The sequence below is a fragment of the Papio anubis genome, chromosome 17, assembly GCF_008728515.1.
Source record: "Papio anubis isolate 15944 chromosome 17, Panubis1.0, whole genome shotgun sequence".
Lineage (NCBI taxonomy): Eukaryota > Metazoa > Chordata > Mammalia > Primates > Cercopithecidae > Papio > Papio anubis.
Genome location: NC_044992.1, coordinates 4,142,301 through 4,280,728, shown reverse-complemented (window position 1 = coordinate 4,280,728; position 138,428 = coordinate 4,142,301). Strand labels below are relative to the sequence as shown.

At 55.1% G+C, this 138,428-nt stretch overlaps 4 protein-coding genes, 1 long non-coding RNA gene and 1 pseudogene across 10 annotated transcripts in view; 2 read left to right on the top strand and 4 right to left on the bottom strand.

The window, feature by feature from the left end:
• LOC116271007 overlaps positions 1–1,506 on the bottom strand; it is a 3,124-nt gene extending 1,618 nt beyond the window's left edge. Inside the window, exon 1 of the long non-coding RNA XR_004179315.1 lies at positions 1,107–1,506. This is a non-coding gene — a long non-coding RNA (uncharacterized LOC116271007). The remainder of the gene's footprint in view (positions 1–1,106) is intronic.
• A 13,593-nt stretch (positions 1,507–15,099) lies between these two features.
• Positions 15,100–39,925, bottom strand: SMTNL2 (smoothelin like 2). Of its 2 annotated transcripts, none has more exons than XM_031657290.1 (8): positions 39,770–39,925; positions 31,500–31,587; positions 30,586–30,828; positions 29,840–29,915; positions 28,458–28,640; positions 27,038–27,155; positions 26,652–26,803; positions 15,100–16,058 (listed from the first exon to the last, which is right to left on the bottom strand). In XM_031657290.1, exons 2-8 carry the CDS (start codon positions 31,552–31,554, stop codon positions 15,932–15,934), a joined length of 954 nt encoding a protein of 317 aa, XP_031513150.1. In that variant the 5' UTR covers positions 31,555–31,587; positions 39,770–39,925; the 3' UTR covers positions 15,100–15,931. The 2 variants fall into 2 exon arrangements, with proteins under 2 accessions (XP_031513150.1, XP_031513149.1); XM_031657289.1 differs by lacking the exon at positions 39,770–39,925 and adding an exon at positions 38,875–39,335.
• Positions 39,926–52,386: 12,461 nt separating this feature from the next.
• LOC110741571 lies at positions 52,387–54,940 on the bottom strand (annotated as a pseudogene).
• Positions 54,941–64,899: 9,959 nt separating this feature from the next.
• GGT6 (gamma-glutamyltransferase 6) lies at positions 64,900–69,357 on the top strand. Of its 2 annotated transcripts, none has more exons than XM_003912127.5 (4): positions 64,900–66,058; positions 66,668–66,870; positions 66,986–67,081; positions 67,368–69,357. In XM_003912127.5, exons 1-4 carry the CDS (start codon positions 65,919–65,921, stop codon positions 68,408–68,410), a joined length of 1,482 nt encoding a protein of 493 aa, XP_003912176.2. In that variant the 5' UTR covers positions 64,900–65,918; the 3' UTR covers positions 68,411–69,357. The 2 variants fall into 2 exon arrangements, with proteins under 2 accessions (XP_003912176.2, XP_003912177.2); XM_003912128.5 differs by having other exon boundaries at positions 66,968–67,081; positions 67,368–69,010.
• A 1,601-nt stretch (positions 69,358–70,958) lies between these two features.
• Positions 70,959–87,820, top strand: MYBBP1A (MYB binding protein 1a). The gene is made up of 26 exons (XM_003912125.5): positions 70,959–71,245; positions 71,414–71,509; positions 72,459–72,542; positions 72,641–72,715; positions 72,817–72,924; positions 74,420–74,595; positions 74,754–74,921; positions 75,051–75,168; positions 76,617–76,912; positions 77,500–77,610; positions 78,307–78,432; positions 78,646–78,813; positions 78,899–78,998; positions 81,049–81,145; positions 81,230–81,381; positions 81,640–81,723; positions 81,807–81,956; positions 82,042–82,212; positions 82,306–82,463; positions 83,739–83,991; positions 84,172–84,297; positions 84,381–84,449; positions 85,021–85,128; positions 85,353–85,454; positions 86,418–86,554; positions 86,748–87,820. Exons 1-26 carry the CDS (start codon positions 71,048–71,050, stop codon positions 87,301–87,303), a joined length of 3,987 nt encoding a protein of 1,328 aa, XP_003912174.3. The 5' UTR covers positions 70,959–71,047; the 3' UTR covers positions 87,304–87,820.
• Positions 87,690–128,217, bottom strand: SPNS2 (sphingolipid transporter 2). Of its 4 annotated transcripts, none has more exons than XR_001896175.3 (13): positions 127,644–128,217; positions 113,775–113,840; positions 100,939–101,075; positions 95,656–95,807; positions 95,320–95,386; positions 93,870–94,012; positions 93,423–93,575; positions 93,131–93,320; positions 92,720–92,785; positions 90,547–90,645; positions 90,295–90,458; positions 89,765–89,925; positions 87,690–89,259 (listed from the first exon to the last, which is right to left on the bottom strand). XR_001896175.3 is itself a non-coding variant. In XM_003912126.4 (13 exons), exons 1-12 carry the CDS (start codon positions 128,011–128,013, stop codon positions 89,769–89,771), a joined length of 1,650 nt encoding a protein of 549 aa, XP_003912175.1. In that variant the 5' UTR covers positions 128,014–128,217; the 3' UTR covers positions 87,690–89,259; positions 89,765–89,768. The 4 variants fall into 4 exon arrangements, 1 of the variants encoding a protein (XP_003912175.1); XR_001896176.3 differs by having other exon boundaries at positions 89,765–89,811; positions 90,285–90,458; positions 127,644–128,170; XM_003912126.4 differs by having other exon boundaries at positions 89,765–89,811.
• Between the last annotated feature and the right edge of the window lie 10,211 nt (positions 128,218–138,428).

Sequence of the window (138,428 nt, the reverse complement as noted above, 5' to 3'; positions counted from 1 at the left end):
AGAACTGCTTTGAGCAGAAACAAAATCAAATAGCATTTTTACCATAAAGTGTTCGTCTCTATGACATGAAAACTACTAAGGAGATTGGTTTTTTCAGGTCGGAATGACATACTTTTGAAAAAGTAAGTTGCTTGACTTGGAACTAAATGGAATTGCTTTCGTTCGTTGCTATGTTGCCCGGTTGCTATGTGGTCTAGGAGAAGCTACAGACGAAATCCAGATCACATTTCCTCTGCCTCAGCCCCTGGAAAAGCTTCATATGCCTGAGTCCTCACCTCCAGTTGTGCCTGGAGCTATGAAGTTTGCGGGAGAGTTTAAATTGGGAAAGATAGTAATCCTTACAGCTAGCTTTATCTGAACTCTGAGTACCAGGCTGGGCGCGTTACATGGATTATTTTTTTCAGCCCCATGATAGCTCTATGAGTTAGGAACTATTATTATCTTCATTTGATAGACGAGGAAACCAGGCCCATAGAGGACTGAGGGCTTGCCCGTGGGACACGGCTCATCGATGGCAAAGTCGGGATTCAAACTGGGCAGATCAAATCTAGATCCCGAGTTTGAGCTATTTCTAGGCAATTGGTGGCAAAGACAGAACTAGAACCCATATCTCTTTGTTACAAATTAAAGAGTGACTTTAACGTTGAAAACGGTGTGTTTGGCGGGACTGGGTAGAAGAAGCCTTTGGAAGAGGGCTGATGGGACAGACACAAAGTGACTGTGTTTGCAAAAAGACAGGTTCATGCCAAGAAACAAGAACATTCCAGGCTGAGCTGGGATGCCCCAGTTATGCCGATTATGCAGTGTCAGAGTGGCCGAGACCAGAGGGATTTCCCCACTGCCTTCGCAAACTCCAGAGAGCTCTGAGATCCACAGGCCGGTGGGGTTCCCAGGAGAAGCCTGCAGAAGGTTCTTCCTCCTTCAGGGCACAGAAGAGGATGGACAGCAGTTCTCCTAAATCCCCAGAGCCCTTAGTCAAGTTCATCCCAAAACTATCAGAATCATCATCACTGCTATCCCTTGAGATCTCCTTGAGAACTCAAATGCCAGGCCCTGTGCTAAGCATTTTACTTGTATTAGCTCATTTAATCCTCATAGCAACTCACTGAGGTGGGTCCTGTGTTCACCATCTGGGAATTTCACGGGCTGGCCCCTCTCGCAGGAGTTTCATCACGTAAGGCACGCACACGTGTATCTGCGAAAAAGTACGTCTTGCACACAAATTGGTTTTCCTAAACCCTCCTCTTTGAGCAATGCAGCCGACTTTGTTTTTAAAATGCAGCCCACTTCTGAGTCAGCGAGGAAGATTGCTCACTTCTCCCTTCCAAAACTCCACTGATATGGCAATCAAGGAATCAAGAATATATCAACTCATAATGGGATAAAGTGAGGGAAGAGACGAACATGGATGAGAGAGTCCCGCAAATATCTGGAAGAGGGAGAGGAGCAGGAGCTGACTTGGCAGAGCTGGAGATCACTACCTGGCTCCCTGCAGACCAGGAAACTAACAAGAAGAAAGGGGGTGGTCTTCTAGAACTCTAGGTGCTGAGGACGGGGAGATCCAAATCTACAGAAGGTGGGCATGAGGCATGGGACTAAAAACAGGGGGGTTATGTGGCCTGTGTAGGGGGAGGATGGACCCCCTTCCTCCTCTTATAGCAGGCACACCCCAGCTCTCTCCAGCCACCCGTTGCACACCTCCCCACCCTCACTGCCAGTAAAAGATTTGACACGTTCTCTCTGGACAACCGAATGGCTCCAGAGGAAAGACCTCCACATTCTGACATCTTGGAGTCCCGCCCCAATTTGAAAGCCAGTTTGGGCTGGGCCCAGTGGCTCACGCCTGTAATCCCAACACTTTGGGAGGCCAAGGCAGGTGGATCACCTGAGGTCATGACTTCGAGACCAGCCTGACCAACATGGTGAAGCCTCATCTCTACTAAAAAAAAAAAAAAAAATTAGCCCGGAGTGGTGGGACATGTCTGTAATCCCAGCTACTCGGGAGGCTGGGGCAGGAGAATCACTTGAACCAGGGAGGCAGAGGTTGCAGTGAGAGATGGCGTCATTGCACTCCAGCCTGGGCAACAAGAGCGAAACTCCATCAAAAGAAAAGAAAAGAAAAGAAAGAGAGGAAGGAAGGAAGGAAGGAAGGAAGGAAGGAAGGAAGGAAGGAAGGAAGGAAGGAAGCAGTTTGCCATCCAACGACCTTGTCGTATGTCCTTCTATGGACAAGCCTCACCCACTCCCTCAGAGTTCCCATTCATGTCTTTAGTGAGTCACACTTAGACAAGAACTGGCAGCCCAGGATCACCAAATGTTTACAGACAGCCTCCAACCTGGAAGAGAGGGATCCAGACAAATAGGAAAAAGAAATTTGGGGAAAGCAGAGATGATGGAAGGAGAAAAAAGTGAAAAAAACTTGATAAGTAATTTCTTCAGAAAAGCAAAATAAGATGTTATATCCATTAAACAAGAGTTAGATGCTTTATTCTCTATTTTGAATGTCACTTTTAAAGGAATTAATGAAAAAACAAAAATGAAATTTTGGAAATTATTCCAAAGAAGGGTAAGATTAACATATTCAAAAGCAAGTTTGGTGGAAGATAAAGTAGAACAAAAATAAACAGAAATTTAAAAAGAATGATAATTGAAAAAATCTAAGAATGAGGACCACTCTAGGAAGTCCAATTTCCAGCTAATAAGAATTATCTAAGGAGAACATAGAGGAGAGAGAGTGACAGTAAAAATAATACCACTTCACAGAATTGAAAGATGTGAGTCTCCAGATTGACAGGCCAGACTAAATGCCCACCCCAAGGTCATCACAGATTTCAGAATACCCAGAATAAAGATTTCTAAAGCTCCCTGAGAGAAAAAAAACATACAGAAGATCAGGTGTCAGTCTTGGACTTCTAAATAGCCATGCTGAAAGAAAACAATGCCTTCAAGCTTCTGTGTGAAAATGATTTTCAGCCGAGAATACTTGTAACCAGATGATCAATGAAATAGGAAGGTGGAATAAAAGCATCTCAGGCATGCAAGGACTGAAATTTTACCTCACATGTATGTCCTCTCTTAAGTAGCTACTGCAGGATGTGCACCAACAAAACGAGGAACTAAACTAGGAAAAATAATGTGGAACTAGAAGTCATGGGATTCAATGCTGAATAGCAGTGAAGAGAAATGCCAGGATGATAGTGGATAGAGAGCTATATAGAGAGCTACCAGTCCAGGGCGGAGCAGGATGGCAGGCACCAGGAGTGAGGCACCCAAGGAATCAAAGAAAATGGCATGTTTGAGGATATGGAAAATAGTATCCAGAAACATGAAAGCACTTGGGGAAAAAAAAATGAGCAATTGCCACATAGAATAGTAGGCAAATGACAAAGAAAAAGTAATGATAAATTCCAGGAAATAAATGAAGAGCATAGCTCATGCAAAGGGCCTGAAGTAGAAGTGAGCCGATGCATTCAGGGACTAGCAAGGAGAGTGGAGCTACAGCAGAACTGGAGGGGGGAGACGACTAGACAACGAGGTCAGAGAGACAAGAACGGTCAGGACATCGTAAGGACTGAGGCATTGACTCTGAGCAAGGTGGGAGCTGCTGCCGTGTTTTGTGCCAAAGAGTGACATGATCTGACTTACATGTTAGCAAGATAATTCTGCCTATGTGTTGAGAATAAATGGTAGGAGGGACTAGGTAGAAGTAGGATGCTACTGCAGTCTGAAGGCCACCACAGTGATCCAGGGGAAAGACCATACGGATGGCCCTTGGATGATGGTGGCTTGGACCAGGGTGGAAGCACTGGAGGTGGTGAGAAGCAATTGGATTCTGGATATTTAGAAGGCAGAGCCAAATTTTCCTTGACATATAGAATGTGAGGTATGAAAGAAAGAGATAAATCAAAGATGGCCTGAGCAACCGGAGGGATGAAACTGCAGTCAAATGAGATGAGGAGACCACAGTTGGAACAATGTTCCCATCACCTGTTGCTGAACCAACCTCAACTTACAGACATAAAACAACAATCGTTGATTATTATCAGCTCTGGTGAGCCTGGCAGTTGACTGGGCTCAGATAGGCAGGTCCCACTCGGTGGTTGGGGCTAGAGTCATCTCAAAGGCTGGATCATCTGAGGTCAGGAGTTGGAGACCAGCCTGGCCAACATGGTGAAACCCCATCTCCACTAAAAATACAAAAAAATTAGCCAGGTTTGGTCGTGGGTGCCTGTAATCCCAGCTACTCGGGAGACTGAGGCAGGAGACGTACTTGAACCCAGGAGGCAGAGGTTGCAGTGAGCCTAGGTTGTGCCATTGCACTCCAGCCTGGGTGACAAGAGCAGAACTCCATCTCAAAAAAAAAAAAAAAAAAAAACCCACAAAAATTAAAAAAGTTAAAAAATAAAAAATAGCCCCATCCCTATAGCAAGTGCAATTTTTTTGTGTGTGCGTGACGGAGTTTTGCTTTTGTCACCCAGGCTAGAGTGCAATGGTGCGATCTCACCTCAGTGCAACCTCTGCCTCCCGGGTTCAAGCCTTTTTTCTGCCTCAGCCTCCTGAGTAGCTGGGATTACAGGCGTGCGCCACCACGCCTGGCTAATTTTTTTGTATTTTTAGTTGAGTCGGGGTTTCACCACGTTGGCCAGGCTGGTCTCGAACTCCTGACCTCGTGATCTGCCCGCCTCAGTCTCCCAAAGTGCTTGGATTACAGGCGTGAGCCACCGCACCCAGCCTGGCAAGTGCGATTTTAGGAAATCCCCCAACCCAGTCCTCTTTCCCCTCTGTGCCTTCTCCTTGGTGTCTCTGGCCCCAGAGCGTGCTCGGACTCACACGATCAATTCACCTTGTGATCTCCCACCAAGGACGACTGCAGCTCCCCAAGTCTCAGACGCCCACTAACCCCCTCCCCCATCCTCCCGGGTTCATGCCCACTGCAAAGGAGAAAGCTGGCTCTGTGAGGTCTCACGTTCGTTACAAGGTGGAGTGCAGACTAGAAGCCAGACCTCCTGGCTTAGCTTTCATGGTCTCTCCAGGATAAAAATGGTGGTTGCTGTCACTGTAGATGATCTGGCAGGTGGCACGGGGGACAGATGAGGGGGGGAACGTTCCTGGTAAGAAAGTCCATCCCTCTAAATTAAGTGCGTTAATTTTCCCGAATAAAGACACGCCGGTCATGAAATCCACTGCCTGGAAAAGATACTTGATACAGCAACTGTGATGGCCGCTGGCTGAAAACACTCTGTTTCCCCTTAGTCACCCTCCTCGGGTCAGGGTAAGCCTGCTGGCTAAAGCAACAGGAAGAAGCCAACAGATCTGTGGAACGAAATTCCTTGGCTAACAGGAAAACTGCAGTCAGGGGAGTAGGGGGCAGGGGACAAGGTTCTGAGAAGAACTTTGGGTTTTTCTCTTGCCCTTGGTGTGGCGGGGGTGGGGGACAGGAATCTGGGATGTGGAGAATCAGTCCCGAGTAGGGGGTGCGCCTGATAAAGCAGATGAGAAACCCAACCCAGGGGGCAACATTATTGTCATCATTGTTAACCCTCTGCAGACCAGAAACCACCAGGACAGTCAACTAACCCTGATTATTATTATATTCACAATAATGCTTGTGTTTTGTCAAAGCCCTTATTAGAGTGCTTTAAGGGGCCTGGAAGGTGATGTTCCCCAAATTTGACAACGTGCAATGCAATGGTAACCACGATGGTTGGAGTGGTTTTCACGGGCGGGCAGAACAACCCTGCCATGGTCAGGTGAACAGAAGCCTCTGAGGCCTGGGATGGCAGAGTGGACGGACGTGAACAGAATCCGTCTCTGCCCCGAGGCTGCTCACGTCGGACGCACAGCCCCGAGCGGCCAAGGAGCCTGCATTTTCCTCGGCAGCAGGAGCCGTGGTTTGCACTGTGGCTCTGCCACGTGCCGCGTGGTTAATCCAGTTCGCTTAACTGCACCAGGCTGGAATCTGAGTGTCTTATTAATTGAAAGGTGCTGCCCTGTTGAGCATTCTGTGGCTTCCAAAGCGAGTGGAGTGGGAGGCGTGGTTGGCTTCTTCCTCGCTGGCCTCGTTTTTTGACAAACAACGGCAGGTTCCCCGCAGGGTCTCTGGCCCAGCTTCTCAGCACGTCTCTGTTCTAACTGAATTTGATTTCTTTTTTTTTCAGCCTCGTGCTAGTGATGGAAGGGAATGTGATCTCCCTCATGACACTAATTAATATCCTTCATCGAAGGTGGTGACACTGTACTTTGGGGCTGAAATCTGAAACTTAACCAATGGCAGTTCTGGTCCAGCCTGGAGAGGCTAAGTGACAGCTTGTTACCTTCAGCTTCATTTATTAACATCAGCTGAATAAACAAATCCCGATGGGACCAGAGCCCTGCTGCCCAGGAACCCCTCCCACTGGTTCTCAAAACTCTCTGGTGACTGGAATTGAAGCCATCTTGGGTAAGAAGGTCCCACTGGAAAGAAATTCAATGGCACCTGATTAATTCTGAAAGTAAAAGCACTTAACCCTCAGGAGCTTGGGCCGAACCACTCACTCTTTCATTCCACTCCTCCTGTATTTCCCTGGCACCAAACAACCTGTCGACTCAGCAGTACAAGCCATCCATTGAGAAATACTGATGGAGGCCGGGTGCGGTGGCTCACGCCTGTAATCCCAGCACTCTGGGAGGCCAAGGCGGGCAGATCACGAGGTCAGGAGATAGAGACCATCCTGGCTAACACGGTGAAACCCTGTCTCTACTAAAAATACAAAAAAATTAGCCGGGCGTGGTGGTGGGCGCCTGTAGTCCCAGCTACTTGGGAGGCTGAGGCAGGAGAATGGCGTGAACCCGGGAGGTGGAACTTGCAGTGAGCCAAGATCGCGTTACTGCACTCCAGCCTGGGCAACAGAGCGAGACTCTGTCTCAAAAAAGAAATACTGATGGAGTGCCTGCTAGATCCAGTAGGGAAGCAGGTGCATGCTCTGCCCTCGGGGAGCTTACAGTCTAGTGATCAAACAGGAGCTGTGAGTGACAGGATGAAGTTCACGGTGCCCCGGGAACAGAGATGATGGAGGGGTGTTGATGAAGGCCTCACCAAGGAAATGGTGTTTTAGACCATGAGACAATGTAGCCAACCTAAGCAGCCAGGTCTGCTCATTTCTGCTGCCAGCATAATTTCACAAAGCCCCTCGTTCTGTGACCACATACAGCTCTTGGAAAAGATGCTTTGAAGACAAAAGAGGACAGAGCACACGGCCAGGGGAGGTGGTACTGCTTATCCCAAGGACGAAAGGAATCCAGTCACTGGAGGTGGTGACATGATCAGATGTGCATTTTAAGATCATTCTAGTTCCAAGATGGAAATGGATTAGAGAAGGATGAGACTGAAGCCTGGAAACCAGTTTTAGGAGCTAGTTGCTCTAATCCAAGTATAGACAGTACGGTTGACTTCCAATCAACTAGTTTCGACAACATTTGAAAAAGAGTAATTAACCTAATATTAGCCTTAACAATCAACACCCTGTTAGCCCTACTACTAATAACCATTACATTTTGATTACCACAACTCAACACTTACATGGAAAAATCCAAGCCTTAGACATGAGCTAGATCAGGTTACAGGCAGAGTGGGTGGAGAGAGCTGGGATGGATACAGAAATCTTTTATGAATTTTTTTTTTTGGAGACAGGGTCTCACTTTGTTGTCCAGACTGGAGTACAATGGCATGATTACAGCTCACCGCAGCCTTGCCCTCCTGGTCTCAAGTAATCCTTCTGCCTCAGCCTCCCGAGTAGCTGGGACTACAAGTGCGCACCACCATGCCTGGCTAAGTTTTAAACCTTTTGTAGAGATGGGGTCTCACTATGTTGCCCAGGCTGGTCTTGAACTCCTGGACTCAAGCAATCCTCCGAGCTTGGCCTCTCAAATTGCTGAGATTGCAGATGTGAGTCACTGTGCTCAGCTCAGAAATCTTTCTGATATATAAAAAGTTCTTGGCCAGGCACAGTGGCTCACACTTACAATCCTAACACTTTGGGAGGCTGAGGCAGGCAGATCCCTTGAGGTCAGGAATTTGAGATCAGCCTGGCCAACATGGTGAAACCCTGTCTCTACAGAAAATATAAACATTAGCCGGGCGTGGTGGTACACACCTGTAGTCCCAGCTATTCCGGAGGCTGACGCAGGAGAACCACTTGAACCCAGGAGGAAGAGGCTGTTGAGAGCCAAGATCATGCCATTGCACTCCAGCCTGGGCAATGGGAGTGAGACTCTGACAAACACACACACACACACACACACACACACACTCTTGAAAATCAAGTGAAAACGCTGGACGTGGTGGCTCATGCCTGTAATCCCAGAACTTTGGGAGGTTGAGGCAGGTAGATCACCTGAGGTTGGGAGTTCGAGACCAGCCTGGCCAACATGGAGAAACCCCATCTCTACCAAAAAAGTACAAAATTAGCCGGGTGTGGTGGCATATGCCTGCAATCCCAGCTACGCAGGAGGCTGAGGCAGGAGAATCCCTTGAACCCGGGAGGCGGAGGTTGCCGTGAGCTAAGATTGTGCCATTGCACTTCAGCCTGGGTGATGAGAGTGAAACTTTGTCTCAAAAAAAAAAATAAATTTAAAAATAATAATAATAAATAAATAAAATCAAGTGAAAAAATAGAAAAATGAATAAAGACGGAAGAGTTCATAGAACAAGATATACAAGTCTCCCGTCAACATGAATATATGCTCATCTTCACTCATAAGAGAAACACAAATTGACACCACACTGAAACCATCTGTCACCTAAAAATTCAAAAACCTGACGGCACTCGCCGTTGAGGGTAAAGCAAGCATTCTCATGTTTCTGATGAGAGTGCAAAACAGAGAAGATTTTGGCAATGTCTGACAAAATATGTATTTACCCTTGAACCCAGCAGTCTCAATCCTGGGAACTAACCCTGAAGACCCACCCCCACAAATGCGAAACAGCATACACCCAAGGCTGCTGGCCGCAGTCCTGCTTGTAATAGCAAAATACTGGGAAAACAAAACAAAACAAAACAAAACAAGATATCTCTGCATAGGAGACAGGTTGAACAAATGATCAGCTAGCACAGTGGACGACTATACAGGCATTTTTTTTTTTTTTTTGAGATGGAGTCTTGCTCTGTTGCCCAGGCTGGAGTGCAGTGGTGCTATCTCAGCTCACTACAACCTCCGCCTCCCACGTTCAAACGATTCTCCTGTCTCAGCCTCCTGAGTAGCTGGGTTTACAGGCGCATACCGCCATGCCTGGTTAATTTCTTGTATTTTAGTAGAGATGGGGTTTCACTATGTTGCCCAGGCTGGTCTCCAACTCCCGAGCTCACGGAATCCACCTGCCTCGGCCTCCCAAAGTGCTAGGACTACAGGCATGAGCCACCGCGCCCGGCCTATGCAGGCATTTTTTAAAGATGAGGAGGATCAGGCAGGCACACTGGCTCACGCCTGTAAACCCAGCACTTTGGAAAGGGGCTGAAGAGAAATCTCAAACCTTACCTGGTGGGTTTGTTGTTGGCAGTGACATCAGTTTAAAAACCCAGAAACTATTGTTTCAGAATTTGGGTATTGCAGTACAGAAGAAATCTATAAGCATATTGAAATTGTTGGGAATCAGGATGGTTTGAGAAAAGGAAACATATGGACTGAAGCACAGACGAGGCCTGTGGAGCTGAATTTAAGCTGGAGGTTTCAGTACACTGGGAGGCTCCTCTAAAACATCTTAGCTGTGTTCACTGAAAGGGTCTCGAAGCATGACACCCAGCAAAATGAGCACAACGAGTTCCTGGACTTTCACTGGGAAATAAAAATTCTCCACCACACACACACACACACACACACAAAGAAATTAAACATTAGCAATCAAATTGAAGCTGTCTGCGTGTCCCCTTCCCTAGCTGCAGCCTCCTTCCAATCTGCTAGATGAGGGAATCTAGCATTTTATCATTTCTAGGCACTTTTGTATATTTTACTATATATGTATTGTGTCTTTAAACAATATATCGTATTAATATCCATTTTAAAACACTTTATAGAAATGTTATTATCCGTGTGTATGCTTATGCAAATCGCTTTTTTTTCCTGTCAACATTTTGTGTCTTACAGCGATCCACACTGATATATGGAGCTCTCACTCACTAATTTTCACCCTCTATGTTATTGTATTGCATGGTTATGCCACCATCTACTTACGAATTTCCTGTGAAAGGACATTTAGCCTACCTATTATTTTTGACCGTCATGAACATTGCTAGTGTGAACATTCTTGTGCATATCTTTTTGTGCCCATGTGCAAGAACTTCTCTAGAGCATATCCTCAAAGTGGAGCTGGTGAGTCGTGGTATAAATGCATATTCGCGTCTTCTCTTTATTGTCAATTTATTTTCCAATATCATTGAGTCAAATGACATTCCCACCAGCAGGTTCTGTTTCCTTCAGTGTTCTTGCCAACACTTAGCATTAAAAGACTTTTTAATTTTTGTTAATCTGATGGATGTGAAATATCTCACTTCTCTGCCTACTTAGTGAGGTTTAATATCTATTTATTTACCACCCATGCATGTTTCAGCTTCTGTGAAATAAAATTTTCTATCTTGCAAAAAAAAAAAATTATCTACCACAAGAGACCAGGATTTGAATAAATGACTGATTCCACAGTTGGGGCAAGGAAAGTAAAAGGTCAGTCTGGAGTGCCTTGTGCCAGAAAGCAAGAACGTGCTCAAAGGCCAGGCATGGTGGCTCACGCCTGTAATCCCAGCACTTTGGGAGGCCGAGGCAGGCAGATCACCTGAGGTCATGAGTTCAAGACCAGCCTGGCTAACATGGTGAAACACATCTCTACTAAAAATATAAAAATTCGCCAGTCATGGTGGCTTATGCCTGTAGTCCCAGCTACTCAGGAGGCCAAGGCACGAGAATCGCTTAGACCTGGGAGGTGGAGGTTGCAGTGAGCTGAGATCACGCCACTGCACTCCAGCCTGGGCAACAGAGTGAGACTCGGTCTCAAAAATATAAAATAAAATAAAATTAAAAACTGCTCAAAGAACCATGGGGATATGGCAAAAAGACACAAGTCTTCTCCCTCTGAACAGTTTGAGCATCAAAAAAATTACAACAGTAAGGGATTACAACACATTGAATTAAATTAAAAAACAAAAAACAAAAGAATCCATGGGCCTCCAGGAATACTCAAAAACTGAGTTAGAGGGAGGGAAAGACCTTCTTTACAGAAGAATGCCAGCCAGTAAACATCAAAGAAATCATGCAGTTTTTGAGACAGAATTTCACTCTTGTTGCCCAGGCTGGAGTGCGATGGCTCAATCTCGGCTTACTGCAACCTCAACCAAATTGAGGTAAACCACTCAATCTGGACATCCACAGACTCCCTAAAGCCCTGGGCTACGAACCCTAATGTAGAGGAAGAAGCACAGAGCTTAGGACGCAGCACACAGGAGCAACAAGCCGAGGAGAGGAGGCTGTAATGAACAGAGGAGGGAAAGCAACAGCCAGAGGGGCAGGCAAGCCACGAAGAGCCCCGGCAGCGCAAACGCCACTCAGTCTGCAAACCAGGTAAGGACGCTTGCTACTGGGAGTGACTGAAACTCAGATCCCCGGCTGGGCACAGTGGTTCTCACCTGTAATCCCAGCACTTTGGGAGGCTGAAGCTGGCGGATCACTTGAGGTCAGGAGTTCGAGACCAGCCTGACCAACATGGTGAAACCCCATCTGTACTAAAAATACAAAAATTAGCCAGGCATGGTGGCACACACCTGCAATCCCAGCTACTCAGGAGGCTGAGGCACGAGAATCACTTGAACCCCGGAGGCGGAGGTTGCAGTGAGGCAAAATCGCGCCACCGTACCCCAGCCTGGGCGACAGAGTGAGACTCCGTCTCAAAAAACCAAAAACAAACAAAAAATCAGATCCTTAAAGATCGATTTTACACCCACCTATGTGACAGTAAGAAAGCTGGATCAACTTCGGGGATGAAGGTGGACAGTCGAGACCTACGGTAACACCGTCTGGTGTCTCTCTGGCTGCCTCTGGTTCAGGGCCCCTTCCCAGTTTGTCATCCCACCTGTCTGGACCTTGTCCCTCCAGTGAAGGCTGCCTGGATGCCTCAGAGAGCACAGCCTTCTTACCTGCATTCTTCCCGGGCGCTTTTCCTTATTTGGTGCTTTCTAGGGAGTAGGCAGGTCTTAGGGATTTTTCTTTCTTTCTGTCTTTCTTTTGAGACAAGGTCTCGCTCTATCACCCAGGCAGTGGCACAGCCATTGCTCACTGATGCCTTGACCTCCCAGGCTCAAGTCATCCTCCCACCTTGGCCTTCCAAGTAACTGGGACTACAAGCCTGTGCCACCACACCTGGCTAATTTTAAAACTTTCTGTAGAGACAGAGTCTCACTATGTTGCTCAGGCTGGTCTCAAACTCCACAAACTCAAATAGTTGTCCTGCCTCAGCCTCCCAAAGGGCGGGGACTACAGGCATGAGCCACCGCGCCCAGCCTAGGAATTTTTAAGGTGCTCTTTCGAAAGACTATGAGGGCTGTTTGGTGTCAAAGCAAGTCCAAGCACCAAGAGATAAGAGATCAAAAGCTCTAAAAGCAAACCCAGTCCAATCTTTAAAAGTGAGAGAGATAAGATGGCTCAGAAATAATCATACTGGGTCCATTTATCATGTGGTTGGGAGAGCACAGCTAACAGAGGCAGAAAAAGTAAATCAAGTGGGCCATGTCCACAGGCGTAATCAACTCATCAGAATGAGTTGGTCACCCATCACCAGCTGGAGAAACCCAAGCCTGAGTTGGTTCTGCCAGACTGGTAAGATGTCCCATCCCAAACTGACCAACTGAATCAGCATTTCTAGTCTTCTGTGCAATTGCCTGCAGTCATATAGGCCCGGTCATGATGGCAGAGAATAAAATCTTCTCTCACACCAGTCTCCAGTTACAGAGTCCTGATCACTGCAACTGGGAAAGCTGAGAACTTTTCATCATCTAGCACATTTGCGAAATTCATTGGCTTTAACAAACTGTTCCGCAAACACCTGGCCTGTTCGGTCTCCCCTCACCAGCATGTGCTTTGTCATATTCAGAAAGTGCTTATAGGCTCTCGCTCGCCTTGAAAAATATCCATCAGCTCTCAGCAAGGCTCAAACCCATCGTGGCTCTGGTGGAACGTTCACTTCAGGGAAACACACAAGCTAATTTGATCCGACTTCATAAATTTTAACAAAATCCAGGTGAAGGAATCTATCTGGAAAAACAGAAGACTTTTATGAGCAGCTCCAAGAAAAAAATTCTCTCGGGAAAGGGGGAAAAAGATGTGAAATCCTCCCTGCCAGGGTGGAAAGCAAGATGAAATTGGGTCTCACAAACGGGGAGCTTTGGCGGAACCCAGATCTAAAATGGCGGCTTCCAAACAGCTCAGGATTGTGAGAGCCAGACGGATTTTCTTCTCATGCTTTGTCTTAGAGGTAAAATCAAGTTTAAAACTCATCAACTCTCTTATGATCCCTCACCCCCCACCCCCAACAAAGACCACAGACAAGAACATCATGGAACCAACTTCAAAATCTCGAGTCTGGGCCGGGCGCGGTGGCTCACGCCTGTAATCCCAGCACTCTGGGAGGCCGAGGCGGGCGGATCACGAGGTCAGGGGATCGAGACCACCCTGGCTAACACGGTGAAACCCCGGTTCTACTAAAAATACAAAAAAAAAAAAAAAAAAAATGAGCCGGGCGCGATGGCGGCCCCTGTAGTCCCAGCTACTCGGGAGGCTGAGGCAGGACAATGGCGCGAACCCGGGAGGCGGAGCTTGCAGTGAGCCAAGATGGCGCCACTCACTCCAGCCTGGGTCACAGAACCAGACTCCGCCTCAAAAAAAATAAATAAATAAAAATTAGCCGGGCGCGATGGCGGGCGCCTGTAGTCCCAGTTACTCGGGAGGCTGAGGCGGGAGAATGGCGGGAACCCGGGAGGCGGAGCTTGCAGTGAGCCAAGATGGCGCCACTCACTCCAGCCTGGGCCACAGAGCCAGACTCCGCCTCAAAAAACAACAACAACAACAAATCTCGAGTCTGTCCCATTCTGAATGTGAGGCATGAGGGACACCGTTCCTAAAGTTTAAAAGAAATTGTTCTGTATTCTGGCAGGATCTGCTCTGTTTCAGGCGCAGAGCGTATGGCTATGTCGGCAGGTGGGCAGAGCTCTATGTAACGTGTGTGAGGACTCAGTAACATATAGGCATGCTTTTCACAGAGCGCTTGTGCTCCCAGATTGGCTTCAGGTTTGAAACCCTAAGCTTCAGGTATGTGTCTCTGCTAATAATAGGGCTCTCCTCCCCAAGCCTACAAGAGACGAGAGAGCTAGCAAGGGAATGGTTTCCAGCGTGGGAGAATCCCAGAGAGAGGGCAAGACCGCAGCCTGGACCAACCAATCCACAGAGAATACTGCTCACCCACCTGCAGGCTCTGCCATGTTCCTCCTGACACCCCCAGGGATCTCCTGCCCACCCCCGATATACCACCCAAGGGACACATGGGACCCCACAAAGACACACAGGCACTGGTGTGGAGAGCCCGCTGCATGGGATGAAGACACAGATTCGCTCCTTATAGGGAAGGTTTAGAAGTGCCTGGCTAAAATCCAACCCAATTATACAACGATTCTTGGCTGAGAATAAGAATAAGCTAATGGCTGGAGCTCTATAGAATCTCAAGATTTTTCGATGCAAATCCTACCACCAAACAGCTGTGAAAATAAACCAACGTTCCTTGATGGGCTTCCTCCAAGTGCGGGACCACCCCAAACCCTGCTGTCTTGGGCCACTGTTTATCGCAAACACTGCAGTCTACATCCAGAGGACGGATCTCAAGGGGAACTTTCTGTTGACGCTCCTTCCACAGCATGGAGACGGGAGACAGGCACGCTCAGAGGTGACAGCAAATGCCATCTTCAACTTTCTAGGCCAGTGATTTAAGTGCAGGAACAGGGGTGGGAATTTAGTGGATATTCACTTGGAAGGTGTGCGAAGTCTCTTATTCACAGAACTCCCATCTCCCAAACAGAAATAACAAACCCCAAGCAAAGGTCAACACATCTTTTTTATGTACAAATGGGTCACTGGTACAGAGGGAGTTGCTTTTTATAAATATCTGCAGCAAATCCCCTAAAAAAGATGTAATAAAAACTCTGTCTCAGCACAAAGGGCCTATCCTTCCCCAAAAGTGTTAAAGTCCCGAGAGCCTGTGCTTAGCCAAACACTTGTGGGGCCTCCTGGGAAGAACAGCAGCGCTTTGGGACCAAGGCGAGAGCCTTCCCATCTCCCCGGAGAGCAGAGGTGACTTGAAGGTCATCTGTTGCCCAGGACTTGGGAGTGACTAAACTGTTTCTTCCCAAGACTTGCGGTCTTCTTTGTCAAGCTGCTGATTAAGCGGTCTGTTTCCTGGCAGTGACCCAGAGGGAGGGAGGAGAGGAACCTACAATCGCGTGAGGAAGTAAAAAACTCTGGGTATTTTGATAAAAAAACACTTGGCAATCACTGTAACCCTGTAAAGCCGATGTATCAAATTCACCAGAGGGAAAATCGTACGTTAGCATTCTGGAATCTATAAACGCAAGCATTTCTTTAGGAAGATCATTACTTAGCACCAATGTCTCTCTCTCTCTCTCTCTCTCATAATTTTTCCTTTTCCTCCGAACCCTTGGCTGTGATCAGCGCTGTCGGACCACAGCTCAGCAGTACTTTTAATCAGTAACACAGCTGGGCTCGAAGGGGAGTGCGGTCACACGCCACAGAACAAACAGCGCGCTCACACCAAACGGCAAGGCTCCTGGGGGCATCCTGGCTGGGGATTCGCAAGCGGACCCCCGGCCTCTTCCTGGGGCTGCTCTTTGGCACTCCAGGCTCAGGGGCTTTACTCAAAGCGACGTAGGTGGTTGTACAGCGACTGGACGTAGGTGAAGACGCACATGGGGTCCGGCTTGCGGCCCATCACCATCATGTCCTCCACTTCGATGAGGCGTTCACAGTTGGCCAGATTCCTGAAACACACAAGCCCCGTCAGAACGGCGGTCCCAGCCATCAGCCAGCCCCACAGCCGTGACAGGGCCAGGATCTCCATCCTGGGAACAGAGCTCAGCCTCTCAGCCTGCAGCCAGAGATTCCCAAGGACCCACCAGCGGGGAATTCAGATAACCCTGGCAGAACCCTTGGAATCACTGACTCCAATGCAGTGTTTCCCAAACTCCCAGATTTGTGAGCCACCTGTACAATTCATAGTTTCCTTTAAATACACTTACTTTATTTAATTTGGGTTTTTTTTTTTAGAGACCGGGGCTTGCTCTATTGCCCAGGCATAAGTACAGTGGCACGATCTTAACTCACTGCAGCCTTGATCTCCTGGGCCCAAGTGATCCTCACGCCTTGTCTTCCCAAGTAGCTGTGATTCCAGGCACACACTACCATGCCCAGCTAGTTTTTTGTTTTTTGTTTTTTGTTTTTGAGACATAGGTTCGCTCTTGTTGCCCAGGCTGTAGTGCAGTGGCACAATCTTGGCTCACTGCAACCTCTGCCTCCCGGGTTCGAGTGATTCTCCTGCCTCAGCCTCCCAAGTAGCTGGGATTACAGGTGTCCGCCACCACGCCTGGCTAATTTTGTTTTGTATTTTTAGTAGAGACAAGGTTTTACCATGTTGGCCAGGCTGGTCTTGAACTCGTGATCTCAGGTGATCCACCTGCCTCGGCCTCCCAAAGTGCTGGGATTACAGGCGTGAGCTACCACGCCCGGCCCAGCTAGTTTTTTAAAAATAGTTTTGTAGAGATGGGGTGTCACTATGTTACCCAGACTGGTCTTGAATGCCTGCCTCAAGCGATCTTCCCACCTCAGCCTCCTCAGTAGCTGGGATTACAGGCACAGGCGACCCACAGTACCTGGCATATTGTATTTAAATTTGAAGTGAAACTATATTTAAGTTTTTTTTTAAAAAAAGTAGGCTGGATATGGTGGCTCACACCTGTAATCCCAGCACTTTAAGAGGTCAAGGCGGGCGGGTCACCTGAGGTCAGGAGTTCGAGACTAGCCTAATCAATATGGTGAAACTCCATCTCTACTAAAAATACAAAAATTAACTGGGCGTGGTGGCGAGCGCCTGTAGTCCCAGGACGCTGAGACAGGAAAATTGCGTGGACCCAAGAGGTGAAGGTATCGCACCATTGCACTGCAGCCTGGGCGATGGAGTGAAACTCTGTCTCAAAAAAAAAAAAAAAGTAAATATCAATAGTATATGTAACGCTGAGTTATTAAAATAAATGTAAAACTAATAAAGCAAAAAATAAATTTACCAAACATTTACCTCCTAAAAGTGCTTTTAGACTTTTTTTTTTTTTACTGTGACCCATAGTAAGGAAGATATTTTCATCATGATTCAGCACATGCTTACATGTATGTGGAAATAAAGTTTCACAGAAATACTTCTTTACCACTACCTGTATTTTCTCAGTGATATTTCATGTTTATTCTCTCCCCTGCCCCTCCCCAACCCTACCTCTTTAAAATGCTGGTCACGGCCAGACGTGGTGGCTCATGCCTGTAATCCCAGCACGCTGGGAGGCCGAGGCGGGCAGATCACCTGAGGTCAGGAGTTCGAGACCAGCCTGGCCAATATGGTGAAACCCCGTCTCTATTAAAAATACAAAAATTAGCCGGGCATGGTGGCAGGCACCTGTAATCCCAGCTACTCGGGAGGCTGAGGCAGGAGAATCGCTTGAACCCAGGAGGCGGAGGTTGCAGTGAGCCAAGATTGCCTCATTGCACTCCAGCCTGGGGGACAAGAGCGAGTGAGACTTCATCTCAAAAAAAAAAAAAAAAAAAAAAAAAATGCTGGTCATGAATCACTAAATTGATTTTACAGTCTACTAATGAGTCATATCTGGCAGTTTAAAAGATTGCTTATCACGCCGGTAATCCCAGCACTTTGGGAGACCAAGGAGGGCGGATCACAAGGTCAAGATATTGAGGCCATCTGGCCAACATATTGAAACCCTGTCTCTACTAAAAATACAAAAAATTAGCCAGGTGTGGTGGCGGGCGCCTATGGTCCCAGCTACTCAGGAGGCTGAGGTAGGAGAATCGCTTGAACCCGGGAGGCGGAGGTTGCAGTGAGCCAAGATCACACCATTGCACTCCAGCCTGGGAGACAGAACGACGCTCCGTCTCAAAAAAAAAAAAAAAAAAAAGATTGCTTCAAATAATTGCCGCCCCACCCCCAGTCCCCCAGGGCCCTCTGCCTCCTGCCCTGGGAAATACTGGTTTAACTTCTGGCTCACTGGTTTAGACTCGTGTGTACACATGGCCTTTCACTGGGGCTCAGAGGGAGGCTGAAGGCCTCGTGGACATGGGAGGAGGAACATCAACAGTCAAGACACATCGCCCTGCGCATCTCAGCACCGAGTCCTGAAATAACAACAGCCAGCCTCTGGAATGCCCAGCCCTGCGCCCCCTGCCTCCTCTGACTCTGCTCACAGCAGGCCTGGGGCGCCTGGGCACCAGATGGAGCCGGCCTGACATTATTAGGCAGAACCAAAAAGGCAAAAACGATTGCACTTGGCCCGATGGTCAGTGCCCTTCTTTCAGCAGCTGTGTGTACTTTTGTAGTTCAGGGTGTCCCCAGTCTTTTGTGTGTTTTTTTTCCACCAATAAGCACATGGCTGTCAGGGTTCAAATCCCAGCTCCATCTCTTCCGAGCTATTTATCTGTGGGCAATACACTTCATTTATCCAGGCCTCAGTTTCTCCATCTGTGAATTATATCCACCTTGAAAGAGTGGTATGAAAATTATAAACCCATGCCAATCAGGTGGAACAGCAAAGGACATGTCGAAAGAGCTAATAAACGTTACAGATTAGGCAGGGCAAAGTGGCTCATGCCTGTCATCCCAGCACTTTGGAAGACCGAGGCAGGAGGATCACTTGAGCCCAGGAGTTTGAGACCAGCCTGGACAACACAGCAAAACCCTGTCTCTATAAAAAATTTTAAAAATTAGCCAGGCATGGTGGTGTGCACCTGTAGTCCCAGCTACTCGAGACTGAGGTGAGAGGATCGCTTGAGGCCAAGAGGTGGAGGCTGCAGTGAGCCCAGATTGCACCACTGCACTCCAGCCTGGGTGACAGAGCCAGACCCTGTCTCAAGAAAACCCAAACCAAAACAAACAAAAAAGTCAGAGATTATTCTTATTGCCATTTTGAGGATCATGCCTCGCTTTAAGAAGCAGGGTGGATCACAGAGAAGAGGCCTGAATGTGAAATTGAAATAGTTGAGTTCAAACCCTGACTCCTCCAATTGCTTCACCGTTCTGTGCCCACTTCCTTAGCAGAAAATCGGAATACTGACCGGGCACGGTGGCTCACGCCTGTAATCCCAGCACTTTGGGAGGCCGAGGTGGGTGGATCACCTGAGGCCAGGAGTTCCAAACCAGCCTAACCAACACGACGAAACCCTGTCTCTACTAAAAATACAAAATTAGCCAGGTGTGGTGATGTACGTCTGAAATCCCAGCTACTTGGAAGACTGAGGCTGGAGAATCACTTGAACTCAGGAGGTGGAGGTTTCAGTGAGCCGAGATCGTGCTACTGCACTCCAGCCTGGTGACAGAGACAGACTCCGTCTCAAGAAAAAAAAAAGAAAAGAAAAAGAAAATCAGAATACTACCTCTGCTGTCCCTCCCAGTGGGCCTGTTGTGAGGCTGTGATTCCACAATGTATCTTTATGCATCTTGTTCCCCAGAGAGCCCAGCCAGAGGGGAGACCCCAGTGAGTGAGACTCCTCTGACCCATCCCAGTTTGGCACGACGCACTCAGCACTTTCTACCAGGACTCACGCGGCTGTGTGCTCCAGAGACAAAGACTGTAACATTACCCGCAGACCCTGCTCTGCTGTGCTGGCTGGACGCCAGGCCTCCCATCAGAAACCAAATGTCAAGGCGAAATGGAGACGTCTGTCCTGGATCCCCTCCCCACCTCCTGCTTGGGGTTGTAGCGGGTGGCCTGTAAGTGAATCCAACAGGCTTTGTGGGGTGATGAGTGGGTTTGGCCCAACGAGCGGGCACCCTTTCTCCCTGGGACAGGCCAGGGCAGGGCTCGATGTCAGGGAAGTCGGCCCTCTGATACGAGCAGGCATGTAAAGGTGCTTTGTCGACGATTAAGGATTGAAAATCTGAGTTCAGGCCGGGCGCGGTGGCTCACGCCTGTAATCCCACCATTTTAAGAGGCTGAGGTGGGCAGATCATTTGAGGTCAGGAGTTGGAGACCAGCCTGGCCAACATGGTGAAACCTCGTCTCTACTAAAAATACAAAAATTAGCTGGGCGTGGTGGCACATGCCTGTAATCCCAGCTACTTGGGAGGCTGAGGCAGGAGAATCACTTGAACCCGGGAAGCAGAGATTGCACTGAGCCAAGATCATGCCACTGCACTCCAGCCTGGGTGACAGAGCAAGACTCCATCTCAAGAAAAGAAAAGAAAAGAAAAGAAAAGAGAGAAGAGAGAAAAGAAAAAGAGAAGAGAGAAAAGAAAAAGAGAAGAGAAGAGAAAAGAAAAAAGAAAAGAAAAGAAAAAAGAAAAGATCTGAGTTCAGAGAGGCTGGGAACCTGAGTTCACCTTCCTGAGCCATCATTTCACATCTGGTGCCCTCCTTTCCACCTCCCACACAGCTGGGGCACCTCCACTCCCACACCTGCTACTTGGAGGATCCCAGGTGTGTGGGAACAGGCTCTGCACATGCCCAGGTTATCAGCACTGACAGGGGTGGCCTCAGTGGTGCCACATGTGAAGCAGGGACAGCATGAGGACTCTAGGACCTCCGCCCATCTAAACACCCCTGTCAGAAGCACCAATCACCTCTATAAAGGCCCTGCCTCAGCTTGTTCATCTCAGGGTCCAGGGAAAGGGGACCCAATTTCCTCCAAGGACAGCTCAGAACCCTCTGCAGATGCTCTGACCACGAGAAAGTTCTTTTGACATTTCTTATGCTATTTGTGCCTGTCTGTACTTTCTACCTACTGACCCCACAAGGCTATTTATTCTCAGTCTAATTTTTTCCTCCATGAAAGAACTCTTCATATGCCAGAAGAAAACCATCCTTCCATGTCTCTTTCTCTGAACTAAATAGCTCTGGTTCCTTAACTGTCCCCACAGAGGATACCTAGGACCCACCCCTCTGAACCAGGTCTTGCCGCTCTCTAACCCACTTCACAGGAGGCCTCAGAATTGCTGAGGTGTGGTCCACCCCCGGCAGAAGACAGCAAGCTGACCCCCTCTTCATTCTAGAGGCTGCATTTACCCTCTGATAATGACCCCTGGCCCCTGTCCTGGTGGCAAGTCTTCAAGTCCAGGGTGACAGTCAAGATGGGAGCGGATGCCATGCCCTGTGTCATCCTCCACTGTCCAGATCACTGGCTTCCCCAGCAGGCAACCAGGGCACTGGGCCATGATCCATCTGTTCCCCACTGTTGTTATTTCTAAGTTGAGAACATAAGAGTGTAGGAGTTCCTAGGGGAGCAGGGAGGGGTCACAATATGCAGCACGCAACCACCATCTCCTGGCTCCCTCTTTTCTTCTCCACCTGCTACCTTTGCTCTTCACCCACTTCTTTTCCTGGGGAGCTCCAAATTCCCCCTCCCATAGGCAGAGAGCATTCTCTGTCTTTGAGGCACAGTTCATACCAGACCCTCAAGAGCACCTGCCTTCCACGGATCACCTGAGGTCACGAGTTCGTGACCAGCCTGGGCAGAATGGCAAAACCCAGTCTCCACTAAAAATACAAAAATTAGCTGGGCGCAGTGGCTCATGCCTATAATCCCAGCACTTTGGGAGGCTAAGGTGGGTGGATCACCTGAGGTCAGGAGTTTGAGACCAGCCTGACCAACATGGTGAAACTCCGTCTCTACTAGAAATAAAAAAAAATTAGCCGGGCCTGTAATCCCAGCTACTTGGGAGGCTGAGGCAGGAGGATCACTTGAGTTTGGGAGTCTGAGGCCACAGTGAGCTGTGATTGCACCACTGTATTCCAGCCTGGGAGACAAAGGGTGACCCTGTGTCAATCAATCAATCAAACAAAGTTCAAAGGAGAAAGTACAAATCACTTTAAATGCCATTCCATAGCAAGAACCAGAGTTAACATGGGCTGACTACATTTTTTTTTTTTTTTTGAAATGAGGTCTCACTCTGTTGCCCAGGCTGGAGTGCAGTGGCACCATCTGGGCTCACTGCAATCTCTGCCTTCTGGGCTCAAGCGATCCTCCCACTTCAGCCTCCCAAGTAGCTGGGACCACAGGTGCGCACCACCACACCCAGCTATTTTTTTTTTTTTGTATTTTCTATAAAGGTGAGGTCTTGCCACGTTGCCCAAGCTGGTCTCAAACTCCTAAGCTCGAGGAATCCACCTACCTTGGCCTCCCAAAGTGCTGGGATTGGAACACAGGCATGCGCCGCTGTGCCCGGCCAATCCCGACTACCATTTTCAAAGGGGCTTTGCTTGCGCCTCACATCAGTGGAGTGAGGAAAAGGCTGAAAGGGTTTTCTCCTACTCCTGTCTATTGTGAGCTTCAACTACCACAAGGGCTGGCCTGTAAGGGAGATGGAGGAGGGGTTTGCGGGTTATTTTTATTTTTTTAAGCCTGCTCTAAATGCAGACTGGGATGCCAGGACTGGGACTACTACCTCCTATCTGGTTTTAGACAGAAACACATGGGCACTACAAATAGCCTGGAAGCCCCTTCTGCTCCAGCGTAACCCGTAACCCGAGAGCAGGACACATTCCCCGCAGGGCAAGCGGGAAGCCTGGGGCTGCACGTCCTGCACTCGGCCTCTGCAGAGGTGGAGAGGACGGGTACAGAAGGGTCAGGCGCCCGCCCGACTCAGCCCCTTCCATAAAAGGGGCTGGTCCTCCCTCGTTCCAGACCCTGAACACCTGTCAGGCAAGGGAAGCTCACTGTGCTGTCAACACCGCATCACTCACACAGATTAGGCCACCGGGAATCTCTGGGACCATAAATTATCAGGTGGGGGTTGGGGGAGGGCAGCACACACCACTTTTACTCCAAAGGTCCCTGGTGCATCCTTGTGCCTTTAAGGCACTTGCTCATGGAAATGTTTCATTCCTCATGCAAGGTGAACCCGTGGTTTGGGGACCTGTGTCCTCCTTTCCCTTCCAGAAGTTGTCTTTGTCAGACCCCAGGCTCCTCTCATCCCACCCTACCTGCCCCCAGGCTGCCCTGTGGTCCTGCTGCCTGCACGACCCTGGGTGGCTTTCAGTAGCACGCGTGTCTGCTCAGCCTTTGCCGCCAACCTCAGGAATATCGCAAAACTGACAGCCTTTGCCGCAATCATCAGGGATATCGGTGAGGACACTGACAGCCAGTATCCTCAGACAGGTGTCCCTGCGCTTTCTCGCCAGCTCTTCTAACCAGCCTATTGTCCAAGAAAGGAGGTGATCCAAGCTGTTGTCCTCCCCAGAGGCCCCAGGCAGGTGAGCCAGTCTTCCCAGCCCTCTCCCCCTAGTACCTGGGAGATAATCTTATGGATGAGTCATGAGGGGAGGCCTCTTCCCAGGCTCTGAGCAAACTGCCCCCCGGCCCCCGCACGGCAGGCCTGTGGTGGACGCCCCTCCCCACCCCCTCGAGTCAGCAGAAAAGCAATAACTCATCTCAGCGGCTTCATCAGACCCATCCTCCCTGCCCCCTCCACAGTCGGAGCAGGCTCAGGCCGCCGGGAGGCGGGGCCCATGGTTTTACCCTGCTGTGTGCTCCAGGAAGGCAGGAGGCAAAACCTGGACCAGCCTCTGCCGCTGCCTCCCCCTCACCCCACCGAGCTGGAATAGAAGAAACATCTGGTTGAAGTCTAGAGGCTCCCTGAACTCAAACCTCGTGCTGGGGAAGCACAGCCTGGAATCCCTCTGGCTCTGGCTGCCAAGGGGAGCTGTGTTCCCTGCAGGCCGGGGCACGGGGCCACCACCCCATGGCCTGGGGCGTCCCTCTCTCTGCTACAGCCTAGTCTGGTCCAGGGCGGAGGGTGACCAAGGTGACCAGGGCATAAGCAGACACCACTGGACTTAGACAACGAAGAACCCTGCAAGACAGTGTGACCTCGCCAATGGGGTGGGTGCTGGGTGACCTCGCCGCTGGGGTGGGTGCTGGGGTGACCTCGCCGCTGGCGTGGGTGCTGGGGTATCCACCCCGATACCGCGACCCTGTGTCCTCTGACAGTTTGATTGACAGTTGCCACGTCTGGGCTTCGGCAGCTGGACCCCATCCTCAGGAGCTGCCCGCTGCCTGCACCACCCATTCCCCTTGGCTCCACCTCACCATCGTCTGGATCCAGTTGCACAACACGCGCGTCCAGGGCTGTTTCTGCAATTAGGATGACAGCTAACCCCAAGCAGCCAAGACAGAAAGGCTTTTAAAGTATACAAGGAGCTCTCGTGACCCCAGGGGGCTGAGTCCAAGTGCGTCACCCAAGGCAACATAACAGGGCTGATCCCGATATTCCAAAAACTCAGGCTGAGGAGCTCAGAGCCAGTGTCGATCCAGCCGTCACAGTGAGAGCTGCTGCCCCAGAGAGGGGCGGCTGTCTCAGCTCAAAGCAAGACTTACAATACACAAGACCCGCGGGCTCTGGTTCCTTCCCTGGCCAGGCCCAGGGGCCGGGGTGGTGGGCCGGGGCTGGGGCTGGGGCTGGGGCCGGGGCCAGTTGGTTGGTGGTTGGTCCGGGAAAGGAGTGAGGAAGGCAGGTGAGGCCTGGGGTGAGGCTCCTTCAACCCAACAAGCCCGTGAAGACTACTTTTTTTTTTTTGAGACGGAGTCTCGCTCTGTCGCCCAGGCTGGAGTGCAGTGGCCGGATCTCAGCTCACTGCAAGCTCTGCCTCCCAGGTTTACACCATTCTCCTGCCTCAGCCTCCGGAGTAGCTGGGACTACAGGCGCCCGCCGCCTCGCCCGGCTAGTTTTTTGTATTTTTTTTTGTAGAGATGGGGTTTCACCATGTTAGCCAGGATGGTCTTGATCTTGTGACCTCGTGATCCTCCGGTCTCGGCCTCCCAAAGTGCTGGGATTACAGGCTTGAGCCACCGCGCCCGGCCTTTTTTTTTCTTTTCTTTTTTTTTTTTTTTAGAGAAGGAGTCTCACTCTGCCACCCGGGCTGGAGTGCAGCGGCGTGATCTCGGCTCACTGCAACCTCCACCTCTTGGGTTCTAGCAATTCTCCTGCCTCAGCCTCCTGAGTAGCTGGGACGCCACGTGCCCGCCACCATGCCTGGCTGATTTTTTGTATTTTAGTACAGACAGGGTTTCACCATGTTGGCCAGGCTGGTCTCGAACTCCTGAGCTCAGGCGATCCACCCACCGCGGCCTCCCAAAGTGCTAGGATTACAGGCGTGAGCCACTGCGCCTGGTCAAGGACTACTCTTAAATGTGGGCGCTGAGGACTCAGACCAGAAACAAATATAGTCAGTTGCAGACCAGCATCAGAGGCTGACTACACAAGGCACAAAGGCAGGGAAAGAGTAACAAGCTTGCCCTCCAGAAGACTCGGCTTTGGGGACAGCCTTACTTCTCTGCGTTTCAGAGAGCTTAGCATCCGGCAGCCCCGGACACCACTCATCTGTGCCCAGCTCCCTGCCCTGGGGGCCAGGAAGAACCACAGAGATGGCTCCTGGCCCTCTGCCTTCAGATGGGGTTCAGTCACCAAGAGGCCCTGGCGTGAGGCAGGAGGGGAGTGAGGTTGGGACATTTATCCACAGCTGCCTCCCTGCCAGGTCGCAGGGAGCTGACTGCAACCATTTGCCCAAAGCGCAGCTCTTAGCAGACAATCCTCCGGACCCAGGCCACGGGCTGGTATCCGCTGCACTGCTGTTATCCCGAGGCTGCTGCATGGAGCCTGGCCCACGACCTCATTCCTGCCCACGCCTTTGTAAAGAGTCCCTTTGTTAAACTCTCCTCGCCTAGTTTTTGACTGTGCCCCTGTCCCTCGCTGGAGCCCTGGCAGACAGACCTGACTTTGCCAACTCTCCTGAGGCCCTCGGCCGAAAACCAAATCCCAGACTGGCTTTCCAGGTGCCTCCTGACCCCAGAGCCAACCCCAAGTCTTCACCCTAGGGGTGGGACCTAAGGAGCTAGGCATGTTCACGGTAAATGCTAGAACACCATTTAGGGAAGGAAAATCTTATTGGGAGCAAACATCTCCTTGTAAGTGGCCCAGATCGTATCCAGTTTCTTGCTAACTGGCAGCTGTGGCTCATGCAAGCAACGGCATCTCTCCATCAGTCCAGAGAGGACAGATTCAGAGCTCTGGGGGACCCTGTCCCGCTGCCCCTCATGCCTGCTCTGTGGCTGGTCCCCCAGAGTGCGCCTCAGAAGCTGGGCACCCAGCAAAGAGGGCAGGTCCCCAGGAACAGAGTCCCCCTCCACCGAGTGCTGCGTGACTCTGGGAAAATCCCTCTCCAGGTCTCAGTCTTCCCATCTGCACAAGAGGTACACAGACCACATGGCCCCAGGGTCCTTCAGCTTTGCAGACAGCGGCCCCACATCCCACTCGCCCCCATGCCCCACCTGGGGAAGAAGCTGGGCTCAGGGACTGGGCTGGGACTCACTCAGCCATGGTGAAGGCCAGCTCAAAGTTCTTCTGCCGCTGCGTGGGGCTCAGGGAGTTGTAGTCGAAGGCGTCGGGGAAGAAGGAGTGTACCAGGGCGCAGAAGGCCATGCCGTCGCTCCAGCTGGAGGAGAAGTTCTGCAGGTCCACGTGCTGCAACAGGGTGAGTGGGGTCAGTGCAGGGGCCTAGACACTGGATTCCTGGAGTTTCTCAGCACACGCCACGGGCAGCTAGGCACCCACTCGGAAGGCATAATTACTGTGGTTCCTACCCCTTAACCCCAACCTCAGCAGGTTCCTGCCCAGGCGGGAGAACAAGGACAGTGGCAATGCTTGGTCAGGTCTTTGGCTGGGGCTCCCAGCAGCCGGAGGGGAGCCAGGGCTCACCTGGTAGCCCAGCGTCTTGCTGCGGCACCACTCGAGCAGGATCTGCTTGATGCTGCTGGCGCTGGCCACACCAAAGCTCTGCGACCGCTTCAGCCTGGCCCGGGTCTCGCCTTTCCCCCTGCGGAGAGATGGCAGGCCTGCTGCGGGTGCCCTCCAGCTGCCATCTCCCCGTGCGGGTCTGGGGCAGGGAAGGCCATCCCTGCACCACCAGAGAGGATGCCCCCACCTGCTCTGCTCACCCAGGGGAGATGCTGGCAGCACACAGGCTCAGCTGTGCCCATGTCCACGGCACGGCCCCATATACCAGCGACACAGCCTCCTTTGATGTATGTGGCAGGACCATCCACACCCCTACAGCCCTCCAGGTCCCGTTTATTCCCCACCCAGGAAGCAGGGGTCACTTGGGAATCCTGAGACAGAAGACCTTGGCCCACATGGCCCTAGGCCCCTGCCTTCTGCCTGGAACACCGTTCCCGGTTCCTTCCTCCCACCCCTCCTTCTGAGCCCCCCTCTTAATGGGGGGGCCTCCTTCCCTGATGGCTCTTTCCTCGCCAGGAGGGATGATTTCCTCTTCTGGGCCTCAAGGACAGTCCCTAATGGCCTAGACCAGGTTGTTTGGGGCAAGTGGGGACACGTCCTGGGTCGGTCTCCCTCACTAGAGTCGAGCAGGGACTGGCTGTTATCTTCATTGTCCCACAAGGCCTGGGCCACACCCTGCACACAGCAGGCATCAATACCATGCTTGGGCCACACCCTGCACACAGCAGGCATCAATACCATGCTTGGGCCACACCCTGCACACAGCAGGCATCAATACCATGCTTGGATCACACTCTGCACACAGCAGGCATCAATACCATGCACTGACCCGAGGACTGGCTGAACATGCAAAGGTGGGCTGGAGCCCGAGAATCTCTCAAGACCCGAGGTCTCTCAAGACCTAGTAGCGGGCTGGAGGCCGCTTGGCCCCATGGCATCACCTTCAGTCCTCAGGCAAGACCAACCCCACGCTAGGCCTCCCCGCTCTGGCCAGGAATCCCAGTCGCCACCCAGTCCCCGGTCATGCCCAGAAACTAAAGAACCCACAACCCGTGGGGAATGTGGGTGTGAGGGCAGCCTGGGGGCACCAGTGACAGGACAGGGGGCCTCAGGAATGGAGGAGGAGAGAGGCGCTCTCACCAGGGCTTCCTGGCTCCCTGCCTCATAGCCGTCTTCCCCCAACAACTGGGGCCCCCTGTCCCCCCAACCTGCCCTGTGGTCCAGCCCTAACTTTGTGCCTTGCCCAAGAGATCTTGTCTTGGGCAGCAGCGCCCTGGGGAACAGGACAGGGCTGAAACTTGCTCTGCTGCACCCACTCCACCCCTGTCTGGGTCTGGGCACAGTGCGGGGGCCTGGCCTATCTGTGAGTGAGCATCCGTACTTGCCAGCCGCTGTTTCCTGCTCCCACTTCTCAAATAATGCCTTCCGGGCCTGCGCCCCCGAGGTGCGGGGCAGCGTCTGTGACCTCACCAGCTCCCTGCGACGCTCCCCCTGCCGATGGACCTGAGTTGTGGCTGGCGGCTGCGGGGACACTGGTGACTGGGGTGGTGTCACCAGTGGTGGGCTGAGGAGAGAATCGCCGAGTTGGGACCTGGGCCCAGCAGGCATCACTAGCTCACCAGGCCCCTGGGTCTCCATCGCACTGTGTGGACAAGGCAGCCTGGACCGTGATGGGTGCTCAGAGAGGAGGCCCCCTTGCTCTGGTCCCCACCTGGTTTAGCAGGTTTTCCGAATTGCGCTGCCTGGAGGGCCTGGCCAATAGGCTCCACTCAGAAGCGACACTGGGCCCCCGATCTGGACATAAACACCCCTTTGCAGGTGTCAGTGCCTGGGGAGGACAAGGAGACCCCCCTCCACAGGCAGGAGGTGTGCTCAGAACCAGCCCCGGAGGGACCAGGCCTCCGGCCTCCACCACCATGAGAAAAGACCACCTTTGTTTTCTCCAGAACAGTTTGCCAGAAAGTCACAATTCTCCTTTTATTATTAAAGAAAAAAAAAAAAAAGCCAAGCCTGCTACCCTACCCCCACCCCCAATCACAGTCCCGCTGGCTGGGGCGGGAGGTCTGCCCTACAGGGAAGGTCCCGCTCACCTGCCCCTGCCCGCAGCCAGTGGGCAGGAAGTTCCGGGCTCCGAGGGACCCCAGCTGGCTGGGATAGAAGACAAAGCTCCTGTCCTCCCCCTCCTGCCTCCTCCAATCTTTTTTTCTTTTTTTTTTTTTGAGACAGAGTCTTACTCCGTTGCCTAGGCTGGAGTGCAGAGGCACTACCTCGGCTCACTGCAACCTCCACTTCCCGGGTTCAAGTGATTCTCCTGCCTCAACCTCCCAAGTAGCTGGATTACAGGCCACCACGCCTGGGCTAATTTTTGTATTTTAGTGGAGACGGGGTTTCGCCGTGTTGGCCAGGCTGGTCTTGAACTCTTGACTTCAGGTGATCTGCCTGCCTCGGCCTCCCGAAGTGCTGGAATTATAGGCGTGAGCCACCGCGCCCGACCCCTCCTCCAGTCTTTTGACTGACTTGAAGGGTCCACAAAGAAACCAGCCTGTGGCCATATTTTTCCAAATGAAGCTCTCCACCGAGGCCCACTGCCTCACTCCCCCTGCTCAGACCTTACCCCCAACCCTGCCGCCCAGTGCTCCAGAGATCCAGCCCTGAGCCTTCCGTGGAGACGCCAACCCCAGGGCCGACCCTGGGCAGCCTGTGTCCAAAGCAGAGAAGACACCTGGGCGCAGCGACCCCACGGGAACACGGGCCCTGACGCACCTGTTGCTGTGTTTGCTTGCTGTCACTGCCCCGTAGCCAGAGCTCGACACAGACCGTGTGAAGGAGGAATTATTCTCTGAGGAACAGAGAGAGGGAGAGAAGTAACAAAGCCTGGCCCCAGGGAGGGCGCGCCACAGCCTCCCTTCCTCTGATCCGGCTCTGCCTCGTCTACCCGGCATCACTGCAAGGATGAGCTAACCCTCTGGGCTAAGCCGGCCCTGCCCCAGCGGACAGTGGAGGAGAAAGGAGGATGGGCACACGCAGCAACGACATCAAAGAGGTCTTTTCAACTGTCCTGCTCTTGAGAGCACAGAGCCCAGGGCCCGTGCCGTGTATCCAGCGAACACTGCTCCCAAATCCTCCCCATAGAGGCCCACCCGGCTTCCCCCAGCACATACCGTGGAGGCCTGGCCACTGGCCCAAGTCAGGCCTGGGGCCTTGAGGGAGGGAGGGAGGGAGGGGACGGTGCCCAACGTGCAGGGCAAGAGGCCACCTTCCAGCTGTGGCCTCCACCTGTAATAAACGCCATGGTTGCCCCACCAGGGGATAATGCTATTTCACAGCCTCTCTGGGCAGGAGCCCAGGAGGATGGGCTAAAGGAAGGGGCAGACATGGCAGGCAGAGGCAGGGCTGGGCTTGGCTCCTCGCTTTCCAAGTCGCCCACCGACTCCCCTTCCCTAGCCCCGGTCTTCCCTCTCCCATCCCAAGGGGAGGTCTGCCCCAAGACCGCGTTCTCCTGCTCATACCGCCAGGACTGGGAGTCCAGGGCGTGGTGGCCTCGCTGGGGCTTGGGTTGAGGCCCCCCAGGGTGGCAGCAGACGTAGGTGACAGAGCCGCTGCTGAAGTCTCCCCAGAGAACCTGTCAGAGACTCGGGTGACGGCCGTGACTGGCTGGTGGGGCAGCCGCAAGGAGAGGCTCACAGGGCGAGGCCTGGGGGGATCTGGTGCCAAGAAGGTTTGGGCAACCTCGGGGGATCCGTCGCCTGGACCTGTAACATGTGACCAGTATGGGTGGGTGGTCAGCCGTGGCAGCCACAGAGTTCTGAGACCTCCCAGAAAGGCTCTAGCCTCCCTGGACCCTCCTCCCACCTCCTACAGGAAGGCCTCCCTGACTGCTCCAGACTCCCTGGACCCTCCTCCCACCTCCTACAGGAAGGCCTCCCTGACTGCTCCAGCCTCCCTGGACCCTCCTCCCACCTCCTACGAGGCCTCCTGACTCTCCAGCCTCCCCTGGACCTCCTCCCACCTCCCGGCCTCCCTTCCACTCCCTCCACCCCTTCTCCAGCCTCCGGCCCTCCGTTCCATTCCTTAAATTCGTTTCCATGGCCGGCTTAATAAATACTAGTTGGCTCATCAGCCCACTCTCTACCCTATTCTACCCTACTCAGTGCTTAGAAAAGTTCCTCAGCCCCTACTTGCTTTCCTGGAGAAACGGGAGCGCTCGCTACCTCCTGAGATCTCCCAACTTCCCTCTGTGTGTCACGAGTTCTACTGAATGACACTGCTCTCCTGGCAGCCTCTCTCCCTGCTGGGGTTCAGGATAGAGTCCGCCCCAACTCAGGCCAAGGGCTGGCCTGGCACAGAAGATACCTGACCAGGGCCTTACTTAACCCCCAGACCTACCCAGCCGCCCCTCCGCTGCCCACAGCCCTACCCCTACCTGCCCCCGGCTGGTGCCCATTCTCCATGATGCACGAGCTTGAGGTCTTTCTCATCTCCGACTCACTGGCCTCGTCATGATCCAAACTCTACAGAGACACAAACATCACCGAGACCCCATCAGCTGGGGCCAGCTGCCCACCCCCAGACCGCCCCTGTTCCGGCCAAACACCAATCATGTGGAGAGAAAACAGCCCCCAGGAAGCCAATGATGGGCCAAGCCACACAGCAAAAGCTGGGATGGTCCCACTCTGACTGCTGAGCCCCTGAGACCCTGGGAGGGAAACGTCTGCACTGGGCTCCTCCCAGAGTCCCAGAAAGCCGAGGACAGAAGTCAAGATTCAGGGTTCCAATGACGTTAGGCCGCCTCACCCTTTCCCCCAGGCTGGCCCAAACAGTGGGGTCAGGAGTGCCTGGCCCCCCGCCCCTCTCAGCTGGGCCAGGCCAGCCTGGCTGCCCATGCTGGGGCAGCAGGAACCAGTGGCACCAGGTCCTTCTGGCCAACAATGCACCACAGAGCCCCGATCACGCTGAGGCCTTTGCCTGGGAGGCAGGGACACAAGATTCACCCGGCTGTGCAGCGTGCAAAGCCCTGACCAGCTCCGTGCGACTCATCCATCCCAGCTGGGCGGTAGTAGTGGGTGGGGCAGGTAGAGACAGACAAGACAGCCAAGGCCAAGAGCCACTGGGGAGCCTGGGATCCAGGCTGTGCTGCCACCCACCCATGTGACCTGGGCCACATCAGTTCCCCTCAGGGTCTCAGTTTCCCTGTTTGAGAAATGGGAGCAGGCTAGGCAAGTGCCATGTGGCATCTACCAAACATCCAGCCCTTTTTCTGGGCACACCGCTTAGAGCAACTGTCCTCCTAGGTAGGTGCTGCCAGAGCCATTTGACAGATGGGACCTGAGGACTCCGAGAGGGCATGTGCCCTGCCCAAACTGATACAGCAAAAAACAGCTGGGATGTGTGGCCAGGGGAGAAGTCCTCAAACTTGGTCCTGCCCTCCTCCCAGTGAGGGCGTGTGAAGGGCTGAGAGTGTCTGTGGGGCTGGTGGGGGCTCCACCATGAGCCCAGGATGAGCGGCTTGAGAGGTCGTCTGTGCCTTTCCCAGATGCCTCCTGGTCTACAGGTTCCCAGGCAACAATGATGCATCCCTGGACCCAGATGGCTCAGCTCCCTTTGCAACCAATGCGGGAGGTGCCACCCTGCGAGGGGGAATCAGTCTGGTAGGGGAGCCAGGCTGGTGAACACAGGGGGCCGTGCCAGGATAAGGATGCCTCACACAGGCTTCATCCAACCCAGTGGGGCAAGAAGGGCTTCTCAGAGGCAGGGGTGCCTGAGCCACATCCAGAGTGAGCCCAGTGGATAAGCAAGGGAGGGCATGGCCAGCAGAGCGATTAGTGTCTGCTTTTGCAGAGAGACATCAAAAGCACAGGTATCCTGATTACACCGGTCCAGGACTCAGGCAGATGGAGAAGTGCCACGCCGCCCAAGCTGCCTGCCCTGGGTACTTGGCGCCTTAGACAAGAAGGAGCCCAAGGTCCCCAGCTCTGTGTTTCAGGAACACCCTTCAGGAGATGCCAGAGAGTGGAGACCAGATGGCAAGACACTTCACTAGTCCTGGGCAGGAACCCGGGGAAGGGAGATGGGGCACTGGGAGGGCCACAGGCAAGAAGGACTCGGAGCTTTGGGGGAAAAGGGATCCGGCCGGGAGACTGGGTGGACGTGGGAGAGGAAGGGTGCCAAGCCTTTCCCAGGTCCAGGCTTGGTGGGTCAGGGCAGGTTTAGGGGGTAAATGAGGGTTTCAGTTGGGACATGTTTAGTGCCTGGGGCACCTGGAGCATCAGGGAGCTGAGGAGGTAGCTGGATTTCTGAGTCTGGAGTTTAAGAGAAAAGAAGGATGAGCATGGAAAAACAGGAGTCAGGGCATCCATTGGGCTCCTGGAAGCCCAGCAGAGGACGAGCAGCTTGGGGCCCCTGGGATGAGGCCCCCACATTTCAGGAAGCAAAAGAGCAATCTGCGGAGGATGAGGAGCAGCCAGACAGGTAGGAGGAGCCCCTGAAGAATGGTGAGAAAACCAAGGCCAGGAAGGAAGGGAATCAAGAAGCCAGCCACGGGGCCGGGCGCGGCGGCTCACGCCTACAATCCCAGCACTTTGGGAGGCCGAGGCGGGTGGATCACCTGAGGACACGAGTTCAAGACCAGCCTGACCAACGTGGTGAAACCCCATCTCTATTAAAAATACAAAAATTAGCTGAGCATGGTGGTGGGTGCCTGTAGTCCCAGCTACTAGGGAGGCTGAAGCACGAGAATCACTTAAACCCAGGAGATGGAGGTTGCAGTGAGCCAAGATTGCACCACTGCACTCCAGCCTGGGCAACAGAGGGAGACTCTGGCTCAAAAAAAAAAAAAAAAAAAAAAAAAAAAGAAGCCAGGTGCGTCCAAAGCCAGCCTGGGGTGTCGAGGAAAAGGTGAAGAGAAAATCCAACCAGGCATCCATTGGGTTCAGCAAAAGAAGAGGTCATGGATGATCAGAAGCACGGGGCGGGGGGCGGGGGGCAGGGGACAGGAGATGGCCTAGGGGAGAGGTCCCAGAGAAATGAAGACAGCACAGTAACTTTAGCCCTGAGCAGAGCCAGGGGAAGGGGCCTGAGGGATTTTTCCAGAAGGAAGAGGCAAGACCACATTTATAGGCTGAGAAAGGTGAGGGGACCATCCGGAGGGTGGGGTCACTGGAGAGCTCAGAGCAGACAGGACCCAGAGCTTGGAGAGGAAGTGACCCCTCAGCTCTTGATTCAAGAGTGGGAGGAGGAGAGCCCAGGCCCGTTCTTAGGAACGCAAGAAAAGCACGGGGCGTCGCCCAGCACGCAGAGCAGAATGGGTGCTCCTAGAGCCACTCTGTGGCTGTGGGGACCATGTCGGCAGGGGGAGGAGAACCAGCCAGTCCAACTGGAACCCCGGCCCCCAAGGTCACCAGGCTCTGGGGTCTCCATGCCCCCCCCCCCCCAACCCTGCTCTCGTCTGACAGGTTCCACAGGTCCAGGCAGGGCCCTGGCGGGGAAAGACTGAGGGTGAAACTATTTTCCCAGGAAATATGTATCTCTATGGGGGTGGGGGGGTCCTCCACAGATGCCTGTCCCTGCACGTTGCAGCCCCCTCAACAACCCCCATGATGCCCCAGGGGACCAGGCGCTATACCAGACCGGGAAGCAATTTCTCTGCTGGTTAGATCCCCTGCTAAAAGTTCTCCCGCAAAGGGAGGAGGGAAAGGGGCTGGGCTAGTGCAGGCTGGGGTGTGGGGCTGAGCCCAGACTCCCAAGCTCCCCTGCCCTTCCCCTGTCCCTCACCTGGGGAAAGGGCTCTGCCCGTGCCTTAGGTCAAGGGACAACGGGCTATTCTGAGACCACCCTCCAGCCCGTCATCACAGACGGGGAAAGCAAGCCAAGGGGAGGCGGGTGTGGGGGGAGCCCCTAAACCCACACCATGGCTAAAGGTAGTGGCAGAGCCAAAGTATGGGACTCAGGTCTCCTAACCCAATCCAGGGCTCTGTCCACAAAGTGCTCTGGCCTTCTACGGGCCAGAGAGGACAACTCAGGGCAAACTTGTCTTCTAGGACCTGGGTCAGTATGAGCCCCAGCCCCGCGGGATCTGTCTTAGCCAATGAGGGTGAGGAAAAGTCAGGGGACTGGGGTCACCCCCCGGGGGAACTTCACAGAACTCAGAGCTCTTCAGCCAAAGGGCTGGGCTGGAACGAGCTGTTCCCGCAGAGCCCCCAGTGGGCTACTGCTGTCCTTTGGTGGGGACAGCCTGCCGGGGCCCTGCGGAAGGAAACCAGGGAGGGGCCTCCCTACGCTGGGACTGGGGCAGAAATCTGGGACAGGGCAGAAATCGCCGGAGAGCCCTGAGGCTGGGGACAAGTCCTGTTGAGCTGGCCTGGTACCTCCCCCAAGAGTCCCCACCTGGGCTTTGTTTTGAGAAGGGGGAGGTCCCCCATGAGGGAGCCCAGGCCTGGGAGACTTACGGGAAAGGCGGAAGGGTGATGAGTTAAGTCTGATTTCAGGGACCTTCTTATTGGAAAAGCTTTTAGATATTTTTGTGGGGGAAGGAAGACTATTTCAGAACTTCTGGGGGCTGCCTGACCTGCATGGGCTCATCCATGGGGACGAGGCCCACGCAGGACCAGAGCCCCATCCTGAGACAATTCACACTGCTGACCCGGCCCTCCTCCACTCACGCCACTGTTTGAAAAGACTTGATTCAAACTTCTCCCTAAAGCATTTAACTCTCTTATCGCACAGTGTGTCTGGGAAAGGAAGGCAGATAAGGCGAGTCTGGTTTCTTTCATGGTCGGGCCTCTGACACGGGGCTCCTGGCAGCTGTTCCTGGGGCCTCCGCTGCCTCTGGCACGGGGACCCAGTGGCTCCAGCTCAGCTGAGGATGACATTTCCAGGCCACAACTCTGGCCCAACCTGCTGGGGCCTGGGCCTGGCCTCAGGCTGCCACCATCCACCCCAGGCCCCAAGCTGACTCCCGGCTCCCTGCTCCCAGCCAGACAGGATTACTTGATCAAGCCTTCCCACACTGAGTTCAGGGCACATTTATGTGCTGGAGACAATCTACCTCCAATCCTTCAGTCCCCAGTTTGAAAGCAACTGAGTCTCTAAATGTCATCATTTGTTACAGAGGAACGGCATGACTCCAACCTCTACAATGCCAGGTAGTACAACCATCCCTGGCTCATGTGGATGGGATGAGACTGCCCCACCCAGACCCCCACTACACAGACACAAAGTCTGAGGGGTCAGACACCCAGCAGCCTGGCGTGCGGCTGTGACTCTCTGTCCGTGGTCCACACTCCAGTCTCACCCTGAGCCCTGGCTCCGTATGTGTGACCAACCTCTTGATCACGTAGTGTTGGTCACAGCACACGAGGTAGAGCATGTGGATGGCTCCACACAGTCCCTCCTCTCAATGCCGGACACTGGCCTGGAGGCTGTGACAATGCTTCCGAGATGGAAGACAGCAAGCGAGATGGGGATTGGTGCTTCTGGGGTCAGCCCGGCGGCACCTGCCTCAGACCCTGGGAGCCAGGGCTCAAGGGGTGCAGAGCCTCTGACCCAACTGGCGACTGTAGCCATGCTCCACCCACAGTGCTCAGCTACCCTTGCTGCTCATGCCCCTGGGTGCCTGGGTCTCCATCCTCACTCCCCAACAGGCTGATGTGTCCTCGCTGACCTCAGCCTCTTCTTGCAGGAGGGCTCCCACTCCGGTTTGCTAAGAGTGGGCTCTCGGGTCCTCCTCACTCCCTGGCAGTTCCCTGGTCTGGTTTTTATTTCCTTCAGACTCTTTGCCTCTGCCCAGAGAGCTCCCTAATCTCCAGGCTTGCTCGCTCTCTGGGGCACCAGATCCATGAATCCACCTGCTCTAGGACAGCTTCACCTGGAGTTCCCATAGTCCCCTCACGTTCAGCATGACCTGGGTGGAACCCAGCATGTCCGCCCAGATCAGTGAGCCAGCAGTCCCCCAAGTCAGGGCTCCCCTCTGAGACTACCCCATCTGCTCATTCCCCCTCCGAAACCCTGTCCAAGGCAGCCCCGCTACACACCACGGCCATGGCCCAGCTCAGACCCTTCCTTTCTCCTTGGACCATCACAATTAAGTTACCCATCTCCAGCCACCCTCCACCTTCCATCCACCCCTAAGAAGGCTTGCCAGACACAAAGAAGACTCTCGTCCCGACCTTCACCCTCCAACCCCTGACCAAGAGGACTAGCTTGGTGCTAGTGAACAATGGCTAATCTCCATTGACAAAAATCACGACTAGAGAGAATCCCCTCTCTGTGTGTGCATGTGTGTGTGTATGCACATACACACACACATCTACATGTATATGTGACTCTGACATTATTATTTTTTAAAATTTGGACAGCTGCTCCTATGAGCAGACAAACAGCAAATGCATGTTCAAATAAAACCCCCAAAACAACCGATGACACAGTTGATGAGGCACGTGTGAGCTCACACTGGTGATTTTAGACCGTGGTCATGTAGAGTGTCATGTTCATAAGACAGACTTAAGTGTATCCACATTTCCAGACACTTCACATGGAGCACTGGGACACTCCCGGGTTCTGTCACCAGGGCATGTTTAAGAACTTCTTCCAGGCTGGACAAAGCCCAGCTCCTCTGCCCAGCACACTGGCATTTGCCACTGTCCACTCCACTCGCATACCTCGAGGCTGCACGCTCACCAGTGAGTACTTTCAGCCTTTCTGAGGCTTTGTGCATAGCCCCCACCCCATCCCCATCTGCACCAGTAGCAGCAAGCCCCAGGCCCCCAGCACAAAGCCTTGCTGGGATATCCACTGAGAAGGGACTAACTGCTGTGTTTGGAGCAAAACATCTCTGGCTGCCCAAACTTGGTATAGGACCATCTCCCAGCCTAGACGGGACCTCCAGGGGGAAGACCCAAACTGATGCCCTCCTCCAGGCCCCCTGAGGTCCAGCCCAGCCCACAGCAGGAAATCTGAGTATCCCACGGATTGCACCAAGGAGAGAGCAGGTGCAGGCTACACAGCCCCAGATCCTGGGAACCCAATCCCAGAGCGCATATCTGATCAGGATGGAAAATCTCACCCAAGGGCCACTGCACACACCATGGAAACATTCTAACCGCTCTGGGTGGCCCATGCGCAAGGTAGTGACTGGTCCACGTCGGCCTCCGCCCCATCCCCACGTGGTGTGGGCCTCTGGCTAGTCACTGACCCCAGAAATCTAGCACCGCTCAAGGCCGGTTTCCACTTCTCTGCCTTAGGGTAAGGGATTTGCCCCCTGCGATGCAGAGTTCCCAAACACCGCTGCTGATCGCGCCCCCTCGGCTCCCCTCCCCACCCATCCAGGGGCCTGAGTTCTCAATCTGGGTTAATCAATAACCGGAGCCGTCAGGCCTCAGTGAAGCGGCAACGCAGGGGAGCGGGAGCGTGAATGGACGGTGGGGGGGCAGGCAGGCGTGTTGTCCATTCCAACACGCCCCGCGTGGCCCCAGGCAGTGCCGAACAGTCAGGGGCCGGACTTCGGAGCCCAAGCCCTTGGTGTCATGGGACAGAGGAGAGAGGGAGACAGGACTCTGAGCAAACAAAGTCTGGCTCTAAAAAAGGGAGGGGGACCAAGACAGGTGCAGCTGACAGGCTAAGCCGTCCTCCCCCCGCCCTCTCCAACTCCGGAGGGCCGGCAGGACCCCATCACCTAGTCCGAGTGGCCGGTAAAGGACCCAACCCCGCAGACGCGGACGGACGCAGGCAGTCGGGGCGAAGGGACGGCACCCGGCTCGGAGCCCCACTCCCTGGCGCCAGGGCACGCGCTCCCCCGGGCTCACCTGGCCGCGGCCGGACAGCGAGAAGGTGGCGTGGCTGGCGAAGCGTGCGCTGCCCAGGCGGGGCGCGCGGTCGGGAACCCCGGGCGCGGGCGGGGGGCTGGGCGTGCAGGGAGTGCCGGGCGCCGGGGACATCCCGCTGGCCAAGCCCAGCGCATCCACCTGGCGCGTCAGGCGCTCGAGCTGCGCCTGCAGCCGCTGGTTGTCCCGCTGCAGGTCGGCCACCGTGCGCGCCAGGGGGCCGGCCAGGCGCACCGCCTCTGCCACCCGCCGCTCCACGCCGCGCTGCAGCCCCTGCATGTCCTCGTGCAGCGCGCGCACCGCTCCCTCCAGCGCCGCCTCGTAGCGGCCCAGCGCCTCGCGCACAGTGCGCGCCTCCTGGGCGTCGGGGGCCGGCTCCATGGCCCAGAGGAGCGCGCGGGTCGAGAGCGGGCCGGGCGGGGAGAGGATCAGCCTGATGGCCGCGACTGGCCGTCCGCTGCTGGCTTCGCCCGAGGGGCGGCCGGGGAGGCGGGCGCGGGGCGGGGCCTCGGGGGCGGGGCCGGGGCTGACTCGGGGACACCCCCAGCCCTGGAGACCCGCAGGACGGTGCGGAGGGAGAGCTCGCCCAGCGTCTCCTCTCCCCGGCTCCTGACTGAGCCCTGTGACCCCGGAGGAGCGGCGTGCGGCCTGCGGGAGGGGCGGCGGGCCCACCCGAAGAAGGCCCTGGTCCCCCGTGGACCGGCGAGAGCACACCCGGGCTGACGCGTTCGCTCGTAGCTGTCACCCGCAAGGCCCAGGTTCTGCCGGGGGGCCGAGATTCCCGCTGCTGGGGACACCTACAGCTTCCAGAGCTGCCGCCCTCCCCGGCGGGGCCCTCCCTACGCAGCGGGGAAGGCTCTCGCAGGCACACGCTCACCTGTGGGACCTTCGCCTGGAATTTCTTGCACCTGTTCTAAGACCTCAGGGAGGAGACAGGTGGTGAGGTCCCCCCCACCCGCCGACTCTGCAACTATGCGCTCTCCCCTCCCAGTCCTACTCTGTATAGCAAGATCTTCGCGTCCTTCCCACTAGTGGTCGGTAGAGGCTCCCACCCCACCAAAGGACCTCCGTTAGGAGATCCTGGAGAGGCTAAGGGCAGACAGGGAAAGAAGGGTGTGCTACAGCTCAATCTCCAAATCCTGGAATGGGCGGCTTTGCGACTAATCGCCCCCTCCCCCAGTGAGAGTCTCAGTCACTGGCCTCTACCCACAGGCCAGAGGTCCTACCCCTATTCCTTCTCAATACTCTTCATGGTTGAACCCAGATAGTTCCCCCTTCCAAATGCACAGCCCCAACCATCACCGGAAAATGGAAGAAGGGAAACAGGTGTTGCTTTAGGACGATGGGATGATGGGCAAAGCTAACTCTAAGTTTTCACTGTACCATAAAGCTGATTTAAAATAAAAATGGGAACATATCCTCCTTTGTGCAAAAAACCCTTCCTAATTGGCCTCCTTTTTCCCAAGCCTGGCCTGCCCGAAAGAGGCCCAGAGGCAGGGCAGGCACAGCCAGCTGACCTGCAGGAAGGAGAGGTCTGAAAGGCTTGTTCACATCGTGTTCAGCTCCCAAGGATGTTTGGAGCCCACAAACCCTCCTGGACTGGCCATCATTGCCCCAAAGGAACTGGAGCAGCCTGACAGATGCTAAATGCTGGTTCCCTCCCCCGCCTCCAGCCCCAAGGGGCCAGGAAGGAACACTGGGTTACCTAATCCAAGGAGCCTTCCAGCAATTATTTCATGAGAAAGTCAAATGCCAAAAGGCGTCCATGCTGCATGTATGTGTGAGCATGTGTGTGCGTTCCAAGTAGCCATCTGGACGGGGTAAGCCAAACTGCTGCCTGAATGCTTTCTCCAGGTGCAATCTTTAGTAGCAGCCTCCAGAGACCCTGCGGCTGCTCTCGCAGCAGACAGCACTCATAGCCCCTCCAGGTCTCAGCACAAGAACCTGGAGTTCAAAAACCCTGGTCTCAGCCACAGAAGCCCAGTCCCTTCCCTTGTAAGATCCAAGGAAGGACCGTGTGGAGAAGCCTTGAGAGGGACGGGACAGGTTGGTCTCCAGCCTTCTCTCTATCCTCCAGGAGAAGGCAGGCTGGCTGGGCCATGGGTGGGAAGCCTGGCAGGGAGGAGGAGGTGACAGATTGTAGAGCCCGGCTGCCTGGGATCCGTCTACACTCTCCAACCTCAGGTTAGTTATCTGGTCCCTCCTGAGCCACATGGGAATATCTAGGAGGAACTTCTTGGGGACGGGGCATGGCTGTTTCTGGGCCTGAAGGAGGGACTCTGTCAAGGGCAGAGATGGGGGTTCACTGTGGGTTCTGGGAAGGCAGATGGAACAAGACCATCCCCCTTGGCTCCTTTTTCTCAGCAGTCAAACCCCCCCAAGTCAGTAGCTGGACATGCACCTAGGAGAGGAGAGAAGAGCCAGGAGCGCGAGGAAGAGAGTGATTCTGGGGCGGGAAGGGGACGGGACGGAGGGTCAGCACCACCCTCCGACCTGGCTCCATGACAGATGGACCGAGGCTGCAGCTCTGCTCCCAGGCCCAGGGGCTCCTGTGAGCCTTCCCTGCAGGCCCCTCCCCCACTCTCCTCCAACTCTGCTCCTGCCCAGTACCAGGCTGCGAGGGAGGTGAGGGCCCGTGAACCTGGCTGAACTCCCTGCACATTCACCAGCCCTGATGTCAGCAAGCAAGTGGAGGCCAAACTCCCACCAAGGCCTGGGGGCCCTGGCGCCTGCCCTTCCCGCTCCAGTCTCCTGGCTCTGCCCCCACTGCTGCCCGCTGGCCTCCTGCTCTGCTCTGGGTCTAGGCTGGATGCAGGATGCAGGACGAGCTTTCCCTAGCCCTCTTGCCAATGTCTCACAAAATCAAATCCTTGCCAGGCCAAAACCACAAAGTTAGGGAAGTTAGTATCTTTGGGCCTGAGGCGGGGAAACCAAGGCCCTAAGAGGGGCAGGGCCTGGTCCAAGGCCACACAGCAAGGCATGCGGAGACAGGACTGGAACCCAGGCCCTGCCCCCAGACCTGTGGTGCAATACCCTCTTTCCTGCACGCCAGTCCCAGCTCACCTCCCAGGACAGTAGTCACGTTCCACAAGGTCAGGGCAGCTCCTCCCTGCTCCCCGGATTGGCCGCAGGCCCCACTCCCCTGAAATTGCTCCTCAGAGGTCTCCAGTGCCCCCCATGGCCCTCGGGACCCCCAGGACCACTCTGTCCTCCTCCTCACTCACCTGATTCTCCTCTTTCCCTCCCCAGCGACCTTCCTGACTGTGCTTCTGCTCATCCCTTCACCGAGGTGGTCCCCAGGGCTCTGAGCTGGGCCTCCTCCCTCTCACCTGCACACCTGCCTGAGTGACCTCACTCACCCCCACGCCTGCGGGGTGCTTGCCACCTCAGTGCTGAGGACTGCCACTTCTCCGCCTGCCCCAGCCTCTCCCCTGAAGGTCTCACACACTCTCCAGACCCCTCACATCCTGAGGGAACACAAGTAGGGCTTATAGCATGGGGAGAGGACAGAAGGAGTGGGACAGCTGAATCCCCCACCTGAGGTGGGAGTGGGCTCTGTCCACCGACCTGGTGCCACCCCTCCAGCCCTCTGCACCCCAGGTCCACATGCATGGTGCACACACACACACACACACGTGGTCACACATTGGATTCCATCCCTGGATCACAGGAGCTGTCTCAGCCGTTAGGCTGTCCCCACACCTGGGGTGGCAGCTGGCCTTAGTAACGGCTCAATAAACGTGGTGGTTGGGTCCTCTGGGAAAAGGGGACTCATTGGAGAATCAGTGGAACCAACGGGATGCTGGATAGATGGACAATGGAGAATGAGGGAAGGGGGAGAGAGGCAAGGATGGCTCCCAAATTCTGACTTGGAGTTATGGGGGTACCATTCATCAGAATGAGTCACAGAGGCCGGATGCAGTGGCTCACACCTGTAATCCCAGGCGTGGATCCGTCTTTTGGGAGGCCGAGGCAGGCGGATCACCTGAGGTCAGGAGTTTGAGACCAGCCTGGCCAACATGGCAAAACCCCACTTCTACTAAAAATATAAAAATTAGCTGGGCATGCTGGCAGGTGCCTGTAGTCACAGCTACTCAGGAGGCTGAGGCAGGAGAACTGCTTGAACCCGGGAGGCAGAGGTTGCAGTGAGCTGAGATCATACCACTGCACTCCAGCCTGGGTGACAGCGAGACTCCGTCTCAAAATAAAATAAAATAGGTCACACAGAGGGTGTGTTAGTGGGATAGCGAGCTGTGGGTCTCCCCGGCCTGTCTACAAGCTCGCATCAGCCTCCTCACTGGGTCAAAGGCAGCTGCACACCTCACTGGGGATCCCTCCAAGCCCCTCCACCAGGAAGGACTCAGGTTGGAGGGTCAGGCCCTTCTTGGCCCTGCCACACCCCCACGGAGGTCTCGCTGGCTGGGGCAGCTAGCCGGCCTGGCCATCAGGGTCACAGTCAGGAAGGTGTGTGCATCCTGCTGTACCCTCTGACTTGTCATGGTCTGCAGCTGCAGGCACCCACAGGGAGCAAGCTAATGAGGCCTCAGAGGAGACGTGCACTCCAGGACTGGACCGCACCACCCCTGGCAAACACGCCATTCCCCCTCCTCCTCCCAAATCCTGAAATCCAGCCTCTGCCCTGGAAACTGTTGCCTTGTTATGAGATCCATAGGGGTGGGAACACAGGGCTTAGATTTATCTTTTCCTGCCAGGTTGCTGGATTCAGGAGCCAAGAAGAGCGATAAAGAGGGAGGTAGAAAACTTGGTGAAGGCTGTGCAGGAGTGGGGGCCCCATGCTGGGCAGGTCTTGGAGCCTCCAAATCTTATCTTTAGCTGGGTCCCAGGGCAGTGCCCAGGAGAGAGACGCATGGGTCTCTGCCCTAGTCCCACAGCTCTGCCTGCCTGAAGCGGAGCCACAGGGGCTAATCCTGGGACCCTCCTGCCCTCTGGATAACTTCAACTCCACTCCACCAAACCCTCCTTTAAACTCCATCCCTCCGTCCCAGCAGACATTCTGCCAGACACACGTGTACCTTTCAATGTTCATCTCTTTCCCATGTATCTGAGGATGCGTCTGGGTATGCGTGGTGCTTGCATGTGCATGTGTGAGTATGTCTGGGTAGAGGAAAGCGCTGGGAGTTCAGGCATCTATACTCCTTACTGGTGCGGATAGGTGGTGCGTGGGGTATGTGCACATTTGTAAGCACCCATGTTTACAGGAGGGTTTTCAATGCTGTTGCTTGTAGGTGGGGAATGTGTTTATATGCACACATACAAATGTATGCCTCCAGTACATGTGTCAATGTAGACATCAGGATATGTCCTATGCAGCCTTTACTGTCTACGTGCTTGTACATGTGTCACGTGTGTACACATGCTTCCATATATTAAATGTTTGCATGCATAATGTTGTGTGAGCATGAGTTTGAACATGTATATCACATGCCCCAGTTCTGGCTCACTCTAATCAGAAGTAGGTCTCTAGAAGATGCAGATCCTGGCTGTTGTGGGGTCTGCTAAAATTCTAAGCATATGGCCGGACATGGTGGCTCATGCCTGTAATCCTAGCACTTTGGGAGGCCGAGGCAGGTGGATCACCTGAGGTCAGGAGCTTGAGACCAGCTTGGCCAACATGCTGAAACTCTGTCTCCACTAAAAAAATTCAAAAATTAGCCAAGCATGGTGGCGTGTGCCTGTAATCCCAGCTACTCAGGAGGCTGAGACAGGAAAATAGCTTGAACCCAGGAAGCGGAGGTTGCAGTGAGCAGAGATCACACCACTGCACTCCAGCCTGGGCGACAGAGCAAGACTCCATCTCAAAAAAAAAAAAAAAAAAAAAATCAGGATGGCTGTGATGTGCGGAAAGAAGAGAGCGAGCAGAGTTTCTTGCCCTCCTGCGCCAACCTTGGGCCCTCTGGACACCAATAAGGAAGAATTTCCCACAGGCCTCTGCGGAGGCCCAGGCTACCCGGAGAACAAACACCACCTATTCCTGCAGAGAGGGGCCGCTGTCCTCCCCTAAGAGGCGGGGGCTGCGCAGGGTGTGGGGTGGAGACAGCTGCTTCCAGCCCAGATAAGGCTGTCCGGCTCAGATTTTCCATTTCCAGGATCCTCCCCCTTGGGTCGCAGCCCCTAAGCCCTGGCCCCATGGCCTGGAGAGGGCTCTGCACTGACTCACTCGGCTCCCTACCCCTACCCCGAAAACTGCAGAGCCAGGAGGGGAGACTGAGTCCAGGAAGAACAGGCACATGTTTAAGGTCTCAGGCAAGCAGGGACAAGTTTGTCCTGGGCCATTGGGAATTAAAGAAGGGGTCTCTGGGGCAGGCCAGGCCCAGCCTGGGTGGCCCTCGGAGCTCATATCCGGACTCTTGGACCTCCGGAAACCCACCCAGAGATGGGAGGAAGGAGGACTGGCCGCTCCTCTTACAACAACAGTCCCTGCACGCACTCTTTCCCTGTGGAGCCTGGCTGCTCCAGGCCAGAGGACCCCGAGACTCCAGGGGCAAGCAGTCATTGTCCCGGGAAAGAACTGGGCCTCCAACCATGGGCCCTGTCCCCTTCGTTCCTCACCCCCTCCACAGCTTCCCACCAAAAGACCTGGTGCCTTCAGTCTGGCCTGGGCCTGCCTCCCCTCCCCCTTCCCAGAGACAGGGCCGGGGAAGGGGTTATTTATAGGCCCTGGCTCAGCCGCCTTCAGGACAAGAGGAGCCCGAGCTCCAGGGCTTTGCTCCCTGGGCCTTCCCCAGGGGCCTCACAGGCCAGGCAGTGTCCGCTTTCAGCCCAGCAAAAGGCTGCGTCAGTCACAGTGGGCAGTGGGGGTGGGGAGGCCAGGCCAAGGCGAGGGGGCTGGGCTGAGCCCTGGGCCTGGAGCCCACTGGAGCCGCTGCAGCCCATAGACCAGCTGGGCTTCCTCAAAAGCATTGTGGAGACTAACTGGGGCTGGGGCTGGCAGGGGAGGTCTCGGAGGCACCAACCCCTCCTCGGCAAGGCCTGGAGGTGCCATCAAGCTGCCGCTTCCCCTATAGCCCCCAGCTGTATCTTGATTCGACAATCTGTTCCAGCTAGGACCCCTAACCCTGACTCATGGGTCCCCTCACCAACAGGGTAATGCCTGAGGGGGCCATTCAAGGCCCTTCCTAACCAGCCCCCCACCCACCTCTCCAACCCCCCTTTCTCAGCCACTGCCGCCCACAAACGCACAAACACAAAACTCTTTCGCGCTTCTGTGATTGTGCCTGGCCTTCTACTTCTCAAATGGACACATTCCTGCTCATTCTCCAGATCAGGGTCCAGCTTAACCACCCCCTCCTCTGGGAAGCCCTCCCTGATAAAGCCTGTCCTTACCTCCTTACCTCCACTAACCCCACATGGTGTCCACGAGGACACATCCCTCCTCACACTCCCTGTCTTCCTCCTCCAAAACAGAGCTTGTGTTTCTCAAGCAGTGGTCTCTGTTTAGGGTGTGTCTGTGTGGGCCACCTGCCCCCCATCAGGCGAGGGGCTCCCTAAAGGGCAGGACCCATCTCCTTGTCCCTCTGTCCCCATCACTCGCCCGCACTCCATCAGCCAATGCTTGATGAATGAGTGAATGAGTGAACTACTGAATAAACCATGGATGACAAAGAGGAGAACGGAGGGAAGGGAAGCAGGAAAGACCCCCTCTGTGTCTCCTGAGCCCACGGTAACCGCGTGGTGTCCCAGTGGGCGGGAAGGCGGCAGGGGCAGCTCAGGCCAGGTCTCGGTGACATGGCTCGGCCCTGGGCAGCAGCCAGATCGGTCACCCTCATTCTTTCCAGATCAAAGTTCCCCCAGGGAACAGCCTGGAACCTGACACTGGCACCGGGAGGGTGGAGCCAACTGGCCCATGCAGGAGGAGGGCACCGTAAGGCCGGGTGCCTGTCCCCAGATCCAGGGACACCAGGCCAGCAGCCAGGAGGGACTGGATACAATATGCACGCTTACTCCAGCCCCAGCTCAGCCCCACCCGATACAGGGCCGCACGGGTAGTGGGAGGAACCCCTGGCTCCAGGTCTTTTTGACTTGGACTCCCCAGAGCTCTAATCCCCCATGGCCAGGGACTCGTTCCCTGCACGGCCACCTCCTGCCACCTCCTGTACCCACGTTGACTCACCCCAGCCCCATCTCCCGAAGCCTCACTTTCAGATGCCCTCCAGGTACTTCCCTCCACCTCCCACTCTCTGTTTCTCTGTCTTTGCGCCTCTCTGTCTTGGCTCTCTGTATTTCTTTCTTTACTTTCTTTATTTTTATTTTTTTTTTGGAGATAGAGTCTCGCTCTGTCACCCAGGCTGGAGTGTAGTGGCACAATCTCTGCTCGCTGCAACCTCCACTTCCCGGGTTCTAGCAGTTCTCCTGAATCAGCCTCCTGAGTAGCTTGGGACTACAAGTGCCCACCATCACGCCTGGCTAAGTACTTTCTTTCTCTTCTTCCTTTTCTTTTCTTTTTTTTTTTTTTTTTTTTTTGAGGCGGGTCGCTGTATCCCCATTAACAGATTGCAATGAAGCGATCTTGGCTCACTGCAAGCTCCGCCTCCCGGGTTCACGCCATTCTCCTGCCTCAGCCTCCTGAGTAGCTGGGACTACAGGCTCCATGTCCCGGCGCCCGGCCCCTAATTTGCAGACAGAGTCTGCGGCTCTGGCCAGGCTGGAGTGCAGTGGCCAGATCTCCAGCTCACTGCAAGCTCCGCCTCCCAGGTTCAAAATACCATTCTCCTGCCTCAGCCTCCCGAGTAGCTGGGGACTACAGGCATCCGCCACCTAAGCCCGGCTAGTTTTTTTGTATTTTTTAGTAGAGGCGAAGGGGTTTCACACGTGTCAGCCAGGATAGTCTCCCTGATCTCTGACCTCGTGAATCCAGCCTGTCTCGGCCTCCCAAAGTGCTGGGATGCAGGCTTGAGCCACAGCGCCCGGCCCGGCGCCCGGCTAATTTTTGTATTTTAGTAGAGGCGAGGTTTCACCGTGTTAGCCAGGATGGTCTCGATCTCCTGACCTTGTGATCCGCCCGCCTCGGCCTCCCAAAGTGCTGGGATTACAGACGTGAGCCACCGCACCCGGCTCTTTTCTTTTCTTTTCTTTTCTCTTCTCTTTTCTTTTCTTTTCTTTCCACATGTGTGTTTTTAGTAGAGATGAGTTTTGCCATGTTGGCCAGGCTGGTCTCGAACTTCTGACCTCAAGTGATCCACCCACCTCAGCCTCCCAAACTGCTGGGATTACAGGCCTGAGCCACCACGCTCAGCCTGTATTTCTGTATTCCTCTGAATTATTTGTTCTCTCCTGGGTCCTGTATCCCTTGTTCTCTCTCTATCTTGCTGTGTCTCTAGACATAAAGAACCTCAGTGCGGTGGCATGGTAGCCCTCTCCTCTAAGGAGGTAGCTGTCTTCACGTATCTCCCTCCTCTCCAGGCCCTGGTCCCTCCAGCCTGCAGGGAACAGATCGCTCCTGACGGTGGGCTGGGGATGGGAGAGAGTGGGAGAGAGACCCCATTGCCCCTGCTGCAGCCAGGCCTCCTTGGCAGTCTCAGACTCTTGCGTCTGAGTCTAGTGAGTAGGCAGGGGGGAAGTGGGCAGAGCGTGTCTGGGTCAGAGGGCTGGTGTCCCCAAGCAAGGCCCTGAGTCTGCCACTCTCTGATCCTTTCCCCTTCCACTCTGGCTGTGGAAAAGCATGCCACTGTCAGAGGGAGCATGGACTTCATGCCCCCCACCCTTGTGTGCAAGCTAAGGCAAGAGGGCACGCGTGAGTACACACAGCAGAGAGATCCGCAGGACTCTGGACCCCAGTCACGGCTCACCACTCTTTGGGCCTCAGTTTCCTTATCTGTAAAATGGGGATCATAAATCAGTTCATGTTTGTAAGTCCCTTACAAAGGCACTTATGTCTGATACATAGCGATCACACACACACACACACACTCACACACGAAAATTAATGAATATGCATATATGTTAAAATAAAAACTAGAGGTTGCTTTCACCTTTGTCCTGTTGCCCCAGGCTGAGCTGGACCTAGGTCACCAACAGGTCCAAACAGGCTTGATGTGAGTCGTTGTTATGCAAGTTGAAGAATAACACACAGCTCTAGGGTATGTGCATTTCTGCAGATCTGCTTGTGGAACAAAATGTAGCTAACAGCAGCTGTATCACACACGTAGATAAGTTACAATACTTCTGATTGAGATCGTGGAAACCATTCCTTCTGCTTCAAACATATAGACACGAGATCTCTTAAAAAGTAATAATGACACAAACATGATCAATAACAAAAGATAGACAGTTTTGTAGACCAAAAATGGAGACTTCTCCTTTAGAGAAAGGAGACAGGAGCTGGCAGGGGACACAGGAGCTGGTATGGGCAGTCTCTGGGGGCGGGGACGACAGCAGGGCTGAAGTTGGAGGAGATGGGCCACGGTGTAGATGCCCAGCAGGACTGGGGCCTGAGTCTGGCTGGCACTGGGACCCATGCTGCCAGTTAGTGAGCATCAGCCAGAGTGGCTACACCTCCTCTCCAATGTCATGGCGAAGACCAAGCCACGTGCCTGTGGCTCAGTAGAGCCACCAAGCTCCCAGGGACTGTCCCAGAAATGCATCACTCACATGAAGTGGAGACCCACAGCAGACATTTCTGAGGAAACCTCTGGCTGGAGCCCAGCCCAGTATCAACCAAGCTGAGGCCACTAACAGATGGCCTTGGTTTTTACAGACTCTCCAGATAACCTCACAACCTGAGAGCGCTGAGGAAGACCAACCTCATGAGAGCAAACAAACTCAGCAAACAGGGGAACTGATCATTGAGAAAATGGGTTTAGAGCTCCCTGAAAACCGCTTTAAAGAAAGTATCTTTTTTTACATTTTATTTTATTTTGAGACGAGGTTTCATTCTTATTGCTGCGGGAGTGCAATGGCAAGATCTCAGCTCACTGCAACCTCTGCCTGCCAGGTTTAAGCGATTCTCCTGTCTCAGCCTCCCAAGCAGCTGGGACTACAGGTGTGCGCCACCACACCTGACTAATTTTTGTATTTTTAGTAGAGGTGGGGTTTCACCATGTTGGTCAGGCTGGTTTCAAACTCCTGACCTCAAGTGATCCACCCGCCATGGCCTCTGAAAGTGCTGGGTTTACAGGCATGAGTCACCACGGCTGGCCTTAAGAAAGTATCTTTAAAGTCCTCAGAGAAATAAAAAGGGTGCAGCAACCATGAAACAAGAAAAGGAAGTCAGGCTCACTCATAGGTGGGAATTGAACAATGAGAACATTTGGACACAGGGTGGGGAACATCACGCACTGGGGCCTATTGTGGGGAGGGTGCGGGGGGGAGGGATAACATTAGGAGATATACCTAATGTAAATGACAAGTTAACGGGTGCAGCACACCAACATGGCACATGTATACATATGTAACAAACCTGCACGCTGTGCACATGTACCCTAGAACTTAACATATAATAATAAATAAATAAATAAATAAATAAATAAATAAACTGCTTAAAAAAAGGAAGTCATGAAATAAGAATAGGACAAATGACAAAGATTCCATTAGAAATCTAGAGAATTAAAATTACAGTAAAATCAAACCTTAAAAGGCAGGTTGAATATCTGATCAAACACAGATGGGGGAAACATAATCCAGCACTAAAAGATAGAAAATATGGGCCCGGTGCAGTGGCTCACACCTGTAATCCCAGCACTTTGGGATGCCGAGGCAGGTGGATCACTGGAGGTCAGGAGTTCAAGACCAACCTGGCCAACATGGTGAAACCCCATCTGTACTAAAAATACAAAAATTAGCTGGGCACAGTGGCACACACTTGCAATCCCAGCTACTTGGGAGGCTGAGGCAGGAGAATCACTTGAACCCAGGAGGCGAGGTGGAGGTTGCAGTGAGCCGAGATCATGCCACAGCACTCCAGCCTATGCAACAGAGCAAGACTCCATTTAAAAAAAAAAAAAAAAAAAAATTATGGGTGGTCCTGATATGAGGAAAAGAGAAAGGGAGCAGGAAGACTGCAAAATACTGCTGAGATAAATTAAAGAAGACCTAAAGAAATGGGGAGATAGACCATATCCATGGACCTTAAGACTCAACATTGCCAATTCTCTGCAAATTTATCTATAGAGTGTCACTATCCCAATCAAAATTTCTGGAGGCACTCATTCTTAAAAACAGACTAGTTAATGCTAAAATTTACCTAAAATTTTTTAAATAAGAAATATGGGCCAGGCGTGGTGGTTTATACCCGTAATCCCAGCACTTTGGGAGGCCGAGGAGGGTGGATCATGGGGATGGGAGATTGGGGTTTCAGCCTGGCCAATGTGGTGAAACCCCATCTATACTAAAAATACAAAAAGTTAGCCAGTCATGGTGGCAGGTGCCTGTAATCCCTGCTCCTTGGGAGGCTGAGACAGGAGAATTGCTTGAACCCAGGAGGTGGAGGTTGCAGTGAGCTGAGATTATGGCACTACACTCCAGACTGGGTGACAGAGCAAGACTCTGTCTAAAAAAAAAAAAAAAAGCAGAAAGAAAAAAAGAAACACATTGGAGGCCAAAACTATTCAATTTTGAGATGTATTATAAAGCAATAATAATCAAGATAGTGTTCTCTCACTGTAAGGATAAACAGGGATATCAATGGAACAAAATAGAGTCCAGAAATAAGCTGACAAACAGTCAGCTGATTTTATCCAATGGTAACTCAGTGGGAAAAAGGATAGTATTTCATATAAATAGTGCCAGAATAATTAGATTACCTGTATGCCAAAATTAAATTTAAAAAACCTTGACCTTTACCTCACATCATACCCTAAAATGAATTTGAAATAAATCATAGACCTAAATATAAGAGCTAAAACCATAATACTTCTAGAAGAAAACATAGGACAAAATCTTTGTGACCTTGAGTTAGGCAAAGATTCCTTAAATGGGAAACAAAAGCAAAATGATAAATAGAACGTTACCAAAATTTTAAAGTTCTGACCTTTAAAGATGCTTTTAAGAAGATGAAAAGGCAAACCACAGATTGAGAGAAAACATATACGGAAAATTTGTTTAACTGTTCAGTTAACAGGGTTGCTAAAAATAAATACATTTAAAAAATAAATTTAAAAAATAATCATGTATCTGATAAAGGACTTGTATCCAGCATGCACAAGGAACTCTTAAAATTCAGTAGTAGGCCGGGCACAGTGGGTTATGCCTGCAATCACAGCAGTTTGGGAGGCTGAGGCGGGTGGATCACCTGAGGTCAGGAGTTCAAGACCAACCTGGCCAACATGGTGAAAACCCATCTCTACTAAAAATATAAAAATTAGCTGGGCATGGTGGCAGGCACCTGTAATCCCAGCTACTCGGGAAGCTGAAGCAGGAGAATCGCTTGAACCTGGGAGGCAGAGGTTGCAGTGAGCCGAGATCGCACCAATGCACTCCAGCCTGGGTGACAAGAGTGAGACTCTGTCAAAAAACAACACCACCACCTCAGTAATAAAATAAAATCACCTGATTTTTTAATGGGAAAAAGATTTCAATAGATATTTCAGCAAAGAAGATATATGAGTAGCAATAAATGAATAAAATGATGTCCAATATCATTAGACATGAGGGAAATGGAAATTAAAACTATAATTAGATACCACTACACACACACACACACACACACCCCTTAAAAACCGACAATACTTAAGTGTTGCCAAGAATACAGAGCAACCGGAATGTTCATCCCATGCTGGTGGAAAAGCAAAATGGTAGAGTTATTTTGGGAAATAAATTGGTGGATTTCTTGCTGAGTTAACCATATACTTAAAATATGACCCAGCAATCTCACTCAGATATTTATCCAAGAAGAATGAAAACATACGTCCCCACAAAAGCTTGTACACAAATGCTTATAATGCCTATATTCACTATAGTAAACAATTGGAAACAATCCAGTCTATGTCAATGGGTGAATCGATACATTGTGGTACATAGATACAATAAACACTACTCAGCAATAAAAAGAAAAAACAGATGCACTGAATGACATGGATGCTTCTCAAAGGCTTCATGCTAAGTGAAAGAAGATATGAACAAGTACATCTTGTATGATTCCATTTACAATATGTAAGTCCTCAAAACATGATTTCTTAGGTAAAGACCAACATATACGGATCAAAATCAGATGAGTGGTTGTCAAGGAGCAGAGGTAAGGGGTGGAGCAAAGGGGACTAGGAAAATGCTCAGTTGTTGGAAATGTTCTTTGTCTTTTTTTTTTTTTTCAGGTGTTAGAACGAATGTTTTATTGTCATCCAGATGGCATTTGGGTTTATAGTCTTCATACTTTGTATTTTTTTTTTAAATTAAAAAATTACAAGTTTTAAATAGCCAATGGCTGGTGATGTTTTCAGAAAACACGATTAGACTAATTCATTCATGGTGGCTTCAAGCTTTTCCTTATGAGCTCCAGAAAGTTCACCCACTTTTTGTCCCTTCTTAAAAAAACTGGAATGTTGGCATGCATTTGACTTCACACTCTGAAGCAACATCCTGACAGTCATCCACATCTGCTTCAAGGAATACCACGTTGGAATACTTTCCAGAGAGGGGATAAAGAAAGGCTTGATCATTTTGCAAGGCCCATATCACGTGGCTGAGAAGCCATCTACTACAAGTTTATCGCCTGTGGCATCCAAGGCTTCCTAAAAAGCAACCTCGCTCTCGACCTGCTTCACCATCTTGGCTGCTGAGATCTGACGAGCGGCTGTCTTTTTTTTTTTTCTTTTTAAATAGGAACTGACTATTTTCATTTGTAGCCTGTTACCCCATAATTCTTTAGGATGTTCAAAGTTGGAGTGACCATATGCCTGTCCCTGTTCCTCTTGACACTCAGTGAGCAGCCATCTGAGTAAGTGGAAGTGTCATATTTGCTCCAGGTATTATGTCAGGAGCCTTAAATCCAGAATTTGCTGGATTGAGTCTTTTAGCCCAATAGTTTGCCACCATTGCCAGATTTGGGAGCATCCGAGAAGAGACTTCAAATCATAATGGGTTGGTGCGGCGCTCCCCCATACTCAAAAAACTGTCCGTGTGTTTTCCGGGCAAGCGTCTCTTTCTCCTTGAATACAACAATCTGGGTTACAACTGACGGCAGTGCAATAGATCGGTCCATACGCTGATCTAAGAACATCTTGATAATACAATATGTTGTCATTCACACTCTAGCAGCCACTAGTCTATAACCTGGTCGAGTAGCTCTTTTTCCGGGGACTCGAATTCTGTTGTCAAAGCAAAGACCAGTGATCCCACCCACGGTCTCGAATTAAACCAGTTAGTCGCCAGCCCTGAGTTGTAACTGAGTGACAGGTTGGCACCATCCCCGTGTGTTGGTCTTTGGAGAGACACCATCAGGGTCTTGAATCATTTTTGAGCCTGGAGACTATTAGCACGCATTTTATCCCTCAACTCCGCCACTACATCGCCCACCCGGTCACAACCATGCCAAGGTACAGATGATATCTTGAAGGATGTGAGTTCCGGGTCCTTCCCTTTGAGGATTTCACCATACAGTGCTTTGATTTTGTTCTTTCCACTACTGGAATCGCAACATACAACTCCCTGGAGAGTCCTACAGATAAGAGATTCTCACGTAACGCCTCAAACAAAAAGCAGAGAAACACCTAACTTGCTGTGATGGGGTGAGGTGTGATCAATGGGTTGGATCGAGCATCGATTTGATGCTCTAAATCTCCTACTTGCCCAGTGCCAGGACATGGTTCCTCCACATAGGTTGGGTACTGCCCAAATTTCCCACCTAGCTCAAAGGACTTTCGCCCAGGAAATGGTCATGCAGAGGGAGGTTTGGAGCTGTCCACGGGGTCCTCCACGGTGAACTATAGTGTTGGCTGCGGGAGCGATCGGTTCCTTCATTGTCTATTTAATTGTGGCGTCAGTTGCTGGCAATATACACAAAAATTGGTGACTTTTACTTTATGTAAATTATACCTCAGCTGGGCACGGCGGCTCATGCCTGAAATCCCAGCACTTTGGGAGGCTGAGGTGGGTGGATCACGAGGTCAGGAGTTCGAGACCAGCCTGACCAATATGGTGAAACCCCGTCTCTACCAAAACTACAAAAGTTACCTGAGCTTGGCAGCGGGCATCTGTAGTCCCAGCTACCTGGGAGCGGGCTTGGCAGTGGGCGCCTGTATTCCCAGCTACCTGGGAGGCTGAGGCAGGAGAATCGCTTGAACCTGGGAGGCAGAAGTTTAGCAGTTGAGCCCGAGATCATGCCACTGCTCCAGCTTGAATTTGACAGAGCAGAAGATCAGTCTCAAAAAAAAATATATATATATATATATATATATATATACACCTATCAATCAAACTGATTTTAAAAATCCAGAGTCCTGGGCGGGGCAGTAGCTCAGCCACTGTCAGCACTTTGGGAGGCAGAGATGGGGATCACAGTCAGCAGATCCGAGCCATCCTGGCTAACACAGTGAAACCCGTTTCTACTAAAAATACAAAAAACTAGCGGTGGTGGCGGCATGCATGATCCCAACTACTCAGGAGGCTGAGGCAGGAGAATGGCCGAGAACCGGGAGGCGGAGCTTGCAGGTGAGCTGAGATCCGACCACTGCACTCAGTCTGGGCAACAGAGCAGGGCGCTCCCGTCTCAAAAAAAAAAAATCCAGAATCCTGGAACAGTGGCTATGCCTGTAATCCCAGCATTTCGGGCGAAGTGGGAAGATTGCTCAAGCCTAGGAGTTCAAAAACAAGCCTAGTGAACATAGCCAAAGATTTATCTCTACAAAAAAAAAAAAAAAATTTAGTATATGTGCTGCCGAAGCGATCACACAAAAAAATGTTTAATTTGGTGCATGAGAGATGTGCTGGCTGATAGTGGTTTTGATCATACCTTGAAGAGAGTTGGCTGCATTGGAAACTGGTACCCCTGAAATCTATATCGCAGGAAAAGGATATGTGATTGTTTCCTATGGGCCAGATGTGAGCTATGCGGGAGGGAGAACCAGCATCAGGCCACATTAAAACCTGCCCAACCTTGAGCAAGAGCTATTAAAAAACAAAACAAAACAAAACACAAAGACTAAAACCTGCCCAGGAGCGCCACCTGGAGAGAAAGATGCGGCCCCAGCAGCAAGAAACTGAGGCCTGAGCTCCATGTGAGCCAAGAGGAGTTCAGTTATACCCAGGGAACTGGAGGTGAGACCCCAATAATGGGGTCGGCTGGAGGTCTTGGAAGGACTTAAAGAAGTCCCCCAATAGATAAAGAGTCAGCTATATACAAAGTCCAAGAAGCTTCCGAACCAGCTCGTACAATACAAAATCAGATCTTTCCTGCCCCTTTCTTCCTCTTCCCCGGCTATGTCAACCCTGGGGGTACAAAGGCAGCCACGTGAGTGAGGAGGAGAATCCCAGGGCATAGGAGCAGGTGCGGGTTGGGGGTACATTGAGAAGTTAATTTGAGTCTCTCTGTCCTCACCGTTCCCTTTCTTACACACACACACACACACACACACACACTTTTCCTATTGCATGCTGCTTGCCCAAAACAGACCGAGAAGGTGCAAGGGAGAAGTTTTTAACTTTAAATGGACTTTTACATTTGGGGGAGGGGCTGTGGAGTGTTTTGGAGTTTTTTGGCTTACACCTTTTTTTTTTTTGCATTTTTTCATTGTGATACAAAATACACAACACAAAATTTACCATTTTAACCAATTTATGTGTATATGAATCATTTCAGTGGCCCCAAATATGCTCACACTGTTGCGCAGCCACCTGCAGAAGCTGTTCGTCATCCCAGACAGAACCCCACACACTAAACAAGAAGTCCCCGCCCACCTCCCCCAGCCCCTGGCAACCACTGCTCTGCCCTCCAGCTCCATGAAAGGGACCACACTTATTTTTTAAATTGCAATTATTGAAATGAAACTTTTTTTTTTTTTTTTGAGACAGGGTCTCACTCTGTCACCCAGGCCAGAGTACAGTGGTGCGATCTCGGCTCATTGCAACCTCTGCCTCCCAGGTTCAAGCGATTCTCCTGCCTCAGCCTCCTGAGTAGCTGGGATTACAGGTACCCACCACCATGCCTGGCTAACTTTGTATTTTTAGTAGAGATGGGGTTTCAACATGTTGGCCAGGCTGGTCTCAAACTCCTGACCTCAGGCGGTCCACCCACCTTGGCCTCCCAAAGTGCTGGGATTACAGGCGTGAGCCACTGCGCCCGGCTGAAATGAATCTTTTATAACTTGAAGTGACCCAAAAACTTTTTACCAAAGGAGAGTGTCCCAAAAAGACATGGGCCTGCCCTATGTTCCATTCAAAAGAACGGTGATGGGCCATCCCCACAAAACAGATTTGAATGGAGATTAGGAGGTTAAAATAAAGGCAGACTGCGAGTCCTATTTGTTCAACCTCACAGCTACACAAAGGAGAGATTTATTTCGCCCATGTGACAAGAAATGTAAAGATCTAGAGTCCAGGGCACAAACCACTGGTTGAGAGGTGAGGAAGGCCCAGCCTCCGATTAGCTGCCTGCCGCACTGTCCTCAGCGCAGCCGTGCCGTCCCCAGGGCCCAGGCCTAGAGTTGGAATTCCAGCAAGAAGAAAGGGAAAGGGCAAAGGCTCTTTGGAGAATTGGGAAAGTCATTCCTGTGTTCTGTGGTTCAGAGGAGGGACCTGGTTGACAAAGCCTGCTCGAAAGGATCAAGAAGCGAGAAGTGGTGGGCTCAGTAGCTCACGCCTGTAATCCCAGCACTTTGGGAGGCCAAGGCGGGCGGGTCACCTGAGGTCAGGATTTGAGACCAGCCTGGCCAACTTGGTGAAACCCCGTCTGTACTAAAAAATGCAAAAATTAGCTGCTTGTGGTGGCGCGCTCCTGTAATCCCAGCTACTCAGGAGGCTGAGGCAGGAGAATCGCTTGAACCCAGGAGGTGGGGGTTGCAGTGAGCTGAGATCGTGCCACTGCATTCCAGCCTGGATGACAGAGTTAGACTCTGTCTTAAAGTAAATAAATAAATAAATAAATAAATAAATAGAATCGAGAAGCGGCACAGCAGAGTCTCTCGATAGGGCCAGACTGGCTAATGATTCTCATCTCCAAATCTCCGAATACTGAAGTCATACACACATATGAAAAGGCCTGGGGAGGGCTGGATGCAGTGGCTGAAACCCAGCCTATTTAATAATTCCCAGTTAGAAAATCTAGGCCAGGCCCAGTGGCTCACATCTGTAATCCTAGCACTTTGGGAGGCCAAGGTGGGCAGATTGCCTGAGCTTAGGAGCTCGAGGCCAGCCTGGGCAACATGGTAAAACCTCATCTCTACTAAAAAAAAAAAAAAAGTTGGACGTGGTAGCTCAGGCCGGTAGTGCCAACTACTTGGGAGGCTGAGGTGGGAGTATCACGTGAACCCAGGAGGCAGAGGTTGCAGTGAGCTGAGATTGAACCACTGCCCTCCAGCCTGGGAGACAGAGTAACATGCTGTCTCACGAAAAAAAAGTGAGAGGTATGGGGTGGGCTCACACCTGTAATCTTAACACTTTGGAAGGGCAAGGAGGGAGGATCTTTCGAAGCCAGGAGTTTGAGACCAGCCTGGGCAACATAGCAAGACCCCATCTCTACAGAAAATGTAAACATTAGCTGGGCCTGGTGGTACATACCTGTGATCCCAGCTACTCAAAAGGCTGAGGCAGGAGGACCACTTGAACCTAGGAGATCAAGGCTGCAGTGAGCCACGATTGCACCACTGCGCTCCAGCGTGGGTAACGGAGCAAGACCCTGTCTCAAAAATAAATACATAAATAAATAAAATTTTAAAGACCTGGAGACAATTCTCGAACTGGCTGAGCTTAGGCCCCATGTTTGCCCTTGGCTATACGAGCAGGGAAGACTGAGGAAGGATCTGCTCCCTCAACTTCTGTAGTGGGAGAGAGTGGGGGAGGCAGGCACTGTTATTCACCCTGTTAAATAAATGAGCTGAACCTTGAGCCCTACGTTGTTTACTTCTTCACGACAGGACTGCTAGCTCAAAAACCCCCAAGAGCTAAACTCAGTTTTTTACACATCCAGTTGCTTTTAATTAAATAGCCCAAATAAATGTATTTCTAGCCACTTAGAGCCTGCCTGCTTTATATACCCTGCCAGACTGCACCCCACATCTGCTGGCCATAGAGAGGACAAACCCTGGGGCTATAACAGAGCCCAAGCCAGGGCTGCCCTTGGCAGTTCTTTGACCCAGAGACATCCCTCCTCATCTAGACATGTAAACAGCCTCTCTGATACCCCTCTCCCCAGAAGCTCTCTTGTCTTCTCCTCTTTCTGGATGCTGGCCCCGCATCACTGTCCTTAGAAGGACGCCCGCTATGGGGGACTTCCCCTCACAGGTAACCCTGTCTCAGAGCCGCCCCAGTAAAGCTCATTGCATGCTACTGCCATCTCGTGGTCATTTTCCTCTAGGTCAGCCCCAAACCCTGGGACTGTTAATGACCTCAACTTCTCTCCCCAGGATTTGACACACAGTAGCAGGGAATAATTCCCTATTAGAAAATCTGGGCCGGGCATGGTGGCTCACGCCTGTAATCCCAGCACTTTGGGAGGCCAAGGTGGGCGGATCATCTGAAGTCGGGAGTTTGAGACTAGCCTGACCAACACAGAGAAACCCCATCTCTACTAAAAAAAATATAAAATTACCGGGCATGGTGGGGCATGCTTGTAATCCCAGCAACTTGGGAGAGGAAAACTCTGTCAAAAAAATAAAGAAAGAAAGAGAAAAGAAAAATCTGGACTAGGCGCGGTGGCTCACATCTGTAATCCCAGCTCTTTGGGAGGTCAAAGTGGGCGGATCACCTGAGGTTGGGAGTTCAAGACCAGCGTGACCAATATGGAGAAACCCTGTCTCTACTAAAAAAATACAAAAATGAGCCAGGCGTGGTGGTGCATGCCTGTAATCCCAGCTACTTGGGAGGCTGAGGCAGGAGAATTGCTTGAACCTGGGAGACAGAGATGGCAGTGAGCTGAGATCATGCCACTGCACACACAGCGAGACTCTGTCTGAAAAATAAAAAAAAGAAAGAAAGAAAGAAAAAGAAAATCTGATGCTATTAGGGAGAAGAATAGAGGGTAGGCAGCAAGGAACCTAGTTGTGGTGGCACGCAGGTAATGTCTAAGATAAACAAGACTCTCGGCACAAGACAAAGGCTGGGGCCCAAAGGCAGCTAGAATACTTTTGACAAGAGGTAAAAGCAGTGAATAAAGAAGTAGATGCTACCAGGAAAGAGACACCACAAGTGCCTCATAATTCATCCCTTCTGCTTTAGAAATGTAATCCCAGCACTTTGGGAGGCCGAGACGGGCAGATCACGAGGTCAGGAGATCGAGATCATCCTGGCTAACACGGTGAAACCCCGTCTCTACTAAAAAAATACAAAAACTAGCCAGGCGTGGTGGCGGGCGCCTGTAGTCCCAGCTACTCGGGAGGCTGAGGCAGGAGAATGGTGGGAACCCGGGAGGCGGAGCTTGCAGTGAGCTGAGATTCGGTCACTGCACTCCAGCCTGGGTGACAGAGCGAGACTCCGTCTCAAAAAAAAAAAAAAAGAAAAAAAGAAAAAAAATTTACAAAGCAATGGCCTCCTACTGGAATTGAACTTCCTTAGTCTGAGTCTTCCTCCTTAGTCCAGGTCTAAGACACACTCTTCCTGAGAGCCACAGGTCAGGAAAACACAAATGCCCTCTTTACCTGTGCAGAGTCTTTGAGCCAGAGTCCAACGTGATCCAGCACTGCTTCTGCCTCCCTGCTCCCGCTCCAAGCTGCAGATGCCGTTTGCTGCCCTCTAGGGACTCCTAGAAGGATATGCATCAGTCAGTGTTATTAATTGTAAACAAAAGACACTTCTGCCTGAGTTAAATAGAAAATAAATTTATGAAAAATCGGTGGGCACAGAAAGCGGACGGGGGGTAGAGATGTTGGAGAGCTAGCTCAGAGGCTATACAGCCAAGACCAGTGCTCAAAATCACATTGCAGAAATGTCTGGGGGAAAGCACCGCTGTCTCCACCTCATCTGAGCACCAGCTGCCATGGTGTATATCCCTGACCTTGACCATTAGATACTGTGTTGCCACAACTCTGAGGCAAGATTGTAAAGGTGCACTGCTGTCCCTACCAGGTAAAAGCAAATGACTTCGGAATTCTCTGGTTATTGGGATAAAGAACAAAACATTTGGCCGGGCGCAGTGGCTCATGCCTGTAATCGCAGCACTTTGGGAGGCCAAGGCAGGCAGATCACCTGAGGTCAGGAGTTCGAGACCAGCCTGGCCAATGTGGTAAAACCCCATCTCTACTAAAAATACAAAAATTACCCAGGCATGATGGCACATGCCTGTAATCCCAGCTACTCGGGAGGCTGAGACAGGAGAATGGCTTGAACCTAGGAGGCAGAGGTTGCAGTGAGCCGAGATTGTGCCACTGTGCTCCAGCCTGGGTGACAGAGACGAACTCCATCTCAAAAAAATAAATAAATAAATAAACTAAAAAATAAAATAAAATAAAATAAAATAAAAAAAGAAGAAAGCATTTTCCAGGAGCTATGTTGATTTTCCCCATAAAGAAACACCTAGAGGCCGGGCATGGTGGCTCACGCCTGTAATCCCAGCACTTTGGGAGGCCGAGGTGGGTGGGTCACCTGAGGTCAGGAGTTCAAGACCAGCCCGGCCAATGTGGCAAAACCCTGTCTCTACTAAAAATGCAAAAATTAGCTGGGTGCTGTGGCGGGCACCTGTAATCCCAGCTACTCGGGAGGCTGAGACAGGAGAATTGCTTGAACCCACCCCCAACCCTGCCACATACACATACTTCATTGTCTCCATTCTATAGAGTCAAATCCCAGCATGTCCAAGAGGGCCAATTATAAAGTCAACCTGGGGAAAGGCTTACACACACATGGGGCCCACACTCTTCCTTGTTTCTCGTCTCAGGGGTCCTTTCTTGGTTAGAAGGGGCAGCCAGAGGCCAGGTGTAGTGGCTCAAGCCTGCAATCCCAGTACTTTGGGAGGCCAAGGCAGAGAGATCAATCTGAGGCCAGGAGTTTGAGACCAACCTGGTCAACATGGTGAAACCCTGTCTCTACTAAAAATACAAAAATTAGCCGGTTGTGGTGGTGGGTGCCTGTAATCCCAGCTACTTGGGAGGCTGAGGCAGGAGAATTGCTTGAACCTGGGAGGCAGAGGTTGCGGTGAGCTGAGATCGTGCCATTGCACTCCAGCCTGGGCAACAAGAGCAAAACTCCATCTCAAAAAACAAAACAAAACAAAACAAAAAAACATCATCATGACTGAGACTCACTTTCAGAGAAGCTGATTCAATTGTCGTGGGAGTGGGAGAAAGGGAGGGACGAGGATATTGGTGTTTGGGTGTTTTCCAATTGCTACAGGTGATTCGAATTGCAGAAATCACTCGCTAAAGCGGTGGTTCTCAACCTTGCCTGCACATTGAAAACACCTGGGAAGCTTCAACACTGATGAAGCTACAATCTAGAGATCCTGATTTCGTTATTTAACTGGTCTGAATAGGTATTAGAATTTTCCAAAGCTTGCCAGGTAATTGTAATATGTATCTAAGGTTGAGAACCATTAGGATAAGAGGACAAATGAGGAAATGAATGGAGAAATTAACGAATCTACAGTCTTACCCTTCAGACTTCAAGCCACCCTTTGTGTGTGTGCACGCACACATACGTATGTACGCACACATACGTATGTAGATTATGCATAATAATCACTGGGGAGACTGAGGCTCACAGAGCAGAGAGAAAAGAATTCATGCTTTTGGAGGGACTGCTCTGTACTAAGCACTGGTCTAGATGCTTTAAATATATATATATATATATATTTTTTTTTCCTCGCTCTGTCACCCAGGCTGGAGTGCAGTGGCGCGATCTCGGCTAACTGCAAGCTCCACCTCCCGGGTTCACGCCATTCTCCTGCCTCAGCCTCCCGAGTAGCTGGGACTACAGGCGCACACCATCACACCCAGCTAATATTTTTGTACTTTTAGTAGAGACGGGGTTTCAACATGTTAGCCAGGATGGTCTCCATCTCCTGACCTCGTGATCCACCCGCCTTGGCCTCCCAAAGTGCTGGGATTACAGGTATGAGCCCCCACGCCTGGCTGCTTTAAATATATTTTGTATAATCCTCAAAACAACCCTAGGAAGATAAATATTGTTATCCTCATTTTACAGAAGTGAAATCAAGACTCCCAGAGGTTAAATGTCTCGCCTGCAGTCATATATTCAGTTATTAGCAGACATGGGACTAGACCCAGTTCTCCTGAAGCCATTGCCAACCCCCACCCCTACCCTGAGCCCTAAAATGACCGAGTCCATCTGCCCCTGGAGCTACTTTGGCCTGAGCATGGATATCCCCAGAACCCATCTGCATCTAATTGGAGCTTAGCTAATAGGTCCAGAGCTGCAGGAACGAGAAAGGCCACACTAGGAAATGTTCCCAGAACCCAACCAGTGGAGGTCTTGTCCCAAAGAGCTTGTGAGGACCTAGCTCTAAGAGCAGAGCAATGTTGGCTGGGCAGGGTGGGGGCCGAAAATAATTCTGCCTGCTGGACGAAAGGAGCCATGCTAGGAGTCCAAAGGCCAGACTGAGGCTGGGGCAGGAGATGGGGGCAGCACAGAGCCGTAAGGCTCCCAGATGCCTTTTCTCAGGAAGGAAGGACGGACCTTCATTCTGAAATTCTAACCTTCTTACACTATGTTAACAGAAAGTGAAACTGAATTGTTTTATGACATAAATGTCATAAAATCATAAAAATGGTCATTTTGATTCCCATCTCCCAACCACTGGCAAAATGAGAAGGTGGCAACCCTAGGCTGCTCTATTTGGTTGGTTGGTTGGTTTTTTATTGGTCCAAGAAAAAAAAAAAAAAAGAAACCAAAGGTTTCTCTGGGGAATGACAGAAACCAGCTAAGGGAGGAAACAGGAGGGAAAGACGCGAAGACAGCAGGTGTACACTTTTGTTTTAGATTGAAGGCGTGGTTCCAGGACTGGCAGTTAGGAAAGCACGTTCTAGACCCTACAGCTGGAGCCAGACTTTCTGGGAGGGGAGCCCAGCGATCTGACTTAACAAGCTGCCCAGGTGATCGTGACGCACACCAGCCTTAAAGAACCCCTGTACTTGCTTGTGAAGAGGCCGTGAGAAAGGGAAGCAGCTGGAGAGCCAGGTGGGATGATGGATGATTTGAAGGATGATTTTCATGGTTGTTGTTTTAATGTAGAAAATACATGAGCTTTTTCAGGCCGGGCATGTTAAACCAGAAGCCTGTAATCCGCTTTGGGAGGCGAGGCAGATTGAATCACAGGAGTCAGAATGAGACCATCCTGGCTATACGGTGAAACCCTGCTCTCTAGAAATACAAAAAAAAACTAGCCGAGGCCGAGGTGGCGGGCGCAAGCTGGCCTTTCGGGAGGCTGAGGCGAATGCGTGAACCAGGCGGAGCTTGCAGTGAGAGCTGAGATCCCGGCCACTGCACTCTAGCCTGGGCTACAGAGGCCAGACTCTAGATCTCAAAAAAAAAAGAAATACATGAGCTTTTTCATTTTTACTTTTTTATTGAAAGACAATATTCATATAGAAAAGTACATGTCATCAATGCCCAACTTGATGCATTTTCACACTCAGGGCACTTGTGTCACCAACACTCAGATTAAGAAGCAACATCTTGGCCAGGCGTGGTGGCTCACACCTGTAATCCTAGTACTTTGGGAGGCCGAGGCGGGTGGATTACCCGAGGTCAAGAGTTCAAGACCAGCCTGGCCAACATGTCTCTACTAAAAATACAAAACATTAGCCAGGCATGGTGGCGGGCGCCTGTGATCCCAGCCACTTGGGAGGCTGAGGCAGGAGAATTGCTTGAACCCGGTAGGTGGAAGTTGCAGTGAGCTGAGATTGCACCATTGCACTCTAGCCTGGGCAACAAGAACGACAATTCTGTCAAGAAAGAAAGAAAAGAAAGGGAAGAAAAGAAAGAAAGGAAGGAAAAGAGAGGAAAGAAAGGAAGGAAAGAAAGGACATCTCCAGCATCCCAGAAGCCCCCTGGTCCCTGCTCCAGTCACTATCTGACTTCTAAGGGCAGACTGTTGTTGCCTGTTTGTGTACTTTGTGTAAATGAAAGCATGTAGCGCGTGCTGCCACCTGCCTGGCTGCTTTCCCTCGTCCGTATGTTTGTCAGACTTGTGTGTACTATTGCATATGATTGCAGATTGCTCATTCTCACTGCTGCAGAGTGGTCCATTGTGACTTACATCATTCATTCCAGCGATAATGGGCATTTGGGCACTTTCCAATTTGGGGCCGTTACAAACAGCACTGTTTTGCAACAGGTCCTTGATGGGAAGCCCAACATGAACTTAGAAATGTTGGTTTCCAGGCTGTGGCGCTACCTTCTGGACAAAAGTCACAAAACACGCACAGGGAGTTTTGAACCAAGTTGCTCCCCAAAGAAACCCAGACCCAGAGTAGCCACAGGGTTAGCCTTGACCCCAGCCAGAGAGCGGACACCCCTACGCCAGAACCTAGTCACGTGCTGACTCAAGCACGTGGCAGCTCTGACCCAAGCCACCATGTAACTGTAGCTCTAATTCAAGTCCACAGTCCCTAAACTACAGTCCTGGGGGCATCCATGGGCTACATCCCCCAAGGGGAGGAGCCTAGCAGGTGCCTGGGTGTCAAGGTTGTGGCATTAGGGCTGAGCTCCTCGTCGACCTCACTGAGCTGTGACCCCTTACAGGCAGTCACCTGGGAGCCCTGTCGCGAGAGCTCCTCGGGCCTTGTGTCCTAATGAGGCAGGCTCAGATGCAGCCTCCTTGGCCCCGTGCCCTGCCCAGACCTGTTCTGGATTCCACCCCCACCCTTCCCCAAGGTCGCTGCCACCTCCCACCTGCCAGGCTTGGGCAGGGCCTCTGACACACAGCCGGGAAGGCTGGCAGGCAGGAGGGCTGGGGCGAGCACTGGGGGGCCATGGAGCTGGCAGCAGAGCCTGTGGTCTATCAGAAGCTGCTGCCCTGGGAGCCAAGCTTGGAGTTGGAGGAGGAAGAGGAGGAGGAGGAGACATCAGAGATGCTGGTTCCAAACCCCTGGAGGCACCAGGACTCTTCCAGGTAGGTAAGGGAGGGGTCTGAGCACCAGGCTCCCCAGGCTTGAGGTTGGCAAGTCCCTCTCTCTGAGCCCCTCAGGAGGACCAGGCTACTCCCCGCTGGGCTTAGCTCCAGGCACCGTCCGATCGGTTTGGGGGAAAACCTAGGCTGTAGCCCCAGACTTGGCCTGACCCAACCAAAAGTCTGTGCACCTGGAGGGACATCTGTACCAAGCCGGCCTCTGTCCCATCTGCTGCTCTGTCAAAGGTCCCCAGCCCCCAAGCCCTGGTGCAGTAGGCACCTGCTGGGCAGGTTGGGGCCTGGCTATGCCTGGCTGGGCCTGCTCCCCAGCCCCTTCTCTCCTGCCTGCCACACCCCACTGGGTGTGATTGGACTCTGCCCCTCCAATGTCCCCTCCAGAGGATCCCTCCCTAGCTAGCCTGTTTCCCCAAGTGCTTTCCCACCTCCATGTCTTTGCCCAAGCTGTGCCCGCTACCAAGAAGCCCTTTCTCCTCGGCACACTTGTACTCCTCTTGTTAAATCAAACCTTTTGGGAAACATTCCCTGGGGTCTCTTGGGGTTCGTGGGCATCCCTCTGTCCCAGTCCTGGCTCAGGACACCCCCCGTCTACAGGAACAAGGCTGGTGGGCTGCCCGGAACCTGGGCCCGTGTAGTGGCAGCCCTGCTGCTGCTGGCTGTTGGCTGCTCCCTGGCTGTGAGGCAGCTCCAGAATCAGGGCAGCTCAACAGGAAGCTTGGGCTCTGTGGCCCCTCCACCCGGCGGACACTCCCACGGCCCTGGCGTATACCACCACGGTGCCATCATCAGCCCTGCAGGTCAGTGAGTGCTGGGGGCAGCTTGGGGGAGGGGAGGGTCAGGGGTCACCGGCCCAGCCCCCCTCCTTGCTGCATGACAGTGCCTTCCTTGCTGCAGCCACATGCTCCCACCTAGGCCGAGAGCTGCTTGTTGCCGGGGGCAACGTCGTGGATGCTGGAGTTGGAGCCGCATTGTGCCTGGCAGTGGTGCATCCTCATGCCACAGGCCTAGGTCAGTGACCCCTGACCCCAGACCACAACCCCAACCCACAGCCTGATCAGTGACCTGGAACTTAGGGAGTCAGTAGCCCTGACCTCAAGGCTGCTTAGTGAGCAGGACCTAGGGTTTGGGTGGCAGTCCCAACCCCAGGCTATGACCCTTGAGCCCAGGTCCGTGGGACCTTGACCTCAGGCCTGGTCAGTAACTTCTGATCCCAGGCTCAGTCAAGGGATCTTGACTGAAATAAGTCAGTGACTCTTGACCTGCGGCTGCTGAGTGACCCCTCTGTCTCCTGCAGGTGCCATGTTTTGGGGCCTCTTCCACAATAGCTCCTCGGGCAATTCCACGGCCCTGACATCAGGCCCAGCACAGACCCTGGCCCCCGGCCTGGGGCTGCCCACGGCTCTGCCCACCCTGCACCTACTGCACGCACACTTTGGCCGCCTGCCCTGGCCACGCCTGCTAGTGGGCCCCACCACGCTGGCTCAGGAGGGCTTCCTGGTGGACACACCCCTGGCAAGGGCTCTGGTGGCCCGGGGCACAGAAGGCCTCTGTCCACTACTTTGCCATGCTGATGGGACGCCCCTGGGCGCTGGGGCCCGAGCCACTAACCCACAACTGGCAGCTGTGCTTCGCAGGGCAGCCCTTGCTCCCACCTCAGACCTTGCTGGGGATGCTCTACTGAGTCTGCTGGCAGGAGACCTGGGGCTGGAGGTGCCCTCAGCTGGACCCAGGCCCACTTTGGAACCAGCACAGCAGCTACCTGTGCCCCAGGGCATCCTGTTCACCACCCCTAGTCCCTCAGCTGGCCCGGAACTGCTGGCACTGTTGCAGGCAGCCCTGCACTCCGGGGTGCCCATCCCTGACCCCTGCCCACCATTCCTGCAGACTGCTGTGAGCCCTGGGAGCAGTGCCCTGGCCGCCGTGGACAGCAGCGGCTCTGTGCTCCTTCTCACCTCCTCGCTCAACTGCTCCTTTGGCTCTGCACACCTGTCCCCAAGCACTGGGGTTCTGCTCAGCAACCTGGTGGCCAAGTCTACTGCTAGTGCCTGGGCCTGCCCCCTCATCCTCCGTGGCAGCCTGGATGACACAGAGGCCGATGTGTTGGGGCTTGTGGCTTCAGGGACCCCTGATGTGGCCAGGGCCATGACTCACACCATACTCAGGCATCTGGCGGCAGGGCCCCCAACCCAGGCCCAGCACCAGCACCAGGGGCAGCAAGAACCAACACAGCATCCCAGCACTTGTGGCCAAGGGACCCTGCTCCAGGTGGCAGCCCACGCAGAACACGCCCATGTCTCCAGTGTCCCCCATGACTGCTGCCCCTTCCAGGGGTTCTAACAGGATGGAAGTGGGTCTGGCAGAAGACAGAGTTATCTGAAGCACGGGGGCAGGAGCAGAGCAGATCTAGCAGCAGTCGAGTGTGCACCCGCAGGGTGTGGTGGCTCACACCTGTAATCTCAGCTCTTTGGGTAGACAAGGCAGGAAGACACCTTGAGGCCAGGAGTTTGAAACCAGCCTAGACAGCAGAGCAAGAACTCTCGTCTGTACTAAAATTTTAAAAATTTGCCAGGGGCGGTGGCACATGCCTGTTGTCCCAGCTGCTTGGGAGGCTGAGGCAGGAAGCTTGCTTGAGCTCAGGAGTTCAAGGCTGCAGAAAGCTAGGGTCACACCACTGTATTCCAGCCTGGACAACAGAGTGAGACCCTGTCTTTAATAATAATAATAATAATAATAATAATAATAATAATAGCCGGGTGCTGTGGCTCACGCCTGTAATCCCAGCACTTCGGGAGGCCAAGGCAGGTGGATCACCTGAGGCTAGGAGTTCGAGACCAGCCTGGGCAACATGGTGAAACCCCGTCTTTAGTAAAAATACAAAAAATTAGCTGGGTGAGGTGGCGTGCACCTGTAATCCCAGCTACTCAGGAGGCTGAGGCAGTAGAATCACTTGAATCCGGGAGGTGGAGGTTGCAGTGAGCCGAGATTGCACCATTGCAACCCCACCTGGGCAACAAGAGTGAAACTCTGTCTAAAAAAAAAGAGTGTGTATCTATTATGTGCTCACTGCTGGCTCACGCCCCAACCTCTGGGTAGCCCTGAGTTCAGATCCAGCTTTCAGGAGGACAGTGGAGAGTGCAGAGCCTCTGCCTAGGCTTTGGGCCCCACGGAGCAGGACAGGCAGAGCCCAGGGTACTGTTGGCATCTCTGTCCTTCCCTTCAGGATACCCCTTACCTATCTTCCTCAACCAGACTGGGTACAAAATAAAGATCAAGTCTCCCGGAAACCAAGCGCCATTCCTGCTTCTTGGTTAATTTTCCATCAGCTTTTGAAGCAACTGGAGTCAGGGCTTCCCTGATGGGCAGCACAGGTGACCAACAACCAGAGAGGGGAGAGCCTGGGTTGACATCTTTCAGCTTCCCCCTGCTCCGCTCACCTCCTGCCTCCTGGGGCACCAGATGTGCAAGGTGAATGTTTTCATTTCACTTTCTAGAACAGACAGCAAAGCAGAGAAGCGGTTGAGAGGGTGAGAAGGTGCCCCAGGGGCTTAGGTACAAAGGGGTTGGAGTTGAGCATGTGGAAATTCAAGGTGAAGGTTAGCCCTGACCTCCCCCCAGGGTTAGGTCCTCTCTGGACCACAGCCCTCTATACACAGCTTCTCAAACCAAGAAGCAACGGTGACCAGTAGCACTTCCCCTCCCCTGCCATTGTAAAAGGCTTCTCTGATTTAATAGACCGTTTGGTCCCACCACCTCCAGCTCCCACTCCCAAGAAAATTCTTCTCCATAATGGCATCACAATGTACCCAGTTATTTAGGTCCCAAACCTGGCATCCCCCTCATTTCCTCTTCCACGACATCCAAATCTATCACCCCCCCCCCCCCCCCCCCCCCCTCCCCCCCCCCCCGACCTGCTCCACATTAGCCCAAATCTGACCTGTTCTCATTTTCCCTGGGTCCAGTTCACCAGTTTCTAAATGGTCTTCCCGTGCTTCCACCTGCGCAGACCTACAGTCCATCCCCCACACAGCAGCCAGCATCATCTTGTTAAAATGTAAATCAGATCCAAGCCTGACCCTGCATTAAACTCACCAGTGATTTCCCATCACCCTCAGAATGAAATCCTAGCCCGGGGCCCATGCAACCTTGCTTCTCGCCAGCCTCAGTCCCTCCAGCCCTGGACCTTTGTAAATCGCAAGGCTTGGGATTTCGTCCCCTTAGATCCTTGCAGGAGTGCGGGGAAGGGGGGCCCTTCTTGTCACTCAGCTCTCATCCCAAATGCCACTTCCTCACAGAGGCCTCCCCTGACCAACCCCTCAAATCATTATTGTAGACCCTATTTAATAGTAATTAGCCGTGTTTTTAATGGGTGATGTATTCACGTTCCAGTGTTTAAAAAGCTCCTTCTGCAATTAGAATTGCATTTCTAATTCTCTTCATAATTATGATCCTTTTTAATGCATTTGGCTCCGTGTTCCTCCACGAGAGCAGCGGCTTTGTTCCAACCGCCTAGCACGGAACGCAGCAGGAGCCCAATAATTGTTGAATGGCTCAACGTTCGGAGCGCAGGGGCCGATCGCGGACGAGGCGGATCGATGTGCTACACCTCGGTTTGTTTCCGAGATGGGCCCTCAGCAATGCCCCCACGGGGCTCCAAAGGGGCAGATGCCACAGCCGCCAGGGAAGTACGGGTGTGAGCAGAAGGCTGGGAAAGACCACGCGCCGCTCAGCTAGGGACTTCCGCTCAGAGCTAAGGCGGAAACGCCGCTTTCCCTGGCCCCGCCCCTGCCCCGCCTTCCTGGGGGTCATCCGCCCCGGCCCCGCCCCTCTTTGTGGCCCCGCCCCTCTTGGTTCCCCCGCCCCTCCAGGTTTTTCCGCCTCCGAGCCGACACTACCGGTGCGCGTGCGCCATGCCCTGACCTGGAAGCTGCTGGGCCCGGGGCACACGTGTTTTGTGTTTCGGTGAGTGTGGCGGGGATGGGGAGCAGGGAACTCGCCGAGCCGCTGTCTCCTGGAGAGGCGACGCAGAGTGGCGCCCGGCCTACCGACCGCCATGGCCTATTGAAGCACAGCCGCGAGTTTTTAGACTTCTTCTGGGACATTGCGAAGCCTGAGCAGGAGACGCGACTTGCGGCCACGGAGAAGCTGCTGGAGTATCTGCGCGGCAGGCCGAAGGTGGAGTGGCGGGGTCTGGGGCAGGGGCCGCGCATATCCCGGCAAGGAAGCGGCGGCGGGCCAGGGATTTGGGACGGGGGGCACGTGGTCGCGAACCTAGATGCCAAGGTGCGCGGGGGCGTGCACCTTGTTTCACCATTGAACACGAGGGTGCGCTTGGTTCTGCAGGGGTCCGAGATGAAATATGCCCTGAAGCGCCTAATCACGGGACTCGGGGTTGCGCGAGAAACAGCCCGGCCGTGTTACAGTTTGGCCCTGGCACAGGTGAGGTGGTGCTCCTGGCAGGATCCCAGCCATCCAGGTCAAAACCGTGGGGTGTGAGGAGGGCAGGTGTGGTGTATCAGCTGCGGCGGAGGGGCAGCCCGAGAGAGAGGTAGGGAGTGGCAGAGTTGATTGGAGGCCAACCTGAGGGAGGTCTCCTTACATAAAGGTGGAGAAAGTGTGAGCAAGGCCTGGCCAGGTTTTCTATTTGGTGCTTGGGTTGCCCGGCCTCTTAGGTACACTTGCTGGGAGCAGTGCGCGCTGGGTGGGCTCCCTTAGGCCTGCAAAGGCATTCAGCTGAATGCAGTAGACCACTCTCTGAGGAGCCTTGACAAGGGGAAGAACAATAAAGACAGGCCTGCAGGATCAGCCTGAGGGGAGCTCAGACCAGGTGTGGAGAGAAGACCCAGTGGCTGAGAATTTCAGACGAGCAATCTAGGGGCTATAGAAGGTACTTTTGTGCTGGGCATTGTGGCTCATGCGTGTAATCTCAGCACTTTGGGAGGCCGAGGTGAGCGGATCACCTGAGGTCAGGAGTTCAAGACCAGCCTGGCCAACATCGTGAAGCCCCGTCTCTACTACAAATACAAAAATTAGCTGGACGTGGTGGCGTGCGCCTGTAATCCCAGCTATCCAGGAGGCTGAGGCAGCAGAATCACTGGAACCCAGGAGGCAGAGGCTGCAGTGAGCTGAGATCCAGCCACTGCACTCCAGCCTGGGCAGCAGAGCGAGACTCCATCTCATAAAGTACTTTCAGAAGCCCTGGTGGAGACAGAGCAGGGGGATGAGACTTGGTTCCATGTGAGCAGCTCCGGAGGCGTCCTTGGGGTGGGACTAGGGACCTGAGGCTTCTTGGGAGAAGTTGAAAGGGGAAAGGAGGTTAAGGTTTGCGAAGATGTAGCTGGGCCACTCTCCTGAACCCCTCTTCCTCCTGCCACACAACTGCTGGCAGCTGTTACAGTCTTTCGAAGACCTCCCCTTGTGCAGCATCCTGCAGCAGATACAAGAAAAATATGACCTGCATCAGGTGAAGAAGGTAAGTGGATCCAGGGATGTCAGCAGCCCCGGGGTGGGAGGCTTGGGGAACGGGGAGTCCCAGGGCCCCTCATGCCTGTGCCTGGAATCCTTCTCTAGACAATGCTGAGACCTGCTCTCTTTGCAAACCTGTTCGGAGTACTCGCCCTCTTTCAGTCAGGCCGGCTGGTGAAGGTAAGAGCTTTGGAGGGACTGGGGGAATGTAGGCTGGCTTGGAATGGGTAGGGGACAGTAGTGTGCCCTGCTCATACCCTCTGTCCTTCTGTGGGGACCAGGACCAGGAGGCCCTGATGAAGTCGGTGAAGCTGCTGCAGGCCCTGGCCCAGTACCAGAACCACTTGCAGGAGCAGCCCCGGAAGGCCCTGGTGGACGTCCTCTCCGAGGTACGAGCTCACCAGCTGTGCGGGCTCGGCCAGCGCTTCCCGTTACAGAGACATCAAGGGGGCTTGGATGAGAGTCTGGAACAGCATTGTTCCATAGAAATACAGAGATGTATAATTTGAAGTGTTTCAGTGACTTTGTCGAAAAGGTAAAAAGAAACAGGTGTCATTTAGTAACATTTTACTTCGTCGTCTGGTATATCTAAAATATTACTGCAATATGCATTGGTATAAAAAACCGTTGAGGTATCTTACATGCTTTTTTTTTTTTTTTTTTGAGACGGAGTCTTGCTCTGTTGCCCAGGCTAGAGTGCAGTGGCACGATCTCAGCTCACTGCAAGCTCTGCCTCCCGGGTTCACGCCATTCTCCTGCCTCAGCCTCCCGAGTAGCTGGGACCACAGGCGCCCGCCACCTCACCCGGCTAATTTTTTTTGTATTTTAGTAGAGATGGGGTTTCACCGTGTTAGCCAGGATGGTCTCGATCTCCTGACCTTGTGATCCACCCATCTCGGCCTTCCAAAGTGCTGGGATTACAGGTGTGAGCCACCGCGCCCGGCCTCTTACACACTTTTTGTCAGGTCGTCTCCAAAATCCAGTGTGTATTTTACACTTAGGCACATCCCTGTTCAGATTGGCCACCTTTGAAGCGCTCAGCAGCCCTGTATGGCTGTGACTACCGTATTGGGCAGTGCAACTCTAGAACTGTGCCTGACACGTCACAAATACATAAAACGTTTGCCTTGTTATCCTGGTCAAGGCTGGCCCCTCGTGAGCCTCCACTGCCCGACTTGGGAAGGTAGCACCTAGGCCCTTTGCCACTGAAGAGAAAGGCAGGGCTGGCAGGTCCCAGGACAGGGCTTACTGTGCAGTCTTGACCTCAGAGCCAGAAGGACCTGAATTTGAATCCCAGCTCTCCACCCAGGGCTCCTTGTGTATGAAATGAGCTAGTCCTCTGAAATACGGAAAAAAAAAAAAAAAAAGAATAATTAAAAGGGTAGCTCTGACTGGGCACAGTGGCGCACGCCTATAATCCCAGAACTTTGGGAGGCCAAGATGGGCGGATCACTTGAGGTCAGGAGTTCGAGACCAGCCTGGCCAACATGGTGAAACCTTATCTCTACTAAAAATACAAACATTAGCTCGGTGTGATGGTGCACACCTTTAATCCCAGCTGAGGCAAGAGAATTGCTTGAACCTGGGAGGCGGAGGTTGCAGTGAGCCAAGATCACACCACTGCACTCAGCCTGGGCGGCAAAGCAAGACTCTGTCTCAAAAAAAAAAAGAAAAGAAAAGCAGCTACCTCCGGGCCAGTTAGCATCAGTGGGATACTTGTCAAAAACCCAGCTGTCTGGGAATTTGAGTTTTGTTAGCAAATACCCTCTGATGACTCTGGTGCCTCACCCGGTGGCCCTGTGTCAGGAGCCTGGCAGGTAGAGCAGGATCCACCGGGCTCACCCTGCAGAGGAAGCCACCGTTTCTTTATCTCTCCATCCTTAGGTCTCAGTGGCTACATTACAGGAGATCCTGCCAGAGGTCCTTAAAGCCGACTTGAATACAATACTCAGCTCCCCCGAACAGCTGGAGCTCTTCCTCCTGGCCCAGCAGAAGGTGCCCTCCAAGCTCAAGAAGCTGGTGGGATCCGTGAACCTATTCTCGGATGAGAATGTTCCCAGGTGTGACGGACGTGGGCGGATTTGCCCTCCCTGGGGCTGTGGGACTGCATCTGGCCAGGCCCAGGTTTGCCATGTGGCCTGGGGGTGTCCCGGCTGCTCTTGGCACCCTGGCCCTTGCCCGTGAGGCGAGTGTTCCCTCAGTCCCTTGCTCTCCACAGGCTGGTGAACGTGCTGAAGATGGCCGCTGCCTCCGTGAAGAAGGACCGCAAGCTGCCCGCCATTGCTCTGGACCTGCTCCGCCTAGCGCTCAAGGAAGACAAGTTCCCACGGTTCTGGAAGGAGGTGGTGGAACAAGGGTTGCTGAAGATGCAGTTCTGGCCAGCCAGGTGCTTGTGGCACGTGTCGTGTCCTCTCGGCCCCCTTCCCTGTCTGTGAAGTGGGGCTGGGCCACCAGTCCTGAGTCCCCACCAGGGGTCCCAAGGGCTCTGACCAGGCTCTGTCCCGCACCCCCTTAGCTACCTGTGTTTCCGCCTGCTGGGCGCAGCCCTGCCCCTGCTGACCAAGGAGCAGCTGCAGCTGGTGTTGCGGGGAGACGTGATCCGCCATTATGGGGAGCACGTGTGCACTGCGAAGGTGGGTAACGCCCGTGCAGCTCGACACTGCCAGAAAGGCTAGACAGGGAGCTCTCCCTGCCAAGAAGGGGAGCAGGGCACCTCGGGGGCTTGGCCACGGGTGTCCCCTCTGTCTGGGTAGTGAGCTGCCTGAACCCCTTCCCCTCGGACAGAGTTGATTTTTTGAGTTGGAGTTTCGCTCTTGTCGGCCAGGCTGGAGTACAGTGGTGTGATCTGGGCTCACTGCAACCTCCGCCTCCCAGGTTCAAGTAATTCTCCTGACTCAGCCTCCTGAGTAGCTGCGATTACAGGTGCCCACTACCACGCCCAGCTAATTTTTGTCTTTTCGATAGAGATGGGGTTTTGCCACGTTGGCCAGGCTGGTCTTGAACTCCTGACCTTAGGTGATCCACCCGCCTCGGCCTCCCAAAGTGCTGGGATTACGTGAGCCACCGTGCCCGGCTTCCCTCTGACGGTTTTGTAAGGTCAGGCCCTTCTGCCAGCAGGCCCCTCATGGGCGTGGATAGCCAGTGGGCTGTTCAGACCTCCACCGCTCCAACCCATGCTGCAGCGATGAGAACAGTCGTCATGACCGTGTTTGGGCACCAGTGAGCCTGATGCCCAGTAAGTGCTGCTGGGTTTACTGTTTTCACCTGCTCATTTTATCTTTGCAGCGAGTTTCAGAGAGCTGTGATTCTGGGTGAGGGGGCAGAGTTGAAGTATCAGGCAGTGGTTAAGAGTTTGGGTTGGACCGTGGTGCACACTTGGGAGTCCCAGTTACTCAGGAGGCTGAGGTGGAAGGATCCCTTGAACCCAGGATTTCGAGGCTGCAGTGAGCCAGGATCGTGGCACCGCACTCTGGGGGACACAATTCTAAAAAATTAAAAGGAAGACAGCTTGGGCCGTGAAGCCAGACATGACGCACCGGGAGCCTGTGACCCTGAGAAGTTTCTTCTAGGTGCTTTTGTGTCTGCCTTTATTCACCTACACGATGATAATATTGGCCGATGCAAAGGGTTGCTAAAATGCTAAGCTGCCACACAAAAACGCGGGCTGTGGGTCCTGGCGCTGAGGAAGCGCATGGGAGGCGGCGGTTTTTGGTCCCGAAGATGACACAGCTAGGAATTAGCAGCATGGGCTTTGAACCCAGGTCAGTCTCGCCTCACCTACCACCCTGCCCTGCATGGAGCCAGAAAACAGACCATCCCCGTCCAGCAAGGCAGAAAGAGGGGCCTTCTGGGGCCGGAGGTGGTGAAGCTGGGGCAGTCAGACCCGGAGAGGCCTTGATGCCAGACAAAAGCACTGGGGTGACGGAACTGTTGCAAGTTCAGGCTCAGCCTAGCTGTGTACGACATGAGGTTTCCGGGCCTTGGTTTAACCCGTAGCGGGTGTAAGCCTGGTGGGCTGTTGGGTTATTGACCGCCTGCCCCCTGGGCTGGTGGGCTCAGCTCCATGCCTAACTTCTTGCAGCTCCCAAAGCAGTTCAAGTTTGCCCCAGAGATGGAGGATTACGTGGGCACCTTCCTAGAGGGGTGCCAGGATGACCCTGAGCGGCAGCTGGCCGTGCTAGTGGCCTTCTCATCCGTCACCAACCAAGGGCTCCCTGTCGCGCCTACGTTCTGGCGGGTCGTGCGGTTCCTGAGCCCTCCGGCCCTGCGGGGCTATGTGGCCTGGTTGCGGGACATGTTTCTCCAGCCAGACCTGGACTCCTTGGTTGACTTCAGCACCAGCAACCAGAAGAAAGCCCAGGACGCGTCGCTCCACGTGTGAGTGGACCTTGGGGAAGGACCCCTAACTTAGGAGTGAGCTTCCTAGGCCTGCAGAGCCCAGCAACCCGAGCCCTCCCTCCACAGTGTCCTGGCTCTAAACCGTGAGAGGAGAGAGGGGAAGAGCCTGAGCTCTCATATGAGGCCTCAGTGTGCTTGTGTGGTCGCACACTGGTGATTGGGATGGGGAGATCTTGGATTCCTGAGATCAGGCAAAGGAATGTCCTGTTTTTGCCAGTTCTTCTGAGACAGAGTCTCACTGTGTGGCCCAAGCTGGTATGCAGTGGCAGGTGATCTCAGCTCACTGCAATTTCTGCCTCCCAGGTTCAAGTGATCAAGTGATTCTCTGCCACAGCCTCTCTGGTAGCTGGGACTACAGGCACCCGCCACCACACCCAGCTAATTTTTCTATTTTTAGTGGAGATAGGTTTCACTGTGTTGGCCAGGCTGGTCTCGAACTCCTGACCTCAAGTGATCCACCTGCCTTGGTCTCCCAAAATACTGGGATTGCAGGTGTGAGCCACTGGGCCCAGCCTGTTTTTGCCAGTTCTAAGTGGCTCACATGACCTCACCTCCTGCCCTGCTAGGCCTGAGCGAGCTGTGTTCCGGCTGAGGAAATGGATCATCTTTCGATTGGTGAGCATTGTGGACAGCCTGCACCTGGAGATGGAGGAGGCCTTGACTGCACAGGTGGCCAGGTACGTACGAGATGTGCTGGAGCCCCAGCTTCCCATGGGCGTGTGGCCAAGGAATGGGGCCCCTTAACTCGTCCTAGTTTGCATCCCCTGGAGCCAGAAGCCTTTGGGTTGAGTCATCAGTGGGGAACAGGCGCAAGGGAACTTGGGAATTCCTTAGGAACCCGTGAAGGGAAGGGGCCCAGGAGGCATCCCAGCTGCAGGGGCCTAAAAGGTTCAGGTGTGCTCTGCACGCCCTGCAGGCAGCTTTTGCACGTGGGAGCTGTGAGGGAAGCCTCTGCCCACACCTGCCTCGTCTGTGCCTGTGCAGAGCCGGGTGCTCGAATCACCCTCAACATTCACGGTTGCAAGAGGGGGCTGCACCGGCCCCATGTCTGCCGGAGCAGTGACGTGACTTGGCCATGACCACACAGCCTCCCATCTCTTGGTTTCTTGGGAGGGGCACTGATTCTCTCTCTACAGCTCGGGTTAAGCCGCGTTCAGCTGGGGATCCAGACCAGAGAAACGGCCCCTTCCCATCCTAGCCCAGCCCAGCCACCTCCAGCCTTGCCCGTCAGGCCCCTGAGGACTGTACCCAGAGCAGAAGGGCTCCCCCTCCTCCTCCTCCTGGCCTTGTACGCTTGGTGGTGCCATCCAAGGAGGGGAGCCTGTAAAACCAATGGCAGTGAATGGTGATGGCCGCTCTCCCGCCCTCCCCAGGTTTTGTTTGTTCCACGCGTTCTTTGTCACAAAGAAGCCCACATCCCAGATCCCGGAGACAAAGCAGCCGTTCTCCTTCCCTTTGGAAAGCCAGGCCCGAGAGGCGGCCAGCAGTGCCTTCTTCAGGTGAGTCTTGGGCAGCCCAGGAGAGGCCCGAGGGTGGGAAGGCCTTGAGGGTGCCTGCTGCCTCCGGGTCCCCCAAGCTGGGAACAACAGCAGAGGTCCCAGGAGTTCTAGTAGGTCCTGTAGAGGTGGGAGACTGAGCCCTGGGGAGGGCGGAGGGAGGCGGCTACATTCACTTGTCCGGTCTGGTGACCCCAAGCCCCACCCCTCGCCCAGTCTGCTGCAGACCCTCAGCACGCAGTTGAAGCAGGCCACGGAGCAGACTCGGGGTGGGCAGTCCTGGATCTACCACCTGGTGCAGTTCGCAGACCTGCTGTTGAATCACAGCCACAACGTGACCACCGTGACACCCTTCAGTGCGCAGCAGCGCCAGGCCTGGGACCGGTGAGCACGCGGGATTTCCAGGGGACGGGCAGGACACTGCGGTCTGACTGGCGCAGGGGCCTGGGAATCCGCCTGTCTCCCACAGGATGCTGCAGACTCTGAAGGAGCTGGAGGCCCACTCCTCCGAGGCCAGGGCTGCTGCCTTCCAGCACCTTCTGCTCCTCGTGGGCATCCACCTCCTCAAGGTACCGGGGCCTGGGAGGGAGGGGCCGTGAGCCTGGGGTTCTGTGGCGCAATGGGCCCCCTACCGAGAGGCCTGAGGGCTGTGGGGGTGGCCAGGAGAGGCTCTGGGGGAGTTAAGTTGGGAGGTGTTTGAAGCCAGCCTCGTCGCAGTGGAAACGTCCCTCTGGCCAGTTAGCGGCACTAGCCGGTGTCCTCGGCTCTCCGTGCAGGGTCTCTCGTAGTCCCCACAGCTTTGAGGCAGCCACCTCCTCTCCGTGTTTGACGTGGAGAAACGGAGACTCTGACTCAGAGGCAAAGTAGCTTGCGCTGTACCCGCAGCTGTGGGAACACCTTCGGGCGACGGGCTCTCTAGAACCACGGAGTCTCCCTCTCGGTTCTTCCCATCAAGAAGCCCTGACCACATTCGAGGCTCACGGCCCTGATTTCTTTTGAGAGTTTTCTTCTCATAACATAGGAGGCCCTTCCCGGGGCTGCTTCGCGTCTTCTGTAGCCTGAGTAGGTGGGTCTCTCGCTTGCTCCCGTCTGGCCACTTGACTGTGGTTGTCTTACTTGCCAGCTTTGGTTATTCTGAGCCCAGCATGTGGATGAGCTGTTTGGAGAAAGGTTGGCCACAATGCCCCTTCTGATTCTTGGCATCAGGACTTTGATAGCAGCAGAGCCCTGGTGATTCTGGGACACATGGGGAGCCTGTCCCCAGCCTTGGGATCTCTGAACTGGACTTGGACAGAGGAGGCTGCAGTTTGCTGTGTTGGACCTTTAGATAAAATGTGCAGCTCTGGCCGGGCACGGTGGCTCACACCTGTCATCCCAGCACTTTGGGAGGCCGAGGCGGGTGACCACTTGAGGTCAGGAGTTCGAGACCAGCCTGGGCAACACAGTGAAACCCCATCTCTACTAAAATACAAAAATTAGCTGGGCGTGGTGGCAGGTGCCTGTAATCCCAGCTGCTTAGGAGGGTGAGGCGGGAGAATTGCTTGAACCTGGGAGACGGAGGTTGCAATGAACTGAGGTGGCGCCACTGCACTCCAGCCTGGGTGACAGAGCAAGATTCCGTCTTAGAAAAAAATAAAAAGACGCAGCCCAGAGAAGGACAGGGCCCTGCCTGGGCACACAGCCTGGGAGCCGGAGAGCAATGACAAGGGCTTTGGGCGGCTTTGTCCTACCCTGGCCTGAACGTTCAAGCTGCCCACTGCATTATGAGGGGCAAGTCTGTCTTTTAGGTGCCAAAGATCACACAGTTTTCAAGAGCGCCTCCTGCACATGCACATGCACACACCACACCTCCGCACTCAAGTCCGGGGTTATCCCCAGTCAGATGAGTTCAACGTAATTAGTTAAAACTAATGATTTTCAATTCAGTCTCTCATGCCAAGCCAAGCATGGAGGGAATAATCTAGAATTATGAACTGGGGTCTGGGGCTTGCTGGCTTCTCTGGGGCCCTGACCATCCTTGTCAGGCTCTGCCTCTCTTGAGTGTCAAAGCGGGAGTTGGATGCCTTGTCCCCTGCGGGCTTTTGGATCTTGTAACTGCGTATTAGGTGTAAAAAGGCCCTCAACTAGCCAGGTGTGGTGGCTCACACCTGTAATCCCAGTACTTTGGGAGGCGGAGGCGAGTAGATTGCGAGGTCAGAAGTTTGAGACCAACCTGGCCAACATGGTGAAACCCCGTCTCTACTCAAAATACAAAAATTAACTGGGCATGATGGCACATGCCTGTAATCCCAGCTACTTGGGAGGCTGAGGCAGGAGAATGACCTGAACGCGGGAGGCGGAGGTTGTGGTGAGCCGAGATCACACCACTGCACTCCAGCCTGGGCAATAGAGCGAGACTCCATCTCGAAAAAAAAAAAAAAAAACCCTCAGCTCTCGGGGTGTCCTGGGGTCCAGCTGGGGGCTTCCATTCTGGATTGTAGGGGTGACGGGCCAGGGCGGGCCAGGGGTTGGGGTGTTGAAGGCTTCTGATGCCACTGCTCCCATTTGGCCAGCCCCTCGCCTGGCTTAGAAGGGCTGGGGACAGGGCCTGGCCCCAGTGTGTGTCCTGTCCTGCCACAGTCCCCTGCAGAGAGCTGTGACCTGCTGGGCGACATCCAGACCTGCATCAGGAAGAGCCTGGGAGAGAAGCCCCGCCGGAGCCGCACCAAGGCCATCGGTGGGTCCTTGGTCACGAGAGGGGCTGGAGTGGTGCAGCGGGGCCAGTGGTCCCCTGCCCGGGCTCAACCCCTCCCTCTTGTAGACCCCCAGGAGCCCCCATGGGTAGAGGTGCTGGTGGAGATCCTGCTGGCCCTGTTGGCCCAGCCCAGCCACCTCATGCGCCAGGTGGCCCGGAGCGTGTTTGGCCACATCTGCTCCCAGCTGACCCCGCGTGCCCTGCAGCTAATTCTGGATGTGAGTTCGGACCTTTGGGAAGGGACTGTGGGCTCACTGAGCAGCGAGCTGCGCCGGGGTCGCCGCTCCAGCCTCCCGTGTCCCCACCTCCCCGCTGGGAGCCTGCGGCCGGTGGGAGGGTCTCAGTCTCCCTGGCCTGGCCACCTCTCCTGGGCTCCGTTTTCTTCTGGGAAATGGGGGCCTTTGGCCAATGCTGGGCCGGGCCTGGAGAGGAGGGCGGGGGCCGCAGATGGGTCAGCGGCTGGGACCCCTCCCCAGGTGCTGAACCCGGAGACCAGTGAGGATGAGGACCACGTGGTGGTGACGGACGATTCTGATGAGCAGCGGCTGAAGGGTGCAGAGGTGCTGCTGGCGCGGGCCGGGTGGGGGCGGCGGGGAGTGGGACAGTCGGAGAGGTGTGTGACGTGCCTGCCCCTACCACCCAGGACAAGAGCGAGGACGGCGAGGACAACAGAAGCTCAGAGAGTGAAGAGGAGAGTGAGGGGGAGGAGAGCGAGGAGGAGGAGCGCGATGGGGACGTGGACCAGGGCTTCCGGGAGCAGCTGATGACCGTGCTGCAGGCTGGGAAGGCGCTGGTGAGCGGGGGGCCGGGGAGGGCTCAGGTGTCCCCGTGTTGTGTGCCCGCCCGAGGCCAGGCTGACCGCTGGGCCTGTCCCTCAGGGTGCAGAGGACAGTGAGGATGAGGAAGAGCTTGGGGATGAGGCCATGATGGCCCTGGACCAGAGCCTCGCCAGCCTCTTTGCCGAGCAGAAGCTGCGTGTCCAGGCCCGGCGAGATGAGAAGAACAAGCTGCAGAAGGAGAAGGCGCTGCGGCGGGACTTCCAGATCCGGGTGAGCCTGGGGGCGGACCGCCCCCCAGCCCGCGCGCCCCCCGCCCCCCCGCCCGCGCACCCCTGTGTTGCTGACCTGCCCTCCCGGCCACAGGTGCTGGACCTGGTGGAGGTGCTAGTGACCAAGCAGCCCGAGAATGCCCTGGTCCTGGAGCTGCTGGAGCCGCTGCTGAGCATCATCCGGCGCAGCCTGCGCAGCAGCAGCTCCAAACAGGAGCAGGACTTTCTGCACAAGACGGCGCGCATCTTCACGTGAGCACCGTGGGGCAGGGCGGGCGGGTGCGGCCGGCAGCCCCCAGGCGCAGGAGGGCCAGAGCTCTAGGCTTGCTGTCTGCACAGGAAGGAGAGAGCCAGGCTTCCAGCCTGGGCCCCCAGCTTGCAGGCTCCCCACTCAGCCCTAGAGGCACACGTCACTCAGTGAATCCCACAGTCCTTGCTTCATCCTCATGTTCTCCCGACACAGTGCCAGCAGTGCCCTGGAGCTGGGGGCCATCCCTGCCCTTGACAGTCTCGAGTAGGGGTGGAGGGGGGACAGTGAGAGCACCTGTGGCAGGGGACACCCAACCCAGTCCTCAGAGGTGTAGCGTGCGTGAGAGTTTGTCAGGCTGGGAGGCCTTTGGCAGGGCAGAGAGGGAGGAAGAGCATCCTGACGGGAGTCGGTCAGACACGCAGCTGGAAGGTGAGGTGAGCAGCGAGGCCACGGGCCCCTGCACCCTGCAGGCCCTGACCCTAGCGGTGCTGGGGGCCACGGAGGCATTATCAGCAAGAGCATTGGCGTGGGGAAGGGTCTGGGTCTGGTTTCCCTTTTCAGAAATGGCTGGCAGTGCAGAGAAGGGTTTGGGAGGGGCCGTGCTGGAGGCAGGGGGCCCAGGAGGGAGGCAGGGGCAGGCATGGGGGAGAGAGGCAGGTGCCAGGTAGACCTGCCTGCAGAGCTCAGGTGCTGGGGAGGTGAAGGCCTGGGACCCGGGCGCTGCATGGATAGTCTGGAGGGGTGGGGAGCGTGACTGGCAGTGCATTCTTCCCAGCCCCAGGCCCGCCCAGGCCACGCCTTCTTCCCAGCCCCAGGCCCGCCCAGGCCACGCCTTCTCAGTTCTGCCAGTGTGCGTGAACAGTGTTCGTTGAGCATCCTGCCTCTTGTCCCATTGTGTCCCCACCCCTTCAGGGCCACATAGGGTTCTGAGCACACCAACCCTTGTCTTACTTTACACAAGGCCAGGAGGCCACAGCCCCAGGAGAGACAAGTGTGGGCGGGAGGGGTGCCCCAGGTGGGTGGGTGGCCCTTGGTGCAGCCTCCGCTCAGGGAGCTGTTCTGTTCTCCTCTGGGGTGCTCCGCTCCCCCAAGCACGCTGAGCCCACACGGCTTCCAAGCAGCCTGCAGGCGGCCCTGGGCCTTCCTCTGTGGCCTGGGTCGCCTCTGTCTTCTAGGTCTGTTTCCCCACCTGTAAAGTGGGACTTGGGCTGGCTCTGCTTGGCGGAGCAGGGTGGACCGAGAATGTTGTGACCAGCTCTCGTCCTCACCACCCACAGGCACCACCTGTGCCGTGCCCGGCGCTACTGCCACGACTTGGGCGAGCGCACAGAGGCACTGCACGCCCAGGTGGAGCGGTTGGTGCAGCAGGCTGGCCGCCAGCCCGACTCCGCCACCGCCCTCTACCACTTCAACGCCTCCCTCTACCTGCTCCGGGTCTTAAAGGGCAGCACTGCCGAGGGCTGCGGGCGTGAGACACGGGAGAAGCAGAAAGCCGGCACTGACCCCAGCCCCGTGCCCACCGGCCCGCAGGTGAGCAGGGCCTGGCCCAGGAGCAGCCCCAGGAGCAGCCCCAGGCATTTCACAGCCAGGGAGGGGAGGCCGGGACTTCCCCAGGGCCCAACCCTCAGCCTGCTGAAGGGAGGCCAGGCTCTGCTCCCATCCCAGGGACCCCTCTCCTGGCCTCACCCAACCCTCTCTCGCTTGGCCTAGGCTGCCAGCTGCTTGGACTTGAACCTGGTGACCCGGGTGTACTCATCAGCGCTGAGCTCCTTCCTGACCAAGCGCAACAGCCCCCTCACAGTTCCCATGTTCCTCAGCCTCTTCTCCCGGCACCCGGTGAGTGTTGGGGCCTGCCCTGCTTACTCAGGGTCCCTGCTCAGCCCAGCCTGCACCTCACAGCCCTTGTCACTCCCCACCAGGTTCTCTGTAAGAGGCTTCTCCCCATCCTGGTCCAGCATGTCACAGGCCTAGTGCGGCCCCGCCATCAGGTAAGAGGCTTCCCAGCTCCCAGCCCAGGGCCTGTCTGAATTAACCCACTTAACCCTCTTCTGACTGGATATTGTGAGGCCCCAGAGCACTGCCCTGGTGAGCACGGGCACAGCCGTCCCTGCCCTACTGGCCTGACTGTGGTATACGCTCTCTGATGGAGGTGGCCGTGTCCTGGCCCCTGCCACACCTTGAACACAGAGGAGCAGAGGGGGCAGGGCCGGCCTCATTCCCGCAGCCACTGCTGCCCGTCCTGCCACACAGAGGATGCCCCTGGTAGCATCTGCTCAGGTGCCAGGGCTGTCGGGGGCAGGCTGGAGGAAGATGGCATTAAGCCAGTAATGGGCAGGAGTTGTCCCAACCTGAGGTCCCACCGCTGTCCAGCTGGGAGGTCTTGGTGTCCCCCACCTGCACACGAAGGCCTGGGAGCAGGTGGCCAGAAAGCCCAGAGCAGCAGGCAGCCTCGCACGCTGCCCACGGCAGCGCCCGGCAGGCCCTGAGCCCTCATGCGTCCCTGAGCCGTGCACACCCAATGTGCCGAGGCTCCTACCACCCACCTTTGCCCAACCACAGGCCTGCCTGCTGCTGCAGAAGGCCCTGTCCCTGCGGGAGGTGAGGTCGTGCTTTGAGGACCCCGAGTGGAAGCAGCTGATGGGCCAGGTCCTAGCAAAGGTCACCGAGGTAACAGCCGGGGGCGCCCCTTTCCCTACCCCCTCAGAGTCAGTTCTCTGGGAGAGTTCTCCGATCTCTGGGAGAGAAGTGAGGATTGGAGCCTGAGTCGGGAGTAGGGGGAACTGGGGTTGTCCCAGGAGACGGTCTCTGCCTCTGGGCCCTAGTCCCGGCGGGGAAACAGAAAGGCTTTGAGCCGCTCTCCGGAGCGCCTCAGCCTGGCCACCCTCCCCTAGAACCTGCGCGTGCTGGGGGAGGCGCAGACCAAGGCAGAACACCAGCAGGCACTGTCCTCCCTGGAGCTGCTCAACGCTCTCTTCAGGACCTGCAAACAGGAGGTGAGGCAGGGGCCCAGCCTGGGGTCGTGTTGGGGTTCCTCTTGGGGGCCTCGGGGCCCCCAGGGCAGCAGTGCCATGCTCAGGCTGGACTGCGGGGATGGGGGTCATGTGGGGAAATTTCGGAGCGCCTGGGCCAGGGCTCTGGATTGTCATTTGGGCAGTTACCGAACCATGGATGGGTGAGTGACTTAGGAAGGGACTGTGCCACCCTGTCCTCCTCCTGCAGGGCAGGGTGAGAGGGTGTGGTGCTGTCACATCCACTGAGAAAGCCGAGAAGGGGCTGGCAGGGCTGGAGACTGGAAGGGTTGGAGAACAGCCAGGGTGGGCAGCCAGGTTTCCAGGCCTGGCGCAGGGGTGTGGGTGGCCATGTGGGTCCCCTGGTCTGGCCCAGAGGGCAGGGTTTGGGAATCTTCAGCATGGGTGCTAGCAGCCCTTGTGGAGGGGGAGCTTGCCACCGGTGTGCTGGCAGGCAGAGGCGGGGCCCGGGACGGGGCCTCGACACGGGGTGATAGTGAGGAAGTCGGGAGAGCAGGGCTCCTGGAAGCCAGCGGATTCCAACAATAACCCATTCAGGATGTGCAGGAAGGTGGCAGGGGTGGGTGGCGAAGGGCTCTGGCAGCCCTGTGGTGATGGAGTGATGGGGTGTGGCCCTCTTGGAGGTGGGCGGGCCAGGGCCACTGCTGGAGGGGAGGACACCGAGACTCTTGAGACCAGGCCTTCGCCTATGGGAAGGACGAGAACCAACACCTGGGGTGCGTGTTTCCTCCCTCGGTGAGAGACACGGACGACGTAACAGGCAGGAGGAGAGGCTGAGGCCCGGAAAGGGGCAGGGGTCACTGGTGAGGCAGCAGCAGGGCAAAGGTGGGAAGACTGGGAGTCTGGGAGAGGCCCTGTCCTCTGTGGTCCCCGGGAGAGGCCCTGCCCTCTATGGTCCCCATAGCTCTGCCTTCCCACCCTCTGCAGAAGCTGACCTTAGACCTGACGGTGCTCCTGGGCGTGCTGCAGGGGCAACAGCAGAGCCTACAGCAGGGGGCACACTCCACCGGCTCCAGCCGCCTGCACGACCTCTATTGGCAGGCCATGAAAACCCTGGGAGTCCAGTAGGTTCTGGGAGGGGGACGCACACCTGGGGCGGGGGCTGGGAACACCCGCACGCTGCTGCACATGTACGTGCTCAAGCGCATGCTCAGATGCGGGAGCCGTAGGCCTCTGGGGCCCCACAGGACCCAGGTGGAGGTGGCGGTGGCTGCTGCCCTCACTGGGCACCTTCTTCCCTTGCTCACTTCCCTTCAGGCGCCCCAAGTTGGAAAAGAAGGGTGCCAAGGAGGTCCCCAGTGCCACCCAGAGCCCCATCAGCAAGAAGCGGAAGAAAAAGGGATTCTTGCCAGAGACAAAGAAGCGCAAGAAACGCAAGTCAGAGGATGGCACGCTAGCAGAGGATGGCACGCCTGCAGCCACCGGCGGGCGCCAGCCCCCCAGCATGGGCAGGAAGAAGAGGAACAGGACAAAGGCCAAGGTCCCGGCCCAGGCAAACGGGACGCCTGCCACCAAGAGTCCAGCCCCTGGCATCCCCACTCTGAGCCCCAGCACCGCTGCCAAATCCCCAAAACTGCAGAAGAAAAGCCAGAAGCCGTCCCAGGTGAATGGAGCTCCCAGGTCCCCCGTGGAACCTGCAGGCCAAAGGCAGCATCAGAAGGCTCTTCCCGAAAAGGGGGTCTTGGGCAAATCACCACTGTCTGCACCGGCACGGAGAAAGGCAAGGCTGTCTTTGGTCAGCAGGAGTCCTGGCTTGCTTCAGAGCGGGGCCAAGAAGAAGAAAGCGCAGCTGAGGAAGTCGGGGAAGCCCTGAGCACAGGCACCGGCCACCCTCGGCCCCTGCCTCCATCTGTCTGAGACTCCTATTTTTTTTTTTCTTTACCGTGATTTAATAGGCAAGCTGCTTCTATGGCGCTGGCTCTGCCACTGGGGAGGGTGTCTGTGGCCACCTGCCCAGGCAAGCACAGCCTAAGCCATTCCTGCAGGGGTCCCAGGGTGCAGAGACCTCCCCGTCCCCGGTTCTGGGCTGGGACCCTGGCTCCAGGGCCATGTCCAGGGCTGTGGTGTTCGCCTGGGTGGGTGCAGGTTGACGCGCTGGCTGCAGGCTAGGTACAGGTGTGACCATCACTCCTGCCTGCCCCCCCCCCCCCCCCGCCTCCCGCCTTCAGGCCTTTCTGCTGTGAGGGAGCTACCAGGGAGTGATTTAAATAGGTTTATTTCTTCATTTACAAGAGGAATATATTTGGCTTCTCTCTTAAGACTCTGAGATTCACAATCAGCAGCCCTAAAAAATAAAGGAGCAGTTTGGCTTCCGGAAGGAAGAGGAGGCAGCACTCGGACCTGGTTCTTGTACAACAAGAAAACATGGCTGGGGCCCCGCTGAGGCTGGAGTGGGGGTGGAGGCTGGTCTTTGGGGGATACCACCCCCACCCCATCCTCTTGTCAGAGCCCCAGGGTACCCCAGAGCTTGGTGGGTGGGTGTTCCACTAGCTTACACACCACTGAAGCCACAGCCAGCCAGTAACTAAGGGGCAAGAAGAGCATTGTCCAAGCCGGCTCTTGGGGCCTCCTGTTGGCCACAAGGGCCCCCCCCCCCCGCACCAGAACCACCTCGATTGCAGCAGATGCGCAGGGAGTGTGTGACGCAGGAGGTAAGCTCCCCCAAAGCGGGTTGGGGCTGGTGTGAAGTTGGCAGCCGCATCCCGGTGTGTGCACGGATGGGACGTGGGTGATCGAAGGCCTGGCCCCCAGGGTCATTTGGTGGAATACCAGCGGGTAGGGGCTGGCGTCTCCCAGGGGCCTCGGCCTCAGCTCTGGGGCAGGAAGCTTTGTAGATAGCTGCTTCCTCCAGCAGCCGGAGCCCTGGCTGCTGCCCCACGGATTCTGGGAATGGTCTCCTGGGCCCTGCCCCTGGAAAAGGCTTGGCTCAGCCTCAGGGAGGGAGTGGGTTCCTGGCTTGGGGGGTGGTGGCAGGGAGAGGAGTCCTGCAGAGGTGGGCTGGTGTGTCCCTCCTAGAGCCCTCGAGCCTGGGGGCACAGGTGGTGTACAGCTGCAGCCAGGGCCTTCACCCCTGGTGATGCCAGCTTGTCAGAACAGTCCCCATCTGGGACCTCCAGGCTAGGAGCCAACCCGAGATAGTGTCCTCCAGAGAGACCAGCCAGGCCAGGGAGTACCCAGCGACTTGGGTGCCCAGCTTCAGTTGCCAGGTTGAGTCTGATATCCCCGAGGTCTGAGGCCCAGCTGAGAAGCAGTGGTCCCGCACACCAGGCCCTTACGTGAGCCTCAAAGCCGGGACTGCCGCCCTGAGGCCTGGGCCACCTGCTCTTTGTAAGGTCCAGGGTCTGTCGAGTCTTCAAAGCTGCAGATCCTGCTTTGCCCAGCAAGTTGTGTGGGAAAGTCCGGCCCCCTGGCCCTTCGTTCCAGGGAGGGCAGGGACTTGCCCAAGATCACATAAGCTGGTGGCAGGCCAGGCTCTCCCCGGACACCCACTCGGGGCTGTCTTCTTCCTTGGCCCCAGGGGCCCTGCAGCCCAAACCTAGGGCTGGGAATCTGTCCAACCATGTGGCTCCAACACACACATCCTTCCAGGGTAACTGAGGACACAGCCTCTTCTTGATGCCAGGGCCACTCAGCAGGCCCAGGCCAGAGAGGGGGGATGCCCAGCCGTGGATCACACACAAAGCTTTGGGGCAGCCCAGCCGGTCCCGGACGCTGTAGGACACCTCCCGGACGAGGTGGGAATGTGAGTTCTTCATTGTCCCAATGGCACCTGGGGAAAGGGGTGTTAGGTCAGAAGTGGGGCTTAGTGAGGCCTATTCCACGGCTGCCCTCCCTCCTTCCCTTTTCTTGCTGTTTGGAGACGCAGGCCTTCCCCTGGTCTTGGGGCTGTGACCCTGGCTCTGGTGCTGCTGGGAAGCTATAGCTCCCAGAGGGAAGGTCCAAGGAGTCAGGCCCTGCTACATCCAGGAGGATCTGGGAGAACAGAAGTCCGGACAGAGTGGGGAGTTCCTGGCCAGTCCTGGCCCTGACCTATGTGAGGCCCCACCCAGCCCTTGGAAGGAAGGAAAGGGGAGCTCATTTACTGGAAGGAGGAGCCTGCTGTCCCACCCATGGCTCCATCAGTAAATTCTGGCAACATCTTCAGACACCAAGCCCAGGGTTGGTGGGATGTGCTGGGGCAGGAGGTGACTCCGAAGAAAAGTGCTCCCTGTCGCCTCACCCTGGCCTTCCCCCTTCCGCAGGGAGCCCCCGCGGGCCTCCCGGCCTGCACTCACCACCTCAGACTTTCACAGATGCGGGCGGCATCACCAGCTGGTTCACCCTGGGGGAGAGACGGACGGGGGTCAGGGCGGCGCATCAGCGGGGGCCGGGCCCGGGCACTGCTCTGGCACATCGCGTCCTGGGGGCCAGCTGACCGGAGGTGCTGGGCAGGGACCTCGTCAGCCCCAGGGGGAGGTGGGAGAGCCCAGGGGTGGGGAGAGGAGAGAGAGACAGGAGTAAAGAGGAAAGGAGAAAAGTCAGAAAGTAAGAGGAAGGGGAGGGGGTCCCAGCTTTGACAACCACTAAGTCCAGAGCCAAACCCACGTCTGGACCCACCGGACACCCCTGTGGCCCCCCACAGCTCCAGGCTGACCCTGGTGCTGAGCCCCAGAGGCATGGGAAGGTCCGGGGGCTGGACCCCAGCAACCAGGTCACCCACCGGGTGCATGGGAGGTTTGTACCCTCCCCAGCCATCCCAGGGCAGGGCTCACAGGGGCTATCACGGTCCCTGCTTCCCAGCAGGCCTTCCCTCACCCCCACTCACTGCTGCTCAGCCTTGGCGCGGTCGCTGAGGAAGAAGAGAGCGGTGGCGAGGAAGAACATGCCACCCAGGACCACGACGAAGGGGCAGAGCATGAGCGCGTAGCCCAGGCTCAGGAACTCCCAGAGCGGGGAGTCCTTGGTGCTCTGGCGGATTAGGTCTGAGATCTGTGAGGATTTAGGGGTGGATGTCAGGGCAGAGCCCTCCTGAAGCCCCCCAACCTCCCCAGGCCAGCCCCACCCCAGGGTTACTCACAAAGCCAATGAGGTAGGGGCTCCCGGCATCCCCCAGCAGGTGGGAGGTGAAGCTCTGCAAGGCCACAGCAGTGGCCCGCCGGGTGGGGATGACCACGTACTGCGGAACAGGCAGGCAGGTCAGCGGCCAGAGGAGCCAGGCCCACCCGCCTGGCCCCAGCCCCGGGCCATGGCGCTTCTAAAGCCCCCACACCCTCAGACTCTCCCCTGCCCTGGATCGTGACACCTCTCCCTGCTGGGCCCTACCTCCTCCCCACAGTCCCCTCTACTGCCCACCCCACCAGCCTGGCTGCTCCTCTCCCACCAGTCACCCCTCTCCTCCCTGAGCCCCTTCCACACACAGCTGCAGTCACCCCCTAAGCCCCAGGGGCTTCCACACCTTCAACCCAGACCACTGCAGTCTGTCCCAGACCGAAAGCATCACTGGCCTCAAACCTGCTGTGCCCCCAGGACACCCCTCAGAAATGACAATCTGCACCTCCTCCCAGCTACATGCGGTCAAGGGAGGATACTTTGGGGGTTGCGTGGGTGCCAGTCACTAGAGGCCATTAGCCCGGAGGCCTCCAAGTCTTGGAGTACCCAAGACATCAGGAACGGCCGCGCTGCCACCTTCCTGGGGTGGCTCCTCCGTTCCTGAGACCAGGGTGCCTTGGCTTCTGCCCTGGGTCATGGGGACACTGAGATCCAGAGAGGCACGTGTTCCCGAGGGAACCCGAACCCCAGCCGTGGCCATTTGTCCTCACCTCCCAATAAGCTAAAGACCCATCTTGGTTCCTTCCCCTCCCTGAAGACCAAGTGAGGCCTCGACTGGCCTGGGATGGGAGCTGGCCCCTCACCCATGGGCACCCTCAGCACTGAATGCCAGGCCCTGCTGGGCCCCAGACCCACAGGAGCTTTGCTTCAAAGCTGGGCAGGCCAGAGTCAGGAGGGGCTGGGGTGGAGCTGGGATAGGCACAGCCAGCTCTGTGGGTGCCCAGGCAGCCCCTGTGCCCCAAACTCCGGCTGCCTTTCCTCCTTGGAGCGCCAGCCTTAGTGGGCATTGTGTGCAAGCAGCCAGCACCCACGGGGCATCCCGTTACGGGAGGTGGGGGCGGATAGAAAAAGGCCTGAGCCTGATGAGTGACCCCATTTCCAGCAGGAATAAACTGTGACACTTAATAAACTGGGACGCGATTTCCCTGGGACCCTGACCCTGCTGGCAGTTGTCAGGAGCTCCCTGGGGGTGGAGGCACGGGAGGGGTCGTGCCCAGCACCAAGAGCACCTGATCCACAGACTCACTCCTCCCTTCACGCTGGGCCTGTGCAGTGACCCTGGCACACCCCTGCCACTGCCCCAGCCCATGGACTCAGGAGGACACAGTGACACCCCGGGGGTAGCGGAGATGCTGGGAGGCTTGGGGTGGGGTGAGGCAGGCTTCCCGAAGTGCAGGAGCCACGGTCCCTGGCAGACTCATCTCCGGGGCTATGCCATGCTGGGGCGCCCAACCCCAAGCACCCTGAGAGTCCACCCCTGAGTCCTTCCTCTCTCTGCCCCAGAGCCTGCCCTGACACCTCCCAGATACTCTCCCCTGGCCACGGGACCAAGTGTCACACCCCTGCCACCCCCAGATGGCCACAAATCCCTAGCCCCACTCCTGGCTCCTCCCAGGGTGCTCCCATCCCCACCCAGGGACCCAAGCCCCTGCTGGCTGCTCAGACAGCCCTTTGTCCCTGGCTGGCTGGTCTAGAGCCCATTGTTGGCCCTGTGAAGACAGCCTCTGTCCGCCCGGCTCCAGCCGCAGGCACGCCTGGGAGCCAGGCTGAGCAGGGAGGGCAGAGCCCATGGTTGCTCGGACCCCAGGGCAGGGTGGGAGGAGTGCTGGCAGGCAGCACCACCTCAGTGCCAGCCTGGCACTGCCAGCCTCCCAGACACTAACCTGAGCCTTGAGACACCCTCTCCCACTCGGTCCCCACATCTCTGCCTGCCTGCCCAACCCTGTTTTCCTGCCCTGTCCGGAGGCCGACCCCAAACTCTGATCCCCTCCCTGCCTCTGGGTTCATATTCCTGGCAGGCCTGCCTTCCCCACCACCCACTTCCAGCTCTCCCACCCCCTCACCGGCCCTCCCCAGCCACCCCTGTGAGGTCAAGAGGCCTGGGTCCGCAGCACAAGGTGACCTCGGCCTGCCTGGCTCACCATGAGGATGTCTGCAGTGATGGCCCAGTTAGAAAACAGCAGCGTCTCCCCGACGAAGATACAGATCTGCCCAGGAGAATGCAAAGCCACCATCAGGGGTGCCTCCATCCACAGCAGCTGCAGCCTGCTCCCTACACACTGGCTGCTGGCAGGGAGCCCATGAATCCTCACCCCTCCCAGGCCCACATCCATTCATGGGCTAACCAGAGACCAAGCCATCCCCGCGGCCCTGAGACACCCAGAGGCCCTGGACAGGCCGTGGCCAGGCTGAGGATGAGCAGGGGCAGCCAGAGATCAGGAGCCTCCCCGAGGGAAGGGAACGTCCAGCAAATCAGACCGAATGTCCTGTTCCAGACCCTCCCGTGGCCCAGGTCCAGCTTCCCGGCACCCTTGCCCCTCGACTGTACTCACATAGGCCCCTACGATGCTGCTCTTGGCAGCCACGAAGATCAGGCAGATGAAGATGGCAGAGCCCAGCATGCCCACGGCACACACCAGTGGGTCGGCCCGCTGGGTCTTCAGGCGGCACCAGCGCGTGGCTCCTGCACCCGTGACCACACCCAGAAAGCCCGTAAAGCAGGTGATGGCCCCAAAGATGAGACTGTGGGGACAGAGGACGGTGGGGCATGAGTTGAGGGGGCTAAGGCTGAGGAGCTCCTGTCCGAGGTCCCTCGCCAGCCCCGGGCCCACCCCGCGGGCCCACCTGTCCTTGGCTCCACAGGGCGGGCTGTTGCACGTCTCCGCTGTCTTCTGCACAACTTGGGCGCGGTGCAGGTAGAGCGGGATCCACATGCCCAGGGCCCCTGTGGCGAAGGAGACAGCCGACGTGGCCAGGGAGGAGAAGACGTAGCTGCGGCTGGGGAGAGGCCAGGCAGTGACACTGAGCTCAGGGACCTCCTTCAGCCCCCATAGGCAGCCCCATGCACTGGGGAACAGGAGGCCCCGAATGCCTCGTCTTACAGGCTCCAGGGATGAGAGTTCAGGCTGCAGGAATAATCGATTCTAGGGGCCAAAATGTCCCCCCTAGCACTGAGGCAGCAGAGGTGGTGGGGTGTCTGTCTGAGGGTGCTGGTGGGCTGCCCTGCAGGGAGAGGCCCTCTCATCTCAGCACCCTTCCCTCTTCCCACCAGACCCCTTCCCAGGTACTCACTTTCGAATCAGGGCCTTCATATCTCGGAGCCATGAGGTCCGGGTCTTGAGCTGGTCCCCGAGCTGGTCAGCATGGCCCCTTTTAGTGGCCGGGACCAGGATGAGGATGAGTGTTCCTGTGATCATGCCCAGGACAGGGGACACCTGCCAGGGAGCAGGAAGTTAGGACACCAGGGTCCAGTGAGCCTCGTCCCTGCTGCAGGAGGAGGGACTCGGGCAAGCCGTGCCTTCTCTAGGCCCTAGGGGTCTCCTCTGAGCTGGTATCTGCCCAGTCTTCCTAACTGGGCTGCTGAGAAAAGCTGGGGCTGAGGTCAGTCAAGAGACTGGAGGCTTTGTCCAGACCAGGGGCAGGACCAGAATGGGAAGGGTACAGGGAAGCCGGGCAGACTGAAGGAAGGAGGAGGGGGTGGGTGAGTGGAGCGGTGGATGGATGGATGGAGAAGAGATGGCTGAAGAGGTGGATGGAGAGATGGACGGATGGACAGACAGATGGATGGACAGATGAATGGAAGATAAGTAGCCAGATGGGATGATGACTTTCAGGGAGGAGATAATTCCTGGAGAACGTTCCCCATGTAGGTTCCTCGGTCGCGGGGCCCTGGGAAGGTGCTGTCCGGGTATGAAGTGTTGGACTGACAGATCAGGTGGGCTGGCATTTGGTGGGGGGCCCGTGCAGGCCCCACAGAGGCTCATGAGCCCTTTTGGATCTTCCCTGTGTCCAGCCCATTTTCCAGAACAGAACTTCCAAGGCCCCAGGCTTCTCTCCGGATGGGAGGGTGACATCCTGGCAGCCTGGATTCCATCTCACCAGCCCCACAGAACAATCTCCCGCATGCCCCCGGGACTGGGAGCCCCTGGGCTGGGGAGTTCCTCTGCCTGCGGCCTCCCTCTCGCCCCCGCCACCTGTCCCCCACCCACACTAAGAAATTCCACGGAGGCCACTTCCTTCCTGCTTTTAGGAAAAAACACTTTGTCTTAAGCTTCCGCTCCTCCGAGAGACTGGGGATCTCTGTTTCCTCCGATTGCACTGTCCTGGGGCCTTGGTAACTTGCCCCAAACCCAGCGAGACAGGAAGTGGCTCCAGACCCTGGGGCCCCCACACAGAGGTCTTGTCCCAGCCTTACCCTAGCACAGTGCCAGGGCTGGAAGCAGGAAGCTCTGCCACGGACCTGGAATTTCCTGACGTGGTGGGAGAATCCTTGATTCTCTCAACCTGGGACTCCCGGGCGGGAGATTCCAACCCTCAGCCTGGGGGCCCTGAGGGTGGCAGGGCTGTGTCTGGCTCTGACACCTCAATCTGGACTCATCTGGAAGGGCAGGGATTTCAGAGTCCAGGCAGCTGGGGGAGGAATCCTGGAGGTCTGTGTCCTAGCCTGGGATACATCTCTGGGCAACCCTGGGGCGAGATCTGGACTGAAGAGTGTCCTCGTGGGAAGGGACGTAGGCCTTACCCGCAATGCCCAGTGCCAGTCTCCGGCTGCCTGCTTCACGCTGGAGCCAGTGATGTAGCCCAGGCCACTGCAGAGAAGAGAGACACATCAGGCTGAGCAGAGACAGGGGCTGGGGACAGGGAGTGCCTGCTGGTCTGCAAGGCAGGCTGCCCACCCTCCCCACCCAGCCAGCTGGCCAGGGAGCAGGTCCAGGCATTTCTCAAAGGCTGACCACCTACATGTTTAGTTCTCTGAGGGCACCCACCTGGGCCAGAACCCCAGGGAGTAGGAGCACTCAAAAGTCCAAGGGAACCTTGCCCAGATCCTCACCCAGCCCCTGGCATCTCCGGCTCTCACCTGCCCAGTGGGATGGCGAAGTAGAAGACGGACAGCATGAGCGTACGCGTGTTCTTGGTGAAGAGGTCGCCAATGATAGTGGGGGCGATGGTGGAGTAGCTGGCCTCACCGATGCCCACCAGCCCCCGGGACAGAACCAACAGCCAGAAGTACTGTGGGGAGGGGTGGAGGATGCTGGGGGACCAGCTACCCATTGTCTGCCTCTCATCCCTTGTTCCCACTTTGCTCCCTCCCCCTGCAGGGCCCAGGAGCCAGGAGAGAGAAGGGTGAGGGTGCTGGTGGGCTGCACCTCCGTAAATACCACCTCCCCCGGCCACTCCGGGCCTCAGTTTGCCCCTCTGTGTAGTGGGTCTGACGGGGCCAGGACTATCCCAGCTTGAGAGTGGTATAGCCCAGGCAGGCCCCTCTGTCCTCATAGGCACTGGGGACACAAGCCTATGTCTCCACTACTCCTCCAACTGGGAGACCTCCTCCCTGGTTCTGACTCCACATCGGGAGCCTCAAGCCACCACCCTCCACTCTGTCCCTCCCCCAAGCCGGGTGGCTGGGCCAGCCCTGGCAGCACTGAGGGCCCAGTGTGGAGTGGGGAGTGGGCAGGGAAGCCCAGGGGACCCAGAACCCCTCCCCCTGTACACATCAAAGGGCAAAGCCTGGCTGAGCGGGGAAGGGTGGGGCCCTGCCAGCTGCTGGTAGCGTGACCCCTTTGATGTGGACCTGCTCCCTCCATGCCCCAGCTGCCCGGGGCCTGAGAACCCAGCCTGGTCATCTTTCCCCAGCCCCACCCTGGCCACCCATCTGGCCAGCATCGCCCACGTCCAGCCCTCCCCCGGGTCTCCCTGACTTCCCTCCATCTGCTCACCTCGCTCCTGGCTGCTGTGCCTGCAGGTGCTGCCTGCGTTGACCCATCTCTGACCCCTTCATGCTTGTGTCTCCTCCTCCTCCCTGTCCCCATCTCCCTATTTGCCCTTAGCTCCTCGCCTCCGTTTCTGTTCCTGGCAATCACCTGCCTACAGCCTTGGCTTCTTTTTCTGTTGGGTCATTTGTCTCTTTTGCATTAATTTCTTTTTCTTCTCTTTCGTTTTTTTTTTTTTTTTTGAGACGGAGTCTCTGTTGCTCAGGCTGGAGTGCAGTGGCGCCATCTCACTTACTGCAACTTCTGCGCCCCGGGTTCAAGTGATTCTCCTGCCTCGGCCTCCTGAGGAGATGGGATTATAGGCACCCAGCACCACACCCAGCTAATTTTTGAATTTTTGTAGAGATGGGGTTTCGCCATGTTGACCAGGCTGCTCTTGATCTGCCTGCCTCTGCCTCCCAAAGTGCTGGGATTACAGGCGTGAGCCACCACATCCGGCCCTCTGTTTGCTTTTAAAGAACAAACATGAGGCTGGGCACGGGGGCTCATGCCTATAATCCCAGCACTTTAGGAAGCTGAGGCAGGAGGACTGCTTGAGGCCAGGAGTTCGAGACCAGCCTGGGTAACATAGCAAGATCTTATCTCTACAAAAATTTTGAAAAGAAGATAAAAATCAGGCCAGGCATGGTGGCTCACGCCTGTAATCCCAGCACTTTGGGAAGTCAAGGCGAGTGGATCACCTGAAGTCAGGAATTTGAGACCAGCCTGGTCAACATGGTGAAACCCCATCTCTACTAAAAATACAAAAATTAGCTGGGCGTGGTGGCAGGCGCCTATAATCGCAGCTACGCGGGAAGCTGAGGCAGGAGAATCGCTTGAACCTGGTGGTGGGGGAGAAGGTGGCAGAAGTTGCAGTGAGCCAAGATTGCGCCACCGCACTCCATCCTGGGCGAAAGAGCGAAACTCTGTCTCAAAACAAACAACATTTAAAAATCAAATGAACATGAAAGGAAACCCTCCACGCATCTTATCCTGTAACTTGCTTTTGCCCCCTCATTCTTATTTTTTTGAAACCCATTTATGCTGGTTAATTAAGTTCTTGTTCATTCTTTTCCTATTGAGTCTCACAGGGCTGGGCACGGTGGCTCACGCCTATAATGCCAGCACTTTAGGAGGCTGAGGTGGTAGGATCACCTGAGGTCAGGAGTTCGAGACTAGCCTGGTCAACATGGTGAAACCCCATCTCTATTAAAAATACAAAAATTAGCTGGGTGTGGTGGCGGGCGCCTGTAATCCCAGCTACTTGGGAGGCTGAGGCAGGAGAATCACTTGAACCTGGGAGGTGGAGGTTGCAGTGAGCCGAGATTGTGCCATTGCACTCCAGCCTGGACAACAAGAGCAAAACTCTGTCTTGGAAAGAGTCATATATACCATTAAACTGTGCGCACCAGTGATAGTCGTTTAGATTGCTTTTTTTCATTCTTTTTTTTTTGGTATTACTGCTCTTCTTACATGCATGTATCTACAAGCTCTTCTTACATGCATGTATCTACAAGAGAGAAACAAGAGTTTCTCTCTTGAGTGTATACCCCAAGCAGAAGGCTGGGCCATGGGAGATACACAGAGTTTTACAATATCCTGCCATTTCACTCTCCAAAGAGGTTCTACCAATTTACACTCCCACCAGCAGGGCTGGAGTCCCCGATTCCCCACAGCTTTGATCACACTTGGTACTGTCAGCCTTTTTAATTGTTGCCAATCTGACGGGTGTGAAATGGGATCTCATTGTTGTTCTAATTTGCATTTCCCTGATGACTAGAGAAGCTGAGCACTGTCTCTTCCGACATGTATTGGCCATTTGGGTATTTTCTCCTGAAACTGTAGCTATCCCTTGCCCATTTTTCTACTGAGTTATTTGTCTTTTTCTTATTGATTCATAGTTCTAGATTTTTTTTTTTTTTTTTTTTTTTTTTTTTTTTTAGTAGAGATGGGATTTCACCGTGTTAGCCAGGATGGTCTTGATCTCCTGACCTTGTGATCCACCCGTCTCAGCCTCCCAAAGTGCTGGGATTACAGGCGTGAGCCACCGCACCCAGCTTATCGTTCTAGATTTTAAGAGCATGCTTTTTGCTTTACTTTCCCCTTTTGGGACTTTATTCTGCAGGACGGTTTGAAACACAGGCCAAACTTTTCTTTCAATCCAGTTGGATACACAGTTCTTCCCAAACCACTCATCTGAGATGCAACTTTCATCCTATACTAAATCCCCGTAGAAATGAGGACTCTGGCTCATTGATCTTAGTCCATCCCTCTGCTGTTTTAGTTAGAATTGCTGTATTTTGATAACTGAGAGGCAAATCCCCTTTCACCGTTATTTTTTTTCCACAATGTTCTTGGCTATTCCTGGGCATTTTCTCTGCCAAATTAACTTCAGAATCACATTGCCAAGGTCTACCAGAAACCCCCATGGGATGCAAATTGTGACTGCAATGAATTTATGGCTTCACTGGAGGTGACCTGTTTCTCCCTCTGCTTTTGCTTATCTTCCCTCCCCTTCCACACACCCAGAGATGGACCCAGACCTGGCATGGTGGTCCTAGACTTGCTGGTCAGTCCCAGGAGCAGCCTCAGAGGTCGGTGACCAGGGGCCTGGCCAGGGGCAAGATGAGGCCCTGAGGGGCCCTAGAGGCCTCTGGTTCAGTCCTTCCTTTTGACTGTGGCCGCCAGGCTCTGCTTGCCATCCTGGGCCTGGAGCTTTACCTGACCTGACCCTCCTCTGTGAAGCTGCCCATGAAGCAAGGATGTCCTTGGCAAACCTGCTGATTCTCTCTGCCCTCCCTCCAGCGTCCCTACCATCAACCCAAATCTGACCCCGCCATTGTTCTTCAGACTTTTCCAGAGCTCAGCACTGCCACAGAAGGAAGCCCAGGCCCTCTAGCCTGGCATTCCAGGTTCTCCATGACCCAGTCCCTGCTTTCTTTCCAGTGAGAATGCAATCCTCAATCTTTTTTTTTGAGATGGAGTTTTGCTCTTGTCACCCAGGCTGGAGTGCAGTGGCACGATCTCTGCTCACTGCAACCTCCAGCTTCCGGGTTCAAGCGATTCTCCTGCCTCAGCCTCCCAAGTAGCTGGGATTATAGGCATGCACCACCATGCCTGGCTAATTTTTGTATTTTTAATAGAGATGGGGTTTTTCCACGTTGGCCAGGCTGGTCTCGAACTCCTGACCTCAGGGGATCCACCCGCTTCGGCCTCCCAAAGTGCTGGGATTACAGGCACGAGCCATTGCACCTGGCCCAATCCTCAGCCTTTCAACATACTCCACCATTTCTGCATCTGTGGGTTGACTCCCTCTGCCCATGCTACCTTCACCAAAAGGTCTAATCTCACAGTCCCGCCTGCCCAGCGCAAATGCCACCTCCTCCAGGAAGCCTTCCCTGACCCCATGGATTTCAAGAGACTGCTGTCTCTTTAGTGAGGACTCTCAGCACTTTTTCTGCACCTCTTGAAGGTTCTGAGCACAGGTGCTCCTGTCAAATCTTCCTACCCCGAAGCCTGGGTGCTCCCAAGGACAGGGCTATCTTGAAAGCTCCTTGAAGACAGATCATGCTCTCCCCTTCTTCCTTCATCTTTCTCTACAGCAGTCATCATGTGATTGCCACTGTCTGCTTGAATATGCCTCGAGATGGGAAACTCACTACCTAACAAGGCAACGGTTTCATCTCTGGAAGGAGGAACAGAAACAATGACTCGCCGGGCACTCGACCTGTTCCAGGGTCTGGACCTTCACAGCTCAGCTGCTTCTCATGGGAAACCTTCAAGTTGGGAAGTATTATCCCCATTTTAAAGATGAGGAAACTGAGGCTCAGAGAGGTTAAGAGTATGTTCTTCCAGGTCACAAAGCTAAGTAGGCAACAAAGTTGGGATATTCAAGCCCAGGCCTGTGGGAGCTAAATGAGAAGACTCTTGTTTGTGTTGAATTGATGTTTGTTTCTCTGGGATGTCGACCCAAGAAGTTAGCTGGTCATCAGACCAAGTACAAACTGAGCAAGAACCAGAGAGGGGTAGTGACTCCCCCAGGGTCACAAAGCCAGGTAATGGCAGAGCCAGGACTAGGACGCAAGGCCCTCACTCCTAGGCCAGACTTGTTCTTTGCATCCATCCCAAATCAGAGGGCCACTCAGGAGGAGTCAGGAGGCCACATGGGCTGGAAGGCTCTCAGTTCAGAGGCCAGTGTGGGGAAGGCCCCAGCTACAGGACTGGTTTACAAAAGTACCCGAAGGCCACCTCATCCTTCTGCACCGGGAAGACAGTGGGGTTCAAGCAGAGGAGCTGGAAGCCCCGGGCTGGATTAACACCAGCCAGTAAGACTAGCCACTCGCCGGAGGGAGCAGGACACCGGTCGGGGGAGAAGCCTGGGCGGGCCTCACCTGCTGGGGAATGAAGGAGCTGGAGAAGGTGACGGCCGACCAGAAGAAAATGCCACAGCTGAGAATCACCTTCCTGTTGAAGCGGTCGCCCAGGTAGCCGAAGATGGGGGCAGCCACCATGAAGCTACAGATGAACACTGCAGGGAGACGAGAGCTTGAGGGCCAGCCCAGGTCCCTGCACCCCAGCCTCCCGGCCCATTTCACGGTGGCTCGAGGCCAAGCGTCTGTGCAGCAAAGGGACCAAGGAAGCAGCCCAGAGAGGCAACTTCAGCCCGAGCTGCACCTCAGGAAGGTGGGAAAGGCCTTACGAGGTCAGGCACATCCGTGACGCCATCCTCTCCCATGTATGTCCAGTTCGCCCAGTTTGTCCAGGTTTGGGTGAGCCCTTTGGGTACTTTTTAAAAGAGCAAAGATCTATTTATTGAATGTTTTCTACACGCCAGACACTATGCTAGGGACTTACCACGTCGTATCTCACTTATCTTTTTAAAATTTTTATTGTTTTGAGACAGGGTCTTGCTGTGTCACCCAGGCTGGAGTGCAGTAGCATAATCTTGGCTCACTGCAACCTCCATCTCCTGGGTTCAAGCGATTCTTATACCTCAGCCTCCTGAGTAGCTGGCATTACAGGCATGGGCCACCACGCTTGGCGGATCTTTGTATTTTACTAGAGATGGGGTTTTGCCATGTTGGCCAGGCTGGTCTCCAACTCCTGGGCTCAAGTGATCCTCCCACTTCAGCCTCCCAAAGTGCTGGGATTACAGGCGTGAGCCACTGTGCCCAGCTAGATCTCATGTATCACGTACCTTTCCAGCCCCCTCCCACCACACAGATGTGGAGACACACTCAGAGGAAGAGCGACTTGCCCAAGACCCCCCAGGCAATATGTTCCAGTGGGGATCTGACCCCAGTTGCCTGACTCCAGAGCCTGTGTTCCTTATAGGTTACCACACTGCACTTCTTATTCTACTTGAGAACAGAGGTCAGAGAGCGGAAGGGATCTACGCAAGGTCACACAGCAAATCAGGGCAGAACTGGGCCTGGAACTCCCAATTTCACACCTGCCAGACCACACAGCTGCCCTCACTCCCAGCACACTGCAGGGCCTTTCCTAATGGCTGAAAACACTGTCATCCATCTGTCCATCCTTCCATCCTGTCATTCAACAACAATTTTTTTGTACCTACAAGGCACCAGGAACCATTTTAGGTGTTCGGGATACATCAATGAACGAGAGAGACCCCATGGAGCTTTTACTCGAGTGAGGAGAAGCAGACATTAAAGAAATAAACAAATCGATAACACAGCCTGTCAGACGGTGGGAGGGGCTGACACAGGAGCTTGGAAGGGTGTGTGTGAGAGCAAGTGGATGCCACAATTTTACATTTTTTGAAACAAGAGTCTCACTCTATCACCCAGGCTGGAGTGCAATGGCACAATCTCGGCTCACTGCAACCTCCGCCTCCTGGGTTCAAGTGATTCTTCCGCCTCAGCCTCACAAGTAGCTGGGATTACAGTCATGTGCCACCGTGCTCTGCTAATTTCTGTATTTTTAGTAGAGACGGGGTTTCACCATGTTGGCCAGGCTGGTCTCCAACTCCTGACCTCAGGTGATCTGCCTGCCTTGGCCTCCCAAAGTGCTGGGACTACAGGCGTGAGCCACCGCGCCTAGCTGAGAGAAATTGATTGATATAGGTAGCTTAGCTGGTGTTTAGTTTGTGAGATGGCGTCTTGCTCTGCTGCCTAGGCTGCTGGAGTGCAGTAGCGCAATCTCCGCTCACTGCAACCTCTGCCTCCCAGGTTCAAGCAATTCTCCTGCCTCAGCCTCTTGAGCGGCTAGGATTACAGGAACCTGCCACCATGCCCAGATAATTTTTGTATTTTTAGTACAAACAGGGTTTCTCCATGTTGGCCAGCCTGGTCTCGAACTCCTGACCTCAAGTGATCTACCTGCCTTGGCCTCCCAAAGTGCTGGGATTACAGGCATGAGCCACTGCATGCGGCCACAACTTTAAATAGAGCAGTCAAAGAAGGGGCTATTTCAGCCAGGACCTGGAGGAGGTAAGGAAACAAATCATGCAATTATTGGGGCAAGAACAGCAAGTGCGGCCGGGCGCGGTGGCTCACGCCTGTAATCCCTGCACTTTGGGAGGCCGAGGCGGGCGGATCACGAGGTCAGGAGATCGAGACCATCCTGGCTAACACGGTGAAACCCCGTCTCTACTAAAATACAAAAAACTAGCCGGGCGAGGTGGCGGGCGCCTGTAGTCCCAGCTACTCGGGAGGCTGAGGCAGGAGAATGGCGCGAACCTGGGAGGCGGAGCTTGCAGTGAGCCGAGATGGTGCCACTGCACTCCAGCCTGGGCGACAGAGTGAAGACTCCGCCTCAAAAAAAAAAAAAAAAAAAAAAAAAAAAAAAAAGAACAGCAAGTGCGTATGCCCTGGGGCAGCAGTTTACTTAGCATGTCGGAGGAGCAGGAAAGAGGCTGGGGTGGGGCCCCGGAGCCCACTGTGATGACTCTGACGTCCATGGGTGAGAAAGGAAAACATGAGGGGATGCTGAGCAAAGGCCGTGACCTGGCTTTGTTCTTCCAGAACAAGAGGTTTGGAAGACTCCACAGGGAGGCCACTGCCAGTGATGGGAAGGGCCTGGGAGGTCCCAGGTGGGATGAAGAGGCCCAGAGCAAGGCAGGGTAGACCCTAGGTCACACAGCGAGGTGGCCCCCCATTCCTCCCCCTAGAAAGCAGTCCCATAGCTGATGGGCAGATGGCCAGACAAAGGCTGGGAGCGGCAGACATGGCAGCCAGTTGGCCTCTGACCGCCAGGCTGAATGTGTGCGTAGCCCCGGCTGCTCCTCCATGGGCCTGAGACCCTGGCGAGATGGGACCTGAGAGAAGAGAAAGAGGGAGGGAGGGAGGAGGAAAAGAGAGAGGTGAAGGAGAGGTGAGAGGGCTGGGCAGAGCTCCCCTGGACCTGGCTGGAAGAGTGACTACCCCTCTCTTACGCGAGCAAGAACAGGTCAGCGAGTGTGCATGGGTGGTGGGTGTACAAGCAGACCTGTTAATACCAGAGGCCTTGGGTAGAATCAGCATGCGGGTACACAAATCCGGGCATGAGACACACACCCTGGGCTCAAATTCACCTCTGCTCCCTCCCGGCCAGTGACCTCAGTCAGGCCACAGCCTCTCTGTGTCTCACCTTCAGTGGTGTGCTGATAAATGTTTAACTGGCTCTGAAAAAGGGGCAAGGGGAGCCCTGATGTAGCATGTTTGCTTTTTTTTTTTGAGATGGAGTTCTGCTCTTGTCGCCAGGCTGGAGTGCCGTGGCGCCATCTCAGCTCACTGCAACCTCCGCCTCCCAGGTTCAAGCGATTCTCTTGCCTCAGCTTCCTGAGTAGCTGGGATTATAGGTGCCTGCCACCACGCCCGGCTAATTTTTGTATTTTTAGTAGAGACGGGGTTTTGCCGTGTTGGCCAGGCTGGTCTCAAACACCCTGACCTCAGGTGATCCTCCTGCCTCAGCCTCCCAAAGTGCTGGGATGACAGGCGTGAGCCACCGCGCCCGGCTGTGTTTGCTCATTTCTGTGGTGTAAACGCTCCGCCCTGGCTGAGTTCAGGCTGCCCACATCATGTCACTGATGGGCGTTGGAAAGGGATGTGCAGAAACATGCCATTGTCCAGTGTTTCTACCACACAAATAGAATAGACGCCACTCACCATAGGAACACAGATAACGCCTAAACACAGCCAAATAATTAGGAAGTGAGGACTTTTGAGTAGTTATTACCTTTGTTTCTGATTATTTAATTGTAAGCTGATATCATTTAGTTTTTAACAATGGTTGTATTTTACGACCAGCTCACACACCATTCCTGAAATGTTAACAATTGACTCTCATGAGCCGGCCTGAGCCAGCGCCAACATCCTCGTCTGTAAAATGAAGATAAAAATAGCCACTCTCCAGGGTGGGTCTGGGTGCTGGATAGCACGTGCAAGGTGCTTAATGCCACACCCTGCCCAAAGCGGGCCGGCCTTGGTCGACACTGGGCCCTTGTTTAAATTAGTCAAGGCAGAAATTATTTCCTCACATCTAGAAAAGGAATTTTTCCTGCTGGGCCTGCCTCCAAGGGCCTGCCCGAGATCAGATCAGAACTGATCTGGCAGGAGGGAGATTTCCAGTTGCATCAGGACTGACACATGTGAGGAGGAGGAGGAATTGTTTTCTCTGTGCTTGTCCGTGCTAGGTGGGGAGCCGACAGAAAGAATCAGAAGAGAAGTTGCCCCCTGTCTGGTCAGCGGCAGATCCTGTTCATAGGTTGCTCTGTTTAAAGGACAACCTATGCTGGGGAACCACCAAGGAGCTCCAGGTCCTGCCAGGATAATGAAGAGAGGCTTCCTGGAGGTGGTGGCGTCAAAGCTGGGCACTGAAGCATGCATAGAAGTTTACTGTTACGATAATACTTAACATCAATAATACACACTGAAATATAAACTTCAGATCTTACCAGCAATCTTATATAATGGCTCATGAGGCATCTGATGCTTAGTGTTCATAATAACTGCAGTCAGTTATCATGGAGCACTCATTATAGGCAAGGCCCAGGATGCAGACTTGACATATGCACAGATGATCTCACTGGATTCTGTTCTCTTCATTTTACAGAGGAGACAATAGAGGCCAAAAGAAGTGATGTCACACAGCCAGTGTACGGCTGAGCCAGAATTTAAACCCCAATTTGGCAGACTCCAGAGTCCTTGCTCTAAATCACTCCACAGACTGCCATGCTGGGAAGGGGGAAGGTCCCAGCTGATGTTCCCAAGGTCAGGGAAAGTTCAGGGCCTGTTGAGGACAGCAAGGAGACAGGTCAGGCCATGGCCTGAGGATGCTGAAGAGGAAGTAGGGAGAGACCAGGCTGTGGAGGGAGGACTGGGCTCAAGACCAGGACGGGATTTGGTGTTTAGAAGGTGACAGAGAACCACAGCGCGCTCTCTACCCCACCCCCCAACACCATGGTGGGACCCTTGGAAAAGCCCCCTCCCCAGGGGGATGAAGAAGAGCTGGAGGGAGGTGACCCAGACCTTCGCCAGAGCCCGGCCATCATGCTCCATTCTCCCCTCTTGCCCGCAGTGGAGCAGGAAGCACAGGCCCCTCCTAGCTCTTTCAACCCCTCCTTGGTTTCCGGCTGCTCACTCAGATGGGCAGAAGCCCCCAGGACTGCAGGTGGACTGCTTGGCAGAAGCTGGCACATCCCATCCCCACCCAGCGGCCTCAGTCTGATGAACTTGCCCAAGCACCTACGTGCCCTTAGCTCACCTGATCCTCCCCACGTCCACCCCCATCTTACAGCTGGGGTCACTGAGGCCCCAAGAGGTGGAGGAAGTTGCCCGAGATGACAGACCAAATTAGGAAGGCACAGTCTGGACCTGCCTGCCCCTCAGTGCCTTCCCTTGGGACACGGCAGTCCAGGGCCAGGAGGGACGTGAGATCCATCACTGCCACCCTCCCTCTGCTCAGGACAGCCAGGAGGGAAGGCCCCTCCTGGCCCTCTGGAGGTCACAGGCTATGGAGGGGCCTGAATGCAATCAGGGTAGGGACGGGGAGGGGGCTGAATGTTCCTGGCAGAAGGGACGGGATAGGCGAAGCCTTGCCCATGTGAACCGTGTCCGATGGGGACACAGAGGCCAGCAGGCAACTCTGCTGAGAATAAAGACCAGCCTGGGCTGGGCCTCCAAGCTAGAAGCTTCCCCTGCCCACCACCCCGCAATCCCGTGGTCTTTGTTTGTTTGAGGAGAGCTTTCTGGGCAGACTGGCAGCCCCACCCCTGGTTTTGGTAGGGGCGGCTTTCCCAGCAGCTCCCGCGGGGACATCCTGTGGAGGGTGTGGGGAAGCCCTCACTCGGCTCACGTGTGCTGAGCCCACAGGTCTGGGACAATGGAGAGGCAGGGCAGGGAGCCAGGGCCGAGCGGGCAGGGCCGCAACAGCAGGGAGGGAGGAGTTAGAGCAACCCGCCTGCCTCGGGGTCTTGGGCCAGGGCCTCGCCCCCTCCTCCTTGCCGGGCTGGCAGGAGGCCGTCAGAAAGCCAGAAGGGTGGACGCATGCTGTCCACCTCTCACGGCAGCCCAGAGCTCAGAACCCCCACGGGGACTCGGTGTCCTGGCGGGCAGCCCCAGGACCCCCATCCGTGATCAGGGGAGCCATCCCCATGGCACACATGGCCTGTATGACCCCAGAAGGCAGCTTTGGAGCAGGAGAGGGCAAGTCTGGGCTTGGGGGAGCCCTGAGCCCCCACTCTACGGCCTTGGAGCCTGCATTCAGCCCTTGCCTCAGCCTGGGCTGAACCACGGCTATTTTTACATGGCTGATCTGTTATTTGGAGAAGACTCGCCATCCTCCACATCCTGTGGGCAGGGAGGGTGCTCAGGCAGGCATGGGTGGGGCGGGGGCCAGGCTCTGCCATCCAAGGGACGGCCTAGGCTGGCCAAGCTGACGGAGAATGTTCAGGACAGATGGCCCTGTCAGTGCCTGAAAGCTCACCACACTCAGACTTCCCGGTGGAAGGACGGGAACCACCTGCTCCGTGATCCCCTGCTCAGGATGTAAGCCCTGTGTTGGCCTCTCAGGCCTCAGGGTGAATGAGGCTTTGGGGCCACCCTTTAAACAGAAGGGCCCTGGGGAACAGCCACAGGGGCTGCCCAGCTGTGCCTTCAGAACCCAAGTCTGCTGAAGCAGGAGCCACTGGGCTGGTTAAAGAGGGGAGGGGAGAACGGCCAGAAGGAGACTCACCCCCAACAGCAGAGGCACTGTCTGGTTTCAGTCTGAGCTGGCTCTTCCTCTGTCCCCACTCTCCCTCCGTTCCCCCATCCCCATCCTGGCACTTCCTCGTGAGCCTACAAACCCCAGCCCTGGGTAGCCTTCAGCTTCCTCTGCTGCCCCCTCCCACACTTGGTCCCAGAATGAATATCCTGAGACACACATCTTTTTGTATTGTTTTGGTTTGAGATGGAGTGTCGCTCTGTCACCCAGGCTGGAGTGCAGTGGTGCGATCTCAGCTCGCTGCAACCTCTGCCTCCCAGATTCAAGCAATTCTCCTGCCTCAGCCTCCCGAGTAGCTGGGAATTACAGGCATGCGCCACCACACCTGGCTAATTTTTTGTATTTTTAGCAGAGATGGGGTTTCACCGTGTTAGCCAGAACGGTCTTGATCTCCCAGCCTTGTGATCCGCCTGCCTCAGCCTCCCAAAGTGCTGGAATGACAGGCGTGAGCCACTGCGCCCGGCCTGAGACACACATCTTACCTGGACTGCCCTGCTCCAAAACCTTCTCTGGCTCCCTACTGCCCCAAGACAAAATCTGCATGCCTTATCTTGGCCTTCAAGCCTTTGATAGTCAGAGCCTGCCCACTGTCCAGTCTCTTCTTCTGTTCTCCCCATACACCAACCCATGGCCAATGGGCCACAAGCCCCTCCTGTCAGGCAGTGCCACAAACAACCTTCGTCCTCCCTCGCCCTTCCCTGTGTTGCATTGACGCCGATTTCCTCAGCTCTAGCTTCCAATTCACTTTTCTTTTCTTTTTTTCTTTTTTTTTTTTTTGAGACGAAGTCTCACTCTGTCGCCCAGGCTGGGGTGCAGTGGCCGGATCTCAGCTCACTGCAAGCTCCGCCTCCCGGGTTCACGCCATTCTCCTGCCTCAGCCTCCTGAGTAGCTGGGACTACAGGCGCCCGCCACCAGGCCCGGCTAGTTTTTTGTATTTTTTAGTAGAGACGGGGTTTCACCGTGTTAGCCAGGATGGTCTCGATCTCCCGACCTCGTGATCCACCCGTCTCGGCCACCCAAAGTGCTGGGATTACAGGCTTGAGCCACCGCGCCCGGCCACACTTTTCTTTTCAACTAGGTTTAGTCTACTCATTAACCCACCTAATCGTTCCATTTTTAAATACTTGTATTTTTCACTTCTAGTATTTTTGAATATTAGTCTTTTAAACATTTTCTGGTTCTCTTTTCATAATGTTCGGTTCTTGTCTTACAAATCCTATCCTTTCCTTTAGAGCTTTGAATATTAAACACGCCTGATTTTAAAGTCCCTTTGCGACGAGTCTGTTTTCTGTAGTTCTTCAGTCTGTTTTCCCATTTCAGGGTCAGCTGACTCCCTCTCAAAAAAATGAGAGAGAACTGTGTGCTCTATTAATTGTTTTTTTTTTTTGAGACGGAGTCTTGGTCTTATTACCCAGGCTGGAGTGCAGTGGTGCGATCTTGGTTCACTGCAACCTCCACCTCTTGGGTTCAAGCAATTCTCCTGCCTCAGCCTCCCGAGTAGCTGAGATTACAGGTGCCCACACCACGCTCAGCTAACTTATGTATTTTAGTAGAGACAGGGTTCACCATGTTGGTTCAGGCTGGTCTCAAATTGCTGACCTCAGGTGATCCACCCACCTCGGCCTCCCAAAGTGCTGGGATTACAGGTGTGAGCCACCGCGCCCGGCCTGCTCTATTAATTTTGAATTTGAGTTTGTCTTCAGTGGAAATTGTCCCCTGTGTCCCATGCAGGCTCTGGGTCATGAAGAATTCCCTGGCTAGGGACGGTGGCTCAGGCCTGTCATCCTAGCACTTTGGGAGGCCGAGGCGGGCGGATCACCAGGTCAGGAGATCGAGACCATCCTGGCTAACACGGTGAAACCCCGTCTCTACAAAAAATACAAAAAATTAGCCGGGCGCGGTGGCGGGCGCCTGTAGTCCCAGCTACTCGGGAGGCTGAGGCAGGAGAATGGCGTGAACCCGGGAGGCGGAGCTTGCAGTGAGCTGAGATTGCGCCACTGCACTCCAGCCTGGGGGACAGAGCGAGACTCCGTCTCAAAAAAAAAAAAAAAAAGAATTCCCTAAGGAATGGTTTGGGATTTGCTTCTGCTGGGGGTCCCTGGAAACACAGGGGGCCTCTATGGGGAAGGAAGGGGAAGCCCCAGGCCTGTAGGGAGCAGGGGCTGGAACTAGGCTTTCTGCATAAAGCCAGAGCCACGTGGGAAATGCCCATGCTTGAAATGGAACCGCACCAGAAAAACTACCCACCAGCCTGGGGACACAGCTTGGAATCAGGAAGCTTGAATGGAAACAAAATCACCCATGATTAGAATGAAGAAACCCCAGGCCTGGAAACTGAGCCAGGCGGGCGTTCCTCTGAAGAATCTGGGTGATGTGTTATGTGGAAGTTTGCTGCGCTACTCTCACTACTTTTTATGTCTGTTTAAAATTTTTCATGATAAAAATGTTTATATTAAAAATACTGTAACAAGCTTCGAAGACATTTATCTGGTCCCTAAACACTCTGCATCACTTGGCTTCAATTCTAGCTCCCACTCCGGTTTTTGAGTTCAGCTCTCTGCTTCTGGCATCTGGGAATTTCCCTGCTAGCTTTAGCTGTCAAGCTCAGCTTTGTAATTTAAACATGTTTTCTTGGCATATTTTATCTAGCTTGGAGGGGAAAGGAGGGCTTCACACATCTACTCGATCTCACGCGCTGACTACAAACTCTAACTCATCCTTCAAAGCCCCATTCAAACGTATCCTCCTCAGGGAAGTGCTCTCCACCTGCCACCAGCCAGAGCTACGTACACACTCTCTGCCATCCACCCAGGCTCCCACAGTCCCCCTGTACCCGGGTGATGACTTGATGATACGTTTTTTGCCCCCGTAGATAGAGCAAATCTACCTGAGGGCAGGAACTGAGTCTGGGCAGAGCCCAGCACACAACCTGCCAAGCAGTAGGTTCAGTGGCAGCTGCTTCTTTAGGTATAGGCCATGGGGGTTCCTGATTTCCCAAAACAGCAAAACCTATGAGCTATAATTGTGTGTGTGTGTATGTGTGTGTGAGAGTCTTGCTCTGTCACCTAGGCTGGAGTGCACTCGTGCGATCTTGGCTCACTGCAATCTCTACCTCCTGGCTTCAAGCAATTCTCCTGCCTCAGCCTCCCGGGTAGCAGGGATTACAAGTGCCCGCCACCACACCTGGCTAGTTTTTGTATTTTCAGTAGAGACGGGGTTTCACCATGTTGACCAGGCTGGTCTCGAACTCTTGACCTCAGATGATCCACCCACCTCGGCCTCCCAAAGTGCTGGGATTACAGGCATGAGCCTGGCCTATAAACTGTAGTTCTGCTGTGGGCTTTCACAGAGACTGAGCGATGGCTCCTGTGGGGGGCCAGGAGCCAGGTCCAAACCAGCAGCCGTCTAATCTGCAAAGGGGCCGCTGAAAGTGGGCTCGTCCTCAGCAGTTTTTGTGCCCAGTCCCAAGAGGGAAACAGCAGGGGCAAGCCCAGGCCTAACCCTCAGCCACCCCCACTCCCTGTCTCCCGGCCCAGCAGCCCCTGGTGCCCACAAATAAGCAGGCAGCCCAGCTCTCAGCCCCGGCCCTTTGATCTGGGCAGGCACCAACACCTGGCTGGCGCCCTCCACCTGGCTCCGACCTTATCGGGCCTGGGGAAGGCACAGGTGCCTGGGACACAGGCCAATTAGGTGACTTGCCTAGTTGTCCATTGAGTCACATCCTGGTCTACTCGCCTGGCTTCTTGGCTTAGGTGGCCGAAGGGGTGAGGGCACCCTGGGGGGTCCATCCCAGCTGTGCCAGGGGTACGTGACAGGTGAGGGCCACGGTGTACAGACTACAGGGTCCCTGAGAATGCCGGGAATTCTCACCATGGCCCAGAGGCACCCACCCTGGGGACACTGAGATGCCAGGCATCCAGGCCCCCCCAGGCCCATGGGCAGCAGAGGCAGAGGCCCAGGTCCCTATTCCAGGCCAGCTACTCTCCACTGCCAGCCCTCGAGCAAGCCATTTCCCTCTCTTGGGCCTTCGTCCCTCTATCTGGTAAGTGAAGCTGACAAACGGAGCCCGTAGGGTTACTGGAAGAATGAAACAAGATGACGCCTGTGTGTGCTTTGTCCACCTCCACCCAGGCCACCAGGGTGACGAGGGACGGAGTGACTTCTCTTTCACGAGCCCGAGAAGCCAGCCTGGGACAGAACCGCGGAAACAACCAGGGAACCCTCACACCTGCCTTGAGCCAATCCCCCCACCACCCCCCGCCTGGCCCGTGACCCTCCCACCATTCCCTGCACCTCCTGCCCCCGCTTCCTGGGCTGTGCTGGCCCCGACCATGCTCAGTGGGCATTAAATGGAGGACGCGTGGGGTAGAGCCTTGCTCCAGATGAGGCAGTGAGGCTGGGACCAGGAGGGGGATGCGGCTGAGGCCAGGTCCCCAGTGAGTCAGGGGCCACACAGGGCGGGGCATGGGAAGCTAGGCCTTCTCCCACCCTTTCCTTGCCAGCCTGGCAGCCCACTCCTTCCCATGCGCCCACGCGGCTGGAACTCCATTTCCCGGCTGAAGTGCTGGTCACTGTGTGCGCACAGCCCAGGGGGCTGGAGGAACCTGTCTCAGGTGGCAGGGCAGACAGACTTATTCTAGCCTAGCCAGGGAGACCCAGGAAGGGGTAGGGGAGGGGTTGGGCTCATGGCCTGGGAAAACATGATGTCTGCCAGGGCAGGCACCTGGCCACCTGTAGGGGATACTGGACCACACAGCCTTGCCCCATCCTAGCACAGTCAAGTCTCACCTGAGCTCAAGAACCATCGCAACCCCTCTCTCTGAGCCCCAAAGTCCCCATCTGGGCTATAAGGACAGCTAGGAAGGGGGGCGAGGGGAGTGGCTGTGGCATTCTGCGAGCTCGGGAGGCACTGTGCATACTGGAATGCCACTTAGACAGGTCAGGCAGGTTCCTGGACAGAACCAGCTCACTCCACCCCCTCCCTCCCAGGAGGGCCCAGGCAGGGGAAGGGGTTTACCGACTGGAATGCAGACCATGGGGACCTCATGCTGCATCTGACTGGGGCTTACAGCCGGAGGGACTCCAGGGCCAAGGGCCCAGAAAAGGCAGAACCCAGGCTGGGGCCACACAGCACGGCTAGAACAGAGTCAGGACCAGGCCTCCTGCCCCCAGCCCTGGGTGGCAGCACTGGCCTTAGTCTCTGCCCGGGCCTGAGGGGCGCTGCTAAGGGCATTGCCAACATGGCCTCCGCCAGTGGGAAGGTCAGGGAGCCCAGGGCCCAGCTCCCACAAGGCCGTGTTGCGGGGAGGGCAGGCAGAAGGGAGGCATGTTCGCCGCAGGGAGGGGCTGGTGGGCTGCCCTAAGTGGTTAATAGCCTCCCACACTGTCCCAGTCCAGCTTCCAGCAGCCTGGGGGCTCAGGCCCTGCTCTGGCAGCCCATCAGAAGCCTGGGCCCCAGGGAACCTCAGGCCCACGTCCAGTCCAGGGCCCAGATTCTCAGGCGCCTGCCCCGGGCTTGGGAACTGCTCTGGGGCTGACTAGGTGGAGTTTCCTGCCTCGTCACCTAAGAGGTGATTCCCAGGGTTGATGGTATTGGAAGGAATGTGGGGGAGGGCAGGAGATAAAAACAGGGTCACCACGGCTCTGTTGGCATTGCCCAACTTACTGAATGAAGGAGCTCCCTGCACCAGCCTCAGGAAGGAACCTGGATCGATCACTGGGTCCCGACGAGGCCCCAGGACCCAGAGAAAGGTCACCTCTGCAACCTTTGCCTGCACTCTCCTTTACCTGCCATAGCCTCTCGGGCCAGGTCTTATTCATTTTGTCACACAAGAAAAGCAGCAGAGGCTCAGAGAAGCAGCGCCATCGGCGGGCTGCAGTAGTGGGACAGGGATGCAGAGCCCACTCTCTTTCCAGGAGTCAGGACAGGGGAAGACAGACCCGGTGGCAGATGACGGCCAGCAGGACAGGACCCGCAACGCCAACACCTGGGTGCGAGGGAAGGTGGGAGGTGGGCCTCACCTGACTGCAGCAGGCCGGCGCCTCGGTCCTTGACCCCAAAGTGCTGCTGGATGTCCAGAAGGACGCCTGGAGGGGAGACAGAGGGTGCTCACTGGCCGAGTCTGATGCTGGTGTCCCCACAGACCAGACCAGCCTCTTTCCCGCCTTGCGGGGCCCGGCCTGGCCGCATCTGCAGAGCTCCTGCTCTGCTGCGACCTCTACCCTGCCCAGGTTTCCCAGGCCTCCCTCCTGCCTCCACGGGGACCTCCTGTCCTCAGCCTGTTCCCATCACTCACAAGGGCCTGAGGGGCAGGGAGAGGCAGGGCTCCTCTGTGGTCATTCTGCCCCATGGGCAACCACACCTCCTACCTGCCAGCTCGGGCCTCTTCCCGACCTGTGGCCCAGGCCGTGGAGCAACGCAATAGACATGGGCCTTTCCCTCAGGGGGACCAAAAGCCCACCACCCAGAGAGCAGTGGGGGTCCCTGAAAGCTGCAGGGAGCCCTCTGGCCTGGGAGGGGCAGCCACACTCACTCTGGTTCACCTGCACATGTGCACAACCACATTCGCACACGCACACCTGCACACACATCCGCGCACACACCCACACACGTGCGCACACACGTGTGCACACACACCCACACACATGCGTGCGCACACACATGTGTGCACAAGCACCCACACACACACATGCTCTCACCCCAGCTGCCCTCAGGATTATAACTGGGCCCCCCATTTTCAGATTCAGGCCCGGGGTACAGAGGGAAGCAGGTGGGGCTCCAGGCCCACCCGCTTTCTTGGGAGAAGTGGATTTCTTGAGGCTGCACCTGCTCCCAAGCCCAACTACTTTAGGGCTTTGCATGTCACGCAGTGGGGGCAGCAGCTGGACCACCCAGAAACCACCCACAGCTCCAGCAGACTGGCAGCGCCATGTCGCAGTACTCAGCCAGGGTTCCTGATTAAACACAACCCGCATCCCCGTGGGCCTCAGGGTCTCCACCTGCATCATCTCTGAGGACAGGACCCAGGCCACAGGCCGGAGCCCCCCGACCATAGCACATCTGCAGTGAGAAGGGACGGGGAAGAAGAAGGAGGAGGAGGAGGAGATGGCCCTGCCCTTGGGGGCCCCACAGGCAAGGACAGAGGCCTTTGGGGGACTCCAGAGCTCTTCATGACGATGATGATGGCAGCATTCAACAGATGATGGTTTGCCTAATTGAGCATTAAATGCCGTTTAAACCTCACACAGCCCTAGGAGGCTGGTACTAGGATCCAAGTTGACAGATGAGGAAACTGGAGCATAGGAAGTTAGGCCATGGGCTCAAAGTCACACCACAGGGAAGTAGGAAAAAGTGGAATCTCCAGGCCCTGTATGAGGATCCCGTTGGCAGCTGGGACTGGGGGTGCAGAAGGAGCGGGGAGTCTGGAATGTCACTGTCCCTTCTGAGACCCAGGTTGGGATGCTGAGCAATTTCCCGGAATGCAGGAGCAGACGGGCGGATGTCCTAGCAGCCTGACAGCCAGAGAAGCTGTCTTCCTCCTTGTTAATGACCTGAGTGGATTGACCATAATTACCCGTAATGAAGAGGCTGTGTGAGGCCCAGTTAATGACTTAATAACCAAGGCAGGCTGTGGCTTTGCCTTGAAGGTAGAAGCCGGGGCCAGTCCTAGGCCTGTGGATGGCAGAGCCAGCAAGAGGGACCTCTGAGGTGCCCCGACCCAGCCCCAGAGGCTCCTAGCCCCACAACCCATTCCTTTCTGGGTCAGGACTCTGTTCCTCCTCCTGACACGTGGGTTTGATCCCATCCCTCTGTGGCACAGTCAGTCATCTGGGGCTCCCCTGCGTCCAAGGCCCTTCACGAGACCACAGGGTACAGGTTTGGTCCTGCCAGCCCCGCCCTCCAGCCTCAATTCTCAGGACACCACCCCTCCACTAGCCACCCCAAGCTACTCATGACCCCCTGACTCCGCACACTTCCTCTTCTATCCTGGTACAACTTCGTCAACTAGGCTCACTCCTGCCACTTCTTCAAGGCCAGTTCAGATGCCTTCTGTTCTGGAATATCTCCCCCGCTTGCTCCCCTCCCACCACCCTCAGTAAGTTAGTTGCCCCCACTCTCCCCCGTCCAAACTCGTTTCGCGCTGGGCCCACCAGGATGAGTGGGAATGCACAGGGAATGCACACAGAAGCACAGCTGGGAGCAGCTCCTGAGCTGAGTCACTAGTTACTGCTTCCCGCTAAGTTCCAAGGAATGCGTGAGGCTTTGAAGATGGTACAGATGCTGTCCTCACTATCTGTGCTGGTATTTATGATTCTCATCCCGTTTTATATAGGAAGAAACCCAGGCTCTGAGACATGAAGTAATTGGTCACACAGTCCATTCTGTTTTGGAGGTGAGATCTGAAACCAGGTCTATTGCCAAAGACCAAAGCTTGTTCTCCTGCCACGCTGCCTTCTGCATGGTTTGCTGGTACCCTCCAGGGCAGCACACACATGGCCCACAGGGACTTCACATGTGGGTGAATGTGGCTTCATCCTCCACTAGACCACAAACACGGCAGGAGCCGTGGCGGGTCATCTCCGGGACCCAGAGCAGGGGCTGTCGCGATTTTGGTGTTGGGTGGACAAGAGGATGGGCAGAGGCAGGAGGAGGCAGGAGGTTCCCATCCATAGTCCAGAGGTTCCGTTTCTGGGAGGGACATGGGTCTGCAGTAACTGCAGGTTCTGTTTCTGGGAGGGAGGCCGTATCAAAATAGCCATCATGATGACATCCTGTGTCCACGGCAAATCAAAGCCCTCTTGCTTCCTCCCGGCAGTACATTCCAGCCATCCAGCTGCACACTTCCCCATCCGATGACTTCAAGGTCCAGGATTTGCCCCTGCCTCCAGGAAGCCTTCCCCTGACTTCCCACCACACAGAGCTCCTGGTAGAGGGAGAACATGCCTCCACATGCAGATGGGCATCTAAGGTCTCTGGGAAGTCCTGGGCAGTTCCCAGGACACAGGAAGCTTTGGATAACATGGCCTGCCCCCATCCCACCACTGCCCGGCGCTCAGGCTTGGGTCCAAGGCCAAGTTCCAGGAAAAAGACTAGAGAGAACCTTCCCAAGGAGCAGGGCTTCCTGCAGGCTGCGAGGCCCAAGGTCAGACCCTGTCTGAGCCTTTCTGGCTTGCTTTCCCTCTTCCGGGCCTGGAAGCCGCCACAGCCACAGGAGGGCAAGATCCCACTGGCCGCTGGCACGGGAAGCGTGTGTCACAGCAGCTCGGCAGGTCGCCTCAGATTTTCCTTTGGGCTCCAGCATGGCTCGGGCCCACACACCCCTCCCTTCTTAACCACAGCCTTATTTTTAGCCTCTTTCCTGGAGGCTGAGGTTTGGTGGGTCACAGGACGGGACTCACGCCCAGGAGCAGCCTCCCACAGCTCAGGCCAAGCCCACCCCACCAGCCCTGGAACATGCGAAGTGGGGTTCCTACCCCAGATGCAGACCCCAGCCAACACAGCCACAACACAGGCCTCTCCAGGCAGCGCCCCAAATCCACAGCCAGAATCATCTCCTGGCCACAGGGTCCCCATCACCCAAGAAAACATTCTGGAACAACATCCACTGACAACAGTTACATACCTTCCAAGACAAGGGAGGCCTCACCTCTTGTCTGAGGCCACCATCCCCTCCTCTGGGCGAACTGTCTCTCGCCTGGCGGGGAGGCTGCGCTGGGTCAGTCCTTGGCTTGGGCCCGTGCATTCAGCCTCTCCCCAGCTTCCAGCTCCCGGACAGCAGCCCACAAACACGCCCACACCTCCCTCACCCTGGTGGTGAGGACAGCTCTGACTTGTCCCCCCTACCAGCTGCTCCTTTCCTCTCCTCCTTTCACAGGGGACAGCATTTGTTGTTTTGAGACAGAGTCTTGCTCTCTGACCCAGGCTAAAGTGGCACAAGCACAGCTCACCGCAGCCTCAGCCTTTTGGGCTCCAGCCATCCTCCTGCCTCAGCCTCCTGAGCAGCTGGGACCACAGGCGTGCACCACCACACTCAGCTAAGAAGTTCTGGAGAGTTCTTTCCCTTCCCAAGTCGCTATTCTCACCTCCTTTCCTCCTCTGAAACCAGCCACCTGCTGGAGGCTCAACTCCCAGATACTCTCATCCCTGTTTTCCAGCCTCCTGACTCCGATTCCTCGGCTCACCACTGGGTACCCATTCCCTGAGCGGACACTGCAGGACACTGCAGGACCCTGGGAGTCAGCCAGGATACCCCTTCGGCTCCCTCTGCCCCATGAATGGGCCTCGGTGATTCTCCATCTGCTTCATCGCCCAGCCTCCTCCCTGGGCTCCCTGTGTCCAGCCCCTGCCAGCTGGCTGGCATCCCTCCTGCTACCTGGTCTCACAAGCTCTTACGAATCTTCTACTGAGTTCTAGGTCCCGGCCTGGGCCTCTAGAGACCACAAGACAGTTCCTGGACTCAAGGAGCTAATGCTGTGACCCACTGGTTACCTCTGGCCTCAGAATCGCCCATCAGTCCTTCAAGATCCACTGGCCTAGACCCCTGGCTCAGTAATGGTACCAGTAAGAACAATGACAGTGCACATATTGACACATATTGGCCAACTGGTTTGTGCCAGGCGCTGTTCTACGAGGGTCGGCCCGGTGGGTACGGCTGCCCACACACACTTAGCAGCACCTTTGCCGCCCAGAATTCTAGCATTTGAGGCCTCTATGACCTGGCCCTGAGCCAGCTCTTCTCCCACCCACAGTGCCCACCACACACACATACAGCCCCCGACTCCAGGCAAAGGCCAATGCTGCTAGCCCTGATTTTTCACCTCCCTGGACCCCGATTTCTTCCTGGGGAGATCACTGGTCCCCAAACCTGCCTGAGAATCCCAATGACCTTTAAGGAGGGTGTGCTTATTAAAATACAGATCCCTGGGGCCCTCCCCAAACCTGCAGAGTCACCCTTTCTAGATGTGGGGCCCAAGAATCTATCAATGCAGTGCCCAGGCAATTGGAAACCACCGGCCGGGCTGCTCCAAGCTCCCTGGAATCGCACATCACAGGCCGCAGGCCTCCCAGCCCTGGCTACCGCTGTGCTTCTTCCTGGGCTCTCACTCTCTAGCCATTAAGACCAGCCTCACCTCTAGGACCCAGATCCAAGGTCGCATCTACCAGGACGCCTGCCTCTCTCCTCTGAGGCTCATGGTGAAGCGGTGCCTATAACCTCAAGGGCACCCCCAGAACTGCATGGACTCTGGCCCTCACTTACTCAACAGCTTGCCCCAGACACTCACAGTGATTCCCCATCACTGCTGGTCCTTCAGTAGACCCCAGAGGAGTCAAGCCCCGATTCCAGGACTCCTGGCCTCCTCCTCCCTCCTCCAGCAAGGCCCAATCTGCTGACATCACAGAATCCTCGAAAGGCCAAGGTGTAAGAGGAAACCCACACTGACCACGAGAGCCCTCAGCTCAGGCCAGCCTCAAATACAACATGCCAACAGCGTGATCCTGAGGTCTCTTCCTTCCCAGGCAGCCTAGACAGGGCACCTCAGCTTGTCCCCACATACCCCCTGCTTTCCCCAAGTACAGTCAGTATCAGCCCACGTTCACCTTGCCTGAGCCTCTCTCAGAGCATCAGGCGGCCTAAATTCTCAAGAGCATGGGCTCCAGAACTGGAGCATCTGGGTTTAAATCCTGGTTTTCCCACTTTCTCTGCTGTGTGACCTTGGGAAAATAGCATAACCTCTCTGTGCCAATTTCCTCCTCTGTAATATGGCTTAATTTGAAGACTTGCTTCATTTCATATGATTGTTGTGAGGTTTAAGTAGATTAATCCACATACGGTGTTTAGAACAGTGCCTGGCACATAGTAGGTACTCAATAAATGTCATGTTATCATTGGTCATTAACTAGTAGGACAGGACACAGCCCCAGCTATGACTTGAGAACAATGGGGCATTCCCACCTTGGTTTTCTTTTATCCAAAATGGGGGCAGATGCCTGGAAAGACAAGGCCTAGGGATCTGAACGGATGGGCCCTGATGCCCTTGACCAGTCCCTCTGAGAGGGATCCGGGTCCCCATGTGAGAGGCCTCAGGGCTGGCTTACATTGGGAGTCTTACCCCTGCTCTGGTAATTACAGGGGCCTGAGAACCTGGCTCTGCTGGCCTGGTGCTGGATGGCTAAGGCTGGGAACCCACAGCCCAGCCCCGCCGGCACCCCACCAGCCTAGGCACTGGGCCAAGGCAGTCCCTGAGCCAGTGCCCTGGACTCAGGCACACTCTCTCCTACTTATCACTTATCCCCCAGGGCAAGATCCTGCCCCGTCTGCCCGGAGTAGGCTATGTGACCTTCAGGAGCAGCCGGCCTCTACTCTGAGCCTCAGGTTGCCCATTGCAGAAGTGGCCCAGAATCCCAAGACATCCCTGCTGGGTTCGTTTCTGAATCTCAACTGGGTTTGTTCTACATGTGCCGGTCCCCTACCCCCATGCCACCCTGCAAATCTGGGTCATTCATGGCAGAGCAGCTTAGTGATCGTCTCTGCAGGGACCATGAGGATGAGGCCCCCAGCCCAGAGCCCTGGGCCCTTAGAGAAACACCCCTCCCCACTGAAGAGCCTGCCGGCAGACCCTGCTAGCCCTAGAGACACCACCCCGGAGCCCAGCGCACCCCCTCCTCCCTGCTGTGTCTCTATGCCAAGAGTGGGCGGGGCCGGGCTGCCGGGCCGCTGGCCTGTGGTTCTAGTCTATCATTTGGGGCCAGCTTTACTGGAACCAGGCTCTCTGCCTTAGCAATTTGGGGGCTTTGTACAGATACTCCTTCCTCAACTCAGCCTCCCCAGCCCTGTCCTGGCCCAGGGGCTCCCAAGACCACCAGGGGCCAGGGACAAGGTGGCCACAGCCTTATCATGACCCACAGGGGGTGTGGCCAGTGGGTCATGATATGCCAGCCAGACATAGGATAAGGCAGGGGCCTGGGGAAGAGGGTGGGGAAGAGATAAGAGACCTCAGAATGGTTCCCCTCAAGCCCACAAACCCTCAGCCTTCTCCCCACGTGCTGCTTCCGTAGCCGAGGCGGCCAGGGACTGCTGCTCCCCGCCTCGCATGGAAGCTGAGATGAAGAAGGTGAGCGGGACAGAGGCTGCAGGAGCCAGGCCGAGCTGGGCCCCAGGCTCCCACATCTGGCCTATGTTCTCCACCTGCACCCCAACAACTCCCCCCAAAAAAAGGCTGCAAGTAGTCACCCCTCAACATCCACACCAGCTGTCCTCACACGGGTGCCAGAAACAGCTGTGTGACCAAGCAGCCCCACCCCTCCCCAGGCACAGCCCTTTTCAGTTTACAAAGCCTCATCCTGCTCTTCGCCTCCTGGAAGCCCATTCAGGAACCCCATGCCCGACAGTGAAGGAATCATGAAGATCTCATGGCTCTAGGAGTGGGAGTGGGGACACCCTAGCAAGGGCTCCAAGAAGGCAGAGGAAAGCCAGAGGCAGGAGGACAGGACCCTGTCCCCAGCCTCCAAGCTCTGGCTAGTGCCTCCTTTCAGGTTTATTTCTTGCCCCAGTGCCGACGCTCTACCCTCGTCTCCCCTGTGGCCCTACTCACCCACCTCCCAGCCACCAGGCGAGGACCAGGCCCAGAGCAGACCGGTGCTCTTCCTCACACGGCCTCACTGTGTGACCCGGGGCAGCCCTATCTGCAGAAGAGACAGGGCAAAGCTGCCACTGTGCCCTCCTGAATGTAGAAAAGCTGCTCTGCCCAGCTTGGGGGTTGGGCGGCCTCATTGTCAGGGCTGAGGACTGGGTAGACAGGGACTACGGCTGACTACATCCTCCCATTTCCTTCCTGGAGACTCAGGCCCTGAGGCTCATTGTGAGCCCTGGTCAGAACAAAGAGACAGCACCAGCCACTGTCGGAGAAACCCTGATGTCACTACAGGGGCCTGGTCCCTCACCTGATCTGTCCAAACCTACCAGTGCCCTTTCAGCCCAGAAGGACGTGCTTTGGGTCAGGCAGGTATGAGTCAACCCAAGTCTCAGTCAACTGAGTCTGTGACTCAGTCAACAGGGCTCAAGCCTGGGGCAGTCTCCTATGCATGCAGGGGTCCCAAGTGTGACCCGGCTCTGCCCCTCATGGCTACAGGGGGATGGTGAGTCTCCATGGGGATGGGTGCTGTGATGGAGACGAGCAGAGTACAGTTCAAAACCCGGAGGTAGGCACTCGGTTCAGCCCAGAGCACGGGAGAGGGCATCCTGGAGAGAGGACACCGCTGAGACCCACCAGGGGCAAGCTTGGTTGGCTACTGCAGCTCCTGGGAAGCAGATCTGGTTGTCCTGGGGAAGGGAGGTGCAGGCAGAGCCAGCGACCAGCAGACTAGAGTTCCTGAGACCAAGTGCCCCACACTATCCTTGGGAGCAAGACACCGACAACAGCAAGAGAGGGACAAAAATCATCTCTCATGGATTCAGGGATCAGAGAGAGTCAGAATTTGCCTCCAGTCACACAGTAAAGCTGGCAAAGGCGGGCAGAGCCAGGAACACGAAGCTCAGCCCAGAAGACATTCGGAACCCACGAGGGAGCCCAGCCTCAGAAGCCTAGGGATCGGGCCAGTGTCCTACTGGCCTCCCTCACTCTCATCCCCCTTCTACCTTCAAGATTTCAGGCCCCTACAGGCAGAAACAAAAGCCACTTCCTATTGCGGAAGGATCCGGGGAAGGGCCAAGGAGTTCCTCCTCTGCGCAGCTCTGAACAGGGCAGCCTCCCTCTCAGAACAGGCCTGCAGACCTGCAGCCTTCCTGCCTCATCCACCAAATGAGAAACAGAGGCACAGGCCAGGGCCATCACTGGTCCAGGGCCTCAGACGAAGGTACTGTTTCAAGGCACTTCCTCTGACGGATCAACAACACGGCGGAGGGGCTGGCAGAGCCTGCTGGAAGGTGCGTTGAAGAGGAAGCAGGAACAAGGAAGAGGGCAGCAGTCACAAGGGCGCTGGTATTCAAGGCCACCTGGCCCTTCACCTGGGTGCTGAGCCTGCCAGTCAGACACTCTGGGTGCCCTGCCCCTCAGACCTTAGCTGGGGTTTCCCCACAGTGCAGACGTGGCAGTGGCCAGGACAGGGCCACCTAAGAGGGAAGGCAGGTGCACCGTTTATCCTTAAGACAGCCATTCTTTAATCTAAAGAGAGAGCCACAGAGCCACAAGATAGGGCCTGGCTTAGCCCCTACCCACCAGGTGACCCTGTAAAAGACCCTGGGCCTCAGTTTCCCCATCTTTCAATTCTGGATAGACTTAACAGGACAGACCAAAAGAAAAGGCCAATAGGAGAGTGAGCCCCAGCCTGGCACCCCCTCCTCCTGCACCCAGCTCAGCTGCTCCAGGGAAGCCCCCAAGTCCCTCTCGGCTTGTGTTCCCAGCTGGGTCCCTATGCTCATCGCTCCTTCTGGGTTTGCGTTAGTGAGCAGTTGCCATGGATACCAGTCTCAGCTTCTTTGGCAGAAAAGGACTCCCCCAGGGCAAGGCTCTGCCTTTCCTCAGCAGCCCCCACTCCACCCAACTCCAGGTGCCCAGGCTGCCCTCGGCTGGATCAAAAGGAAAGAAAATAGGTCTTGAGAAGAGAACAGGTACCCCACAGAAGTTGGGGAAGGATCTGAGTTCCCAAATAGTCACTCACCAACCATAAACAAGGCCGGGGCCAGCTCCCTCTTGCGGGGCCTGGTTCCAGGAACAAAATGCTGCCACCTACACCCTCAGCTCTGCTTCCACTGCACAGAGGAAAGAACGGCAGCCTGGGGGGCAGAGGTGGCTCTGGCACCAGGAAGCAGAGCTGGTTAGAGGGGGCGTGAGACCCCCGTCTGAGGGACTACCTCCTTCTCCTGACCTGGCAGTGAGGAGTGGGCTGAGAATGCAGAGTGGGTGGCTGCTAGGCTGGTAGGGACCATGGGAGCAGCAGCCAGGTGCCCTAGAGGAGCTCAAACTGCCTTGGCTCAATTAAACTGAAATTCATCTACCCAAAGGGCTCTTGCCTGAGCCAGCAGAGCCTCTGCATTCTGGGCCACAAGCAAGGGTCACGCCCCGACCTCCACCCCGGGTTCCTGGGGCTGCAGAGGATGCTGCACTGGCTGCTATGGCCCTGCTCCGCCCCGCGTGTGACCTTGGGTAAGTGTCTTTGTTCTCTGGACGGCTGTGTTCCCATCTGCACAAGGAGGTGCAAGGAAGGAATTAGAAGAGGTTTCTGGGCTACCTCAATTTCATCCAATTGAAGCAACGCTCAGTAAGCAGAGCAAGCACAGGAGCCTGGCCCTCCTCACCCGCTCTGAGGCCTGCTGCCCTCAGGGAGTTCTCATGGGGCGGAGGAGAGGCCGTAATTAGCAGGTTCACCGGGTGGCGCTGGGAATGCTTGCGCAGAGGCAGAAGCTACTAGAGTTCCCAGGATGGAGACCAGCCCTGTGGAGAAGGGAGGGGTTCGCAAAGGTGTCCTGAAAAGGACTGTCATAAACAGAACAAAAAAACAGAACAACGACAAAAAAAATAATAATAATAAAACAGGAAGGGCATCGTGGCCAGGGGCCCAGCTTGAGCAGAGGCATGAAGGAGAAAGCAGCTGGCACTCATGAAGCCCTCCGAGGAATCTGGCCCCGTCCCAGGTGCTCGAGATACAGTCTCATTTATCCCACGCAACCCGGGAGGTGGGCGGGAGGGGGAATGATCACACCGAAGGCTCAGGTGATGTCTTCAAGGTCACACGGCTGGGAAGCGGAAGAGCCTTGCCTCGAACTTGGTCAGGAAAGACTCTAGACCTGCACTGTCCACTCTAGTGGCCCCTGGCCACCATGATATTGACATGTGCTGTGAATGGAAAATACACACACTGGGTTTCAAAGACTTAGTATGAAAAAGGAGGCAAAATATCCCATTAACAACACATATATATGTGTGTGTGTGTATGTGTATGTATTTTTTTTTTTTTTGAGACAGAGTCTCACTCTGTTGCCCAGGGTGGAGTGCAGTGGCACGATCTTGGCTCACTGCAACCTCTACCTCCTGGGTTCAAGCGATTCTCCTGCCTCAGCTTCCCGAGTAGCTGAGACTACAGGTGTGCACCACCATGCCAGCTAATTTTTGTATTTAGTAGAGACGGGGTTTCACTATGTTGACCAGGCTGGTCTCGAACTTCCGACCTCAGCTGATCCTCCCAAAGTGCTGGGTTTACAGGCATGAGCCACCGCACCTGGCCCTAACAACTTTTATATTGATTACATGTTGAAATATGTTGGATATAATGAGTTAAATAAAATATATTATGAATTAATCACACCTATTTCTTGTACTATTTTCATTCAGCTACCAGAAAATGACATGAATATGTGGCTTACATTATATTCCTTTTGGACAAAGCTGGTCTATACTATGAAAAAACAGATTTTAAGGACAGATTTAAAGGAGGAGAGTGGGACCTCCCTTCATTCTCTAGTGGGGAACTGACGCCAGGTAGGTGCAAACATTAAAGACTGAGCAATGGAGTGTCTACATCACCGCCTCTGTCCCAGCCGGGCCAGCCAGCAACAGGTGCACTCAGGCCTGGGATGAGCACTCCCCTGACCCTAGCACATCAAGCCATAGTAGTTACCATAGAGATAATAAATATTCCTAAAAACTGAACTTGGGGAAGTGGAGATGGGGAAATCTACCAGAGAGAGAGGGGCAACCAGGCTTATCCGGAGAGGAAACCTGTGTCTGTTGTGTGCTGGGGGTGGGGTGGTGCGTGAGCTCCCATCCCAGGCCAGGAGAGGGAGGGAGGCACAGCCCAGGCGGGTGTTTGCACAGGGCTTTCCAGGCCTTCCTCCCTAACTGCCCGCCCCACGCCCCTCTTAGCCACCACTCCCCACTTCCTTTTACCAATTCACCACAAATTTCCTATCTCATTCCCCCGTTCTGACAATCTAACTCTGAGACCTGCTTAGAGGTGGGAGCAGATAAGCACCAGCCCTCCCTGATTCCACCCTCTCTGACTCTGCCCCTGGCAGAGGCAGTTCCCCTAAGAACGTCAAAGGGGGTGGTCTGGGGCTGGAAAAAAACAAGTTGGAGAGCGCTCCAGTGCCAGAAGTAGTACCATTCATTCTTCAGCTGAGAAGGGGTGGGAAGACCTCCTCCCAGGCAGAGCCTTACTGTTAGATCTAACACCAGCTTTGCCAGTCACTTTCCTGGCCATCTTGGACCGGGGCTGTACAGGGACCTTGGTCCCCCCCATCTATGTACGGAATTTTGAACTGACTACAGGTCCCAGCTATTCTCTGATTTCTCCCCCAAAGCGTGGCACTTACGCTCCCAGGTCCCTGGCGGCATGGTGTATGCACGACAACAGTTGGCGTTCTTGGGAGGTGCTCAATATTCCTGCTCGCTAGACCAAAGTAAGTATCTCTTTGGGACTGCTCGACCCAGAAACGGATGCCACTGGTACCCACTTCCAACTTCCTCCAGTGGAATGACAGAGAGCCAAGGGGGTTTGAAAGCAGGAATGGGGGGAGGGGGAAGCCTCTGCCCTCCCATCAGAATTCTTCCCTTCCATTTGACACAAAACTCCATTCAACAGAGGGGGAGACTGAGGCCCGGAGAAAGGCACCAGGTGGTGTGTGGTTTATGCCCGGGCTCTCTTCTCTCAACTGCCGCAAAGTTCTCTTTAGAGTCTGTCCAAAATAAATCCTTCCCTCTCTCTTCTCTCTCTCTCTCTCTGTTGTGTGTGTGTTTGGTAGCTCCAGATTTTACTAAGCTATAGTTAGGCAGTTTCTGGGCCAGCATGCCGGGCACACAGTACTGCTCTCCTCCTGCAGGGAGCCCCTACCTATGCCAGTCTGGCCAAAGTCCTTCCCTCTCAAGGCGCCACCATTCCCAACCAGTAGCAGCTCAGTCTAGGGCAAATTCTTACCCCTAGAGCCACCCCTAAGAGCTGGGGAGGGAAGCCAGCAGAAGGAAATTCCAGAACCACGTGCGTCCCCCAAAGGCCCAATGATCAATCAACTCACAAACGAGCAAACAGACCTAAACACACGCTGAGACTGGCCCAAGGTCACACACCAAGCACATTAGGAGCAAATCCGGGGCTAGAACCCAGTTGTTCTATCGATCCCAATCCCGTCCCCAAGGCTGATATCCAGAGATGCTCCCTGAGGTTGAGGCTCCACGTCTCTAGCTTCACAGGCCTGCGCCCTACCCTACACCCCAAGCACCACAGAGCAGGGGGAGGCGTCTTCAGGCCTCTGTACAGGGCCAGCTGCAAACCGCAGCCTGGGTCCCCAGGCGCCGCGGACCCGCCCCGCCCCTCCCTCCGCTCCCCGCAGCCCGGAGCCTTTGTCAGCCACGCGCTCACACACACAACCGCGCCGCCACGCGCACACACACCCGGTCTCCCTAGCCCACACCCGCAAGGGGCGCGCGCACTCGCCGCACGCACGCAGGGGGGTGGAGGCGGCGGAGAAAGGAAGGAACTGACGGGCCATGGACGGACAGACGGCCTGGGCTGGGGGAAGGGAAGGAGGCCCGGGAACCTGCAGCTGGGGTCGGAGGGGGCGCACAGACAAGGAGGCAGAGAGACGCAGAGGAGACTCTTGGAGAAGAGGACAACGGATGAGCCGTCAAGGGCTGGCGAGGACGCGCGGGCTGCTCCAGGGGTGGGGACTCACCTAACCCTTGGCCCCGGGTGTGTATGAGCGGGGAGCTGGATTGTACCCGTGGAGCACAGAGGCATCCCTTGCCCAGTTGTGCCTGAGCAGAGGGTCCGTAGGGACCTCACGTAGGTCCTGGAGATAGTAGGCCTGGGACCAAAAGCTCTCTGGGGTACCTCCCTCGAGGCGGGTGGTGGGATGGGGTGGGGTCCTGGTCCTCGGGCTGGGTGGGGCCCTCGCTCACCTGCCACGGTGTACCTGTCCAGGTAGTTGAGCACGTTGCCCAAGCTGAGGATAGCGGCGGCTGCCCCCCGCCCGCGGCCCAAGCTGGCCGGTTTGGGCTGCTGCGCGCCGGGGCCCTTTGCAGTAGCTGCGCAGCCGGGGGTGCCAGGGGTGCCGGGGGGTCCGGTCGGGGCCCGCCTTACGCTGCCCGACAGCGTCTGCACCTCATCGTCCGCGGCCGAGACTCCAGCGCCGCCCGCGCCCCGCGCCCCGCAGCAACCGCTACCGCCAGCCCCTCGCTGCGCCCCCCGGCGCCGGCGCCGCCGCTCCGCGTCCGCCTCCTCCTCCTCCGCGCCGCCCGCCGCCGCCGAGGCGCATTCCAGGCACATCATGCCGGCCGGGATCGGGGCGGCGGGAGGCGCGGGGGGCGCGGGGCCCAGCTTGGGCCCGCTCAGCGCGTGTGTGCGCCGCGGAGCCGCAGCTGCACCATCCCGGTCGGGCCCCGTCGGCTCCTGCGCTCCGACCCCGGCTGCGGCGCCGCCACCGCTCAGCTCGATGCGCCGCCGTCGCCGCCGCGGCTCTGACAGCTGCGGCCCGGCCCCGCCCACCGGGCCCGCGCCCAATCAGCTCCGGGCTCGGGCCACAGCCCCGCCCCGCACGTGCTGCCCCGGGGATGGGCGCCCGGGGGCGAGGGGCCGGGGCGGCAGAGCCCCTCCCGCTAACGGGGGCGCAGTCACGCCGGGGCCGCCCGGCCGTGAACGCCCGCGGGGAGCGGAAGAAGGTTTGCTCCGGCTACGGAGCTGGGAGCAGGGTGCCAGTGACGGGGCTCCCAGCACCTACTCAGTACCCTTCACCCAACCCCTGCCTCGGGCATGGACTGCCGGGGGAGGCTCTGGGAGCCGGGCCGAGGGCTTGAGCCTAGCGTATTTGGGCGAACTGGAGGGAGGAGTCTCAGATAACTAAAGTCAGGGGCGCCGGTTGGAGAGCCGGTGGCTCCTCCGATGCTCACACGTCCCGATTTAAACAGTTCAGGGAGGGCCCAGAACCTAGACCTCCACCAGTCATGGTGGGCTGTGTCGCCCATCTCCCCGGGGCAACCCAGATCCAGCCCCCAATCTACTCCCGACCCATTCCTGTGTAGGCACCAGGACCCTACCCTTGCCCCACAGAGTGGCCGGCAGCCCCTGGCAGGGAGAACCAGGGCTCTGATTGGCGCCCAACAGAAACAGGATATTCAGAAGGGCCCTTCTCTCCTGAGGGACCAATCTCCAAGCTTCAGACTTCCAGGTACATGCTAGCAAGGGTACAAAGCCCGCAGTGGCAGACAGGAGGCGGGTCCCAGCTCAGCTGTGCCCTGGTGTGTGGCATGACCCTGAACATGACACCCACTCTCTGGGTCTCCGTTTCTGTATCTGGGGGCAGATGGCAGGATGGGATTCAGTCTGGAAATCCATGGGTGGTCACTTCCCCTTGGTGGGACGGGGCAGGGGTCTGCCTCCTAAGGGGAGTGGTTGGGGAGCTCCTGCGTTCCTGACATCTCATCACGGTTTCTCCCCTCCTCAGGTGCTGTGGCTCTGTGATGATCTCCCCTTTCCCTCCCCCATTCACCTGTCTGGGGCTTTAATTGAAATTAAAATCCTGTACAAAGTGCAGAGGACAGAATGTTAGAACTGGACAGACCCTCGGAAACCAGTTAATTATTCCCTGTGTTTCACAGACAAGTCCCAGGGCACGGATGTGACCCATTATGAACAGGCAGTGAGTCTGTGGCAGGGCTGGAGCTGCCCTGGGCTCTGGCATTATCCCCGAGGGCTGGAGCTCAGTCCCCACGACAGGCTTTTCTGGACCCCACGTCCGCAGGCAGGTGCACCTGATGAAGCTGTCGGCCACAGTGAGTCATGGCATAGCCAACGGGTGACGCAGCACGAGGCACCCCCCGCCCCCCTCCACTGTCTCTTGTGAGCAGAGTTAATCCCCAAGCTGGTGTTTCTTGGCGCCTTCGAGGTGTATTTTAAATTCTGCAAAGTGACTAAAAATATGCTTCAGCGTGCTGGGTATGAATGACTGTGACGGGAGGGTTAGGAAAACAGATTTCATTCTGAAAGTTGCCTGCTGCCTCTTTCCAGCTTGCTGAGCTCAGGCCTGCAAAGGCGGATGGGGGGAGTTCCCCATGGTGGCCTGGCATGACAGGTGATTAACAAGCAAAGATACAGCTAGGAGCTCCATGGGGCTACAACCCAGTCCCAGCAATGATCCTCCTAAGTGTGTGATGGTGCTAGCAGGTGGACAGAGTCCAGCTGTGGGAGGCTGCCCAGCTGTGGAACTGTGTCTAGTGGTGAAGGAGGCACAACCACGGCTCTAGACCCAACCCCAGGGTCCCCTTCCCATGCCTCAAAACTCCTCATTGTTTTGGCCACAGTCCTGTCCAGGGGCACACTTTCGGCCTTGACAGAAAGGGGAGCATTCTCTTTCGACTGCCTTCCCTTTTCACCACTGGGATGGTCCCAGAACAGGGGAAGAGGGTGGCATGAGCCTTTCAAACCTGGGGGACCTCTGGGCTGCCACCAAGCCAGCCAGCCATTCCCACTGTGTTTCGCTGGGGATCCAACTGAAAGGCAGTCTCTAGAATAGGTCCTTGTGTGGGATAAGGGGCCACCAAGGGCAGAGGGACAGGGAGGACAAGAAGCCCTTTCAGCCGTGCAGCCTTCTGAGACGCTCTGGCACTATCCTGGGCCGTCAGACAGAGTACTGGTAGGGCTCTTTCCTCCGTCTCGCCAATGAAGAAACTGAGGCCCAGGGAAAAGAAGTCATTTGCCCAAGGTTGAACACCTGGTAAATGACAGCGCCTGGACTAAACCCAGGTGTGTCTGCCGTCTAATCCAGCACTTCCTCCACTGCCCCGCACGCTGCCTTCAGCCTGGGCGGGATTCTGCTTCCTCGTCAGTATAACAGGAGGCTGAACTCCGTGGCTAAAGGACCTTCTGATATTCATTCATTAGGTCTAGATCACAGCTTCAAAAACAAATGGGGGCCGGTGTGGTGGCTCATGCCTATAATCCAGCACTTTGGGAGGCCGAGGTGGGTGGATCACCTGAGGTCAGGAGTCCGAAACCAGCCTGACCAACATGGTGAAACCCTGTCTTTACTAAAAATACAAAAATTAGCCGGGCGTGGTGGTGCGTGCCTGTAATCCCAGCTACTTAGGAAGCTGAGGCAGGAGAATTGCTTGAACTTGGGAGGTGGAGGTTGCAGTGAGCCGAGATCACGCCGCTGCATTCCAGCCTGGGTGACAGAGTGAGACTCCGTCTCACAAAAACCTAATCATGAGAGAAAAAAAGTGGGGGGGGGGGGGGGGGGGGAAAGAAAGAAAAAGAAAACACACACACACAAAAAAAGAAAAAAATGGGGCACAGGACATTAATGGCCATTATTCAAAGAGCATGTATATTTGGGAAGTAGTGGGATAAACACAGAAAAGTAGGTTTCCTTACTCAGAGGCTTTTCAGAGCCTTTACTATGAGAATGGACACTCTGAATCTCCCAGAGGGAGATGTAGGATGCCACGTTCCCAGGTGTATGTGACCACAGAATGTCTTGCAAGACGAGAGCTCTGCAGGACACTCGAGAAATACTGGCCTAGAAAGCACTTGCTCCTCCCTGGCTGGTAATTGGGAGCTCAGCCCATATGCCCTCTGCCCATCCTCCCACATGGGAGTGTCTCCAGGGCTCAGGCCTCTGTTGCTTCCCTTCCTCCTTGGCAGCTTCTGCCTTGGCAGCCTCTCACCTAGGCCTGAACTTTACTTTTTTTGAAAAAATTTTTAAGAGGCAACATAGTGAGATGCCATCTCTACAAAAAATTTAGGCCGGGCGCGGTGGCTCACGCCTGTAATCCCAGCACTTTGGGAGGCCAAGACGGGCGGATCACGAGGTCAGGAGATCGAGACCATCCTGGCTAACACGGTGAAACCCTGTCTCTACTGAAAAATACAAAAAAACTAGCCAGGTGATGTGGCGGGCGCCTGTAGTCCCAGCTACTCGGGAGGCTGAGGTGCGAGAATGGTGTAAACCCGGGAGGCGGAGCTTGCAGTGAGCTGAGATCCGGCCACTGCACTCCAGCCCGGGCGACAGAGCGAGACTCCGTCTCAAAAAAAAAAAAAAAAAAAAAAGAGGCAGGGTCTGTGTCTCACCCAGGCTGGAATGCAGTGTGCAACCATAGCTCATGGTAACTTTGAACTCTTGGGCTCAAGAAGGGGCTTCCTGAAGCTGGGCGCAGTGGCTCATGCCTGTAATCCCAGCACTTTGGGAGGCCAAGGTGGGCAGATCACTTGAGGTCAGGAATTTAAGATCAGCCTGGCCAACATGGAGAAACCCCATTTTTAATAAAAATACAAAATTAGCTGGGTGTGGTGGCGTGCACCTGTAATCCCAGCTACTTGGGAGGAGAATGGCTTGAACCCAGGAGGCAGAGGTTGTAGTGAGCCAAGATCACACCGCTGCACTCCAGCCTGAGTGACAGAGTGAGACTCTGTCTCAAAACAACAACGACAAAAAGAAACACACAGAGAGCCAAGACAGAGAGGAGCAAAGACAGAGAAACAGAGACTTTCATATTCCAGCCTGGGCGACAGAGCAAGACTCTGTCTCAGGGAGAAAAAAATAATAATTAAAAAAAAATATATATATATATATATAGAGAAGAGTCTTCCTTTCCTGAGGGTCCACACCTCAGCCTCCTGAAAGGCTGGGACTATAAGCGTGCACCACCACACCCAGCATTTTTTTTTTTTTTTTTTAGGGAAAGGGTCTCACTATGTTGACCAGGCTGGTCTCAAACTCGGGCTCAAGTGATCCTCCCACCTCAGCCTACCAAAATGCTGGGGTTAGAGGCATGAGCCACCGTGAGTAGCCATGGCCTCAACTTTCAGTGATCATCCATGTGACTATGACACCCCAACCTCCGTCTCTAGACAGGGCCTCATCTCCAAACACGAGATCCATATGTGGTCTCCTACACACACCTCCCACCAGATATCCCACATGTACCTTAGACTCAGCACATTTGGAAATGAACTTGTCATCCTTCCCCCAACCTGCTCCCACTCTGGTATCATTTATCATTTGTCAAAAAGCACCATCATCCATGCTGTCGCCAAGCAGGAAGCCTGGGGGCCACGTGGGTCTCCTTCTCCTCAACACCCACATCTAAGGGCTTTCAGTTTCCTCTCTTGAACATCTCCCCATGTCCACATTGCCTACTGGCTTAGCTCAGGCATCTCTCTCTCACCTGGACCCTTGTAAAGCTCAACATCACCTGTTCCCACATCCCCCTCCAGTTTTTTGTTTGTTTGTTTTGTTTTGTTTGTTTGTTTTTTGAGACAGAGTCTTGCTCTGTCCCCCAGGCTGGAGTGCAATGGCACAGTCTCGGCTCACTGCAACCTCCACCTCCTGGGTTCAAGCAATTTTCCTGCCTCAGCCTCCTGAGTAGCTGGGATTACAGGTGCGTACCACCATGCCTGGCTAATTTTTTTCTTTTTTTTTTTGGTAGAGACGGGGCTTCATCATGTTGGCCAGGTTGGTCTTGAACTCCTGGCCTCAAGTGATCCATGCACCTTGGCCTCCCAAAGTGCTGGGATTACAGGCTTGAGCCACTGCGCCCGGCCGGCCTTCCAGTCGTTTCTCCATATTGCTTGCTGTTCACTTTCTGAATCCCACAAAGGACCTCATCACTACCTTGAGTGAAACCTTTCTAAGGCTCTTCACTGGCTATAGGGTTAAAAATGTCTGCGTTCCTGGCCAGACGCGGTGGCTCACGCCTGTAATCCCAGCACTTTGGGAGGTCCAGGTGGGCGGATCACGAGGTCAGGAGTTTCACCTCGCTAACACGGTGAAACCTCGTCTCTACTAAAAATACAAAAACAAAATTAGCCGGGCGTGGTGGCAGGCCCCTGTAGTCCCATCTACTCAGGAGGCTGAGGTGGGAGAATGGCGTGAACCCAGGAGGCGGAGCTTGTAGTGAGCCGAGATCGCGCCACTGCACTCCAGCCTGGGTGACAGAGTGAGACTCTGTCCATCTCAAAAAAAAAAAAAAGAAAAAAGAAATGTCTGCGTTTCTTAATGATCTCTAAGAGCCTTCACAACGTTTCACAACCCATGACCATCTCCAGCCTCAGATCCTACAACCCATCTCTCAGAATTACACTGAACATGGAGCTTCCTGAACTCATACTTCTGGGAGCCTGGGGGAGGGGCAAGCATTGGGGCACTTTTCTATAGCCCCTGTCCTCCCGTCAACAAAAAAGCCCTTGTCCCACTAGCACAATGATGATTCAGGACCACGGAGAGCATCCACGTGCCACCCCTGACCCCCGACCCTGACTGAGGCAGGCTCTGCCTGTGCCGCCTATTCACTCTCTCTCACCACTTGTCCTTCAGGAACCCAGCACAGAAACAGCTTCCTCCAGGAAGCCTTCCCTGGCCCACCTGAATAATCATTTTCTCCTCTGGGCTATTGAGCAACCTGTATATCCTTCCATCACACCAACGCTGTGCTGATTTTTGTCTGAGAAAGAATCTGTTCCCCGTCCTTCACCAACAGACCGTAAGCCTCGAGGGCCCATACCCTTTCTGATTCATCTCCACGAGCCAGTACAGAGGAGGTGCTCAAAGAATGTTTGTTGATTGAGTAAATGATGTTTAGCAGGTGCCCAGGAAATGTACATTGATTTGCATCATGTGTCTGTTGCTCTGAATGACGCAGAAACGAGATTCCTCTCCTGGTCCCTCTGGAAAAGGCATTTTCTTCCTGATTGACTCCACCCTCCATTAGCTTCCACCTGCTATTTGCCTCCACCCTTTGATTAGCCTTCCCGGCAGGTCACCACCCACGGTGGGGAGAAGGCACCTCCTCTCTGCTCTTGCTGTTGCCAAGCTGGGGACTGGTTGGGGCCCCCGTTCCCTCCCCCAGCCTGAGCCTGCCTTTGCTCAGAACACTTCGTCTCTCTCTCTCCTGCTCAGAACAGATGGTTCTGAGTCCCCACTAACACAGAAGTTCCTGTTCTGCCATTTGAACATTTTTAACACTTTCTACATTATAGAAGCTTCAGTCTCCTTTCATCATGGATTCAGACTATCAGAAATAAAGACCCCTCTGAAGGGCATTGAGTCCAGCCTCTTCCCCATCCCATGGAGACGCTGCGTCTCAGAGGTGCCACTGGCCTGCCCAAGATATTGTAGTGGATGCTACCTTGCTTGTTTTGGGTGTGGCAGCTGCTTTGGGGCGGGTTTGGCTCAGCGGGCTGGGCTGTGGCACGATCTTGACTCACTGCAACGTCTGCCCCCCGGGTTCAAGCGATTCTCCTGCTTCAGCCTCCCAAGTAGCTGGGATTATAGGCCTGCAGCCACCAAGCCCAGCTGGTGCCTGTATTTTTAGTAGAGACGGGGTTTCTCCATGTTGGCTAGGCTGGTCTCAAACTCCTGACCTCAGGTGATCCGCCCGCCTCGGCCTCCCAAAGTGCTGGGATTACAGGCGTGAGCCACCGTGCCCAGCCAGTCATCTTGTTTTAATTCCTGTTTCATTTTGTTTTGGTGCTGAGACTTCCTTCCTCTTCCTAACAGCACCCTGGTCTGCTGATCTTAATGCGGTTATAAATCAAGGCATGGGCATAGAATCCAAGCTAACCCAACTGGAATCTCTTGCCCAAGGCTTTAAATCTTGAGGAGGGTGGCAAAAGAATAGGGATAAAATATCTGAAGTTCTGGCACAGACCCCAAAATAATATGGCCCAGGAACCCTGGCTCCTGAATCTCCAACCTTCTCATCAAGTCTTTGAGTTCCTGATGTGCTTTCAATGCATCCTTTGCCTGGTAAAGGTAGTCAGTCTGTTTCTGTTGCATACAACCTCACAACCCAAACTGATATGGTCCACAGGAGCACACGCAGTCACACACCTCTCTGTGTTGAGATAAAGCATGACTCCCGGAAACTCCGGCTGCCTGCTGCCAGCTTTGTCTGTAGAGGCTGCATTAGATTAAACAACTTCCCAAGCCCACCAAGGCACAAAGGAAAATCAAACACTTCAGGGAATGAAACAGACAGACCGATGTTTGGGGTGGCAGAGGAGCAAGCCAGGGTTAGGGTATGGGAATCCAGACACACAGGTTCAACCCCCCCAACCTTCAGAACGATGTGGAAAAAGAGATTTTAGGCCAGGCATGGTGGCTCACACCTGTAATTCTAGTACTTTGGGAGGCTGAGGCGGGTGGATTGCCTGAGCTCAAGAGTTCGAGACCATCCCGGTCAACATGGCAAAACCCTGTCTCTACTAAAAATATGAAAAATTAAGGCTGGGCACAGTGGCTCATGCTTGTAATCCCAGCATTTTGGGAGGCCAAGGCAGGTGGATTACCTGAGGTTGGGAGTTCGAGACCAGCCTGACCAATGGAGAAACCACATCTCAATTAAAAATACAAAATTAGCTGGGCCTGGTGGATGCCTGTAATCCCAGCTACTTGGAAGGCCGAGGAAGGAGAATCGCTTGAACCTGGGAGGCGGAGGTGGCAGTGAGCTGAGATTGCACCATTGCACTCCAGCCTGGGCAACAAGAGTGAAATTCTGTCTCAAAAAAAAAAAAAAAAAGCTGGGTGTGGTGGAGTGGTCCTGTAATCCCAGCTACTCGGGAGGCTGAGGCAGGAGAATCTCTTGAACCTGTGAGGCCAAGGTTTCAGTGAGCTGAGATCACACCATTGCACTCCAGCCTGGGCAACAAGAGCAAAACTCCATCTCAAAAAAAAAAAAAAAAAAAAAAGCTTTACTAATACCTATTGGTATTGGTTCGGGTAGCTAGCATACCCCCACGTGGCCACACACAAACATGGTGATGCTCACACAGGCATAGGCACACGCACACAGACACACCTCCATGCGTGGACACTACCTGGCAGCTGGAATGCAGGGTATGTCTGGAAAGAGCAATTAACACATAAAGAGAGCCAGGTCAGGCTTAAGGACTCATCCTGCTGAGCGGCATTTTTCCTCCTGTTGACATTCCCAACAAACAAGTCCAGAGTATTAGTGGCTGAGATTACCCAACAAGGGCCCTTTTAGGCAAGGAAGATGTGTTCGTTTACCAGACTCCACTCTAGCCCGAGTGACTGGGTTCCCCCAGGCTGTTATTGTAACCTCGACCCACCAGGGGACTGGCCCCAAAGAGGCAGGAGGTGGGAGTCTGGGTTGGCTGCAGAGGAGACACTGGTCTCCGTCACTCGCTGCGTCCACCAGCCACAGAGCTCCCACTCTGCCCCAAGCCACTTTAGACAATAGCTTCCTATGAACTCCCAGCTGGGCATCCCGTGTGGCTCAGCCTTGGAGAGCACCGCCTTGCCCTGCCCAGCAACCCAAATATCAGAATGCACTTGAGTCATAAGAAACTACCCTGGATTATAGGATTAAAGCCCCAGCTCCTCCACCTGCATCTGAAACCCCTCTGACCCCAGACAGCCTCTCGCTTCCTCTCCCCGCTCAATGACACACGCACCCTCCTCTCTGGCCACACCGCACCCCTCCATAACTCATTGCATATCTTCTGCCCCTGCCCTCCCCCTCTTTGTGGGTCCATCCCCTGCCCCTAGAATTCCCTTCCCCCCACCTCATTACCACCTGCAAAGCCACATCCTTGAAGGCTTCTGGGGCACGGAAGCCCTTACTCTGCCCATAGGTGTGCCGCACTTGCCTGTCCTGCTGTGGGCTGTGAGGTCCAAGGGCAGGGTTGGAGTCTGATTCATTGCTGGACACCCCTATGGGCACCCACTGATACCAATGCATGTTTGTAGAGTGGGCACGCACGAGGTTCCTGCTCTTCCTGTACTGGACTCTGGGTGGGGAGGTGGCGGCTGGTGTTCTTTTGCTTGTTTTTGTTTTTTTTTTTTTAAGACAAAGTCTCACTGTGTCACCCAGGCTGGAGTGCAGTGGTGCCATCTCCCTTCACGACAAACTCCATGCCCCACCCCCGGGATCAAGCGATCCTCCCACCTCAGCCTCCCAGAGCTGAGACCACAGATGCGGACCACCACGCCCAGCTAAGTTTTTGTATTTTTTGGCAGAGATGGGGTTTCACCATGTTGCGCAGGCTGGTCTTGAACTCCTGACCTCAAGCAATACACCAGCCTCTGCCTCCCAAAGTGTTGGGATTACAGGCGTGAGTTGCCGTGCCCAGCCGAGTGTTCTGACCCTTGGGCAGCCGTCACTCATTTTCTGGGAGCCTCGCCTCACAGGGGCCCTCCCTGGGGCTGTTGGGAGGAAGGTTCAGACCCTGGAGCTGGGCCTCTGTGGGTCTAGACCCAGCCTGTGCGAATCACATGCCCAGGTTAGAAAGCCACGTCAGCACACCTCCCAGACACAGCCAGGGAGTCAGCGGCCCTCAGGGAGTCTGGGAGCCACCTAGGTCACACAGCCAGTGAGTGTCGAGAGGGACCGTGGCATCCTGGCTCCCGCCCAGTTGCTGCCTCCTTCTCAGGAAAACAAAATATTCTCACAGATCTTTTACCTTGTAACTTCAAGGGCCGCCTGTTGCATGAGCTCCAAGCATTGAGTCATGGTCAAGGGCCTGGCTAGCCTGCAGGGAGGGCTGGCTGTGGTGTAGGTGGGGGCTGAGCTGGAGAGCCCTGCTCCTGGGGCCTGTTGCAGCCAACAGGGAGGGCTGGGGGGCACCCCACAGAAGGCAGGGACAGAGCAAGCAAGCATCAGGGGCTGTGCAGGAGTCTCAGTCGCTGCTCTGCCTGCAGTTGCTGGGAGACAGGCACAGCCTGGCAC

What these genes read in the sequence shown, in the direction of transcription:
- SMTNL2 (XM_031657289.1), bottom strand. Translation starts at nt 39,273, where the DNA reads ATGGAGCCGGCCCCCGACGCCCAGGAGGCGCGCACTGTGCGCGAGGCG. An exon ending in TGGGCACCAGCCGGGGGCAG is followed by an intron (nt 30,829 to 31,499) that starts GTAGGGGTAGGG and finishes CACATGTTACAG; the next exon opens with GTCCAGGCGACGGATCCCCC. An exon ending in CTGGCCTTCACCATGGCTGA is followed by an intron (nt 16,059 to 26,651) that starts GTGAGTCCCAGC and finishes TGTGTGTTTCAG; the next exon opens with GAATCTGGCCAACTGTGAAC.
- MYBBP1A (XM_003912125.5), top strand. Translation starts at nt 71,048, where the DNA reads ATGGGGAGCAGGGAACTCGCCGAGCCGCTGTCTCCTGGAGAGGCGACG. An exon ending in ACAGTTTGGCCCTGGCACAG is followed by an intron (nt 71,510 to 72,458) that starts GTGAGGTGGTGC and finishes AACTGCTGGCAG; the next exon opens with CTGTTACAGTCTTTCGAAGA. An exon ending in TGGTGGACGTCCTCTCCGAG is followed by an intron (nt 72,925 to 74,419) that starts GTACGAGCTCAC and finishes CTCCATCCTTAG; the next exon opens with GTCTCAGTGGCTACATTACA.
- GGT6 (XM_003912128.5), top strand. Translation starts at nt 65,919, where the DNA reads ATGGAGCTGGCAGCAGAGCCTGTGGTCTATCAGAAGCTGCTGCCCTGG. An exon ending in TGCCATCATCAGCCCTGCAG is followed by an intron (nt 66,871 to 66,967) that starts GTCAGTGAGTGC and finishes TCCTTGCTGCAG; the next exon opens with CCACATGCTCCCACCTAGGC. An exon ending in TCCTCATGCCACAGGCCTAG is followed by an intron (nt 67,082 to 67,367) that starts GTCAGTGACCCC and finishes TGTCTCCTGCAG; the next exon opens with GTGCCATGTTTTGGGGCCTC.
- SPNS2 (XM_003912126.4), bottom strand. Translation starts at nt 128,013, where the DNA reads ATGATGTGCCTGGAATGCGCCTCGGCGGCGGCGGGCGGCGCGGAGGAG. An exon ending in GCTCCTTCATTCCCCAGCAG is followed by an intron (nt 95,808 to 100,938) that starts GTGAGGCCCGCC and finishes CCCTCCCCACAG; the next exon opens with TACTTCTGGCTGTTGGTTCT. An exon ending in CGCGCCAAGGCTGAGCAGCA is followed by an intron (nt 89,812 to 90,294) that starts GTGAGTGGGGGT and finishes TCTCTCCCCCAG; the next exon opens with GGTGAACCAGCTGGTGATGC.